The sequence below is a fragment of the Malaclemys terrapin genome, chromosome 8 (assembly GCF_027887155.1).
Source record: "Malaclemys terrapin pileata isolate rMalTer1 chromosome 8, rMalTer1.hap1, whole genome shotgun sequence".
NCBI classification, from domain to species: domain Eukaryota; kingdom Metazoa; phylum Chordata; order Testudines; family Emydidae; genus Malaclemys; species Malaclemys terrapin.
This window is the reverse complement of record NC_071512.1, coordinates 35,503,195-35,647,373: the sequence shown is the minus strand read 5'-3', so window position 1 is coordinate 35,647,373 and position 144,179 is coordinate 35,503,195. Positions and strand designations below refer to the sequence as shown.

The following is a 144,179-nucleotide window of genomic DNA, read 5'->3' as shown; positions in this document are numbered from 1 at the left end:
GATATTAGGAAAAACTTTCCAACTAGAAAGCGTAGTTAATCACTGGACCAGGCTGGACTAGACTTCAGTTGTAGAATCCCCGTCACTGGAGGTTTTTAAGAACAGGTTGAACAAACACTTGCCAGGGCTGGCCTAGGTTCACTTGTTCCTGCCTCAGTGCAGGGGATGGGCATTGAGGTCCCTTTCAGCCCTACACCTCTATGAAGCTATGATTTAATACAGTCACAATCAGAATTGCCAGTTTCATGATTTTTCTCCCTTCTCCACATTTTTATGTCCCCAGAATGCATTCTAAACTCTTCCTGTACCTTGCTGTTTATTTTCCCTAGGCTCTGTCCATTTAACCTAGTTACTGTTGCTATTACAGTAGCACCTAGAGACCCCAGTCAAGGATTCGGACTCCAGCATGTCAGGTGCTGTACAAATGCGTGGCAAGAGACAGTCTGTGCTCCAAAGAGCTCACAGTCAAGGCCTTGCTGACATCATTTTAGCCTACAGCACTTTTCAAACCGATGAAGTTAAACAGGTTCAATAATCTTTGTGGACATTCCCATTTGGGTTCATGAGAGGCTTATTGGAGTTTAACTTACACCAGTTCCTAACTAGCTTACATCCAATTGCAGTGAGCCTGGTTTAAACTGAAAGGCGAGCATCCACCCAGGGCGCTGCGCATTTAACTCAATGGGTTTGAAATCACACCTTTCAGTAAATGGTACAACTTTGCATGTAGGTCAGGCCTCAGTCCACTCCACTCTCTCTTCTCTTAGATGTGCTGCATTTTCTCCTGCCGTCCCTGCATGATCCCTTAAGTCCCTTGTTCCTTTTCCTCCCCCTCTCGCTGCCTTTTTCCATGTCAGTGGTTTTGCTCCTTCCATTTGCATTGCTTTTCCGGGTCGCCTGTTTTTATCCCTTTGCCCTCTCTTCCTTTGTCTTGTCCTCTCTCTTTGTCCCTGTCCTAGTCTCTCTCCCTTCTCCTATCCCACAGGAACTGCTCATATTCCCTCCCTCTCTTCCCTCCTTCCTCCTTCGCTTCCGCCTGCTCTTTCCTTCCTGAAAACTCCCCCCAATAGTCAATTTCCCCTCACCCATCATCTCATTTCCTCCGATAGCTCCTCCGTCTCTCCCGCCCCAGGCCATCCCCACATGCAGCTTTCCCTCGCCAATTGCTTTATCCCCAAGGCTTACCCCTGCAGCAGGGCTCGAAGTTTACAGAGCACTAAACAGGCATTCGCTAATCCTCACACCAGCCCTGGGAGGTCGGCCCCTCGGTTCCGCTCGCAGTCCCTTCTCTGCCCTAGGAAGCCTGGACGTAGCTCATCAATGGCCTGATCCTGCTACCTCTTTGCTCACCCAAATAAGGGCTTGGCAGGATCTCTCCCTAGCTCAGCTTGTCCCTCATTCTCTGCCCCTGAAGAAGGTCCCAGAGATAGAACAAATGGATCCCAGCAGCTCAGCCCAGGGCAGGTGCAGGAGAGACTCCTCTGAGGACACTGATTTGGCACCGCTCAGGTGTGGGCAGGGAGTGGCACCCAATGGCAGGGCATGCAGCCGGCCCCATGGCACGATTTTGCCTGAACACGGCGACAGTGGAGAGGTCTGGGGTCTGACTGATTGGCTGTGATGCTCTCTGAAGCTCTTCCAACCACCAAAGCTCCACCCACCCGTGAAGCTCCACCCACCCGTGAAGCTGAAACACCTGGACAGAAGAGAAACAAAATGTGACGCCACTCAGGTTCCTCTCTGGCTTCTGTGTGCCTCTCCCTGGGCTGCTTCTTCTCCTGGCTAGCCGCTAGTACTCTTGCTGGCCGTAGGAGGCGCTGTGGTGCACCGGAGAGACTGCAGATGAGCACCTGGCATTCCTCTGCAGCCATGGAGCTGCCCTCCCTAGCCACCTCCTTCACCAGTGCCTTCTCCCACTGCTGCTGGCCAAAGGCCTGCTCAAACAGAGTGGCTGTCACAGCTCAAATGGAAGGGCAACAGATTCAACTTTTTTGAACAAGGGGCATCATTTACTGAGGGCAAAGACCTTGTTTTGTCCCCTCCCAAACTTTTCATAGGTCTGTATGCCCCATTTCCCCCACCACACACACACTGCTACTTTGCAGGCTGTAATCCCATGTAATGTTCTATATGCTGACACCAGGGCCGGCTTCAGGCACTAGCCTGGCAAGGAGGTGCTTGGGGCGGCCGCTCCGGAGAGGGGCGGCACATCCAGGTATTTGGCGGCAATTCGGCGGATGGTCCCTCACTCCCGCTCGGAGCGAAGGACCTCCCGCCGAATTGCCACCGCAGATCGCGATCGCGGCTTTTTTTTTTTGGCTGCTTGGGGCGTCCAAAACCCTGGAGCCGGCCCTGGCTGACACAGCTCCTCCTCCTCCCCTCCCTGGCCAGTTTTCTGCCCTGATGCCCATTTTGAACCACGTGTGCTGCCGCAGGTCACTCGAACGCACCCCCGAAGCCCAGTGTGGCAGATGTTAAAAGGCCAGCTAGCTTAACGCATCCATGCGCAGGCCTGGCTGGCTCAATTTGTGACGCTCTTGAGTCTTTCACTTCCAGGTCACTCTTTGCCCCCATCTTTGTTACCATCTGTCTGATGTTCAGGCGTGTAAGTGAAATGAGATGGTGGGTGTCAGTAGGGCTAGTGCATGAAGCTGGGACTCAGCAGACTGGGGTGCTTATCTCATCTCTGCTACTGACTTTCCACGTGACCTTGGGCAAGTCTCCTCTCCCTCCCAGCTGTGGTCAGGCTTGTCTTTTGAGACTTCAAGCTCTTCGCGGCAGGGAGTGTCGCTCACTCTGTGTGGAGCCCTTACGTGTGACTGTAATACACTAATAATATTAAATCCAGGGCATGGTTACTCTCCTGCTACACTTCGGCGCCTTCTGAAGGAAAAGGGGACCAACTATAAAGGCCAAGGGATGTTTTCAGCAGGAAAAAGCTGTGGGGTTTAGTCAGAATGAACCTACCGACAACCCAGCCTTTGTGTCACAATCAAGCCATGCTATATGCTGTAATCTTCACATCAGTAAAGCAGCCCAGGGTCAGGCACCCGGTCTCTGCCTCGAAAGGAAGCAGACCGCACGTCCTTTGCTCATGCATTCCAGCAGCCTTTTGTGCCAGGCAATTCCGCCTGCTTTTCTTCTCTGTGGGTCCCTGGCGTGGCTTTACCAGGGCCGATCCCCCGGTCCCATGACTATGAGAGAGAGAGGCAGTGTCACAGCTCATTAATACACCTCTTGCAGTGCCCACCACTTCTGCTCAGCTCGTGCACGCCTCGGTCGCCTTGCTGTGTCGCTCTGGTAAACGGGCCCTGGTAACATCCACATATTGACCTGAATGCTTTTCTCGAGCGCTGCAAGGGGGAGGAGAGGCGGATAAAAGCAGCTATTAGAATATATGTGCACCAGTGCATGGGGGGTGGGGAGATGAAAAAGCATTCAGCCCCCATGGTCTCATGCCAGGGTGACTGCCTGGCCTGTGACCTGCTGACAAGGCACTGGGCTGTGTTGCAAGGGAGACAGTTACCTTGTCATTTTGTTTCCTTTGTATTAGCTCACCACGATTTTGCTCATCTCACTATGCGGCTGCCAGCTGCTGGGATAAAGTTAATATAATACTACTAATAGCCTCTTCTAGATGGAAAGGCTGGGCTAGTGGTTACAGCTCCAGGTTGGGACTCCAGAGAGTTGGCTTCAGTCTGCCTCTACCGCAGTCTCCGTGGGAACGTCTACACAGCAAGCGGTGGCCTGCAGCCGCAAGTCTCAGGGCCGGGGTCAACAGACTCGGGCTCACGCTACAGCGCTAAAAATAGCTGTGCAGACATTGTGGCTCAGACTGGAGCTCGGGCTTTGAGACGTAGGGAGGGGGGCTTCAGAGCCCGAGCTGCAGCCCAAGCCGCAACATCTACATGGCCATATTCAGCACAGTCGCATGAGCCCTGCAAGGCCACATCTGTCAGCTAGACACTCGCGGCAGCAGCCTGTGTAGATACAGCCCATGTGACCCTGGGCAAGTCATGTAGATTTTCCATGTCTCAGTTTCTCATCTGTAAAGTGGGCTGATGGTGCTCCCTTTGTCTGTTTAGACTGAAAGCTCTTTGGGGCATTGATTCTTACACGCGCATCATTGGGATTTGTTGTTTCTGAAGTGTCCCCATCACCTTAGGGGACATAGGGTCTAAAGATAATTTGATGGCACATGCTGAACCCCTCCTGTGAGATACTGAGCACCCGAGTGCCTTACACAGGCTGGTCCCCAATGAGGGGAGGGAAATGACTGTCTCCCATAAGCTGTTGGTCTAATCAGGAATTTGAACCAGGTGTTTTTCTCCTGTGGTCTGTGCATTTCCATAGAGGATGCAGGAGTGGGCCTGGCTCTGGACCGTTCTGTTTGAGGCCTTCTATGACTGTGGTGCCTGATAAGATAAAAGTGAATGGATAAGGGGATCTGACTTTGTGATTGTCCCAAAGCATGGGTGGGGAAAGGGAATCTCACATCTCCCGCTGTGGGGGCCCTCTCTTGCAGACCTAGGGAGAGGACCTCTTTCAGGAGATGATAGGGGAGTGGGGGAAACGTGGAGTGTAAGTATATTTGGAGGCAGCACAGTCCACGCTTGCTGGCTCCCCCAAGATCAGTACAGCCGGTCAGGAAATGGGATTTTTCCTCATGAGAAATGTGAATGAAAACAACAACAACTAGTTATTGCCATAGAAAATCACGTGAAACTTTTCAGGTTTTCACTGCAAAACTGAACCCCGGTTGCTGGGTGACAATTTTCAGTATTGCTGGCCAAAAATTGAAATGTTTTGGATGAAAACCTGGAAAAAAATAGTTGAAATGGCCATTTCCTGTGGAAATTGACATTTCGACAAAAAAGAGCCATTTTTCAATGGAAAATGTCACTGTTGGGCTTTTGGGGATTCTGGGCAAACACCTTTGTTTTTCAGGTCTCCTTAATTAGAAGCCTCTTGCGAAATTCTTTCTTCTTCTAGTAGAAAAATGTACAGCACCTAGCACAGCAGGGTCATGGTCCATGACTGGGATTCTTAGGTGCTAACAGAATACAGACAATAATAATAATACCTGAAGCCCATCCAGGAGAACCAGCTACCCTCCCCTCCAATGGAAAAAACTAGGGTTTTTGTACATTTCTAAAGCCAAAATAAAGTTGCTGGCTGCAGGCCCATAGCCGCAGAACTGGAAGAGCCGTGGCCATCATTGTCAAGGGCAAAAGAGACAAAGAGAAATGTTTGGTAGCCATCTTTGATGTGGACAACAGTCCCCCAGACATGTTATATTGGAAAGCCAACAGCTCATAGAATCTGTTTTGATAAAGATATGGGTTAAGATAGGCAACACAGTGCAGGGAATAGCTTCCATTCACTTTCATAGTGGATGAGTGGCCAAATCCCCTTCACTGCTTTGGAAACCGCCCCCAACAAAAAGAGAGATATGAAGGTTGGGGGTGTTAGGCACTAGCCTAGAACTTAGGAGACCTGGGTCAATTCCCTGCCCTGTGCCTCCATTCCCCAGCTGTAAAATGGGGGCAAATAGCAATGCCCTACCGCACAGAGGGACTGTGGGGATAAAGGCATTAAAGATTGTGAGGGGCTCAGATCCAATGGTGACGGAGCCATAGACGTACTGATGATAGATAGAGCTCCAGAGAGTGAAAAGGCGCCGTAAGCAGGAGAAAAGTCTGAAATAAAACAATATAAACGTCAAGCAGAATATAATAATAACAAAAGCCCACGTCCTTGGCTCATGGTAGCATTGACGCCAATGGAGCAATGCTTATGGGCACTGGCTGACAAAGGAAAAAACAAGCAGCCTGGCATTTGTGCTACCTACATTCCCAGCTTTTCATGTCCCCGAAGATGGAGCAGAGTAATGGTGATTGCAGAACCAAGTAATGGTGATGGCAGAAATGGACAAGCAGATTTAGAAATCTGGTGGGCCTGGAAGTCTAAAAGGACCCCTCACGCTTCTGCTCACTCCATGGGTGAGATGAATAATGCCCAGCAAAACACGGAGCCGCGGGCCTTTGGACAACCGTGGTCTGTGGCTGAGCGAGGTGAGAAGCAGGTGAGACAAGGCACTCTTTAACCCAGCTTGTGTCAACGAGTGCTCGCGGGTGAGTCTGCTGATTTGGACAATGAGACCAAGATGCAAATAGCGCTGCATTGCTCAGCAGCGCTGACCGTGTCCAGACTTTTAGAGCTCATGCCGGCTATGGGACACAGTTCCCAAGGGTGGAAAACAATACTGAACTGTGATGGAGGCTAATGGAGGCGAGCCTCTGGTCTCAGCTGACCAGGTCTCAAGGAGTAAGCTTGAGTTTTGAAGCTCTGGCATACTGCCTGGCCCAGCTGGCAGAATCTGAACCCAAGTCAGGGAAAGGGAAAGCCACCCAATGTGGGCCCAGCACAGTGTGAGAATACCGAGTTGCTTAGGCAGTGCCTAGCAAAGAAGATGATGCCAACAGCAGAAGAGGAAGCTCAACACATCTGTGTGACTAGAGCTAATGCCCTGAAAGCTGAACTGGAAGAAAAAGAGAGCGGTCTGAAGCATGGGTGATGGGTGACTCCTCCATTTGGGGAGGCTGGGCACGCCCAGACCGTGGCCCCCACCCCAAGGCCCACCCCCACTCGCCTCCTCCCCCCGAATCCCCACCCATGCTCCAACCCTGCTTAACCTCCTTCCCTGAGACCCCTCCACCCACCCCTTTCCCCGAAGTCCCCCCCCTCCAGGCTGCTTGTGCCTCTTTCACACACACCCCGGTCGCTCACTGCTTGCGTGCATCACTTTACCTCCTTCTCTGTCCCCCCCCATCCCACCTGCTGGACGGCCAGCTGCTCACTACTCACACTCGCCTCTTCAGCCACTCCCCCAGTCTCCCCAACTGCCACTCACCACTCACCTCTTGGGTCCCTCCCCCGAGGCCCCCATGTGGGCAGAGCGGGAATGGGAAGAGGTGGAACGAGGGTGGGGTCTTGGGGGGAAGAGGACTAATGGGAGCAGGGCCTCAGGGCAGAGTGCAGGTGGGGCCACATCCGGGGCATCCTTTCAGCGGCAGTGCACTCCAAAGGGGGTGGGACGGGGCTTAGCCTCCCCTGGCCTCTTACACCCACCGTCCATGCTCTGAAGGCCTACTGGGATAGGCGGGCGTGAAAGAAGCAGGCAGCACCAGGAATGATGCTGTGGAGAGGACACTGAGAGACAACGTGGTGAAGGCAGAGGACACTGGGAGAAAGCAGAATCCAGACTTCCAGCCATTATAGTCTGAACAGGACATGCTGGGGAAGGAACTCCAGGAGTTACAGGACAGAGCTGATGGCTTTTGAGACGAGAAGAATAAAGGGTGTTCCATGCAGACTTAGACCTTGTCTACACTGAGCCCTGGTGCGGATTACAGAGGTGTGAATTGCAGAGCACACCAAAGTGTTGGGCACTTTCTGATCTGTGTGGACACTGCTGCTGCAAACTATAAGGTGTTTTGTTAATGCGAATGAGGTACCATTTAGTTCACACCAACAGCGTCCACATGGGGCAGTCAGTGTGCAACAACTGGTGCGCTCTGCAATTCACGCCCCTGCAGTCCACACTGCAGCACAGTGTAGACATCGCCTGAGGGCTAGACTCTCTTCTGCAGCCGGTATCAACTTGGCTCAGCAGACAGCAGGGCTGGCTGGAGGATGGTTACCCACCCCCTAATTCTCTGCCGCAACCCCACTCCCAGAGCCGGTCAGAGCAGCTTCCAGGCTGCTCTATACCAAGCCCGCTGGCTATGGACTGCAACGCAAACCTGCTGTAGATTTTAGAGTGCTTTGCACGCCACCCGCATCCCTTTCCCCGAGCATGCTCCTCCCCCCTCAGTTTGCCCCCACCAGAGGGGTGTAGGAGCCAGCTTGACACCTGCTAGGAATTCCCCCTTGCTGGGGGAATTGCCAGGAGGGAACTCAGAGGAGGCTTCTGCAATGGTCTGGAAAATTCATCTATAGATTCCAAGGCCAAAAGGGCCCATGTGATCATCTAGGGTGACCGCCTGTGTAACAGGCCAGAGAACCCGATCACCGGAGAGCGAGTGCAGATCCAGTGACAGCATTAATAACACTGAAGGTTACAAAAATCATGAGACTGATTTAAAAAATCACGAGACTTTAAAAATAATAAACAAGGGGCTCTTTTCATTAGCCTCCTGGTTTCACACGTCCAGGCTTTTCTCTGTAACCAGAAGGGATAGAAGCATACTGCTTTTTTCATTAAAAGCTGAGAATGTCAGATAATCACCTTAAAAAAAAACCCAACTACCATGAGCATCATGAGAAACTTGCGAGAGCTGGCAACACTACAGTGGGAAACATAAGTAAAGGAAAAATAAAGCTGCTGTGGATTGAACTGTGGTTGTGCATTATATTTTACCTCTTTTATTGGCCAGTAGTTCCTGCCATTTATTCTTAGACTAGCAGCTCACCTGCGAGTATAATTTGATCTCCACAATTCAAACTTCAAGCCCTTTGGATGGGAGACATAAGTCACATGGTACCATTTATGGTTCCTGATTGGATGAGTGTAACTGTCAGAATCAGGTGTCTGGTGTGGATACTTGTGGCTGTGGATTTGAACGTTGCTTCCCCTGAATATTGTGCAGCAGTTGACAGTGTGAAGAACATGCCTGCCAGCAAATTCATTGGCTACAATATTCATGGAGACTGAATGTGAAGGAGGTGTGAACACCATTGAAACCAATTCTATTTTATTTTATTCTATTCCGTTCTCAGCATCCACGGACCTGAGCGCCTTCCAATAGTGCATTAAGTGATGTGACTAACATCTGTTACATGTGGCTTGTTCTCTCTCCTCAGGAGGAGAAAGACGTGTGCAGTGGATGATTTTGCTTCAGTAGGGTTCTGTTTGGGGGAGTTCTGATTTTTTTTTTAAATGCCCACACTGCTGTCTCTGGATGTTAGAGAAGGTCGGCTCAGAGAAGTGCTACCTGGAGCAGAAGGTAGGTCAGTTTGCAATGGACCTTAGTTCCTATGGAAACTCATTCAGCAGGCTGGGACCAGCCCTGAGAACGCTCTGTTTAGTGCCAGAGCCTTAAGGTCTTTTGGATGCCCTGGGCCCAGGCTATGCAGCGTGCAAGTAGGATAGGGTGACCAGATGTCCCGATTTTATAGGGACAGTCACGATTTTTGGGTCTTTTTCTTATATAGGTTCCTATTACCCCCCACCCCCTGTCCCGATTTTTCACATTTCCTGTCTGGTCACCCTGAGGGTTGCCAGCTGTCTGGTTTTTGACTGGAACGCCAGGTCGAAAAGGGACCCCGACAGCTCCGGTCAGCACCGCTGACCAGGCCGTTAAAAGTGCAGTCGGTGGCGCAGCGAGGCTAAGGCAGGTTCCCTACCTGCCTTGGCTCTGCGCAGTTCCCAGAAGCAGCCCGCATGTCCCTCCGGCCCCTTGGCGCAGGGGCAATCAGGGAAGGTCCGTGCGCTGTCCCCACCCACAGCGTCAGCTCCCATTGGCTGGGAATTGCAGCCAATGGGAGCTGTGGGGGCAACGCCTGCAAGCATGGGCAGCTTGCAGAGCCCTCTGGTCGCGCCTCCACCTAGTGACTGGACATGCCGGCCGCTTCCAGGAGCAGCACGAAGCCAGGGCATGCAGGGAGCCTGCCTTAGCCTCGCTGTGCCACCAACCTGGAGCCGCCTGAGGTAAGCACCACCCAGCGAGAGCCCGCACCCCATACCCCCTCCTACACCTCAATCCCCTTCCCCCGGTTGGAACCTCCTCCCACACCCTAACTCCCTCCCAGATCCCATACCCCAACCCTCTACCCCAGCCCTGAGCCGCCTCCTGCACCCAAATTCCCTGCCAGAGCCCACACCCCACACTCCCTCCTGCCCCCAACCCCCTGCCCCAGCCCTGAGTCCCTTTCCGCACTCCAAACCCCTTGTCCCCAGTCCAGAGCCCCCTTCTGTACCCCAAACCCCTCAGCTCCAGTCCCACCCTAGAGCCTGGACCCCCAGCCGGAGCCCTCATGCCCTCCTGCACCCCAACCCCTGAGCCAGCCTGGTGAAAATGAGAGAGTGAGGAGGGGGGCTGGAGTGAGTGGGGGGGCTTCAGAGAAGGGGTGGGGCAGGGGTGGGGCCTCAGGAAGGGGCATGGCAGGGGCAGGGCAAGGGTGTTCGGGTTTGTACAATTAGAAAGTTGGCAACCCTAGGCACAGGCCAAGAACTGAGGATTCATTTTCAAAAGGGAATGACTATTTGCAGGGTCTATCTTGCAGTATTCGCTCAACTGTAATGAGAACATCACTCACAAGAGCTCGCATGCAGGTGGCTCCTCACTCCTTTGGGGGCAGGTGATTCTGCAGTGGGTTGGTGCACTCACCTTTCATCTCTAGAGCTGTGTGCTCCCCTCCTGTCCCACAGGCGAATGACTGAGCTGGAGTCTCTCACCCTGGCCCTTAACTGGTCATTTCGGCACATCGCTAAATTGCCACATGCTTTGGCCCAATTGCCAGGCTCTGCTCAGGAGACTTGCAGGACTGGACTAGCAGGAGGAGGCTGCAGGGCAAGACTGGGGTGCATCAGCAAAGCTGCCTGCAGAAACTCGTGACTGGAATAACAGGGGTGGCTGCGGCTCAAGACTAAAGAGCAGAAGTATGAAGCCCAGGAGAGGGGAAGCTGCAGGCCACGGCAGGACCGTGGGGGCAGCTTGAGTGCCTCCTGCCTGCAGAATGCCTGGCTGAAGCCAGCACTGTTCTCTCTCTCTGCCATGAACACTAAATCCACTTGCAACATTTAAAGAAAAAACAAGTATGTGATTCATGCTGGCTAACGGCTCCAGTGCGTGGATGAACAGCAGTGGCAACAGGAGGCGGCCCTGGTTCCAGTATGAAGAGTAACCAGCCCCGACTGGTACCCGTTGGTGCTGCCGGCTCCCTTGTATAGCAGGCACTATATACAAGGATGGATCCAAACACAAAGTGAATGCTGAAGCTGCAGATTCCACCTCCCTCCTCTTAACACAGGACAGGGGCCTTGGCATTTTCCCCACAGCATCTAGGATTTAGTAGCTTCCTTATGCTGTCTCAGGCCGACCTATTTCTCACCAATCCTGACTGGTCTGGCCTGAAAGCATCTTGCCGCAGTGCTGAAACCAGCCTTGACGCAGCAGTGAAGCAGAAGCAATGATGCTTGCGATTCCCGCTCTAACCGGGAGCAGCCGTGGATTTGTGTAAACTTTCAGGAGAGCAAACGCTGAGCGGAAACAGCGCCCCAGCTAATAGCCTGGATACAGTTCGGGTCTGGAGAGAGAAAATGAACCCGTCCATTGCTTTGGTTAATGAACAGCGGCCAGAGCAGCAACCTTCCCAGCAGGTGGGAAGGTTCATTCAGAGCTGCATGGGAGGCGGAGTCAGGTGTGGGGCAAAGGGCTTGTCAATCTTTTGTGACCTCAGTCGCCTTGTCTTGCAAGATAGATCTCTTTGCTGTGCTTTGTCTGATGAGCCCCTCGCTTGCCGTGCAGACTGAGCAACAGCCTCGCAACACACACACGCACCCTCACACATGCACATACACACGCAGACACACACGCACATAGCTAGATCATGTTGCATCTTCCTATGCTCCGAAAGTAGCCCCTTCTCATTCTGTGAGTGACACTCAATACCCTTTGCCTTCCTGTCTAATCCACTGCACACAAGGAATGTGCGATTCCCTTCACACCCGTCAGCAATTGCTGATGTAACCTTCCTGCATCCTCTCACACCCTGGACGCTCCGCTCTGTAGCATTTCATGCCAAATCCCAGCAAAGAGCTGAGCATAGAAACTCTGGTGGAGGGGAGGCTGAGGGCATGACATGCTGGTATCTGAAGACTAGAGGGTGCAAATAGCTAGAAATACTTCCTTCCAAGCTGCCTGTGGTGTTTGTTACATATCCAAGGGTCGTCTAAAGGGCAATCTTCTCCGGCTTGGTAATTACAAGCCAGCGCTAGTGGGTAAGGCGACTCCTTGATGCTATTAAAATCATAGAGGCCGTGGGGTATTTGCACACCCAGCTGTTTGAAACACTATGGTTGACCATCTCCACAGCATCGTGTTTTGGGCTCCCCACCATAACGGAAAGTGTTGATGACTTACAGAGGGTCACCTGGAGCCATCTGGCCCGAGGAGAGGGATTACAGGGACATCAGTGATGTGCTGCCAATATTTCCACAAGGGTCTCCCACAAAAATGGTCCCCTTCACTGGTGATATGCCCCGCGGGTCCCAGGGCTTCTTGCGCTGCAGGAGGAAGGGGAAGGAACTTGTGTTCCCTTTTAAACACAGATGCTTTCTCGTAACCAGAGTGTGGCAGGATGCAGCATCACTGTGTAAACAAACCTGGACTAAGCTGCACCTTGATGGGGTCGGTTAGAGGAATTTACTGAGTCTAATGATGTAGGACTCTGCTCCACTTGTGTAGTTGGAAATGGGAGGTACGTAGGGTCAAGACTTTCTATTGGGAATCTGGGGAGATTGTCTCCTGAAAATTATTTTGCAAATACCTGCTGTGTGGTGCCATCTGGTCTGACAACAAAGGTGCTCTTCAGAGCTATTTTGAGGCACCCAGGAATAAGTCAGCATTGCATGGAACCAAACAAATGGTGGGTCCCTCCCAACCTACCTGTGATACCAAAAATGAGACGCCTCTCAGAGCAGAGCTTCACAATATGATCGTCCCTTTTCTTTCTTGAATACACAGATCAGCAGTGAAAGGGTGGCATCATTGGGGTTCACAGTTAACAATGCCTTGACATGAATAGGCACAGGGCAGACTTACCTTAGTGCTGTTGGTTCAGGCTGTCTGCAAACTCAGGCATCAGCTTACTTCTGTATTACATTGTGATGCTTTTCTTTGCAGTCATTGGATTTTTTTAAAATAAGAAAGCTCACATCTGGAGCACAAGATCTAGGCTGATCTCCTGTATAACCCTGGCCAGAGAGCCCACCCAGCTCAATATCTTCTTGTGGAACTGCACCATCATTTATAGAAAGGCGGCAAGGCCTCCATTTGGGGTTTAAAGACTTCAGGAGACAGAGTACGCTAGGTAAGCTGCCATCAGAGAAGAGCACTGACTTGCTGAACCAATCCACAATGACCTGGTTTTAGCCTTGCTCCAGACAGGTAGTGACGCCGTCAGAGGCAGAGAAATCGCCCCCATCACTCCTTTCTTTAACCTGGTTGAATTTTACCAATACATTTCTGGGAGCCCCTCCACCCCAAGAGCCTCCCTCCTTCATATCACTCCTTTACATCCACATTCTACCACCAAAGGAACAAAGACAACTACTTGCTAACTGTCTCTAGGTTCTTGCTAGATGATGTAAAAGACAGGGCTGGGATATTTAACATGGGACAAGGGGAGGTGAAAAAGCCAATAATGGGCTGGAACTAGCAAGCTAGGAATAGTTTCCTGATACTGCAGGTATGTCTACACTGCAATTCAAGGGTGGGCTCGCTGCTGGTGTAGACATACACTCCTTGGAGCAATGAAGCAGTAGCAGCATGGGCTGTACAAACCCGTCCAGGCTAGCCCACACTGAAGCCCATGTTGCCAAAGTATCACTGCTCCACTACCAGAGCTGGCTAAATTAACACTATCACTGGCATGGCTAGGTGAGCTGCAATGTCACCCCCAGATTGCAGTGTTGATGGATCCTGAGGTTGAGTAAGCAGGGGAAGATTGTCTACAATGGGGATTTTTGTATTGATGTAAACGTGCGCTGCACCAGCATGCCACATTTTATGTTGCCTCAGTGCACCTACACAAGAGATTTGCACTGGTGCAAAAGTCCCCACTGTAGACCAGCCCCAGGCACCAGCACTGGAGAAGCTCAGGAGAGCAGAGAAAGGGATCTGCTGGGTGCATTCATGCATTAGCATTAGTGCAGCTGCCCCATGAGCTCCTTTGCAGACCATAAATTCTAACACCACCTCTGGCTCTTGGTACCTCCCTGCCCAGCCAGCTGCAGAATTGAATTGGGCTGTGGCATGCACCTGTCCCACCAGAAATGTTGCTCGGTAGCATTTGAGCAGCGCACCCAATGTCAGAGATGCCATCTGTGGCAGCCCCCTCCAGCCTAAGTGCTGGTAAGTGCTGCAAACCCCCACGGGACACGGGTGATGGCAGCTACCTCATTCCTCAGCGGCGTCACTTCAGCAAGTTTGGCCAATGCACGCACAGGCTAGCGTTTGCAGCCGACATGCCATGCAGCAGATGTCAGCCATCCCACACACTCACACAGTGATTTGCCATCCGCACACTGCACTGGCTGAGCTCCCCGGGTTGTGTGTGCGCCACACACAATGCATGGGGGCCACCGCACTCATGTGTGTCACGCAAGGTGAAGCTGTTAGCCCTTACCCCCCCACACTGCTTGGTGTCCGTGCCACTGCTGCTGCACCTGCCCTGGCACTGTCCATCCATCAGCCTCACCTTTCGGGTGGCAGCAGTCTCAGTGTTCAAGCACGAGTCTCAGTACATCTTCATAGAACCATGCGACACCAAGCGTGGGAGGTTGGCCCATGGATTTGCTCCTCAGATGATGACCAGTTCTCTGTTTTTGCCCTGCCGGCTCTCAGCTTTCTTTCCTTTTCAGAGCTCTAACCTGACTGCTATTTCATCCGATCTCCTGTCCTGGGCCACAAATCTCCACAATAGGAGACTTTTAGTCTTTGCAGGTCCTTCCTCAGTCCAGGAGTACCTTTACAGGGTCCTGCAAGATGTGGGGACAGTGGTTCGATAGGTGGCATTCTTTCTTGTGAGCGCTGTGCTGAGAGATCCTACTGTATCCAGGTCATAAACCCGCTCCAGGGCTGGACCCTCACCACTGCCGTCACCGGCACGTCTCATTGAATCAGTCATGCAGGATTGGGTCCTATGGCAGGAATGTCCTTAGCTGACACTAAGCAGGAATTCAGCCCCATCACTGACTCACCCATATGTCACTTCTCTTAGCCCTGCTGCTCAGTAATACAAACCGGGTGATTAATCAGCAGAGCACCTCACTCCTAGCCGCTTGCTCATTTAATGACAACCCCCCCAGAGCTGGTGGGTCCAGAGTTCTCCCTTGGAGACCACGCAATGAGATGCTCTACCAGATGGGTAGGGAAGTCCCAGCACCAGACGGTTACTATGAACCGGAGTGAGGTGGCTGCACATGTGACTTAGCCAGCGGTTGTGGAAAAGGGGCAGGCCTTACTGCCACTCTTCAGCTTCCTCCTCCTGAAGCTGCCTAAGGGCAAGTCTACACTACACAACTAAGTCAACCTACGTTACATCAACATTCAGCCCCCACAGTAATTAAATCACTTTGACATGTCCACACTGCGCTTCTTGTGTCGGCAGTGCATGTTCTCACCAAGAGCACTGGTACCAATTGTACTGCCAGTGTGGAGCATTATGAAAGGCAGCAACAGTCGATATAAGCAATACAATGTCTACACAGACGCTGCATTGATCTAACAATATCGACCTAAGCGCTACACCTCTCGTGGAGGTGGAGTCATTAAGTTGGTGTAGTGGGCGACTTACATCGGTGGGAGATGTATTTTAGTGTAGATGCTAATAGAGTTGTGTAGATGTTCCCATTATCATCACGGTGGCCTCCTGTGGCTACAGTTACTGCCAGTCCGGAAATTTTCCACAAAATGTTTTTCCATTCGAAAACGCTGATCCGTCAAAACCGACATTGTTGGAGAAATGTATCAAGTGCGGCTATATGTTCTCCAGTCCAGGTTGGAATTTCTGGTAAAACCCACAGAGAAGAATAGCCAAGAGCCTGTGGGCTAGAGAGTAGGGTTACCATTCGTCCGGATTTACCCGGACATGTCCTCCTTTTTGTGTTAAAAATAGCGTCCGGGGGGGAATTTGTAAATCACTAAAAATGTCCGGGATTTCCCCCCATGCAGAGCAGAGCGAGCGGCTGGAAGGCTGCAGGAAAGCCAGCCGCTTTCCCCCTGCAGCTTGCCGGGCTGGAGTCCGGAGCAGCTGTAGAGCTCCTCCTCCCCGCCCCCCCCGCCTGCATTCTGAGCCGGCCGGCCTGCCGGGCCGTTTGCATCGGGCTTCGGCAGCTCCTCCGCCCCTGCAGCCCAGCGCCCCGCTCCGGCAGCACTGTGCAGGGGCAGGGACCGGGTTGTGTGTTGCGCTGGGGAGCGCAGCCACGTGTCCGGCTCCGCACAGAGCCCAACACCATGTTCTGAGCGGCAGGGTAAGGGGGCCAGGGGGCAGGAGAAGGGGCAGGGAGATTTTGGAGGGGGCAGTCAAGAGACGGGGGGGAGGCTTTTTTGGGGGGGTGGAGAAGGTTTTGGACAGTCAGGGTACAGGTAGGGGGTAGGGTCCTGGGGGGCAGTTTGGGGGGGTCTTAGGAGGGGGCAGTTAGGGGACAAGGAACAGGGAGGCTTAGGTAGGGGGTGGGGTTCTGGAGGGCAGTTAGGAGCAGGGGTCCCAGGAGGGGGCAGTCAGGGGACAAGGAGCGAGGGGGTGTTTGGGAGTTCGGGGGGGGGGGGGGCTGTCAGGGGGAAGGGGTGGGGAGAGGGATCGGAGCAGTCAGGGGACAGGGAGCAGAGGGGTTTAGATGGGTCGGGAGTTCTGGGGGGGGCTGTCAGGGGGTGGGGAGTGGTTGGATGGGGCGTGGGAGTCCCAGGGGTCTGTCTGGGGGTGGGGGGTGGATAAGGGTTGGGGCAATCAGGGTACAGGTAGGGGGTAGGGTCCTGGGGGCCAGTTAGGATGGGGGGAGGATCTCAGGAGGGGGCAGTCAGGGGACAAGAGGCAGGGAGGCTTAGGTAGGGGGTGGAGTCCTGGGGGGGCAATTAGGGGCAGGGGTCCCAGGAGGGGGCAGTCAGGGGACAAGGAACGGGGGGAGGGTTGAGGGTTCTGAGGGGGGCGGGAAGTGGGAGGGGCAGGGCCAGGGCTAGGGCTAGGGCAGGACGGAGGCGGGGCTCCTCCCGTCCTCTTTTTTGCTTGCTGAAATATGGTAACCCTACTAGAGAGTCACCTTGCATGTAGAAGGCCAGAGGCCTAGACCCAGGGCTTCCCTAACCACCAGACTCTAGGCTCAGCCTGGCCTTGTAGAGCTGCTCCACTTTGTAGATAAATAATTAAATAGTGATTGGGCCAAAGACTCTAGCTCAGTGATTTAGGCCCTCAGCTGGGATGTGGGAGACCCCAGTTCAGATCTCCGGGTCTCTGACATCCCACTGGAGTGCCCTAGTCATTGGCTATTGTGGGCCATACTCTCTCTCTCTCTCCATGCAAGATTTCGAAAGGGCTTATTTTTGTTCCAAATGTCAAAACCGCAACCCAGATTTCTCGTTTTCTGGCCAGTCCCAGCTGTAATCTCTGGTGGGTCCTTAACATCAGGTGGTGCCATCTCCGTCCCTCGTTCTGGAAGTCCTCTCCATCCTGGGCCACTGTGGGCTCGGAGGGCTGGCTCTGCGTCCCTTTAAAGCTGCTGCCCCTGAGCCAGCGTGCTGCCAACCAGTGCCGCTGGCAGAAGGAGCCTGCCATACATCAGCTGTTGCAGAACAGGCAGCCAGCTCCCTTAACTTCCCTGTTGAATATTAACAGAGCAACAGCAGCAAAACACCTGAACCATTGTTCGCCCAGCAAGGCTGGGCCTAGCCAGACAGCCTGCCCGCTGCCTGCCTTGCCATGCCCCCTAGAAAGGACACATTTGAATAAAAGACCTGAGCAAGAAGGACAAAGCACAGCCAGGCTGGAGCCTGTGAGCTGCTGGAACACCCCTGGGGCCCCATCCTGCAGCACTGAAGCCAGCAGGGGGTTCGCTATTGAGCGCAGTGGGAGCGGGAGCAGGCCCCGGCGCGCTCGGAGCGAGAGCGCCATCCGGCTCAGATGAAGCACATTTTGTTCAGAGCTTCCTGCATCCTGCCCGCGTTCCCCACGTCGCTTTGTTTCTCCCAGGGAGGGGGGCGTCGAGGTTAAAATGAGGTCAGGCTGCTAATTGCGTCAAAGCGTCAGGCTGGGAGTGGGGAGTCAGCAGCCAAGCTAATGCGGCAGCAATTTAGAGCCCAAAACAGCAGCAGGAGTGAGAGAGAAGGCGTCGGGTGAGGCCAAAGAGAGGAGAGAAGGGCAGTGAGAATGGGGAGAGCAGAGGGGACAGGAGGGAGAGAGGGAGAAAGCAGAGGAGGAGGGTAAGAAAGGAGAGAGGAGAAGAAAAAACCAGGAAGAGCCGTTAGTCACTACAGTGATGAGCACTATGGAAAACCATAGCTAGATACAGAGGTGTGTATGGGGAGGGATAGATGGATGGGTGCATATGGGGGTAAAGAAAGAAAGAAAGAAAGAAAGAGGGAAATGGATGGGGAGAGGCCTGGGGGAAGCAGAAGAGGAAGGAAGAGCTCAGCAGGGAATCAGAGCTGAGGAGAGTGAGAGGAGAGAGAAAAAGGCAGCGAGCTGCAAGACAGAGATTGTGACACTTGGCCCTGACGATCCAGAGGAACTGCATTGCCCTCTCCAGGGGGGCTCAGAAGAGATTGACCAGCCCCCCACCCCCGGTTAAGCACCCACCACCGTGGACCTCACACCAACCCTTGTAGCAACCCACTAGATAGCTAGTTAGTTTAGCTTGAGCCACTGGTGTTGTATCCTTACCTTTTCTTTCTCCATCATCCCCCTCACCTCCAGCCTTTGCTTCTTTTTTTAAACACATTTGTCTGGCAATATTTATTCTTTATATGTCCTTGCTGCTGAGGGCTCATGGGTTCTTTAGCCTCCCTCTGTGTATAGATTGCTTGCTGGTATGTTTCCCATTATTTTACTAAGGGCAAAGGATGGATGTACTGGATAGAAACTGCCAGGATCACTGGTCTTTGCCTTTTGAAGCTCAGTTGCACTTTTGCTTTCACCCTCTCCACAATTGCACTAGCTGCCCCGATTTTTCAAAAATAATCATCAAGAGTTCATTGAGTTAGGTAAATTCCCTTAATGCCCTAGAATGGAAATCAAGCCAGCTGCTTTTAGCAATCCCCAATGTCCCCTTACTTTTCCCTAATCCCAACTAGTCTCTTATTTTTTATCAATGACTCTTTTTCAGCATTCTTCATGACTTCCTCGTTGGCCAGTCCTCTTAGGAGAAATCCCATGAACTGCTAAATCTCAGGCAGGTTTGGGCCAACTCCTAATTTAATCTGAACTGAGTCCACACCCCTCTGGTTACACTGTGTGTGTGTGAATAAAATGCCGGTGAAAAGATGCCAGATTAACCACTGTTGGAGGCAGAAACCCTCTATTTATTCCCTGGACAGGCATATTGAGGGGCAGCAGTGCAAGCTCCCCTCCATCCCCCAAAGCATTGCATCTCTACCTTGCTCCAAAGGGAACCTCCAGGGCCTGAGAGGCTAGTTCAGGCTCCATGGCTCACTCAGTCCTCTCTGTTGAGCCTGCCAACAAGGAAGCCTGCTGAGTGTTTGTGTGCTGTGGATACTTGTCAACTCAGAGCCGGACGCAGGCCAGCTAATGCAGTACTGTCAGCCTGGAACAGCTTTTGCTAACTTGGCAAAGGTGAGTGCTCACCACTCCTTGTACCAGACTGAACTGCACTCTTGCCTACGTGTGTGAAGCTATGTCATCCTCTAGTGGCTGTGTCAGGGAGGAACCAGGCCCTAACCTTGCTGCAGCTCCAGGCGATTCTCCTACCCCCTCAATGCCCCAATCAACCAGCAGGAGACACAACATGGGGGGAAAAGTCCCAAATACACCTCTCAACCAATGGCTGTCACATGAGCTTGCACTCCCCAGACTCTGTGGAATGGGGTTTAAAGTGATTCATGGGACTAATACGCTGCATGTTAACAGTCTCAAGGCCAGAAGGAACCACTGTGCTCAGCTAGGCTGGCCTGCTGCATAGCTCAGGCCAGAGATTTCACCCAGCGAGTCTTGCAGCAGAGGGCTTTGCTGTCCCTTACGGTGTGAGTGGACCCTGGCCAGCCCATACATGGTAGCATGGCTGAGGTCAGGTATCTCTTAGCACTGACCGCAGCTCCTGTTCCAGTTGTGGTTCTTGCAGTGTCCTTTCTAGCTGCTGCAGCTCTACAGCTCCTGTGGCTGGGCCTGGACCCCACCCACCCAGCTCTTCTCTTGCCTGTTAGCTCCTTTCTCCAGCAGTTCTGTTCATTTCAGACGCCCTTTCTTCCCCGTTGCCTGTGACCCTTTTCTGCCCTTTGAGCCTTATCAAATTCATTGCCTTTATCAATTTATTTTCCTTCCTCCCACCCTCTCCTGGGCGCAGGCTCTCCCCCTGCCCTTCTACACCACCCCCATCCTCCCCCCCCCCACTTCTAAAGGAGAAGGGTCCAAAGACTTTCCATGGTTCACTCGCCAGTCCCTCTCACTCTTCCACTCACAGTCTCCCCAGGTCCCTCTCTGCCTTCTCCACCTGTCCCATCTCCCCAGCCTCAGATTTAGGCTTCTTTCATCCAACCACGAGCCTCAGCCCTGACTTCCTTCTCATGCCCAACCCCTGTTTAGCCCTAGCTAAACCCCATCTCTTCAGCCTGGCAGGGGATCCCCTCAGGCTGCCAGCCCATCTGCCATTGTCCCTTCATTTTCTTACACCCAAGGTTCTCCTTCCACCCTGCTTGTTTTCATGGAGACAGCAGGCAGGCCAGCCCAGAGAGCACCAGCTAGGGCAGAAGCGTTCCCCAGTTGTCCTCAGCAGAGCAAACTCTGAATGGAAAGCTCCCATTTGGGCACTGCCCCCATGATCATGCAACATAAGAATGGCCATACTGGGTCAGACCAAAGGTCTATCTAGCCCAGTATCCTGTCTTCCGACAGTGGCCAATGCCAGGTGCCCCAGAGGGAATGAACAGAACAGGGAATCATCAAGTGATCTATCCCCGGTCGCCCATTCCCAGGTTCTGGCAAACAGAGTCTAGGGACACCATCCCTGCCCATCCTGGCTAATAGCCATTGATGGACCTATCCTCCATGAATTTATCTAGTTCTTTTTTTAACCCTGTTATAATCTTGGCCTTCACAACATCTTCTATCAAAGAGTTCCACAGGTTGACTGTGCGTTGTGTGAAGAAATACTTCCTGTTATTTGTTTTAAGCTGGCTGCTTGTTAATTTCAATGGGTGACCCCCTAGTTCTTGTGTCCCCTTCCTCCCAAATCCTGGATTTCTCAAAGACAGCCAAGCTCTATGGCTAAGGGCTAAAGGGCATCCGGTCCGGCAGCTGTGTGTGACATACAGGAGGTTGAGGGTGACAAGACGGCACAGCAGGGCTGGATGTGAACTAGAGGTGAAAGACTGGGTCACCTATGGCCCATTCGTCCATCACATGCCGCAGAAGCAGTGCAGTCCAGGAGGTAGGGCACTAACCTAGCACCCAGCAGCTGTGGGTTCTGTACCTGACTCAGGTGCTGCCCTGCTGCATCTCTCTAGACTGCAAGTGTTCCAGGGCTTTTCTCCTTCCTGGCCCGCTCTTTCTTGCTCTTAACCGAGCCCGATCAGTGGGAACCTGATGTCTGCGCACACAGGAGCAGGCACGCCTCCAAACGCACGCTCCCGCATAGGAGAGGCATTTGCCTCTGTGGTACGCTCTGGAAATCGCCAGCTGGAGCCAAGCAGCTGGGATGCTATTCGAGCCACGCTGAGGGCCCCGCTGACCATCTCTCTTGCTGCGACAGGGACCGAGAGCGGTGGTGGAGCCAACAAGAACGAGAGAACATGCAGCTGGTGCTACCACCTGTGCCTGTCGAGCTGCAGCCAAGCCAATGGCTTCCCCTGAGTCTCCAATGCCGGGGGGGAGGGGGAAAGAAGCTCAAAAAGCCGGGCCAGAAAGCATGCGCCATGTCCCTGGCTCCAGCCCGGAATGCATCAGGGAAGAGAATGATCATTATAATTAATGCCAGTGGGCATGGACTACTCACTCGCTCAACTGTGGGTTGATTCCCTCCCCCTCCCCCCCCAAGCTGGCTAGCTAGCAGCTCCAAAAATCAAACACCTGTATGGTAGCCAGATCCGTACACTGCTGCTGCACCATCTGCAGGGCCCGGCCTGTGCCAGCTGCCTCGCACAGGGGCCGCGGGAGACCGGGAAAGGGAGAGAGGCCCATAATCCACTCGGCAGCACGTCCCTCCCCTGCCCCGTGGCTCTCAATCATCGTCTCCCTCTGAAGCTGCCCCGACATGGCTTCCAAGGCTGAATGTGCTGGGTGCAGCCCGAGCACACACCTGGGCTTCACTGCTGGGCACTCCTCTAGCCACGCGTGTGTTTTAGCAATGCGTGCCCCATGAATATTAGCTCTGCCAGGGTCTAAAGGGCGCACCGCAGAGTGCCCTGGGGCCTCCGCGTCCAACATCAGTCACATGCACGCAAATCCAGAGTAACACTCTTGACTGACTCTGCATTTACAGTGGTCTCATTGAGCTCAATGATTTGGCTCCATGGGCAGGCTGTGGCATGACTGACCATCCCTCTGCAGCATCTGATGTAGGCCGCTATTGTAGCTCAGCTCTCGGAGTGCCTGAGCCATTGGGCTGAGCCAGTTGGGCAGCTCCGATGTCTCTGCCGTAGTGGATTGGTGCCTTTGGCCTGATGTGGGGTTTGGGGGCAGCATGGAGGGGTCTAGGTTTGTAGTTATGACTTTTTTTGGGGTGCTCTAGTTTTCCTCCCCTGACTTTACCATTTTGTCTTGACTCTCCTTAGCCCGCAAAGTGGAGCCGTGCTCTCACCAAGTGGCTGCCTCCCCAGCTCTGGCCAAGGGCGGGCAGAGGAGTTTGATGGCCAGTCAGTAGGGAACAATCCTGCTATTGAACTAGATGGCCCCAGTGGGTTTTCTCCATCCCTGGGCATTACGCGGCATGGTGCACCCCTCAATGGCTCAGTTACAAACATCGCCACCTGCTCGGCTAGTGAGTCTGTAGCTTTGTACAGGTAGCCTAGGGCTTATTTCTGTGGCAGGACTCAGTCTACAGACATCAGCCGTGGAGTTGGGCTTGGGGTCATCCAGAAGCTACAAGGAGGGACGGTCGCCTGGAGATCACTTATACTCGGACAATCATTTAGGCCCAGCTCCCCAAATGGATTTAGGCACCCATTGAAAACCATGCAAATTAGGCACCTAAATACCTTTGAGGCTCTGGGCCATGCAGCTCAGAACTGCCCGCCATTTATAACAATTAGAATAAATGGCCCAGCGCCTGCACCGGGCTCTGCTCATGCCTTTCCCCACTTAGCTAGCGCTGGCTTGCTTTCCAGCCACTCCCAGAACCTCTCCACAAACCTCCATTGTACTTTCTGAAACAGCCTTTCTATTTCACCTCACTGCACCAAGCCAAGGCAGTGTGTGCTAGTGGTCAGATCATAGGGCTGGGTGCTTGCAGTCTTGGGGTGTAACCCTGGCTCTGTGGCTGCCTTGCTGTGTGACCCTCACCTGCAAAAAGGGGCTAGGTCCCTTAGCTACTCCCCAGGGTTGCAAGGTGCAGGCTAAACCAGTGAGTGTGTGGGGCTTTGTGCTCCTGGAAGGAAAGGGGTTACACAGGGAAGCAATGCAGTGTGGTGGTGCATACTGAGAGGGGGGGAGAAGGATTGCTGTGTGCTGAGTCTGGTTCACCCATTGACTTGCAGTTTGATCTTGGGCAAGTCACGTCCCTGCTCCTTGTCAGGGCCCACATCTGTCCAGGCTATTTAGACTGTACATTCTGCAGGGCAGGCCTGTCTCTTACCACATGTTTGTAGAGCACCTAGAACAATTGGCCTTCACTTAGTTGTCACCAGCAGGTACTACTGTATTAGCAATGTCAAACGCTTCTTAGTCCCTCCGTCTGCTGTCAGCTCAGCCCGATTTCTCTCCCACATTCTGCCTCAGCTCTCACCCCTGTAAAACAACAGCATACACAGTGCGTGGAGACACCAGTCAATCTGTGTTTATAATACCTGCCCCCCCCCTCCCCCACTGGTATTGCCAGTGGCTCTGTCTGAGCTGGAGCTTTCACCTGCACCCAATGCTGCAACTGCCCAAAGGCCGGTACGTCACTACAGCCTCACACAGCGCACGAGGGGGAAACCCGTCCATGATCATGCGGGGCGTTCATTAAGGAGGCTGTACACAGCCGAGCATGTTCATACTGACGCTGCTTTCCAGCACGCAGGCACCTCTCTAATACACCTTGGCCTTACACACCTGGTTTGCCTCTAAGGCTCAGGCAGAGAACACTCCAGTCTCTTCCACGTGCCGCTCACAGTATGGGTTATAACAGGCGGCCCTGTTCTGCCCTGTGCCTCAGCAGGCCTCAGGCACGTGCAGCCTTTGTGCTCTGGAAGGGACCTCGCCAGCCCCTTCCGTGCACCCGGTGACTGGCACAGTCCAGGGAGCAAAGGCCTAATTGGCCTGTGTGCAGCTCTGACACACGGGGGCGTGAGGAGAGGGGGGTTTATCCTGCTCTCGCTCAAACCCGTTTGGCACTGCTACGGCTCAGCTGGTGCCAGTGGCGTTACTCCTGTGGTAACTCCAGTTTCACTGAGCTCAGACTAAGGCTTAGCAGGTCTATATTTAAAGAGAAAGGCTGGCTAATTTGCTGAGCATGGCTAAGACTTGCAGCTGTACGAGCTCAGAAGATTGCTACATGAGGGCCCCGGTGCCAGGGTGTATGGAGAAGCTAAGAGATGGAAGGGATTGTGTGGGGGTAAAATGTTCCCCCCAATTCATCTGTGGTCAGGTTTATAGCATTGATTCATGGGTTTGGGGGGGAGGGGCGTGGGGAGGCGATTGCCTTCCATGTAAATATCAAATAGCAGCCGCTGCTGAGTACTGGGTACCAGCCTACATGGCCCAGGGTGCTGCTCTGCTATGGCATCTCCTGTTTGCCCTTCTGGTCAATTGCAACCTGACAAGCAATGCCCAGCTAACCCCAACCTGTTATGCCAAGTGCAGCCAGCTACTCCTGCTCCCTGTGTGGCACGCTGGTTAGCGGCGAGGTAATGACGCTCTGCTCATGGACTCCCAGCATATGCCGCTGTGTCCTCACAGGCCATGTCAAGGTGAACAGCAGCCACTGTACCTTTATCATGGCTCTGGCAAGCTCAGCTCTGGACTAATATGCTTTTGCAATGGCTTGTCTTACCCAAGTCCCTGTGATACACTTGCACAGAATACTGGAAGCCTGGTACCAGTGACTTGGTTCATGGCATGCTGAGGTCCATGTGCCTGTCTATCCCTTTTTTACAAGCTACCTTGTTAGACTGTTTTAATGGCTGCCACACATCAGGCACTGAGCTATCCAGGGTGGAAGAGACTCCCAGCTGTTTTCCCCAAAAGGATCTGGCTAGTTGAGAAGCGTAATTTCTCTCCCCATGCCGCCCACTGGGCTGGAGGCTCCTTGTGGTAGGACTGTGTCTAGCTCTGTGTTTGTACAGCACCTGGCACAATAGGGCTCGGATCTGATTGAGTTCCCAAGTGCTACTGGCATACAATTAATAAGTCATAACCCAACCAGCGACGATGCTGATATACTCTGCACAAGGGCTTGCCCTAACCCTGCTAACGTGTTGCACTTCTGTAGCAGCTCCCACCTGAGGACCTCAAGGTGGTTCACAAATCATCATGACCATAGCCTCCCAATGCCATGAGTGGCAGGGTAGTACTTATGACCACTCTGTCCCAAGAGTCTGAGGCCTTGCCCAAGGAGTCCTTGGGAAGAGACAGGAATAGAGCCCAAAGCCCCTGACTCCCAATCCCTTGGCCAGCTGCAGCACAATCCGATATATTGGTACGCCTAGGTCTTCTAATGATCAATGGTTGGCCCACAGTTCCTCTCTCTGTAACCTGTCTGAAATGGCTAGAGAAGAATGCAAGCAAATCACCTGTCACTGTTTTCAGTGGTGGAGCCGTGTTGGTCCCAGGCTACGAGAGAGACAAAGTGGGTGAGGTAGTAGCTTTGATTGGACCAACTTCTGTTACTGGAAGAGACAAGCTTTCGCGCTACACAAAGCTCTTCTCCAGGTCTGGGAAAGGCCCTTCCCCAGACCTGGAGAAGAGCTCTGTGTATCTTGAAAGCTTGTACTTTCCACCAAGAGAAGCTGGGCCAGTAAAAGGTGTTATATCACCCACCTTGTCTCCTTCACTGAGTGGACATTTAGCAATTTGTGAATGTTGGAGCCCTGGCCAAATCCACCAGGAGTCTGTAAACACTCTCAACTGCATACATGCTTAGGGCTCAGTTGTGGCTTAGACCACACACTCATGCAAGGGAGCAAGGGGGAGTAAGAGACCCCTCACACATCTGCACTTGCTAGCCAGAACTCGGGCTGGGGCATTGGAAGGTGAGCAGGCATTGCATGACCTCATAAGGGATCAGAGCATTTTGAGCTCCATTCCCCAATGCACAGAGAGGATGTTGCATGATGGCTTAGCCCCTGCTCTCTGGAGCAGGTGTCTGAGGAGGGGGTGGGGAATGCAGAGAGCCTTGGCCCCACCCCTGACAACCATACTGGCCAGCTGAGCTGGCACATGGGAAGAAGAGGGATATAATTTGCTGCTGGTATCAGCCAGTGACAAATTACAACACTGTCCCGCCCCCATCCAGCCTGGAGCACGGAGACACAGGGAGCGAATCCGGGCTCAGAGAGGTATGTTGGGCATAGTGACTCGCAGCGCTACTCATGGGGTGCAGTAGCGCAGGCCACACCCCAAGGTTGGCTGTCCTTAGCTCCTACTGCGTCCACCCTCCACGTGATCTAGCGAGTGACCCAGGCTGCAAGCTGCACACACTTGTTAATTATCCCCAAAACAGACTCACCCCTTCACAAGCGCAGAGTAAATTTGTTTTATTGAACATTCAACTATCTAAACTTACTCACTAAAAAAGAGTTCCTGTTTCTAAGCATCCATTTTATCCTTGTCTTGACAGAACCAGTCTAAATACAGTTATCTGTAGCATGATTGCATTGTTTTACAAAAACAAATGGCATGTACTATATGGTAAAACTCTAGGCAGGTCTAGCTGCTCAAATATTCCCAGTAAGGGAGATCGTTTTTAACCAAACGACTCATACGATTGAACAAGTGGTGGCATTCAGACTTGTAGCCTATTATGTTTCCTGCCATGGCTTCAGGGGCTCGGGACCCTCATCTGTTGGGCACCATTGGAAATGCCTGAGTACTTATGGGTGGGCTGGGTTGGGAACTGCTCCTGCAGCAAATAGCTGTGAATGTCTGGAGCTCGCAAACTGCAATGGCAAGGAGGAGAGACCTTGGTGCAGCTGTTTGTTAGGAAGGAAGAAAGAAAAAAAATATCGGCACAATACTGCTATGGCCAGATCTCACTCCCAGTGGAGTCAAGGACCGCCTTCCCATTGACTTCACTGGGAGCTGGATCAGGTCCCCAGCATACATTGCCAAGTCTGCAGATCTGTGATAAGGGATCCAAGAAACAGCGTTATAGTCCTGCTCCTCGTGTTGCTTTGGACCCAAGCAGGGTGGGAAAGGGCCAAAGGCAAAAACAAGAAAGCTCATGGGTTGGACACCATTTCCTCTTTCAGAAATGCACCATTCACATGTTACAATATGTCCATGAAGATGGGGCTGTCAACACACTCAGTGTTGACACATCTCTACTCCCATCGTGGCCAATGGTTACCTAGTGGGAGGCGAATTCTAGGCAAACACTGAATGCTTCTGAAAATAACACCCATCACTTCCAATCAGATTTGGCCTCAATTTACACAAGGGACTGTAGTGCCGATTCCATCGCCTGATACAAGTTGGCAATTCCCCAACAAACTCACCACTACCAACAACCCTACGTCAGTTTCCAAGGAGTCTGTAGTTTGGTTGTCCACATGCTACCTGTAATGAAAATTCTAGTGATCAAGCCTAGCACAGTTTAGTTTAGACTCCTAAGTATATTGTAACAAACCCAGATTTAACACAGTATGTATTTTGCAGAACATGTGCTATTCAGCTAACCAGTTAAAAATGTAACATATGCAACCTTAGGGAAAAAATGATTGATTGCTCCATTTGCACTGGCAAACATTTACAATTCACTCATTTATTTTTTAATCTGCTGATAAAAAACAAAAGCAAAACAAAAAAAACTAAAAAATACACCCCAAACCCTGAATGCCAAGAAAGGCAAACTTAGGAAAATGCCATGACACAAGAAGTGACATATTCAAAAGGGACATTTTTTTATGCTTTTTTTTTTTTCCACAACTGCGTGCAACAGAAATGGACAGAAAAAAACGAGATGTAAATCATGACACAAAACATGCATTCATTTTATTCACAAAACAGCCTGGATCGCTAAAACATTACAAACAGCATTTCAATTTACTGATGTAGAGAGAGCTGGAGAAACGGGGATTTGAACATAAGAGAAATATTAGCTTTCAGAACTGCTTCAGCACAGGTCCTGCAATTTTTTTTATTTTTCTTTTAACTTCAGTAAGTTTATAAAAATGATTTCTATAAGTAAACCATTGCAATTAGGATCTTGTTTTCCCTGTATGCAGTATTTCTTGTTCTATATTAATAAACTAACAATGATTTTTTTTCCAAGACTGCCCATTTTGCAGCAATTTTTCTTTCATCTTTAATACCAAGCTTCTTGCTGGTTAAACTTACATATGTGAATGGTTAGGAAAAGGGATACTACATCGTTTTAAACATATTCTCATTTATAAACATGAAGTTGAGGCATTCTAGAAACTATCCACTCTATTTTATGATGGGAAATAATCAAATAAAAAGTATAAATGAGGGTGTAATTAAACAACTGTGCTAAATTACAGTAGTGCTTATTAGTAACTAGATTTTAAAAGGTTACTGTAAATTTACATTCTCTACACAAGAACTGCATCTTCCACACATAAACAACATCAACACCAAAACACAGAAAGAAACTGATTGTCCATACTCTGTCTATTAAGTCTTGGTACTTTACAGATCCATTTTTTTATTATTATTATTTGAAAAGCAGTTAAATGTTTTACTAGGACTTGAAGATGTTAAAACAAACACAAAAAAAATATATATATAAAAACAGGAATGAAATCTGCGAGAAAATATTTTTGGTTCTAAAGAGACACAGGTGCATCCATTCATTTCAGCCAAAAAATTCCTTGCCTGAGACAACACAAGCAAGCAGTGACATTGCACTTGGATGACAGAGCTTTGGAATTCTCATTCCTACTGAAACCATCTGAATGCAGCTCCTGTAGGAAGCATCACCTTCTGGAAAGAAAGAGAAAAGAAAACAGGGACACGTTAAGAGTCAGGTGCATGTGGGAAACACAACTGCTACTAAATACGTCTGCTCTGCACATAACCCTGGGGCCGGTCACAGAAATCTTTCCTCGTGAAATCAGTCCCATTACTCCTCAAGGATGAAATCCCAGCCCAAGGTCCCGCTTAAGCCCAAATGAGGATGGGTTTGCAAAATCTGGCCCTGCGGACAGGTTGTTAGGTGGGGGGGGAGGGGGGCAGGGGTATCCCCAAGAAGCACCATGTTTATACTAGGGACCTTGTCAAAGAGGTATTAGCCGGCAGTAATGCTAATACAATCAACTGGTAAGTTGATTAAAGGCAGCAGCTAAGTAAAAGCAACATATGACAACATGCAAATTTTGTCTGGAGTGCACTGCCCTCCCTGCTGGGGCACGCTTTGCACTCACATTTCAGTGTCTTTGGGGTTCTGTTACTATACAGCTGGACTTGTCCTGCGGGGGAGACTTACGCCTTTTAGCAGTTGCAGCCTTTGGTGGGGGGAAAAAAGAGAAAGAAAAGTCCACACAAAAGAGGAAAATCTGTATTGGATGGGAGACAAAATATCTGCTTTGTAATGCGAGGAGGGAGGGAGTAGCTTAATGTAGGGGATCAACCCACTCCCCCCTTTGGAACACAAGCTTTTGGAAACACAATGCACAATTCCTCCTGTTTCAGGCTAGCCACTTCTCCCTCAACCATCCCATTGTCTGACTGCTGATTAGGGCACAAAGGGAGCCAGCAACTGCTAAGGGGCCCTGAGTGCTACACTGTACCAGGGTGCAGGGAGCTCTGCCGTCACTAACTAAGTCACTCCCACTGTCCTGGAAGGCTGGCGGCTGCCTGACGTACCCTGCAGCTCCCAGGCACGATCTGGAATGGAGCTCACCACCCCTGACAACCAGTAGGCCAAATCCTGAGCCAAAACTTTCAAACCCAGCTGCCTAATGTCAAGCTCCTAAATCCAAATGACAAGATTCCCAAAGGTGCTGAGCACCCATCAAATCCTATTGAAATCAATGGGCGCTGCAGGTGCTCAGCACCTCTGAAAAACAGGTTGTTCCTAGATAGTCTTGAATATGGCTCTAAGGAACCTAACTTTAGGCCCCCCAGCTTTGAAAATTTGGCCCCCAAGGAACAGGATCCAGCCTTGCTCGGCAAACTCCCATTCACTTCAGGGAGAAGTCTGCTTGAGTGTGCAAGAAGTGAGGGCTTCAGGATTGGGCCCACTGAGAAAGGCTCAGCACACCGCAGAATTTGGGCTTGTGTTTGCACATTAGTAACTGGTGAGCATGCTGGCCCAGAGGCCTTTGTGGAAAGTTCTCCTTAGCCTCCTCTAGCCTGGGAAACTCAGCGGGCACTGCCAGTCCTGCTCAGAGCCAGGTTCAGCCCCCGCTTCTGGAGCACAGGTCCTGTCTGTGCTCTCAGCGAAGCTGTGGTCAGCTGCTGCCGTCCTCCACCACAGGGAAATCCCCTAGTGCGGACTCAGCCTGTAGGCGCTTTAATAAAAAAATGATGCATTTCAAAGGCAGGAAAAGAAAGAGTTGGCCTAAGTCTGCTCCATCACATCCGCACACAGATTTCATAACAATCAGCTGGGCTAGTAACTGAAGCTAATACCTTGGATCATGTTCTCCAAACCCCGCATCTCTGCTGCATCTTTTAAACAGTTCCTTACAAAGTGAGATTCAGGTGACATCTACTAATTAGCGTTCTCGTTTCAAATGAACAGCATTTCACCGGGCAGTCACTCTCAACAGCTCTGCCTGGCTACCACACACATCTTCAGTGACAGAAAGGGAGGTTTGTTTTCAACCAGAGGCAGAACGGTTATTATTTGGCTTTCAGTGCAGGTCGCACCTCAACCCTCATTTCCCGCTGGGTGAAGCCACAAGGTTACGGTTGTGATATGGACAAAAGGACCGCTCGGCACCAAGCTGAGACCCAACAAACTCACCGTGCCTGAGAACTGCCTGACCTGGCGCTGCGACATCGGTTTTTAATATGAAGAAAGGAAGCGTGCCTGCCTGGGAAAAGGATATCTCCTCCACCCACGAGGGCTCATCTTAGAAGGGTTTCACTCAACAGACCGGGGGGAGGGAAGGAGCTACAGAGAATGCTTGCTCTGAAAGGGCATCTGGAAAAACAGCTCTGTGATTGTTCCAGCCGTCCACTTACAGTTCCAGACACAATGGAACAAGCTCCTACTTCCCCTGTGTCTGATGTAGATTACAATGTCCGGCTTCCACTGAGTCGGATACAGAAAAGCCAGGCCAGCCTTCCCAGTGCAGCTGGCACGGCAAGGTAACTTTCCTTTACAAAGCTACCCTAGCCTCATGCTGATTGCTGTGCCTGCCCCAAACCTCCCCTTCATTTCAGGCCATTCAAAACCAGGCTAGGCTGGAGCACTTTGGGAAATCAGCAAATTAGAAAACGAGGGACAGAGCCCAAGATGGCAGAAATGAGCAATGCAAACGGGCCTTTCTGGGCACCTGTCAAACAACACGCACATTGAATCATGGCGCATGCATCCACATTTAAATGATAATACCTAGTGTTTTCTGTTCAATGGTAACACGCTTTACCAAAGAGCTCACAAGCATTATCACCCATGTTACAGATGGAGAGATGGCGGCACAGAGAAAGCTGGGACTTGCCCAAGATAAGCAACAGAGTCAAGACTAGAACTATGTCTTCTGCCAATCGGAGACCTTACCCTCTGAACCACATGACCTTTATTAAACCCAATCACTTAAAAGGACAAACTTATCGAGAGCTCAGCTTTACACCGCAGTCCCTTGCATTTATGTAGTGTCCGGGGAATGCAGCTAGTGTATAGTACCGTTCCAGTACTTAGTACGGGGTTTGATGGGAAAGAGAGGAGGAATGTCTTCACACAGCACACAGTGAACTTGTGGAACTCCTAGCCAGGGGATGTTATGAAGACCAAAATTATAACTGGGATTAAAAAATAATTAGATAAATTCAGGAGACAGTTCCATCAATGGCTACTAGCCAAGATGGTCGGGGAGGCAACCCCACGCTCTGAGCATCCCTAGCCTCTGAGTGCCAGAAATAGGGAGTGGACGACAGGGGATGGATCATTTGATGATTGCCTGTTCCGTTCATTTCCTCTGAAGCACCTGGCTCTGGCCGCTGTCGGAAGACAGGATACTGGGCTAGAGGGACCACTGGTCTGACCCAATATGGTTGTTCTTATGTTCTTATTAATTTCAAACTGCAAAAGGCATGTCAGCTGGCAGAAATTAATTATCCGACCTAGGACACTGGAGCCAATACCCCGGTTCTTGCAGAACACACCATGGAATCTTTAAGCAGCCACAAACGGTCAAGTCCTCTGGTTTACATCACCTCTGAATGGCAGCACTAGCAATGTTCAGGGAAGAGCGCTGCACACGGGGTATCCTGAACTATCACCTGCTGATCCTTGGGTTTTGCTTCCAAGTTCAGACCTGGCTTGACCCTTCTGAGATCCCACCGTATCACAGCACATGGGGAGAACTAACAGACATCAGAAGAGACCAGTTTTGAGTTGCACCCTTTAAAGAAGAGACTGTCAGAGAGTCAGCATTAGCTAAGGGAACTGAACTATGAAAGATTTTCAAAGCTCACATTGTGCTGAGGACCCACTGGTGAATGATACACAGCAAGACAGAGGAGTGTTCACCGGGGATTACAGGTCTTCCAGCCTGGATACTGAGGGAGATCTCCTACTCAAGAGTGGCAGGAGGCTTATCCTAGGCACTGCCTGCTATAAAGGCAGCAAGACAGGAAACTTACCAATGCCAGATGAAACTTGCTAGCATGTAGGACTCCCCAGGGGCAGCGCAGGGATTCTGAGCTGGTGGAGATGTAATGCAGGAGCCAAATGTACCAGTTAAATCCCTCTCCTTCCGTTCCTGCATAGCCAAGCTGGCTGAGGCTACTGATGGGGAACGGCTGGTTCCCCCAGGACAACTATGAAGTGCTGCAGCAGCACCCAAGTGGATGAGGACAGGATGGGCTAGTGAGGAACAACCATCTTCACCCCAAACTGGTTCCACTGGCGCAAACACATCCAGCCTCTGGCAAGGCTTGACAAAGGGGAGGGGGGGAGAACGACCTGCCCTGCAGAAAGCCCCCCTCCCTCCACTCCTGCACTCTCTTTTTTTGCCCAGGAGGAAGCCGTGGTATTTTTCCAGAAAAGTGTTTATCGGAAACCCGGCGGGGCCTGACATGTACCACAAAATACTCTACGGCCACCCTGACATGGCACGAGTGCTGCTTCCGTCCCTGCAGGTAAGGAAGAATCAGGACAGGTGTCAGGAAACATTGGCTCCTGATCAGATCTAAGTGGGATGTCCCCAGGGGCAGCAGCTGGGGTTTCCCCCCTTCCTCTGAAGCATCAGATAGGAACTATTGCCAGGGGCTGGATATTGGATTAGATGGACCAATAGGCTTATCGAGCAGGGCAATTCCTATGTTGCCATAAACCCTCAATGAGGTAGCTGCCTGTCCATGCACGCTTCCCTGACTCCACTAATCTCCTGTTGGAGAAGATGGATGCTAAGAAAAGCACTTCAACAGTCCAGCACAAAAAGGCAAACTGATGGAGGAGGCTCAGGGAAGAGGCTGGTGCAGTCTCTTGAGAACCAGTGTCCTTTGCCCAGGTCTTTCCAGGCACTGGTGTTGGTGGGAGACCACTTACAGCAGCAGCAAGTCAGCACGATGGGGAATGCCAAAGCATCAGCTGATGATGAAGCTGCAGGCACTCAGGGCTGCATGTTCATAGGGGCCTCAGCACAGTGTCCATTTTTGTGCAACTAACTTCTGGTGTGTGCAAAACTTGCACACCTTTTAGCCCAAACACTTGTGTGTGCAAATGTTTGTATGGGCAAAGTCACTTTGGGTTGTTTTATCTCCTCTGTAGATGTGGACCTCGGGGTTTGGCTCCCCTCTTGCCAGCTTCGGAAGGAAATCTGCACCCTGCCAGAGGCCAGCTCAGCAGCACCGTCTTCCCTGCCATACAAGGACAGACAAACCAGAACTGAAGGATTTGCCCATGCACAGGAGCCCTTCAGGGACTGGATTTATGTTCTAGAGCCTGGACAAATGCCAACTTGAGGCTCAGGTGCCACCAGGGATTTTCAAAGTTGCCTCGAGAGGAAGGACCGAGCATTTTCCTCTATCCACAACTCACCCCGCTTTGGGGATGGGGGTTTTCTTCTTCTCAAGCTCCATCCAAATGTAAACACTCAAATGGCTGCACAATACAGGACAGAAATACCACCTGCCAGAGTGGAAGGCAATGGTATTGCCAAGGCAGAGCAGGGGCCTGCCGGCAGCTGAACCCAGGAAGTATGGAAGCTCTGAGGGGCCTATCAGAATCACAGATGTTCTGTGAGTTTGCACCCAGGCCATAAGATTACTCGTGGTGAGAGCATGACGCCTAGCCATGTGGGTGTGCTGCATTCTGACCATGCTCACAAGAAGGGCAGTAGCACAACTGCCAGGCACTACCTGGGACCTAGAGTGGTTCCTCTGCTGTGCCCACAAATGGTAGTGAGTTCCACTTCCCTGTGTCCAAGGGGATCCCACGTGAAACCCCCCACAATGTCCTGCTCTGGCCCTAGCAGCTGAGGACCTATAAGATTGTTGCCCAGATTGTCCCACAATCCACTGGTGCAACTGTGGCTGGATAACATGGTATGCAGTGGTCAGGCCAACCCAGTTAACATGTTCCTGATGCTGCTGTGTAGATGTGCTGTGCCCATCTGCATGTTGGATTGGTGGGATCTATCTATGGCATAGACAGTGATGACGACTACAGTGTTTTCAGGAGCAGGCCCATCCACATGGGGACTGCGTAAAACACAGACAGGTCTCGGGCAATGGGAGGGGAAGGTGCGCAGCACCATGCAGGGTCGGGCCCACAGCAAGCTGCTTTGGCTTGCTCACAAGACGATAAGCCGGTCCCGCCTGCTCATAGCACACATCTGATTTCCTGGGCAAATTTATCTTGGGGGCTGAGTGAGCACGACGGCACAATCATTGTTTCTCAACAATTTCTGCAATTTGCAATCAAATCACTGGAGGAGGCAAAAGAGCAATCGGGAAAAGATGCTTTTGTGCTAGCGACATATCTGGTCAGCAGTGCCAGGAGCAAGCGCTGCCTTGGGAGCAGGGCTAGCCCTGGGCCCCAGCCGGGAGTTCAAGAAGAGACATCTTTTGCAAAAGACCTTTCATTCATTCCCTTTGAAGCACTTGGCACTGGCCACTGTCAGAAGACACAACACTGGGCTAGATGGTCCATTGGTCTGACCCAGTGTGGCTGATCTTATGTTACAATCTTATGTTCAGATGGCATCAGAGGAGCCCGGCACCTGCTGTCTATGGTCCTGCCCATGCTATGGCTCGAACTGCAAGAGCAGCAACCCTCTTTGGAAGCGTTGGCCAAGACCATTCCAACGTGGCTGTTGATAACAGAGTCACTGAACAGACAGGGAGGGGTTATTTTAGGTGACAGACAGCCATGCTGGGCGCACACTCTGCTCCTCACCCCCCCGTGATTGACAGCTCACTCTACACCGCACATGGGGTGGCCACAAAACCACGGTACAACCATGTCAAGCCAAGAGAGGTGCCCTCACCTGGGAAGAGCCCAAAGTACTGGCCATGCGCAGAGGCTGGTACTTCCTCGTTCCTCATTCACGATGTATGGGAGGCCAGGGTGCAGCTGCAAGGAGCTTTCCCGCCCTTTCATTCTTCCTCCAACATGGCCTAGCGGCTCCCCGTCCCTCAGGCAGTCTGACGTGCAGAGGGAGGGTAATGGCGATGCTGAGATGGAGTTTATTTTATGCCACCGTAAAGGCTGAATGTAATATTTTTATTCACAGCTTTGCTCCTTTCGCTGGCTATCAGGAGGGAGTTCTCCTGGAAAAGCTTCTCTCTCCTCTCCCCACCTCAACCACCAGGGCCTTACCCCACCGTAACCTTCCTTGACCAGGGCAGGCTAGCGGGGACTGGAGCCCATTAATGCCTTCCCTGCCTCAGCCACAGGGGTTGTGCCAAGTGGCTTGAAGTTGTTCCACCCACTAGGAGCTGAGCAATCCTATCGCTCCCAGTCCCTATCAGCCTAGAGGGCAAGAGACAGGGCTGTGGGATCAAACCCAGGCCTCGTGCTCTGCAGCCCAGAATCACTGCATGGCTGGGTTTACGAAAAGCAGCAGACAGCCAAGCCTGGCACTAGGATCTGGGGGCTCTCCAGGACATTAGTCTCCGTCTTTCTCCCCTCCTTCCCCAAACGCTTTCCTTTACCTACTCTCTCTTCCTATGGCTAGGGATGGCTACTGCCCTCCATCCCACCACTTGGTGGCCAGGCAAAATGGGCATGGCAGGTCTTTCCCTGGGTTTGGACCTGCTGCTCTCTGTTCAGCAGAGCTAGCACAGCCCCCACCAGCACATTCAGACAGCTGGTGACCCCTCTGAATTAAAGTCATCTCACAAAACAGGGGACCAATGTGGTTCTGAAGCCTGGGCCATGAGCTTACCAGGGTCCCAAAAGCCAGCTCTACAGATAGCTCAGGAGGTGCATGCCTCCCCCCACCCTCCCGAGGGACTGACTTTCACTGACACCCCACACGGGCCTTATGCTGCTGGAGACACCAGTGCAAACAAGAGGAGTCACGGGGGCCAAAGATGGCATGGAGTGAAGATACGCCTTTAAACATTCTGCCCATGCCCTGCATTGCCTCGTTCCTAAGGGCTCTGGACTGAGGGGCTGCCTGCCCAAATTGAAGCCTGGCAGTGCACAGCCATGCTGACCCGTGGTACATGGACACACTCCCAGTGCACAGCAGGCCCAGGTTTCTACGTGGGCAGGAGAGGCACCTAAAAGTGCCAAGATCCCAGGGGTCTCTCTCACCTCCAGCATTCAGCCTGCTCTGCGGAACATAATGTTTGGAGCAGCTCAGCTGATAATACTGAACCGGGGGCCAGGTGTGCCGATCTGAAAGGCCAATTCAGGGCTTTGTTTGGAGGAATACAGGTGCTAGAAAGATCAGGAAAATTAAGAAGTTCCAGGTCAAAGATGAGTCTGGAAAGGTTATAAGAGACCCAATCTGGAGAGGTGCCAAGCACCCCTGACTCCCCACAGTAGTTGTGTGTGCTAAGTACGTACTCAACCCCTCTCAGGATGGGGCTCTGAATAGAGAAGGAAGATGATGAATGAGTCATGTAAGTGCTTAGACTCATCTATTGAGCAAGCCAGTGCCTGGCCAGAGCCCAACTCACTTCAGGTCGCAGTGAATCAGACCTGTGTGCACCAGGCATTGAGCTGGAGGCTTTTTACAATTGGTTGTTATTCAGAGCTGTTTGAACACTACCATGAACGAACATATCCCAGGCAATGGGTTGATCTCTAACCCTTCACTCCCTCTCTCTATTTGCCCTTTGGCATGTGTGAATGGTCATCTAGGTCACATGGTCTTGTTTCTGTTCCCTGATTGGATAACAGAACCTTTTGTACACCAGGAGAGGCGACTCAAAGAGATTTCAAGATGGCCACATATTTGCACTCGTATTCACAAGAGACCTGAAACTTCCACACACATTCTTGTACAAGGCGGAGGTGCCCAAAGGTCACCAAAAATTAAAAGAGAATGTTATGGATGCCGTTGAACTGGATTCACAAGAGTTTGTTCAAATGAGCATATGTGAGTATGTTCTCCAGTGTTTCCCCAGCCAGATCAGAAAGGGAGGAAGTGTGGCTCTTGAGAGATTTTTGAAGAATAACATTGGGACACACAAGAATAACATCGGGACAACACATCCTTGTCTAGCCATCACCAGCAATGGAGAAACAGCTGTTGGGGCACAGAGACCATCAGCAATGCCTCTGCTCTCAAAACAGGAGTCATGACCACCTCCAGGCGGTGTTATCGAGCCAAGAAACTGAGCAGGACACAGTGATGTTGCGTGAATTTGTTGCAGTGCTTTGGCCAACGGTGACAGCTGAAGTTGGGGAAGATTTAATCACCAATAAATTGTGGCGAAACACAGGTGACTTCCCAAATTTGTCTGACTTTATGGAGATGACAAAGTCTAAGAGGAGGATATTTTCATCAGGAAAGAGATAAATAATGAAAGTTTCAGAAGAGGCTGAGATCTGTAGTGTCCACAGCCCTCAGCTCCACCAGGCTCCAGTGCGTGGAAGAATACACTGGATCGCCTTAAAGAGCATGAGAACTGCATCTCCCACTGGCACAGCTCACAGTCAGCCACCCTGTCTTCACCTACCTACGCGCATGGACTGCAAACTAGGTGAGCAGTGTGAATGAGAATGCAGTTTCTGGGGCGACGTCATGGAAAGAGTGGCCATAAATGTACAGCATTTGAGGTTTTGCCCTATTTTGGTGACTCTAAGTTCCTTAGTTCTCCAAAGGATGGAATCTTACCTGAAACTTTAGAGCTAATGACAGCTATCAATCCATTTCTGCCTATGCGCCTAACCACATCTGGAATTCCTGTTGAGTCACCGATCCTACATCTATGCGTTATTCCAAATTCACTCGGAAAAGAAAGTGACTCGTCCACTCAGAGGCCCCAAATCATAAATTAAAAGTCCGATTTCCCAGTCAGCCGTAGAACAGAAACAAATCAAATGGGTGAGCTTTCAAAGGGCTTCCCATGCAATTTAACTTCCATATAATTCATATTGCAGGAAGAAAACCCTCTTCAACCTAATGTGAGCTGTGGAATCAATTGACCTGCTTTAGGACTCTTCAGAAGAAATGAACTTTTTTTTCCCCTCTCCCTTTTTCCAGATCACTGACTCAGCAAATTAGAACAAGAATATAATTTAGCAATACAGCGGTTTTTGAAAGACACCAGTCCCCCCCTAACCCCACCACCCAAATAGATTTTTTTCCCCTTCACTATTCATTCAGATCTGATGCTAATTGAAAACTTAGAACGTGGCTAAGAAAACAGTAAGTTCTCTCCTTCAGAAGATGTCAGAGGTTGCATAATACCCTTGCAACCTGGTACAACATCTTGCTGCCTCCGCTGAGGTTGAGGTGTTTTTAACCTTTGTTGGCTTCACAGGAGCAATCTTCAGAAGCAGGAGGAAGGCACACAGCCTGAGCGGTGGTCAAGCTACCAAAAATCGACCGTGAATTAAATGGAATATACAGAGGACTTTGTTCAGAGGACTCAGCCCAGCCAAAAGTGGTCACTACTCCCAGCACAGAACACTCACTCACGCTTTAGCCATTTCTGCTCAAGAAGCAGCAGGGAGATTCATTTCCCTCATATCCACACAGCTCTTCCAGGTCAAGGTTGTATCTTTGACATGCAAGGGATTGCTTTTGTTGCTACCTACATTGCTTTTGTGCTAGGGCTTTATAAAGTGTTACACACATCCCCACCAAAACAAAACTAACACATGGGAATCAGAAAACATCTCTGGTCAACAGAACGTTTCCAAACAACAGGTCTTCTGGGATTTTAAATTCAAGCGAGAAACTGGACCGCGGGTGAACTGTCCTTCCACAGCTGAACATCAGAAGCCCTGGTCACCCATGGCTAGGAGATTTTATTTTAAAAAGCCAAAATACAGAGATAGATTTATGGGAAGAGCATCTGATGATACAAAACGCCCACGCCAGGGATTCCCCCAAGCCCCAATTTTATTGACCTTTCCTCATTTAAGGGATGGATAAAGTAGTGAATAGATGCATACATGTTGGCGTTAATAAAGCACAGTAGTTCATTGTCATCTCATGTCTGAAACATACCCAGAGGCACTGTATGCTCCTAACTCACGCCTAACTTTTCACATAATTTATGCTGAAGTTTACTGGGAACAACTGAGTTCTGACCTTGCTCCACAAGGCTCTGGTTGAATTTCAGGCATGTCTGATAACTCAATCCATGCTGCCTTGCATATGGGCTCCAGATTAATAACCCATCTGCCCTGCACTAGCACTCCATCAGGAATCAGCTTCACAAGCCAGCAGGATATGTTTGGGCAGCTCTTTTCTAGCACTGAATCCTGCAGTCCTTACTCAGACTAAACTCCCAGTGATCTTAAAGAGCATTTGCCCAAGTAAAGATTAAGGACCCAATCCTGAAAGGAGCAGAGCACCCTGGATTCTCACTGGATTCTGCTGGCTGACAGCAGCTTCCAGGAGACACCCAGCATGCTCCAGTACTGGACACTGAGGAAGCCTATCAGACCTGGCCCACAGTCCAGACATAAAAAAAGGAAGGATCAGGGGCCAGATTCCATTCCCAGTTACACCAGTGTATATCTGGAGTAACTCCTCTTCCTTCAATGGATTCATATTGGTGTCATCAAGCTCAGAATCTAGCCCTAGGTAAGCTTAGGTTGTCTCAGCACTGGACATGTTTCCCAAATGAAGTGGCCATTCCCCAGTTGATCACACCAACTTTCAAGAGCTCATCCCCTAACAATTTGCACACAGCACAATCATTTTCATAGGAATTAACCACAGCCTGTTTCTTCCCTTTCAGAACAAGGGGCAAACTAATGACTTACAGTGGAACACTCGTTTGGAAAAACAGGTTTAACGGATTGATAATGGCAGGGTAACTGCCTTGAGACCTGCCATGAAAAGCCAAGAATTTAGGTCCTGCTCCAAAACCCACTGCTGTCTACGAAAAGACTACTACTGACTTCAGAAGGCTTTGGATCAGGCCCTCATCCCATGATTCACTTACTGGCTCAAGGAATTGTACTAAGCAATGGCTAGCTAGCTGGAAGGTACAATAGTGAGACACTCCGCCTGTTATAAAACTCAAAAGCCCCTACAGGAGTCAATAGAAAGGATACAAATCTACAGAGGATTGTAATCATAATGGCAAGACCTATTTCAGGTGATATTACTGCTAATTACTAATCAGAATATAGTCGATCAGCATGAGGGGATCGCTGACAATTTGTGTGTGATGCTAAAGGCAGGAATTGTTAAGAAGAAGAAAAAAGCCCCAGGATTTTATCATCTCTATCAACATCCAAAGGACAGCAGACCAAGAGAAAGGTTAGGATGTCGGACAACAGCCAGTTACCTCCAGCGCTGCAGACGGCTTCTTTTTGAGTTCCTCACATTTTCGGAATTTGCAAATCTGGTGGCCAGTTTTGCGATTCCTACAACTGCTGCACTGCTCGCAGTTTATCCGTCTTCGGCACGGAGGGCACATGCCACATCTTTTCCGTTTCTTTTTCCCAGAATTGATGGCAGATGCCAATTCATTCTGCATCGGGTACTCTGCCAAGCCAGCCATATGGAGCGCGCTCTCTGCCAGAAACACGCCAGCAGGGGTCATAATGAAAAGGCCTGGGTTTATGGGAAAAGCCCCCAGGTAAGGAAAATCAGATGGGCTGTTCATTGTCTCTGCAGCTGAGACCGCTTCCATATCAGAGATACCAGTCCCGTGGTCATTTGGTAAAGGAATGTGCTCCTGTACCACTCTTTTGAGCATATCTGTAGACTGAGCAAACTGTTGTAGGCTGATCTGTCCTTCTGATGAGATTTCTGACGCCCTGTCTGATTTGCTCAGCATACTAGAGATGTTTTTGTGCTTTGAGGTAGAGTGACTTTTATCCACAGTTGTTGCTTCATTGCCATTAGCTATGGAGGTTCCTTTCTCTGAATGTTCGCTTACCAAGCTGCTGCTGCTGAAGGTGGAGTAGTGGGAGAGCGGACGTGATTTCTTAAGACTTTTGTTCAAAGGTTCACTTATGATCCCACTTTTGTTCCTCCTCTCGGAGTTGACAGGGGGTTGCGAGTCCTCTTGGTTATTTCTGTCCAACATGTTGGGCTTGTTACCAGCGTCTTGAGGGGCGCCAGAATTAGACATGGTGTTAAAAAAACCAGAACCAAACCAAAAAGCCAAACCCCACTCGCCGCAGCAACTAACCAACCAACCACCAAAAACTGAAATAATTATAATCAACAGGGGAATCCTTCCAATGCTGCTGCAGGAGTCTTCAGGGCAACGTCAGTGCAGGGACATCGTCTGCGGTGCTGGTACAAAACATACAGCTCTGGAAGTAGAAAACAATAGACAGTTAGCAGTGGCACAAGTGACCGTGCTTTCCAAAGCCACTCTCCAGCTCCCTGCAATGAAAGCCTCATCTCCACTAACAATGAACCGACGGGGCACGGACCTAGACTGGGATCAGTTACTCTACGCTGTTACGTTTAAAGGGTCACCATCATGGATTTCAAAGGAATGGCCTGGCCTGGCTGACTAGCAGCACCCTGCACTGCTAATGCGCCAAGGATCTGATTCCCCTTTCCCACTGGGGGAAATGAGGAGGAACCCTGCCGAAGCCAGCAGCCCAGATCCTCTCCTCCAGCTGAGCAGTGTTCGGCACAGGTCCGTGAAGTGAGGAAAGATGACTTTAAGTCACCTTTGTGCTGCCCTGATTCTGAGGCTGCTAGCCTAGTCCCTAGAGCACCACTGAATCTATTTCCTTCCCACATCCCCAGCAGCCGTCCTTGCAGCTGAGGATCAGTCAGACACAGTGGCATCTTGTCCATGCCCTCTTTTTCCTAGCCACATACCCAAACAGACAGATTTCTCTTAATGCCGGACTTGAGGTTGCCAGGTCAGAGCCAGAGACTGGCCCAATGGCATTGCACTAGGGTACAGCTGGTGTGAGAAGAGAACCAGGCCCCAGCAATCTAATCTGTTTTCACCATTTATGCGGATTCATTTTCCCTTGTCTCATCCAGCTCAGGCAGCGACTAAATGGGTCAGTCTGTGTTTCTGGCCTGACTCCCTCTCCTGTACTCAATCACTGCCCGAGCGCTGCTGCTGCTCGAGGAGTTCCTGTAGCTGCAGGGGGGATTGCTTCTTCTTCTTCTTTTTTTTTTTAAGAATGAACGCTTGCCTTGGGAGGCAGAGAGGAAAGTGACGAGACCCTCCGGTGATGAGAACGTCCCTCTCCTGATGAGAACGTCCCTCTCCGTTCTATATAGCAGACCCCAGAGGTTTAGCCTACACTGAGCTGGTGTAATCCCTCTAGTGAAGTGGTCCTCAAACTGTGGGTCAGGACCCCAAAGTAGGTCGCAACCCCATTTTAATGGGGTCACCAGGGCTGGTGTTAGACTTGCTGGGGCCCAGGGCTAAAGCTGAAGTCTGAGGGCTTCAGCCCTGGGTGTTGGGGCTCAGATTACAGGCCCCCTGCCCAGGGCAGCAGGGCTTTGGACCCCCCACACCCAGGGTGGTGGGGCTCAGGCAGGCTCAGACTTCTGTCCCCCATCCTGGGGTCGTGTAGTAATTTTTGTTGTCAGAAGTGTGTCACGATGCAATGCAGTTTGAAAACCCTGCTATAGTGAATCAGTCTGCAGACAGCAAAGCCAATCGGAGAAGCTTCCTATGGCCACATGGGCCTGATTCTGATCTCACCTACACCAGTGTAGCCCCACTGCCTCCAGCTGCGTTCCTTCTTGCTGTGTAAGGCGGTCCTGGTACTGCTACCCTCAGCATTGAGTGCCTGGGTACGTTTCCTGAAGGGTGGCCTTCCCTGGGTAGTTCCCGTGTCTGGGTCACTGCAATACCGCAGCGGGCACAAGTCAGAGCACTCCCCTGCCGGGCGCCCAGCTGGAGGAGAGTGGGAGGAGGAGCCGCTCAGAACTGTGCCCACAACCCATTCTACGGGGGGCAAATGTGCTGGTGCAAATTCCGCAGGCCCAACCTGCTCCCGCAAACAGGGAGGTCAGGGCCCAGCTTGGCTGCAGGGAGACTCATTAGTGCAAAGTTTGCCCCCCGCACCCAACAGGCACAAAGCCAGAGTAATCAGGCTTTAGATGAAAAAAGCTTAGGGGCATCAAGTCCACATGCCACCCACCAAGCCGGCTGCAGGGCCACGGGGCCGTCGCTTCTTGAGCTGGAGGTTGGCCATGGCCCTCCTCAGGGGTCTCAGCTACTGGACAGGCCCAGCAGCTCCCACCAACAGCACTTTATCCACACTGGCCTATCAGAACCGACCTGTGGTGCTCAAGGGCCATGATGACCTCCTGCCCAGTTGTTCAGAAAAGGTGGCATAGCAGGACGGGACACTTGGGTGAGCCCTGATTTCGGGTGGGTGGGCAATGACAGGGGGCAGGGGAGGGGGAGCAGGAGGGATCAGGGCTGCTTCCCGCCCACTGTCCCCAGCTGGCCTTGCGTGGGGCAATGGACACGCTGGCCAGGGGCCCCCTGGGGCCAAGGCACGCACCCGGGGAGTGGGTTCGGGACATAGCGACTTGCCCCGCTCAGCCCACCCGCTTGGTGCTCCAGTGGCCAAGCCTTCGTGCCCCAACCCTGCTCCCCAGATGGAGCGCTGGGCGGGCGAGCGGAGCAGGACAAGCCCCTGACCCCTTTCCCCGGATTGAGCGCCAGGCAGGCTGAGAGGGGTAAGCCCCTGCGCTCCGACTCCACTTCCCAGATGGAGTTCCGGGCGGAGCAGGGTAAGCACTGGGGCCGGAGCAGAGCCAGGGCTATGGGGGTGGGCATGGATGCTAAGTGGATGGGCCATGGCCCATCCAGGCACACTGGTGGCTAACACCCCTGCACTGACAATGCCCCCCCACCACTGCCTCAGGGTCTGAGCCACACAAACCCGCCCAGCCTGGCCCATTTGGCGTCACAATGTGGCGTCTCATCTGCCTTAAACCAACAAGCCCTGATTATTCCCAGCGCCAAGAGTGACAGCTGCGTTATCTCTTTGGCACGCTTCTCCCTGCTCGTGTCTATCCGTCATTCCTCCCTTTCTTCTAGGTGTTCTGCAGCGAACATCTTATTCAATACGACTGCATGGCCTGACCCAGCTACAGAGTGTTTAAATCTCTCTGCGGGCCTGCAGTAATTAAAGGGAAGAGGCTTGCAAATACAGGATCATACAGTCTTCCCACATTACATGACCTCTCTGCCAAAGGACAGTCACCCAGACACAGCGGAACCAGCTCTAAAGTGAAATCTGTATCTCCTCCTGGCAAGATCAGTGCGCCGGGAGATCATACTGGAGGAAAGGGAAGAGGTCCCATCTCACCCTAATAAGGGAAATGCCTTGACTCATAAGAGAAATGTTCCTACCACTGTACTATTATCCCTTTCTTCAGCACTTGCATGTTGTAATGTAACGAGCAGCTATGTAGCCTTTCAGCCTGGAGGTCACAACCAGGGGTCAGGGCATTGTGGCTGCCCTGTCCCCTCCCCCCATGTTAGTAAACGGGAGGGGGATCCTGGCTAGCTAGAAGGGGTGGGCCTGAGATATGGAGAAGGCTAAAATGTAGGATATTAGCACTGCTGCAGCAATGACAGGACCAGCTCAGGTAAACTGGTGCAGCTCCCATGGAAATCTATGGGCCAAAGTCAGCAGTGACATAAAAGGTGATGAGAGGATGCACGTAAGGGATGAAGTAGGGTATCTTGCACCAATCTGGCACTGAGTCAGCGTGCAAAGCCATAACCGCCGCTGCTGCAGTCAGTGGGTCCCAGGCAAGTCTCTCTCCAGCAGCACTCTGGGGTGTTGCACCTTTATTGCAAAAACGCCTGTAACTGGCATGCCAGGGGCCCGGAGGGGAGTGAAGCAGGAAAAGCATCTAACAAGAGGATGTGAGATAAAGTCACCCAGCCTCCTTATCTTACGCCCTCCTGTTACTGCTTTTCCTGCTGCCCCTCCCTCCACCACCCCCTTGGTGTGGAAGTCACACTTGTTTTGCACACCTACGTGCTGAGCGGCTTGCACCCAGCCTGTAACTCTCACCCAAGCTCAACATTCTCGGGGCCCCCATCAGCTGAGTCTGGGAAGGGCCGTGGGAGGCCTTGGATACGCCCAAACAGGGACAGTTCTCCTGCACAGGCAGAGAGAGGGTGCAGAGAGACCAGCATGAGCTGGGTGCTGTGGCAGCCTCTGCAGATACCCCCCGGCCACACAGGGTATCTCCTCATGGCAGGATCAGTGTGCTGGGAGACCACATTGGAGGAAAGGGAAGATCTCCCAGCTCAGCCAGGTAAGGGAAATGGATCGACTGATGAGAGAAATGTTCCTACCCTTCTTCAGCTCTCGTGTGTTACAATTTCAAGTGCATCCATGCATCTTTGCAGACTGGGGGCCATAAACAGGGCTTCCTGGGAGCAAGCAGTGGCAACCCCCACACAAATCAACACACCAGGAGCAGCCTGGCCATCACACTGGAAACAGAAGCCAACGTGGCGAGCGCAGCCAAACAGGGACAGACAAATCCAGCACGGGCACAAGGGGGTGCAGAGCCAGTTATGGCCTCGGTGAATCAGTGCTAAGGGCTACATGCAAAGATCAAGCACCATGACGCTAGCCCCACGGAATAGTTATACAAGGCCCTTCATCCTAAAGGTGCCCAAAGAACTGGCAGATTGGCAGCTCAGATCTTCTTCCCCCAATTGCAAACCCCACGTGAACAAGCCTTGCACAAGGGACTCTGCAAAGTGAGGGTGGCACCCCTGCCAAACACAGGAGGTGGATTGCATCCACATCACTGTAGATCGGCACTAGCCCCAGATCCTTCCCCTGCCCCCTGGGGTAATTTGAGGAGGCTGCCACAGCACCCACGCCAGTCTCTTGGCACCCTTTCCCTGCCTATGCAGCACAACCGTCCCTGCTTGGGAGCATCCAGGGCCTGCTACAGCCCTTACTTGGCTGAGCTGATTTGGCCCATAGAAGCTGTATGCAATATGCAGATGTGTCTACATGCAGCACATGCCAGTTCTGACGGGCAGTCAGGACTTCTACAGCCAATGGAGCTGATTTCCTCCCAGTGAGCAGTGCTGGCTGATAGCGCCACTGTTTATCTGGGAGGCAGATGCTCCCACTGAATACAAAATGGATTGCTCCCGCAGCACCCCCAGTCCCTGCTGGGCTTCTGAGCTCCCCAGGAACAGGCGTGGAGCTTAGGCGCTTCAGAGCTCGTACAATCCGGTGGCTACAACCCCTGCTGAGCTTAGAAGCGGGATGTCTTCGGATAATTAGGACGGCTCCATAATTGGGATAACAGGCTGTCCAGCAGGCTGCTCCAATTAAGCAGCTTCTTCTCTATAGGCAGCCACCTCTGGGGTGGAAAGTGGCAGGTGTTGCAACACTGTGCAACAGTTCAGCCCCAGAAGCGAGCACGAGCCCCACCTGCACTTGGAGCTGGAGAGGTAATGTAGGGAGGTAGAATGTAATTACCCAGCTTGCAGTTTGGCTAGGACTCGAGGGCTAACATCGGGACGGGATTATTAACAACCCTGCACAATCAGAAACGTGGGTTTTAGGAACTTGTCATTAAACTCAGTTTGGGGATTCTGATCTCAACAGGCCTAATGTAGTAAAGGAAAAGGAAAACCCAAGATGTTCTTTCTTGTGTTCACATTCGGGAAGCCTACAGGGCCACAGACATGCTACCTAGACGGAAATCTGCAGGACTTGTGCAGAGTACTGAATCAGGCCTGGTTTTACTGGCATGCTCAGCTCACATTTGCAATTGCCAGAAGTTTCAGTTGTAAACGACTTTGCTAGGGCACCTTTCGCCGCTCCTGACATTTCCTCTGAATCGTTCCTCAGTGTTTCGTTTGCTAGGAAGTGTCAGGGTTAGAACATTCATCACGGAAAGGGAAGACACCCATGTGAAAATAGAGATCTCAAGTTCTCTGTAGTTCAGACCAATCAGGGTAAATATTATACATTCAAAGAATGAAATGGATGCCCTGTGGAGAAGGATTGATTATAGGATATGGAACCTTGCATCTCTAGGTCACTGAATACAGCTTATTGACTGACACTCATTACCATGTCATGTCAGCATAATCAAAAAACACTATCCCAAGCAGCACCTTAACAGTTCCCATTCTTGTCAGTCTTGTATGTCTCTGTATAGCTACCCGCTGGTCAATATGTGTCTCCATCAGTTATTTACAAAGGCAGATCCTCTCTCATGGGCAGCGGTAATGGCCCAAATGTTACAGCAGTGGTTTTCAACCTTTTTTTCATTTGCGGACCCCTAAAAACTTTCAAATGGAGATGCCGACCTCTTTGGACATCTTAGACATAGGCAGCGGGCCCCAGGGGTACCTGGACCACAGGTTGAAAATCTCTGCACTATGGCTAACAGCAGTGATCTGATCTTAATAATACCGGTGTGAATGAGAAATAACTCCACACAAGTAAATGGAGTTACACTAGCGTAACCCTGACGTCAGTGAGCCCATCAGTCCCAGGACAATACCACAGTATCTTTTGATAAGGGATGGTCATTACAAAGCATGAAATTAGGGGAATGATTTTAGGTGCTCATCATAAATGGTTTTACAAAGGACTGCTAGATTGGAGGAGGTTTACTGGCATCCTAGCTGTTGTGAGATCACATAGGGGAGTGAGAATCCGGCCTCTCCCACGCATGGGATCTGCTTCTGGTCAAAGACAATGGCCACATCTCATGTGTACGTGCATGTATGGGTATGCGCGTGTGCATGCCCAGCTTCAGCGGGCCCATTTGTATTTCCTAAGCGGGTTTCATCTGACCCCATTCGGCTCTCGCATTAAGTGTAATCCAGGGGTCAGCAACCTTTCAGAAGTGGTGTGTTGAGTCTTCATTTATTCACGCTAATTTAAGGTTTCGCATGCCAGTAATACATGTTAACATTTTTAGAAGGTCTCTTTCTCTAAGTCTATAATATATAACTAAACTACTGTTGTATGTAAAGTAAATAAGGTTTTTAAAATGTTTAAGAAGCATCATTTAAAATTAAATTAAAAAGGAAAACCCCCTGAACCGGTGACCAGGACCCGGGCAGTGTGAGGGCCACTGAAAATCAGCTTGCGTGCTGCCTTTGGCACGTGTGCCATAGGTTGCCTACCCCTGGTGTAATCCATGCATGGCTCAGTGAGGCAACCCCCTTTGCTACCCGCTTTCTTGATGGGTACTTCTTGGAGGGATCTCTGTGTCAGAAGACAGAAGACACAGCCATGATCAATACAGATGAAACCTGTGGGGAAGGAGAGGTGGTTACCTATAGGCACCAACCTCATTGGAACAGGAACAATAAGTCCCTCTTGCCCAGTAAAAACAATGGGGAGGGAAAGGAGACACATGAGGGCTGGAGGAGAAAACGGCAAGGTGGGAGAGACTTCTGGTAGGTCATTTAGCTTCTCTGAGTGGATTGTGATGGGCCAGATTTCATTATCCCTGATAGCTGAGCATCCAGTCTAACCCTGGCCAGCTCCCTGGTGGTGCAGCCTGCCTGAGATGGATAGGACTGGACCCATCTGTCTCAGGGTCTTTGCATCAGTTGACTCCTCCTGAGGTTGTCAGTGATGGTGACCCCATTGTTTACAGCCTTGACTATTGCAGCTCCTTCCCCTACAGCCTCTCCACCTACCAGCTCGCCTGCTGCTGCCCATCTTCTCACACGTGACCACACCTCACACATGACCAGTGCCCCATTCCCTCTGCTCCCCCAGCACCAAAACCAACCGTCTTCCAGAATAGCTTTCCTGGGGAGGTAAGCCCTTAGAGCTAAAAAAAAAATAAAAAAATACACCCAGCAGTGGCTATTCCACAAAGGTAGAGGCAAGATATTGGAAGGGAAGATATAAGAACCAGGATGACAAAGAAAGAAAGAAAGAAGACTAGAAGGAGAGGTAGAGAGGGAGGAAAACAAAGACAGCAACAAACTCAATGGCGGCTCTTGTCGCAGTCAGGAAGCCGGTCCAGGCGCCATAAGCGGCAGGAGTGTCTGAGGCAGCTGGCTTGCCGACCACAAGAGACTGGCCTTTAGGTTGGCAGCAGCACTGAGGAGTGTGTCTGGGAAACAAAGGGGTCTCCGCAGCAACTCCTCTGGCCATCTGAGTTACAGCACCAACAGGGGAGCCCTGTCCATCCTCCCGGCCAGGGAGAGGAGAGCTGTGATGGGGCGAGGGGCGTTTTGGGGGCAGGGCTCTCACAGGCACTGGGCAGGAGAGGGGCAGCTGGGTAAAGGAAGGGAGGGGGCTCAGGACTTTCCAGGCTACGTCTAGTTTTCAAGCTGATGGCCCCGATCCAGCACAGAACCAAGTGGGCGGAGCTCTATGGAATTCCCTGCAGGCGCTGGGAACTGCCCAGGCACAGGCCACGCTCTGTGTGTCAACTTTGTGGGTCCCCATCCCCACTTCCTGAGGGGATGTCATACCCCAAGGAGCATCAGTGGCTCTCCTACGGTCGCTGCCCTGTGCTGGCTAGTTCACCCCCTTTCTTACTCCACGTGGCTTTTTTAACGACCCTACTCCTCTCTTTGCAACCATGGACCTTAATTAACAAATAACTCTATACCGAAAAGACATGCACCCCCCCTGACGCCCATCCCCCCCTCTGCCCCCCTCCCCCGACAGTTCCCCTGGCACAGTGTGTCATCTGGGCTCCGTCAGAAGGTGCTTAGTTTCAGCCAGAGCATTAAGTGTCATGTGACGCACCCATTCATTCAGGTCTTTATACAGGGCAGCTTAGCAGGCTGGAAAGATGCCAGGGTTAAAGGGAACACTGTCAAGGTCAGGAGGCCCCAGATTGACCCTATCAGATTTAGAGCAGTTTGCAAAGGTCAGGCAGCTCCTGGGGTTCCTGTTTTAGCCCAAATGCTTTGGTGCTGTTATTCTATTGCCCACTCCCCATCCTCCCTGCTTCCCCCCAGATTATCCTGCAATGGCAAACAAGCCAGCCATGCAGCCAGCCACTGCACACAACCCATCCAGCCACGGGCAACCCTGCAACACCGAGCAACAGTGCACTGATCCCAGGGACACATGGGCACAGCTGCTCCCAGCCACCTCTGCAAGCCAGCATGGGGAACTTAAAAACATGCCAGTTTGTGATCCAGCAACCCTACAACAACAAACCAGCTCACACAGCCCTAGCACTCAGGCCGGCAACCCTACAATAACAAACCAGCACACACAGCCCTAGCACTCAGGCTGGCAACCCTACAACAACAAATCAGTGCACACAGCCCCAGGCAACCCTACAACAACAAACCAGCGCACATAGCCCTAGCACTCAGGCTGGCAACCCTACAATAACAAATCAGTGCACACAGCCCCAGGCAACCCTACAACAACAAACCAGTGCACACAGCCCTAGCACTCAGGCAGGCAACCCTACAATAACAAACCAACATGTATGTTGAAGGTAAAGGGTGGTTGATAAGGAAACATGTTTCAATGTCAAACTTCCAAAGATTTCTGTGGTGAGGGGGTAAGAGCTTTATAAATTATTGAGACCCCTGGAGATTATCCTGCCAAGCCCAGAGCCTCGTCCTAGGCCACAGGGCCAGGAGCACGCAGCTGGCAGAAGGAAGGAAGCACAGAGAAGGCAGAGGGGATTGATTTTGAGGCCAGTCGGTGCTAGCTCAGCATCCCATCCTGGACCCTGCACCCTGCGCTGAATCAATGAGAGGCGGCTACTCGCAGCTGAGAGGGGGCAGGAGGGAAGCGCGGGCTCTGCACAATAAGCACTTCCTGCGGGAGGTTTTGCTGCCTAACCAAGGAGGCAACCCACCCTTCGCCAAGACACAGCATGACCCAGAGGGGACTGAGCGGGAGCTGTGAGCCCACAGCACCGTCACAGAAACAGCCCGAAAATGCAACCACATGAACCGCAGGCGGGGCAGCACTCAGATGGGGCTCCCCGCCGTTAACGGTGATGTGCCAGCCCTTGGCAGTCCGCCCCCAGGGAGAGAGGGGGCAGTTCCACTAGGTGCCCTGCACATTGGTTCCTTTTTCCTTCACCATCAGATCAAACAAAAAACCTCAAAGCATGTTTTCTCCATCCCATCCCCCCAAAACTGCTCCAGAATCCCCCATCCCCACCCCGAATCTGCTCAAATACCCCTATCTCCCAAAACTGCTGCAATATCCCTCACCCCCCACCGCAAATCTGTTCCAATACCCCCCACCCCTGAAAACAGCTCCAATACCTCCTACCCCCCCAAAATTGCTGCAATACCCCCCACCCACCACCCCCAAATCTGCTGCAATACGCTCCACCCCTCATCCCCTAAAACTGCTCCAATACCTCCTACCCCCAAATCTGCTCCAATACCTCCCATCACCACCCGCAAGACTGCTCCAATACCCCCCCACCCATCACTCCATGAAACCTCCCTCACTGCCATGCCAATATCCTCACAATGCCCAGATCTTGCCCCCACGTGACTTTCATTACTATCCCTCAGCACCATCCCTCTGCCCATTGTCCTCTGCACCCCCTACTGCTCCTGCCCTGTCCTTCTCCAGTGCCCACACCCTGTGGAAGCTGCCCTGAGTAACAAGGGCATGGACGTGTTCCTACACAAATCAATGGGCCAGGGGTTGACCAGGGACTTTGCTGGGTGGCAGAGTGGCTGCAGTGGTTACGGGGTGACGCTGCTTCATGAGTTTTCTGTTGCGGTGTCCCTTGGAAATGGGTGGGATACACGGTGCCCGGAGCCAAGGGGCATCTCCAAGCCCTACTCCAGTCCTGGGGACAGGTTCTCCCGATGCACTCACCACCACCGCATACAGCTGTGCAGGAGAGATGTGTCTCAGGGATGCTCTGCCCTAGGGGATTCCTACACCTTTGTCTTGTCAATGTTGGATTCAAAGCACTTGGACCAGCCCCCACCCCTACTCCCGGTGTGATTCCAGCTAGTGCTTTCTTCTCGGATGTCCCATCACACACCTTCCACCCCACGGTGCTGCAAGCTCAGGGCTCCCACAAGCAGGCAAGCCACTGTGTGCAGCTTCTAGCCTCACAGCTGCTACTTATTGCTGGGAGTCAGGGAATCTCCCCCATCCTCTGCTGCGAGGCAGAGAAACTGCAGAAGCCAGAGGAACTGCCAAAGCCTGTGCTCGTGAGAAATGAAGAACGGCCACAGGCACCTGCTGCTTGCCGGGGGTGACTGTACGCTTCCAGCCGTGATGGGGATAGCTGCAAAGCACACGGGAGGGCACTGCTCAGTCCAGAGCTGCTCTGTGCTCACGTCTATGGCTTGCAGTACATGGATAACCCCTTCTCAGCCAGAGAGAGGAGACCTGGGGTGGGGTGGCATTGGAGACTCCCCACAGACCTCCCTGGTCTGGAGAATTTGAGGGGCTGTAGGTCTCTGCAGCTCTCCACGTCTGGCTCAGCTCTGTTAGAGAAGTGGAGTCACGGAGTTTACTCTACGGATGAACTTGGCCCCGGAGGTGGCATTCCTTGCTGCAATGCTGGCTAAGCAGTGATGATAGATCAGTGCGATTGGGGGCTCCAGATAAGAATTTCCTTGGAGGAAGCGGGAAGGCGCTCAGGAGCGAGAGGGAGGAGCAGAGGGCAAGGCACAGCTGCTCAGAGTCAGCTCACATCCAGCCAGCAGGCGACCTGGCTTTCAGAGAGGATATCCCGGAGCAGAGCGGCAATGCAGTCAATGGGAATCTTGCAGTGGATCACTATAATCTTATTCACAATCAGTGGAACCAGCCCTGTTGGCAATCTCCTTTTGCTTATTAGAGGTCAGCCTTTTTGGGCCAAAACCAAAGCCCTGGCTCCAAACACCTCCAGTCTCAGAGCGGCGTTTTCTCGTTACCATAGGCCAGATCAAAACTCTGAACCATAGGCCAGGAATTCCTCGTTACCATAGGCCAGATCAAAACTCTGAACCCAGCACCCACGAGCTTTGGGGTGCTGGAAACCTGCAGTGGAACTGTCTCAACTGCGTGGCTTGATCCAACCCCTAGATGAAACTGCTCAGCGGGGATTATCTGGGAAGTGGCGTGACACAGGGGACAAGGCATTCGGCTGACTATGTGACTGGGGTGAGACACTTATCTGTACCAGAGAGCTAACGCTACCTACCTCACTTAGAGATCTGGGGATGGAAAGAGCTAGATATTATTATTTCTACTCTGTGACTTAACCTTCAAGGGCCATTTATCCAGAGAGCTGCCGATGGCACGAGATACACACGTGGCTGTAAAGACCAAGGCAGGCACTGCTAGAATGGCCCAAATGACAGTGCTTTCCACTCATCCCCAAACTTCCATCCAACATCACTTTCCTTATCCAAAGTGTCATGACCGGGGCTTGGGAAGTCAGGCCTAGTGGTAGGGTTGCCAACTTTCTAATCGCACAAAACTAAAACCCTTGCTCCATCCCTTCTCCAAGGCCCCACCCCTGCGCTGAGGCCCCGCCCCCACTCATTCCATCCACCCTCCCTCTGTCGCTCACTCTCTCCCACCCTCACCCACTTGCTCATTTTCACTGGGCTGTCTCAGGGGGCTGGAGTATGGTAGGGGCTGAGGGCTCTAATTGGGGGCGCAGGCTCTCGGGTTGGGCCAGAAATGAGGAGTTCATAGTGCGGGAGGGGGCTCCAGGCTGAGGCAGTGAGTTGGGATGTGAGAGGGGGCTCCAGCTCAGGGTACGGGCTCTGGGGTGGGGCCAGAGATAAAGGGTTTGGGGTGCAGGAGGGGGCTCCGGGCTGGGCGTGGAGCTGAGGGGTTCAGAGTACGGGAGGGGGCTCCAGGCTGAGGCAGGGGGTTAGGCTGTCTGAGGGGGTAAAGGATTTGGGCTGCAGGTGCATGTTCCAGGATGGGGCCAGAAATGAGGGGTTCAGGGTGTGGGAGGGGGCTCCGGGATGGGGCAGGGAGTTGGGGTGCAGGCTCCGGGAGGGAGTTTGGGTGTGGGAGGGGTGTTCCGAGCTGAGGGAGAGGGTGCGGGGGGGTTGCAGGCTCCAGGAGGGAGTTTGGGTGTTGGAGGGGGCTCAGGAGGGAGTGCAGGGTACAGGCTCCAGGAGGAAGTTTGGGTGTGGGAGGGGGTTCCAAGCTGGGGCAGGGGGTTGAGGTGCAGGAGGGGGTGCGGGATGCAAGCTCCAGGAGGTGCGGAAAAGAGCTCAGGGCTTGGGAGGAGGGGTGAGGTGTGGGCAGCAGACTCCGGGTGGCGCTTACCTCAGGGGGCTCCCCAGAAACTGACATGTCCCTTGGCTCCTAGGCGGAGGTGCAGCCAGAAGGCTCTGCGCGCTGCCTCGGCCCACAGGCGCTGCCCCTGCAGCTCCCATTGGCTGCGGTTCTTGGCCAATGGGAGCTGTGGAGTCAGCGCTCAGGGCAGGGCAGGGGCAGCGCATGGAGCCCCCATGGCTGTCCCTCCACCTAGGAGCCAAAGGGACATGTTGCCACTTCCAGGGAGCCGTGCAGGGAGCCTGCCACCTTGGCGCCAACTGGACTTTTTACGGCCTGGTCAGCAGTGCTTAGCAAACAAAATCTTCCTGGAGATACCAGTCAACAACCTCCCATCCTGGCACCAAAGCACAGCTACGGCATTCTTTGAGGACAACTCTTTATGGAATATCCATCGGACACTTAATCTAATAAGAATCCTTCCTGCAGTGATTATGATCTGTAGATCTCAAAGCACTTTACAAAGAGGAGCAAGTACCATTCTATCCATGGTATAGATGTGGCACGGAGCCAGGAAATGACTTACTTCCACAGTGCCAGGGCTGGGAGGAGAGCCCAGGAATCCTGACTCCTAGGCCAATGCCCCGCTTCCTCGGGTCACAAAACACCCCAGAACTTAAATATCAGGAAGTCATAAAGGCACATTCGAAATCCAGAACAGCCCCTTTCTTCCCTCCCGCATCCAGGAACGGAGTTGCCACCTTGGATTTCTTTGTCCGAACAGAACCAGTGTTTGCATGGTCCCAGTCTAGTGGCTGAGCCACATAAAAGGTTGATGAGTCTGTTCCCGCCTCTTAGCTTAAGCCATAGCTATACATGCTTTTAGATCCAAGCTTTCCGAGCCATCCGGGGACATCATTACCAGAAAATCCTAACAAGCCACAAAATGGCCCTAACCCACCCTGGCTCAGCTCATCTCTCTCCCTCCAAAAAGCCTCAGAACTTTAAGATGCAGCAATTGTCAAATGACAGACTAAGATCTTGCTGATTGTAGAAATCATTTATTCGTAAGAGGGTGAGAGGGGGACAAGAGAGAGAATGCTGAGCTCCTTGTAAAGCATGTAAAGACGACAGATTGCGATTTCCATCACTCCTGTGTTATTTCACTGTCCGGGGACCAGCATAACTGGGAAGTAATCAGCCTCTTCAGGTGTAAAAACTCTTGTCTTGAAAAATAATTTCCACTTTCCTTTCATTTTAAATAAATCAGTTTCCTCCCGCAGCCTCTGTTCTCTCAGCCCTGCGCCAAAGCTGCAGTAAAGCCTCCCAAAAGAAGCTGAGGCCGAGATGCTCCCAAAGATCAAGAGGGAAAAAAAAAAGAAAATAAAAGTTCTGCTTTTTAGACGATTTCAGAGAAACTGTTTCCCGTTGTGCATTGATTAGTGGCTGCTCTGTGCCTTTGCATTGTCTGATACTTAACAGGAATGATCAGAACGCCAAAGGAAAACAGACATCTTTTCAATCTCCAAGACAAGGAACTAAAAGTCCATAATTGTGTACACTGCGGGATTTCTGTCTGTCCGTCACTTCTGAAAGCGCAGCAATCTGTCGCACAGTTTATTAACCTAGATTTCTATCTATCAAGGTGTCTGTAATGTGCTCGGTCCTATGGCATAAAATACAGCAATTCTCAGAATCACTGCTGTCCTAGAACGGACTGGTTTCTCATCCTTCCATTGACTAGGAGCATTCCCTGTGGGACATGCAGGGGGTCCTTATTAGGGGAAGGGAAAATTGTGCAGGCCATGCGTGTGATTTTAGCTTCTTCTATTGGGTGAGAACAAGCCTTTGCAAAGGTTGTAGGTAGTTCCACTAGCAAGGACCCTTTGGCAAAAATGTCCATCTCCCACTCCTGAGACTATCACCCTGTCCTCCATCCGCTGTAATGTCCCCACGCACCCGGAGGGTATCTAATGTCCCCATGCATCTACAGATATGGTCTCTGCATTAGTGAATCCCTAGTCCACTGAGATTTGTATTGGAGGACTGAGATTTTAAGGTGAATCCAAAACTCTACAGAGAGCCTGTAATGTGAGCATGATGTGCCTTCGTCAGGAGACAAGCTACAGCACATGGGACCAGCGCAGGATAACAGGAGAGCACATTCCAGCCTGAATGAGTTTTATCCAGTTCAGGGATGGAAAGACTGCTACTTTATTGAAAGGACATATCCAAAAGGCCCAATAACACATGCCCACCATGCTGCAAACCTAACAGAGATGATGGGATGTTCACTTTGTAGCCTAAAATGGGCATTCATTTCCCCTATAAAAAGACTAATCAGAACTAAGGCAAAGCTGTTAAATCAAGGCCTCAAAAGAAGGAACTGAACCCATGATAAAGGTTGCAACTTAAATCTCTTCATCTCTGTACCCCAATACCTGAGCATGCAACCTACATTGGTTTCAAAGGAAGCTGCACTTTCATGCCCCAGGGAAAATTCTGGCTCTTGGTGATGAAGTTTCAAAGCAGCTGTTAACAGCTCCGCAGCTCACAGCTCAGCTTCCAAACGTCCAACTTGTATGGCAAAAATAAAAGCTGGAATTACAATGCTTCTCTCCCACATTCTTTCCCCGGTGAGGAAGGCAAAATAAAACTTAGCTATGACTTCTAATTACAAATACCAGTCAGTCTAAACAAAGAGAGGTTCTGAGGAACAGAGCAAAGCAACCTGCATGAACCCGACGCTGCTGGGTCCGTTACAACGTTGACCTGAAGACCAAGAGGGATCTGAATTTTGTAGAACTTGTGAAACTGTTTCTTATTGTTTGACAGCAGTTGATTTAACTGGATTACGGCTCAACACACAGACTCCCAGCAGGGAAAAGACACCGATTGCTCCCTGTCAGTTTTTCGTTTTGCCCTGGCTGGTTCCATTCTCCTCCAACCCCATCTTAGAAGCAAGCCAGATCCAGAGAAGGATGCAACTGACAATTCTAAAGGTATCATGGCTAAACGTCTCTTCGTATTCACTGTTCCGTGAAAACCTGAGTGGTGCGTGCATCTAGCCAATATCCTCCAAATGAACAACCCCCACTGCCGATTCTACAGGAGCCTTCCAGAGCTGCAAAGGTAGCAATGATAAGGTACCTCTAGCCATTCTGAGCCAGGGGCAATCAACTCTGGTGCCCTCTCTTCATAGGCACATTTTCTGTGAAGACCCCGGCTCTGTCTCAGCCCTCCCATAAATGGGTGGATAAACATTTGGAATTTCAAGACAGACCTTGTGTCCATTTAACACACAGTGGGGTAATATTAACGATTCCCCTAGGCCGAGTCAAGGAGACCATTTGTCTTGAGGGTTTTCAATCTTCAGGCTCGCAGTCAGAATACTGACTTAATAAGTCTTCAGACTGTAAGCTGTCTCCTAAATCATAAAGGCTTTAGGGTGGGCTCTGTGGATATTTGTGCAATGTACAGCACTGAGCACATTGTTGATTCCTGGCAAATCATCATTGCCATTAGCCAGGAACGCCACCAGATTTTCTGCCACCCTAGGTGGCGGAAGGTCCCGCCCCAAAATGCCACCCCCCACAGAGGCGGTGGAAGGTCCTGCCGCCGAAATACCACCGCGGTCGCCACCCCCCAAATTGTAGCGCCCTAGGCAACCACCTAGGTCGCCTAATGGGTTGCGCTGGCTCTGCCATTAGCTGGACTAGAATTTCGTCACAATTCAAGAGGGTCTCCTGCCCTTGGGTCATTGCCTGGAGCGCCTATTACTCATTCCCAGATTCCACGGGTTGGTCTTCTTAAACAGCCGTTATGTGACACAAATCATCTTCCAGATGCAGAGGGAAACATCACAAGAGACTGTGACAATTCCCCAAGTGATTTCATTATATTGGCTGTGGTTTATTTCTACTTATTCAATAACACAGTGTGTCTATTGCCTTGAAACTTGTGCAGATCACAGATTAAGATAAAACAAAACATCAATTACAACTCAGGCATGGAAGGAGACCACAGAGCCTTGATTTCACTGGGCTAGATTGTGGCTGAAAAGATGAGCCATGTACCATGCGTCTGAAGACTAAACAGGTTAAGGTCTGACAGACCACCCGACGAGGGAATTTTATAGACAGATCTCCTCCACAATGCTCTCCTGAGGGCTGTCAGCACAGCCTCTCCGCTGATCTCAGCCGTTGCAGTAGTGTACAGGGACATGTATGGTCTCTAAGGAAGCCAGCTCCTAAATTACAAAAGGTTTGGGAGATCAAATGCAGCACATTGAATTGCATGTGGGAGCAGACAGGACGCCATCATAGTGCATGGCCAGCAGCAGTAACATGCTTGCACAGCCCTTCTCCACCAAGCAGCTCCCCATTCTTCTCCACCTAAAGTCTCCAAGCAGTCGCCAAGAGTCGCCCTGAGTAAACAGCACTGCAATAGTCTAGCCAGGAAGTGACACAGATATGGATGACAGTAGCATCGGCAAGGGAAATCAATAGCCACTCAGCTAAAAACACTGGGGGGGGAGTGGAGAGGGAGGAATGTGAGAGTGAGCGAGTCAAAGGCCTAGGTCTCTAGTCCCAGCTCCCCCAGGATGAATGGATAGGAGCAGGGGGATTATCTACTAACCATGTCTATTGTCTGCAACGCGTGGATTTATTGTATCACCTCTGCTGCTGTATCTGTGCATCCAAGAGTTGCTCAGGGGCCAATAAATACCCTGTTGTGCTTTCCAACCCAGAGGTTTATCGTACTAGTAACAACCCCCCAGAAGAGACATTTTCCATCAAAACATGCAGGCCCCACTCAAGTCAATGGCAAAACTCCCACAAGCTTCAAGGGGTGGTCAGGATTTCACCTGAAAAGCAAAGGAAGCTGCAATCAGCAATGCCACCATCTTGGGGTGAAACCATACCCTAACACGAACAGCCACAAACATGCTATGTGCCCAGACTGCCAACCTCCTCAGTAGAGGGGAAACACCCTCCGGTCGGAGCAGTCACAACCCTCCTCCATTCCTCCAGTGCCAGCACCACTAGGGTCTTATCTGGCTGGCACCTCATCCAGCACCAGGACTGCCCAGCTGGGAGCTGATGAGATGGAAACACAGACCTGAGCACCAACCACATCATGAGGGCAGCGGGGCCCCAAGCACCAGGCATGACGCAGTTCCATGGGATATGCCTCCAGATCTGCTGCCAGTTGCCACAGCAACTCGAGTGCCCCTCTGTGTCCCACCGCAAGGCATGGAAAGTTGCTCCCTATTTATTTTACTGGTGGTCGCTATGGAAATAAGTAGACGTGCAAATGTCAGACTACCCAGGCGCTTGTTGGAAATCCACTTATCTCCACGGCCACTTGGAATATCCAGATCCGGGGTGGTTATGGAGATAAGGCAACTTAAAATGTCCATCAGAATATGCAAAGACTCCACTTGCCCTGTGGACAACTAACGGCTTCTCTTCTTTCCCTCCGCACTCCATAGAGACGTGCTCCAGGGGCCACGAAGTGGAGGGAAGGGCTGGTCAAGCCCCCCTCCACCAAGCATATCAAGAGGCTGCCCACCACCTGCGTGCCCCCTGCGATCCCACAGATGCCGGTGGCTTGGCAGGCTCACCACTCCTGATGTCGTCAATGTGCAGCTCATTCCTCGCCCCCCCGCCCCTCGGCTGCCAAAGCTGCTGCGCTCGCTGCCCAAATCCTAAAGCAACTGTAACTAAAACCTACCAGATTGAGACTCAGGAAGGCAATCGCCTGTTTTTTTCACCCCTCTCCCTCAAAATGGGATTGAATAGATCTGTGTGAACGGGCTGGTCTCACAGCCAACGGGCAGCAGCATCTGCCATTCAAGTACCACGGCATGGCTCTCTGCAGGGAGCATTTCATTTCTCTCCCACCTTTGCTGGCTGGTACTGCCTTCCTAATGCTGTCCTTCTCCTTTGTTTGGGGGACTCTTAAAGGCTGTTGTAAAAGGAACCCCTGTAACCCAGAGATGGACAGATAAACCCAACACACTGGAGGCAGACGGGGACAGCCATTTTTTCCCCTTATTCAAATATTTTGCATGTCAATTTGGAGGTGGTTGGAAGGGCCGGACTGGCAATGAAAGATCAATCAAAGCATGGGCAGCAGTAGTGCCATCTTCTCCCACACAAGTGCCTCTTCAACATGTCTCACCCCTGCCCTCCATAGAGCAGCTGAGTCTCTATGGCCCATTCGGTCCTCAGTCTCTCTGCAAAGAAGGTTGCCAAATAGAATTTGTGACCTGTGATCCACAGATCAGACTAGATGATCTAATGGTGTCTTTTGGCCTTGAAGTCTATGGTTCTATGGTGATTTATGCAACATGGACACCTGCCCAGAGGAAAGTGCACTGAGACCTAGCACAGTTAGCTACAGATGTCAGCAGATACCAACTCCTGCCATGCAACTGGGCTATAACCTTTTGTAACCCTGATCCACGCCATATGATTGGGACCAGGTTAATACTGACCAGCCACTTCCCAGCACTCTTTTCCTCTGACACCTGGCATCAGAGGAGAACCGTATGTATCTCTAGCAAAAATGGAGCAAAGGAAGTCACCTGAATCCCTCAGACCGGAGGGGAATCTGGCAGAGAGCTGAAAGAGCTGCTAGCAGAACTTCCAAACTTTCCTATAAGCCAGAAGTACAGCAGAGCAAACTGAGAGGGCCCTCCATACTGTTACCTGTGGCAGGCCCAAAGGCTATTGACAAATCATTCCATTCCAAAGACCGCAAACTGGTGCACAAAGCTATCCAAAGCATTTCAACTACATTGTGATCTACGTGACAGTTCCCTTGGGGAAGGCACATTTTTGTTACAAGAAAGCAGCTGCCAGGTGAGACCAACGATCATGACGTTACATACTTGGGTGTTAGAGCTAAGCCATGGGAATCTGAACAGTTAACCAATGGACTTATTAAAGCCTGAATTGTCTGGGGGTATAACTGATAACCAGTTCACAGCGAGATCGACTGGCAAGAGAGACACTTTTGGAAGTTAAAAAAAAAAAGTTGTCGCAGATGCATCACTATGGAAATATTTTGCGATAAACAACGTGTAAGGTCTCAGTCAATCCAGGCTCACAGAAATGGGGGCTGTCTTTCTGTAACAGGAAAGATTACCTCTTATTAGAGGACTAGTACTCAATTTTCTTAGCAACGTAATACCCCATTGTAAATCAGTTTGCTCACCACAGGCTTCCAGATGAGTTAGTACCAGAGATTGGCCAACAATTCACAAAAGGCTCATTTTTGCAATTCTCTGAAATATTAGTTCAAGCACCTTATGCCAAGCCCGTGCGATGTATCATCAAACAGGCTGGCCAAACAGCCAGCGCAAATAGCAAAGAGCATGCTAGAAAGAAAAAGGCCTGGCTGATTCAAGGGATTCATGTTTAGCATCCGAAGTATATCACAACCCACCACACAGTGCTTGGTTAGGATCAGAGGCATGTGGGCAGGGCAGAATCCTTAGTGCCCATATCTAATAGGCTCTGAAGGAGTTATAAAATAACTTGATTGTGGGAACCAGAACAGAAGAAATACTACGACAAAGAATGCCAAATGGCTGCCCCCACTACATGCTGGAGAGTGTTAGAAAGGGGTTGGCAAGCTGCCACGGTAACAGCTAGACCAGTCACATCACGGTGATGTGCCATAGCTACCCCTTAGCACCGGACCCACAAGAGCTACAGAAGACATCTTGACAAAACTAAGGCGGGCAGCAGTGGACACCCAGGATGCTCTCTGACAGTGCTGACAGGTGTAACACATGCCAACCCCTGTCCCTGACCATGACAAGCACCAAGAGCAGCCAACTGGGGCTCCAGATGACAGAACCCTCCCCAATGCTGACCAGGCCCCTGCAGAAGGGATTGCTCTGACAAGAAGTGGCCATGCGACGGGTTCCGAGATGGTGGCTACTGACAGATGTCTAATGAGAGACAGCAAAATCCTACCTCCTCTCAGGAGGGTGCGGGTCGTCTCCATCACACCCGTGTCTACCTGGGTGGTTTGTGACTGGGCTGTTTTAGTGTGTGGTTGCCAGTTTTGGTTGATATTGTGTTTTATTTGGGCTTGATTTTTAAGGAGAGAAAGGTGAAGATTTAACAGTAGCCCCTGGAATCAGTGGATACTGACCTCTGCCATGTGACCTTTGTAATCCTGACCCGGACCACGTGACTAGGGCCGGGAAATAACGATCGGTCTCTGTCACACCTTCGTTCCACTAACTGCGCATAGCCCAAACAGCCCGGCCAGTGAGCCCCATGGTGCAGGGATTCTGCGACGGAAACAACACCAGCCAACAAACAGAAGTGGCTAGTGAGCTGGCTCGGCGGAGGCCACCTTTGGAATGACGAGCGTGTTTCACCAACACGAGACAACGGGCAGCCTGAGCGTGGTGAAGGCACGGCCAGCGTTCCACATCTGGCTCCTCTCCAAAGGGCTCCGAGTCTGATTGGGTTAGGTTCTTTGTCTCCAGGCTAAGACGGGCTAGAAGCAGGCTGCCTGGCCTTGCGCTGCAGTTACCTTCTCTGGCCAGTTCAGGAGTAACATTCTAAGGCTCTGGAGAGAGCTTTACCCTGCCCTCTACAGCCAGGTATAATATGGGGACCTTGCCATGTGAGGGGGGGGCAGAGGAGAGGGATCCTGGGACTCCCAGATCGTCTCTGGAAGACTCACAAGGAAAATTGACAATCACCCACCCTGGGATCAACCTTGAAGCATTTTGCTCTCTATACAAGCCCTGGAAGCTGGGTCTTGGAGACCCCCAACGCTCCCCATTAACATGTCAATCTGCTCTTTTGTGCAGCAATAGCCAGAAAGCCCAATGCACATTCTGCTGCAAAACACTCAATGAAACCCTCCCTCCACTCTCAGCGGACTTTCAGCCCGACCACCCCGCTTCCTGAGAGGGAGAGAGAGCACGCTACACAAAACCGTTCTCCTGAGCTTTCCCTGCACTCTGTGCCACTTGTCATCTGAGCAACCCTGTGGCCTTTAGTTGCCAAGGTTCCAGAGCTGTTCCAGAATCGGAGTTAGCTCAGCTTCTGCCCTGGAGCAAGGAATCTGAAACGCTGCCACTGGAAACGAAAGAGAGCATCCATCATTTCTCTTGCCAGGAATATATCCAGCCCAAAACGAAATACTGCCTGCGAAACAGTGCACAACAAAAGCCCTCAATTTCATCAGCAATGCAGAGCCAGCTCCTCGCCTATCGGTCATTTCCACGAAGGTCTCGATTGTCTGCATTTAGAGAAAGAATTAAAATCACCAATGCAACCTAAACAAAAACGAGCAGCTAAGTTTGGCCGGGCTGCGGGAAACAAAGCTCTCCAGGGGACGGGCCCAGCTCTAAGTCGTGATCGCTGCAGGGCCCCTGGCCAGACTGTACGCCACACCCATGATGCATCAAAAGTCAAAGGCTGCCGAAGGTGGCGGAGCTAGGGCTTGCGGGAATGACAGCTCGCTCTCCCCATCCCCTGTGCAAAAATAAAATCCAGCTGTACCCATCCACAAGCCCCACCTGGGGAGCAGCCTCCAGGAAACTATGAGTGTCCTGCTACCAGCCAGTGGAGCATCATTTAATAACCTCCCCAGGGAAACAGACTTTTAGGGCCTGTCTCAACCCCATCCATAGGCCAAAGGCAAATGGTGAGGATACCCCAGACACAGCCCCAGACCCAATACAGACAAGCCAACCAAAATGTCAACAGAAGGCTCTCTTTCCATGGGGCACACAACCATATGCAGTGGCCACGTGCCCCCACAATGCCTGATTGAAACGCCCAGGCTCCAAGGGAATACCGCGCAGTCTGCCTGCTGATAAGCTAGCAGCTAGCCTGCCTTAAGAAAACTCCTGGCCCAAATGCTGCAAGTCTGACTCACTTGCCTCTCAGTCCCTTATCTATCTGCTTGGGTGTTTACATGGCTCCATCGCCATGGTATAAGGCAAGAGCAGCGGTGGGCAAACTACGGCACGGGGGCTGCATCCAGCCCTTCAGACATTTTAATCTGGCCCTCAAGCTCCTGCCGGGGAGCGGGGTCCGGGGCTTGCCCCGCTCCGCCCAGCTCCCAGAAGCAGCGGCATGACCCCCCTCCAGCTCCTATGCGTAGGGGCTCCAGATGCTGCAACCGCGGCCAATGGGAGCTGCAGAGGCGGCACCTGTGGACGGGGCAGTGTGCAGAGTCGCCTGGCTGTGCCTCTGCATAGAAGCCAGAGGGGGGGACATGCCGCTATGTCCGGGAGCTGCTTGAGGTAAGCGCCCCCCGGAGCCTGCACCCCGACCCTCTCCAGCACCCCAACTGCCTGCCCCAACCCTGATCCCCCTCCCGTCCTTCAAACCCCTCGATCCCACCCTTCAGCACCCCAGATTACACACCATAAGCCGGAGGCCTCACCCCCCCACCTGCACCCCAACCTCCTGCTCCAGCCCGGAACCCCCCTCCCACATGCTTTCTGGCCCCCCTCCAGAGCCCGCACCCCCAGCTGGAGCCCTCACCCCCTCCCGCACTCCAACCCCCAATTTCATGAGCATTCATGGCCCGTCATACAATTTCCATACCCAGATGTGGCCCTTCGGCCAAAAAGTTTGCACACCCCTGGACAAGAGCCTACTGAAGTCAATGGCAGCTCTGGGCATTAAAAACTAAGACTCTGATTCAGGATTGTACTTAAGCACATGCTTCCTTTTAATCACATGATTAGTCCCATTGCAATCAATGTGATTACTCTGTTGCTTAAAGTCAGGCACATACCTGAGCACCTGCCTTAGAAACAAGCACCTGGAAACATGAATCGCCCTGGAGCTCCAAAAAGCAACTGGAAATCACCGCAGTGACAAACAACATGAAAAATGCCACCTGGGACAAAACAGAAGACTATTTGCTCCGTGCACCATCCTCTCCCTTCTCTCCTTGCTTTGGGACATCTGTATGACCAAAGAATCTTTGCCACTTACAGCATGCCCCTGAAGTTCAAATCCCCTATTAGTTTATTTTGAAATGTACACAGTGAGCCCATTTCTGAGTTCCTGAGCACAGCTACAATGAGACGATATTGCAACAATACAACAGACTAACCGTGCTCAGTTAAAGAACCTCTTCAAGTGATCTCTCCTCCCTTGTTCTCCACGTCCATAGTGCCCATACACTTGTCGTCCTGACCCATCGCCCTGCCTCTTGTCTGGTGTTTGTTAGTCTTGTCTTACTACTTACATCTTTGGGACAGGGTCTTATCAAGGACTGTAAGGTGTCATGTAAATTTACAGCCCTGTGTAAAGTATAATATACTACTACTATCAACAGAAGACCTAGCTGACTCTAGAAAGGAGTGTGGTGCTGCAGAATGGGCATTAGCCTAGCATTCAGGTGACCTGGATTCTATTCCCAATTCTACCACTGACCTCCTGCATGACCTAGGGAGAGTAACTACAAGGTATTTGAGGGGCAGGGATTGTCTCTCAGCAGGTCTTTCTACAGCGACCAGCACTATGGAGCCCCAATCTCAGCTGGAGTTTCTCAGTGCTACTGGAATACAAATGGCAATAACTGATGTAAGTACTCATAAGGCCCTCTTCACCATCTGAAGATAACAGGTCAACCAGCTACTCATACTCAGGAAGAAGGCTGAGCAAGAAGTGAGGCTTTACACCATGTCCTCAAGGTCAACAAATTCTGGCTCTGAGAGAATGACAGGGCATATGAGGACCCTTCACCGAGAACATCCTGTCCCCAGGCGTTCAAATCTAGGGACCACCAACCAGTATGTCCCAGCAGGTAAAAACTGCAGAGATGATGCAGAGGGAGAGAGGAGACATCACAACTGTGACATCGGTTTCAACAGCAACCTATTGTGATGCCATGAATGGGAAATTCTGCTTTCAGCTAGGGTATGCGCAGAGGAGCTGACCTTCTCTTCCTTACCATGTGTAACTATAGATATTATTGACAGACAGAAAATTATCCCGTTTACCCCCACACAACCTGGCGTCGGAGTAGGACACTTTCAGGCAGTAGCACCATGATCACTGTGGATGTTCAAAACCTGGAAAGACATCCACATTGCATCTAAACACTATCCACATGGGGCCAAGCTCTGGGGTCAGATATGAATGTACAACCCTCCCTGAAATGACAACGAGTTGTGCGCTCACATCGGAAGGCAGAGTGAAACTCAGGGTGTTCTCAAACCCACATACCAGGCTTCTATCACCTCTTCTAGATCTTGATACATGTCCATATAAAGAGAATTTATTTCCTAGTTTTTTACCCCCTTCTCCATCCTCCCCTACAATTCCACCATGCAGTATCTCTCCGCTTACCAACAGGGGGATATCAATCCCAGGCAAAATAATGGAAAAGCTGCTTCAGGATTGAAGTAATAAAGAACTGACAGATAGGTATATAATTAATGCCAGTGAGCAAGGGTTATGGAAAATAGGTCTTGTCAAACAAACCTGATTTCATTCTTTGAGAGATTACAAATTTGTTTGACAAAGGTAACTGTGTCGCTGTTTTTGTAAGGCGTTTGACTTCGTGCTGCAGGACATTCTGATTTAAAAATTAAAGCATTATATAATATCAATAAAGCATACGTTAAATGAGTTAAGCAATGACTAATTGACAGATCTCAAAAAGTAGTCATCAATGGGGAATCATCATGGAATGGGAGTGTTTCTAGTGGGGTTCCGCAGGGATCGGCTCTAGGCCCAATGCTATTGAACAATTTCGTCAATGACCTGGAAATATAAAATCATGGCCGGCAAAATTGGCACATGACACGAAGATTGGTGAATAGTGATGAGGACAGGATCAGCCATACAGAGCGATTTGGGAAGCGAAGCCCACGCAAACAAAATTAATTTTAATAAAGCCAAATGCAGTTATGCATCTAGGTCATAGCTACAGAATTGGGGACCATATCCTGAAACGCAATAATTCTGAAAAAAGATTTAGGGGTCATAGTGGACAAGCAACTCAATATGAGCTCTCCATGTCACGCTGTGGCAAAAAGAGCTAATGCAATCCTTGGCAGTATCAACATAGGAGTAATCAGTAGGAGTCGGGAGGTGATTTTACTTGTTTACAGCACCGGTACGACTGCTACGAGAACACTGCACACAGTTCTGGTGTCCACATTTTTAAAAGGATGTTGAAAATTGGAGAGGGTGCAGGAAAGAGCCATACAAACGATTCAAGGGCTGCAGAAAATGCCTTATAGTGATAGACTGAAAGAGCCCAATCTGTTTAGCTTATCACAAAAGATAGAGAGGTGACTAGATTACAGCGTATAAGTACCTTTATGGGGAGAAAATACCGAGTACTAAAGGGCTCTTTAACCTAGCAGAGGAAGGCAGAACAAGAACTAATGGCTGGAAGCTGAAGCCAGACAAATTCAAACTAAAAATAAAGCACAAATTTTTAACGGTGACTGTGATTAACCACCGGAACAAACGACAAGGAAAGGGGTGGATTCTCTATCTCTTGATGTCTTCATATCCAGACTGGCTGCCTTTCTGGAAGGGATGTTTTAGCCAAACGCAAGTTATTCGGCTCAATACAGGGGTAACTGGACGAAATGTCATGACCTGTGACATGCAGGAGGTCAGACTAGAAGATCTAATGGTCCCTTCTGGCCATAAACTATATGAATCTATTAATCACAGAACTGTTACTCAAGATAGGTGCAGATACTTCTGCCCTTCTTGTCTGTTACTCAGTAGAGAAACAAAAGAAAGATTACCCACAAGAGTGAGTAAATCCTCCACCATTGCAAGCCTCGTCCCCATTCTGTGCTAGACTCCCAAGCAAACAGGTGGTGTAGAGAGCACCCATCCACTTACCTTGAACTGCAGGATGTAGACCTCATGATGCCAGGTCTTGAGAAAACATTCTCTCCATCTCTTAAGAAGAGTTTAGTCTTGGAAGCTGGCTTCCTATTTCCTGAACTTCCTGCCAGGCCCAATCAAACCTATGAATAGCTCACCTCACACACCACCTAGACAGAAACGTTATTTGACTAATTTACATGAGACGTTATGAAGCTATTTTAAAGCTCCCCGGCCAAAGTGCTGTGGAATATACTGTAGGGAATGATCCCACGCTGGTCCAAAGGGAATGGACTAGTAGAGCACACAGTGAGACATGGCAGCAACAAAACCATAGGAGAGATAACTCAGTGTTGGGCTGCACACACATCATCGCATGCAGCAAGCAGGAGACCGGGAATAATCCAGCTCATTATGACTCATCCGGGAGACTGCGTTCAGTTCTGGGTGATGCAGTACCAGGAAGATGCAGATAAGTTGGAGGGAATTCAGAGAAAAGCAACCCAGAGGACTGGGGGCGTGAGGGACTGATTTACGAGGGCAGATTAAAAGAACGAAATGTGTATAGCCAGCGCAGCTAAGTGATGACTAAGGGAGGGCATGATAAACTGCCTCTGCAACCCTTTAAAGACCATCTCCCAGCCCTGGCAGCTGGCATCCACATCTATGCTTAACCTGGCCGCTAAGGGCAGGAAACCCCACACCATGCAAGAGGCAAGATCTTCCCAGCTGAAAGAGGAGGAAATGCAAGGACATGAGAGAGCTCAGCCTGAACAACTTGCTCAGACCTCTGTTGTGAGTAACCGGGTACCTACCAACAAAATCACTGGCCTGCTGCTTGGGGATAGCCAATGGGACCAGGTGGAAAGACATGATCTATAAAAAAAAAATCCCATAAAGCCCCCCTGGTTAGAACCTCCCTGCACATCTCAAAGCTACCCTGGTACTAGGGGACAAACAAACTATTCCTCCACGTTAGACTGGAGCTATTTCACGTCCCAGTACTATGGGGGGAAAGACACAGGGAAAAAGAGGTAATTCCAAGCAAGGCCTTACCAAAATGCTGGCGATAATGGCTCTAGTTTGCTCAGGGTGGTATCCCCCTTCCTCAAGATCTGTCTCAGAGCTGCACACAGTTCCCAAGGAGAGAGGCCCTGCGCAGCCCTTGTCAGAGATCCAGGGGCCTACCAAAGAGGCTATAGGGACAGGGCTGCAAGATCCATGGGTGAAGGAAAGATACTCCCAGAGGGATGGAGCCATGGCCCAGGAAGAGCATCCTGCTGAGGAGGCTGGCCTGGAAACCTATTCCATGTCCCCCCTAGGCGCTGCCCTTCCTGGCAAGAGAGATTCCTGATGCCCCTTCTACTGCAAACAGGACCAGAGCACGGCTTGGAAGGGAATGGACACACCGCATTCAAGCCTGGCCTTTGAGAGAGCTGGGAAGGATAGGAACAGACTCCATGAAGTGGAAACCACTACTGGGGAAGTAGCTCCTCTGACCCAAGATATTCCTGTCCTGAAGTGTCTACTCAGAATGCAGCTGGCATCCACACAGGGCCTTCTAACGTGCCCAATTCTTTCATCATCCTTCAATTCTTCCCTTTCTTTTTATCTTCTTTACCTAGATGTAGGGGAGAGGGAGGCCAGGAAGAGCTGAGTCATGGACTCCACATGCTTTAAGAGCGAAAGAAACAAAGACTAAAGAGGAGGAAACGGGAGGGTAGGAGTTTTCACACCTAGCCTTGACTGACAATTTCTTTGTTCTCCAGCTTCCCGGAGGTAGGCGCATCCCTGTGTATGGATGAGCTGTAGCGCAGGATGTGGAAGGGCAGGGGGCGTCATAGGAGATAAACAAATTAGCAATGAGCAAATCATCAAGGAAGATGGCATCTTCTACATGTCCATTTCCTCCAGAGCGCTGGTCCATCCCGCACCTGGGAACTGGTTTGAAAGGACAGCGGTGAGTCTCAATCCTGTTAGAAGCTGAGCAGACTGAATCCCATAGGGATTGAGGGTCCCCAATAACAGAGCCAGTTAACATTTAGAGAATGAATTTTTTTTTTTTTTTTTTTTTTTTTTGTCAACAAAATGGCCTTTTGAAAACAAAAAATGCCACGAAGAACCGTTGACTTTTTGGAAAATTTTCAGGACATTTTTCGTGACTCTCTATCGGTGGGTTTTCGGTGAGTTAAGAATGACCATAATTGTTTTGATAAAGATTTCATTGAGAACATTTTGCCAAACGAATGGGGTAAAAGGAGTCATTTTTGAAACCTGCGAAATGGAAACAACCTTGAAATATTTTGCTAATGTTTTATTGTTTTGTGCAGCATAACTCAGCACTTCACAGGCCTCGTCCATAGTGATGGAATAACATACTGGGCTTCTCTATTCTTATGAGTCCCTCTTCTATCACGCCAGCCCTATTAAAAAGTCATACGATCATTCTTCTTATTGACTGACTCCACCTGGGATCTGCAAATCTGTTTGGGTTCTTCCTGTTCCATACATTGCCACTGATAACAGAGATTCTCCTATCAGAAATTAGCTGCTGATTCTCTTGAGGCTGCACAAGGCAGAAGAGTATCCAGCTTGCGCTCCCGTACCTGTATCAGCTCTACCAGGACCCGACTCTGAAGTTAACAGGAGATTTAGTTTCAGGCGCGCAAGGAATGCAGGATTGGACCATTTGTCAGTCAAATAAGCAGATATGATGATAAGAGACACAGGGGCAAATTTTCCCCCTGATTACTTAAGAAAGCTCCACTCACATCAAGTACATAGCTGATCAGAGGATTTGGCCCAAGCAGATCTGCTAGAATTTCAAAAGAAGCAGATAATACCTCTGGCATGAGAAAGACACTCCTATTGCGTGACTGAGCTAAGGACCCAAACAAAAGCATTTTAGGCTTAGGATGCTTACGTTGCCAAGGCTCTAACTTGGGTGACTTTGCCAGCCCATGGTACAGCACAAATTCCTCTGGGCAACTGTGACTCCTGATTGACTTGCCCAACATGGCAAGTTCAGCCACCCATCCCTTCATCACGAATCCCCCTGAATGCGGTGCAACACAAAGCCTCCTTTAATGGCCCAGCAGCAGTGGCAAAGACTAAAGACAGCACTTAAAATAAACCAGCATGCCTCTGAATCCAGCTGACCTCCCCAGGGCACTGCACCCACTGAATGTAAACTCTAGAGCTTTCCGTTCTACCGATGGGGCAAGGACAGGGAGTCGAAGCACCAAGAGCTGTGCTACCCCTACCGCCTCCCTCCTAGAGAGAGAACTGACCCAGCTACCTCCCCAAGCCCTGATTATATGCAGCCCCCAAAGACTCAGGGCTAGAACACCTCACCATCTGAATGTAGCTACACATTGAGCTGTATTCCTTTTCAGTCCCTGATTTGTATGACCTTAAAGGTGAACTGAAATGCTTTTTTTTAAAAAGGGATCTTAAATTACAGAAGAAATTTGAAAAACAAAAGTATAGTTTTCTCCTTTTTATTTCTGCATTTAAATTGTTGAATCATCATTTAATCAATGGTTTTCATAGCCAAGAGGCCAAACCATGAAAGTCACTGGCTCACAAACCTCACCAGCTCATTGGGTAGAATGGACTTGCGGTTAAAGCCCTGACCAACCACTCAAGACAGCTGGGTTGAACTCCTGGCTCTGCTAAAGACTTCCTGTGTAACTCTGGGCTTGACACTGGCTACACTATAAAATTATATCGACTTAACTTACATTGGCACATGGCCACCACAGTTACTAAATCACTTGTGTGCATGCAAACTTGGCTCCTTGTGTTGGCAGTGTGCATCCTCACCAGGAGCATTTGTATCGATTGTGTTATCAGTGTGGGGCATTGTGGGACAGTGCCTGAAAACCAGGGACAGTCGATATAAGTAAGGCAGTGTAAACACTGCGTTGACCTAATTACATCCACCGTGACTCTACACCACTCGGGGAGGCGGTGTTACTTAACTGGCGTAGAGGCACTTACGTTGACGGGAACCAAATTTAAGTGCAGACACTTCCACAACTAGGTTGACACAAGGCAGCTTACGGCACCCTCATTCATAGTGTGTAGATGAAGCCTCAGGTGAAATCCTGAAATGGCAAGACTCCCTCGACATCAACGAAGCTAAGATTTACCCTGATGGTATGTCCACACTGGAGCTGGAAGATGTAGCCATACTCGTGCTAGCTCTGATCGAGCTAACATGCTAAAAACAGCTGGATAGCCATGGCAGCATGAGCAATGGGAGGAGCTAGGGTTTACATGGGATCGTACTCAGCATGGCTACCACTGTGGCTGTGCTGCTATTTTTAGTGTGCTACCCAAGCTGGAAATTACACCTCCAGCCCCCGGGTAGACATACCCTTAGGGTCTCTGTGCCTCAGCTTCCCATCTGTAAAATGGGGATAACCATCCTGCCTTTCTCCCACTGTTTGCCTGTCTTGTCCATTTAGATTGTAAGCTCTGCAGGGTAGGGTCTGTTTCATTCTCTGTGAACATATGACAACTAGCACACCGGGCCTCCAGGAATCACTGTAACAGAAATCACCATCCTCATAAGAGGAGAAGTAGTAAAACAAACTAACTTAGTGGAACAACCCAAGAGGGGTTCTCAGGGCTCGTGTGCATGGAGAATTGCAGCAGTTTAACTTAAGCTGTGAATTTAAACTGGGTTAGTCAAACCAGTTTCATTAAACCAGCGCAAATCCCCATGTAGATGCTCTTACTTTGGTTTAAGAGTGGCTTACTGCAGTTTAGCTTAAGTCAATTAAGAACAGGTTTAAGCTAAATTGAAATAAGCCATTCTTATATATAATTTAGAGTCTCCATACAGGGGTCTGCCCTGGTTTAACTAAACCAGTTTAATTAAACCAGTACCATTTTGTGTGTGGACAAGGCCTACAGGTATATATCTCCACAAGATAGTTGCACCACTTTACCTTAAGATGTGAATTTAAACCAAGTTAGTTAAACTGGTGCAAACCTCTAGGTGGGTGCTCATATTTCAGAATACACCAGGCTTGTTTCAGTTAATTAGGAATCGGTTTAAGATGAACCAAAATAAGCCGCTCTTAAACCCAAATCAGAGTGTCTACATGGGGGTCTGCACTGGTTCAACTGAACAAGCTTAAAAACCCACTTGAGTTAAACCTGTGCAACTTTCTCATGCAGGGAACAAGGCTCTTGAGCTGCTAACCAGCTGCAAGTGCCTAAAAGAGGGCTCTGAAGAGCTAGTTGGGTGGGGGCTTTACAGCGACAATCCCCAAACACAGCCACAGCTTCATGCAAGGGCTGTTTCAGAGTGCAGGGACAATGGTGTGCGTAACTGGACGTGCACTCACCATTATCTGTGCGTGCAAGTGGCCAGATAAAAGCTGGCCCGCAATGTTTCACTGGTATTATGGTTTACCAGGCAGGGCTCCAGCCACTTTGGCGGAGGACTGTGGAGCGCTCGGAGCTGGGCCTGGGCGTGTGCCAAACATGCAGGCCTTCAGAGCATGGTGCCTGGGGGGGAGAGGTCCTGTTCTGTCAGCACCCTCTGTGACCTTCCCCTCCGGCCGGAGATCCCCCCCTTCCCTTCTCACACACACACACACACACACCCCCTGAAAGAGACTTGGCCTCCATAGCCCTCAGTCACAAATGACCCACCCCACATTGTCCCTGCCAGCTGCAGCCCTCCCCATAATGGCAAGCACCCCGATCCTGCGCACCCCAACCCCAGCACAGGGTTGTGAAGCCTGCCTAGTGAGCCACGCGGCATTCTCCACACAAAGCCCCTGCAATCCTAGGCCTGGCGCCGGGCTCCCTTTCTAGATGAAATGTTGATGATTTTCCCTTTCCTCCACGTCTCTCTCCCTCCCTGACCTTGGGAGCAGTCGTCACGCAGGCAAAGGGGCGGTGCAACGATTAACCAGCAGGCCGGAGTGGGGTGAGCTCATCGGCTGGATGAATGGGCAGCCTGGCCCAGCTGGAATTCAGAGCACTGCAGACAACACTGAGCCGGACGCATTCATCTGCAGCAGGGGAGAGATGAAAGCGTTTCCTGCGCTGGCTGCCTGGCTGACCACAGCACCAAAGCCCCCCCCCCCCCTCGCCCCCGAACCCTCCTGTTGCTGCTTCAGTGGAAGCCAGTGATCGAGATGCGGGTGGTGGGCACATGCTGAGGACGCGCAGGGCTTTGCTGACTGCAACTCTTTAATCTCCTAGGCCTGCCGTAGTCACAGGCAAGGGCTTAGCCATTGCAACAGAGACTGCGAAAGGAGAGAGAATAGGTGCCTGGCAGATGCACAGAAATGAAACACAGCAGTGCCCTGTGTCTCTGGACTCCTGCTCAGGTTGGTCTGGTGCTGGGGGAGCTGCAGGGCAGATGGCCCTACAGGAAAAAGTCTTCTGTCTTATCACAGGATAAGCACAAACACCAGCACCGCGCTGTTAATACACCTCAGTGCTGTCCTGGGGGTGAGATGGGGAGTTACGGTCATCATGGGGTGGGTTTTAAATGACACAGACGCCCACTCACTAAGGGATGGAAGGAGCCACCAGCTCCTTTCACACAGGAGCCTGATTCAGACCCCTCCTGACCTGAGTTGGAACTGAACCAGTGCCCTCAAGGTAGCCAGCTCTCTAGCCCTGTTCCTGAGACCCATGGCCGGCCAGCCAGTCCCCCACAGCCAGGTCCAACTGCTCACTCGCAATCTGCAGGAGACTCATCAACGAACGTTACAAACAGGCCAGCATGGGGTGGGTGCAGCTGCCCAGCCAAGCGCTGGGCAAACACAGGAAAGGGAGAGAAAAGCCGCAGGCGGAGAAAAGGAACAGAAAGGGCAACAGATATCAGGAGAGGAAAGAGCGGAAGGGCCGAGATAACAAGCAGAGAGGAAGGACACACACGTACTCTCCTTTGTCAAAGGGTTACAGGGCTACGGCCAGAGCACGACATAGCTGGCCCAGCTCCGCTGCCCTCCGACAGCGGCAGGGAGGGCAGAGCGGGCAGGGAAGCGGCTTGCAGCACAGATGTCCTCCTGCACACCCTATACTCGGGTTAAACTCCCCCCTAGCCTGAGACAATTCACCGTGGAAGGACGCTCAGAAGAACGACAACTGATACTAGCGCCCCAGGATCCCGGCAGAGGGCGCAGGGCGGGCAGAGCTTCTGGAAAATGGCCAGGCTCTTCCCCTCCTGCCCACGCCCACCCCAGGGTCCTCTCTTCCTCACCTCTTAGTCCCTCTCAAATCACACCTCTGCCGAGCTGCCTACAATGCCCCTTGTTGATATGTATGGACAGTCCCTTCCGACATTTCTGATCCCTGGCCTGTGTCTGTCCATCTGCCCTCAGACTGAACTCAGTAGGGCAAGGTCTGCCCAGTCTCATTGGTCTGGAAAGTACCCGGCGTATCACAGGCACTACAGCAAACCACCATGTGATGCGGGGTCAGTGTTGCTGCCAGAATAAGCATGGATCCCTAGGACGGCATTCCTAGAGGCACAGTGCACAGCCCAGCTGCACCTTCAAACCAGCCCCTCTTCCCTGACCAGGCGGTCTGTCTGCCCAGCGGCTTTGCTGAGAGGTCGAGTGCCTGCATCAATAACCTCCTTGAGCCTGGGTGTGAACACGCCCTTCAATTACCATAACTCTCAGGAGGAGATCAGCACAAGCCCCCACCTCAGACAAAAGGGGTGTGGAGACACGCAGGAGTTTTGATCTGAGTGGGTGAAGGGGTTTTGTGGAGTACTGTTTGGGTAAGTAAGAGAGGGGGTGTCAGTGTGTGCACAGGAGACATGGCACAGGAGAGTCAGGGCCAGAACTGGAAAGCCAAGCAGCAGCCTGCAAGCACAGGGCACCCCTGGAGAAGCCTAGAGACATCTGGATCGGGGGTGCTGGCTGAACCAAGGTTGGGCCTGCGAGCTAAGAAACAGCTCCTGGTTTTGATTTGGAGAAGCAGGACATGCCTTGTAATAACAAGGCTGCATCAAAGAAACCACTTGGCTCCATCATCAATTTCTATTCCCAACTGGGACATCCCCAGGGGTCCGAACTTGGACTACCCGCTTGGGTCACACAGGGGTAACACCAGCTACAACTGCGCACCTTCTTTGTGCGCTGGGGCCTGGCGATGCCTCTGCTGCAGTATGGGGATCAGCCAGGGAAACCTGAGGATCTGAACTCAGGTCTCAGCAGGTAAAAGGCCTTTTAAATGTCTTTTAACTAACATGTATGTCTACAAGCATTCTTCCAGGGCCTCTGGAACGACTCCCCTTCACTTCACTGGGATTTGGAATGGGTTGGCTTTTCTCTATAAAGCTGTACCTGCTTTAGGCCCTGTCTAGGTGGAGGCAGCCTCTCTCCTTAGCTGATACCATGAAGCTGCCAGAAGCAGAGGCACTTGCACCAGCAGCCCCCGGGTGTCAGCAGGATGGAGGACTGGGGGAAGCACATTCAGAGGGGGTGTGCTCAGCTCGGGGGCATTCTCCCTCACCCCTTTGGCCTGACACAACTGGAATTTGGAGACTTTCAGGTCAGGCCGCAAAGCTTACTTGTTCTTCTAGGAGGGGAGGGCGTGAGGGCAGGGTGCGGGGGAGGGTCTGTGTTTGGGACATGGGATTTTCAGTGCATCAAAAGCAATCGATTAACTGTAATCAACTTTAGCCCCTCTTACTGAAGAAATTGGGTCAGTTCCCCTTTAAGGATGAGTTTGCTCTTAACTTCTAAAACCATCCGTCTGATGGGAACTGGGTGGGAGGGGGAAGGGTGTGTTGAAATTGTCACACACAGTGTCACTCGATATGGCACTCGGGCGACAGCGGAGAATAACACAGCAGAGGGATCACTTGTGTGGCCGTCGTGGGGAGTTGTATCAGCACTTTCTTTAGAAATCCTGTTTTTCAGGGGTTTATAACTCAACCATAACAATTTGCTCTGGCAGAAAACTTTGCATACAATTGTAACAGCCTGGGCCAAATTCTCCTCTCTACATATTTTTGCCTTGCACGAAAGCAGCATCTGTTGTATTTGAAAATGACCCCCTAAAAACATATATTTTTAAATGAACACATTTTTAATTTTTAAGAAAGGTTTGCTTTCCCATGACTCAAAAACTGGCCGTTCTTCTACACTGAAACATTTTCAGGCTCTTACTCCCTAACGTAGGCTTGTGCCTTTGGGTATTTTCAGAGGGGGGAAAAAAACCAGAAAGCAGCTGAGCTACTGAGATTTCCATATCAGCTGCTGTACACATACACACTGCATGGAAAAAATCCTTAGGAAATTTCTGTGAAAATAAAATAAAATAAAGACCTACGCAATACAGAGCTAGCTGGACACACCATGCCAGGAGGGTCTGACAGCGCGGTTACAGTCTAGCGGGCCAGTAATCCACAAACTAAAACAGATTTATTGTACATGGCAGATCGTAACAGCTCCAAAGAAACCATCACTGTCTACTGTGCTTAAAATGCACTTTCTTTTTTTTAAAAGGGCCAAAATATGGGTTTACAAGATAAGCTGCACCGATTGTTCAGATCTGTTGCATACGTAACCTCTTGCAAAATATATATATATATATTCCTCCAACCCAAGTAGCATTGCACTGCCAGTGTCATAGTCAAAACATTTGTCGTTAACAGTGGATTACCAGGATGGTTTTCACCTCAGCTAGCAAGATGGATTAGCAGTACCATTGTTTCCACTGTGATATTACCACTGAACACATGGGAAAATAAAAGGAGTGCATTAAATCCGACCCAGGCCCTGCACAAATCCAGCCCAGGCTTAGTTATTTTCCAGCTGGAAAGAAAGTAGCGAGGGACAAACCTCAAAAAAACAAGTTGGGAGGTTTGTCTCGGCCCAGCACCCACAAATTGGGATTTTCACGCGTCTGCGCTACAGCCAGGATTATCATCAGGTTAGAGGATGCTAAAATAAAAACAACCCACAGCTTTATTCCTTTCATTTTATTTGGGGCAATTTCAATGCAGACAACGTACCCAGATAAGAGTCCAAACAGCTGAGCACATGAGCAGAGCAAGGTTGAAACCATAACAATTCCAGAGCCCGTTCAAATCATTCAAACATTGGAAATCATTCGGGACCCAGGCAAAAGCTTATGTTGGAGATGATAATATCAGAGTGGCATAAAAGAGGATAAGCTAACAGGTTTAGTGGGCAGCTTGTCTGAGTCAGTGTCGCTGAGGGAGGGGGACCGTGCTCCTGATTTACGCCAGAGAAGAGAATCAGGCCTGGGCATGGCTGATTCTTCTCATGTACACATTGGTGTAAATCAGGAATGACTCTACTGCAGTCAATGAAACATTTGCACAAACATAAATGAGAGGAGTACCAGCCCCCACATTTTCAATGTATGTTAAGGCTTGTAAATTTCTCTGTCCCCATTAGACCAGGTGCACAAGGTGGGGTTACACCATCCAGCTGTGACCTGAGAGATGAGCAGCTGTTACACAAATGGCAGATCACAATGGGACGCACAAGCAAAGTGGAGATTGGTGCCTATTCTGTGACAGTCATTTCCTCACAGGCGAAGCTTGATCTCCTCCAGAGAGGGAAGCCTTGTATTCGCCTATTTCACGGAGTCAATCTTCAGGCAGAATTTTATCGGCCCGGTCTTTTGCATTATATAGAACACATTAGTGCCACAGTTCATGAAGAATGCTGCACCACCACACAAGGAAGAAAGGGTTGTCTAGTGGTTAGAGAAGGGGGCTGGAAGTCAGGATTCCTGAGCTATCATCCTGTTCCTATGGGGCAGTGGAGAGTTTGGCCTAGCAGTATAGTCAGAGCAGGGGACTGGGCATCAGAAACCCCTGGGTTCACTTCCCGGCTCTGGGCAGGGAGGTTAGCCTAGCAAACAGAGATGAGGGGCTGTGGGTCAGCAAACCAGGCAAAACCTCCGCGATTTTGACAATAAGGTAAAACGTGGCAGTTTCAGCTGAGAGCCTCCGATGAAAGGGGATATTTATCCAGGCAAAGAATTAGACACTCATAACAATTGCACTATCAGGGACCAGCTTTTCAAAACAGGCTGCTTTACAATCCGCTGCCAAACATTCGCATACACGAGCTGCAAGACTTTAAAAATAATTGGAAAGAGAGATGTGTTTGCAGACTAAACTTGGAGTAACAAGGAACCAGGAGGCGGGACCATGCCAGTCATGTGAGTCCTTGAAAAGAATGACAAGCAACAGAGAAACACAAGCCTGTCCCTTATCCTGTATTTGAGACTCACATGGAAAGAGGTTAAGTCCAGACTCCATATCTGACCTGCCAAATGCTGTGCTTCTGATGCCCTAGAGAGAAAAACAGACCATTGCAGATTCTCCCTGCATGACTGCAGCATGCTCTAAGATATATAATTCAGGGTGAGTGTTGGCCTGGAAGCAAATCCAGTATACAGTTGCAGATTTCCTAACAGGAACATCGTGGTCACTTTGGCCTTACTGACCCGGCTACAGTCAGAGAGGTGACAAAGGGGGAGGAAGGCAGAGAGAAGAAAGCACAGAGTCAGGGCTAGAAATCATGACGCCCACATACGATGGGTGAGCATTTCCCAGAATGTCAAAGAAATAATAAAGAGGAGAGTTTAATTAACCCTGAAATTATATCCTTAAAAACAATAATTAAATGTCAAATAAGGGAAATCAACGCGGCAGGTCAGTGCCAGTGGGTGTTATCGCACCACAGAGATGCTGTCTCCTTCAGGACGCAGGGCTAGTCCTACACAATCACAGCTGTCCCTTGCCAGATAAGTCCCGAGCGGTGGAAGCGGAAATGAACAACCAGCTCACAAAACCAAGCCAAACAAGTGCACGTGGGTCCATATTAGGGGAAGGATCAGGGTCCTACACCTTATGTAGGAAAAATTCTGCTGCGCTTTGTGTAAGGGCTGAGCAGGCACTGGTCCACTGTAGGCAGGACTCAACCTACTTATTTCTAGCCCACTTTTTTGAACCCCAACCCAGCTCTTCTCCTCCCCCATTTGCTGGCCCCTCACACTTTGTTTTCCCAGCTGTGTGGAAGGGCAGAATGTTCACAACTAGATCCCAATCTAGCTGATGCCAGTTTTACACCAGACTCACCCAATGGAGTTACTCCTGATTAAGCCTGTGTAAGGAAGAGCCGAAAGAGGACCGCACAGAAGGCTGGGGAAATCTCCAATGCAGCCCCAATCCCATTCCTTCAAAGCCAGCTTAAGCAGTAAAGAGGGAAGGTGGGGAGGGAAAGTGATTAGTGAGGCCTGCCCTTCTGTATGTGTGACTTTAGTCACAGCTGAAGTGGGTTTGGTGTGGACTCAGACCAAGTTCCAGTGGGCATTTTAGCACACGAATAAACCCACTCTCTGACCTATCCCTACTGGAGGTCTCCCTGCAGTGGACAGCACGTAAATACCAGATGGGCAAGAGCATTACATGTATTTATTAAAGAATCATTATGAAAAGGAGCATGTAGGACCTGATCCTGAAACCTAAAAACTGTCGCTCAGCTTCTGACTTGAAACCAAAAGGGAATGCATTACGGGGAAGAGAAGGTGCCACGAGAATCTCATTTTAAAATCATTAAGCAGTGTTTGAGTTCCAGGCGTGAACTAACTGCTGCAGCGTTGACTTTCCAGGGGCAAAACTTCAGCAGAAGAATTTTAATGCATTGAAAAATCTCTTCCAAGCAGGGCTACCAAGACCTGAATTCACCTCGCAGTTAAACAAGCACAAGGCAGCTGAAGCCAAGGAGGTTCACTGGGGTAACAGAGAGGAGAATCTGGACCCGTCTTCAATTCAGAGGATTCCCACAATTTTTCCTTCCTGGTCTGTTTTCATATGCCGAGCAGTCTCTTGGGTATGCAGCGGGAGAAACTGGGGCTGGACTCTCTGAGTCTGATTCTCCTCTCACTCACACCCATCTATACCAGGAGCAGCTTCATTGCAGCCAATGGACCTCTACTGGTCCAGGAGAAGAACTGGGCCCTGCTTTCTAAAGTCAGGCCGCTTCCTCTCAAACACTACTGAGCAAATCCTGTTCTGAAAGCCTAGTCCCAGTAGTTGGGCCAGGCACTGGGGAACTGCATTGATGGTTCTTGAGAGGGAGGAATTTTCCTCCCCAACCTAGGAGCACAGCTGTTCTGCAGACACTACACTGGCCCTTAGGGTGGAGATGCCCTTGCGTGGAGGCCACTGCTAGCAGATCCATGCACTAGAAGACACACACCCTTCTAGAGTGCTGGCTGTAAGTGCCCAGGTAACCTGCCCAGGGCCAAGCTCTCTCTCTCTCACACACACACACACACACACACACACACACACGGTTCCCAGACACCTTCCCCACTCAACACACAGGGATCTGTAGTCCCCCAATCCAGTAGAGCAGAAGACCGCAAGAGTGTCCCAGGACACAGGATCATGCATAGCTCCTGAAACAGCAATGTTGGATCATGACTAGTTTGAAGTAGGCCAGCTGGGGGAGCACATATCTTGCTGTTTGGGGTGTCCAGCCAAAACAATGATTATATCATGACATTACATTTGTAATGTCTGAACTGCTTGGTAACACAGCGACCCTAATGTTATTACATTTAACATCCTTGGGGGGCAGGGGGAACAATACCAAAGAAGCCCACCACAGTAGCTTCAAAAAGGGGAACCACACAAAAAGGAGGAAGCTAGTTAAATGGAAATTAAAAGGTACAAGTCACAAAAGTGAAATGCCAGCAAGCTGCATGGAAACTTTTTTAAAACACCATAGCAGAGGCTCAAATGAAATGTATACTCCAAATTAAAAAACCTTGTAAGAGGACAAAAAAAGTGCCACTGTGGCTAAACAACAAAGTAGAAGAAGTGGTTAGAGGCAAAAAGGCATCCTTTAAAAACTGGACGTCAAATCCTACTGAGAACAACAGAAAGAAGCATAAACTCTAGCAAGTCAAGTGTAAAAGTATAATTAGGAAGGCCAAAAAAGAATTTGAAGAGCAACTAGCAAAAGACTCAAAAAGTAATAGCAAAAAAAATGTAAGTACATCAGAAGCAGAAAGCCTGCCAAACTATCAGTGGGGCCACTGGACAATCAAGATGTTAACAGAGCACTTAAGAAGATAAGGCCATCGCGGAGAAGCTATATGAATGTTTTGCATAGGTCTTCTCTACAGAAGGTGTGAGAGAGATTCCCAAACCTGAGCCATTCTTTTTAGGTGACAAGTCTGTGGAATTGTCCCAGATTGAGATGTCTATATAGGAGATCTTGGAACAAATTGATAAATTAAACAGTAATAAGTCACCAGAACCAGATGGTATTCAACCCATGAGTTCTGAAGGAAGTCAAATGTGAAATTGCGGAACTAACAACTGTGGTATGTAACCTATCATTTAAATCAGTTTCTGTACCAAATGAATAGCTAACGTGATGCGGAACTTTTACAAAAGGCTCCAAAGGCGATCCTGGCAATTACAGGCCAGTAAGCCTAACTTCAGTACCAGGCAAATGGCCTAAAACTATAGTAAAGAACAGAATTATCAGACACATAGATGCACATGATTTGTTGGGGAAGAGGCAATTCAGTTTTTGTAAAGGGAAATCATGCCTTGCCAATCTATTAGAATTCTTTGAGGGACTCAACAAACATGTGGACAAGGGGGATCCAGTGGATCTAGTGTACTTGGACTTTCAGAAAGCCTTTGACAAGGTCCCTCACCAAAGGCTCTTAAGCAAAGTAAGCAGCCATGGGATAAGAGGGAAGGTCCTTTCGTGGATCAATAACTGGTTAAAAGACAGAAAACAAAGGATAGGAATAAATGGTCAGTTTTCAGAATGGTGAGAGGTAAATAATGATTTCCCCCGGAGGTCTGTACTGGGACCAGTGCTGTTCAATATATTCATAAATGATCTGGAAAAAGGGGTAAACAGTTAGGTGGCAAAATTTGCAGACAATACAAAATTACTGAAGATGGTTAAGTCCAAAGCAGACTGCAAAGAGTTACAAAGGGATCTCCCAAAACTGGGTGATTGGGCAAAAAAGTGGCAGATGAAATTCAATGTTGACAAATGAAAATAATGCACATTGGAAAACATAATCCCAACTATACACACAAAATGATGGGGTCTACATTAACTGTTACCACTCAAGAAAGATCTTGGAGTCATTGTGGACAGTTCTCTGAACAGATGTTTTCAATGTGCAGCAGCAATCAAAAAGGCAAACAGAATGTTAGGAAGCATGAGGAAAGGGATAGATAAGACAGTAAATATCATAACGCCTCTATATGAATCCATGAATTCTGGGTCTCCCCATCTCAAAAATATATACTATAATTGGAAAAGGTACAGAGAAGGGCAACAAAAATGATTAGGGGTATGGAACAGCTTCCATGTGAAGAGAGATTAAAAAAGACAGGGACTATTCAGCTTGGAAAAAAGACAACTAAGGGGGGGATATAATAGAGGTCTATAAAATCTTGATTAGTGTGGAGAAAGTGAATAAGGCCGTGTTATTTACCCCTTCACGTAACACACGAACCAGAGATCACCAAATGAAATTAATAGGCAGCAGGTTTAAAATAAACATAAGGAAGTACTTCTTCACACAATGCAGAGTCAACCTGTGGAACATTGCCAGGGGAAAGCCAAAACAAATTGGGTTCAAAAAAGATAAGTTCACAGAGGATAAGTCCATCAATGGCTATTAGCCAAGATGGTCAGGGATGCTCTGGGTGTCCCTAGCCTCTGACTGCTAGAAGCTGGGAGTGTATGACAGGGAATGGATCACTCGATGGCTGCCATGTTCTATTCATTCCCTCTGAAGCACCTGGCATTTGCCACTGTTGGAAGACTGGATATTGGGCTAGATGGTCTGATCCAGTATGGCACTCCTTATGCTCTTATGTAGTGCCTGCAGCCTGGTGCCATCCAAAGCACTTTAGCCAACTAGATATGCTTCACCTAGCACTGAAAAGCAGCTAATTCTGGTATGGAACACTGCGGTTGTTTAACAGCTCACAACAACAATGCTCAACAATTTAGAACTGTATATAAAGAAGAATATTGTGTACAATTGAAGTTACAGGTGGATTTAGGAAGGCATGATGGAATTACAAATACTGGAATTTGACTAGAATGGGGCTAAATGGGATCTTTATTGACCGTTAGCAGTCAGACCCTCAGTTTTCCGTCTCCTCCAAAACCTAGGTATATAATGGAGTTTTTCTCTTGGCAATGGAGCAGCTGATTACTTTTAAAAAAAAATTAGAATCCAGGGCACATTTCTGATCAGATAGATAGATAGATATTTATAGTAGGTCAAAATCTAGACCAAAACGACTTGTCAGGATCTCTTTAATTCCAATGCTGCCACCGGGCCCTTCAAGAAGATGCTTCAAAGTTTGTCCTTAATTGGTTTCATTTTTGCCTCATCAATGATTCATGACGCTAGCGGGGCTTGAGAAAAGGGTTGTGGCAGAGCATGGTTTGGAAGCAGCTTTCCGTCCCCTGCACCACGTCTCTGATCAGGCGAGAAAACAGGACAGTGCACAGGGGCAATGCAGCAGGGGCAGGGGTTGGGAAGGTTTCAGGGCTGCCGGGGGGGAACATCTGATCAGCTCACTGGAGTTTCTCGTTAAGGCCCAGATCCTGTATAAAGACCCATGTGGGCACATGGGTCTCGATGCAGGATCGGGACCATGCTGAGAACAAGTAGGGCCTGATCCTAGGAACATGCTGATTATCCTGGAGGTTTCCTGGAGCCAACACATGGAAAGGTTGGGCCCTGAGTTCAGTGGGGAAAGGACCTGTTGTATTCAAAGATCATCTAATGGGGCCAGGAGGCTCCTGCAGCTAGAGGGACTGGGTCAGGTAATGTAGGCCCTGAATCAAACACAACTGGCAAGAGGACATGCCCACGCCCTGCACACAGAGCGCCCTGGGGCTGTATGGCCTGGTCCACTCAGCCCGTTTAAAGGATGGGATCCCGCAGGCTGCTATGGCCAGGAAATGGGAGGGGAGGATGCCAAGAGCACAGAGCTGGCGTGTAGGCACAGCGCCACTGACTGCATGGGTGGCCCAGGTCTCCACAAACCACATACATCCCTGGGGATTCTCCAGGTTTGGGGAGGCCCCTGTGGCCATCGCCAATGCTGCAGAAAGAGCAAATCCCCCTCCCACCCCAACCTCGCTGTAGTTCCCTCTCTCAGTCCCTTCTATGGGTGCTACAGCAGGAGAGGGCGATCCAGCGCCAAGATTTCTCAAAAGAAAACCACCCTACGGGCCTTATCTCACATAACACTGAGTCACACTTGTGTGTCTTCATTAACTTCAGTGGAGTCACCCCGGATTACACAGGTGGGACTCAGGTCAGAACGTGGCATTGTATCGCCAGCTCTTGCTGCTTTACTGCGAGTCTCATGATGCTTGGTGCTTTTCTTAAAGCCCCAGCTCCTGGAGTCACGGGACATGTGAATGTCAGCTTTTCTTTTGAAAACAAAGTTTCTAGCTTTCACTGTTGCAAGGAAAAGCTCAAAAAGGTGAATTCTGAGGGTCCAATAAAAAGAACCCAACACTTATTTTTTAAATCTTGTGACTTTCAGGGCCTGGCTCATAATTTCTGAATAATACTATGGATATTTTCCAACCGCTATTCTAATACCAATACCAAAGGGTTTGTCCTTTTTAATATTAAGACAGCTTTGCTTGTAATCCAGATAGTAGGATGGTGCACTAATCTGTTTGCATGGTTCAGTGAAATGCAACAATAGATACAAGTAGTGTAAATGGGTGAAAAGCACACCAGGTTTCTCAGTGTTGTTACATAACACAGGGAAGGGACTGTTTTTAATATCCAAGGCCTGATCCCCTGCTTGGAGGAGTGCAAATCAGGAGTGACTCTACTGAACCCAATGGAGTGACACCAAGCTAATGCCAGGATAAGTGGAAAATCAGGCTCTTAATTTGGTCCCGGCAGTGCCACCTGTCACCCAACCACAGGCAGCAACCTCTTGGCTCTGCACACAAGAGGAGCAGATCAGACAGGGCCATGGCAGCCCCCGGGCACCAAGCGGTGCCAAGGGCTTGATGATAGCCCTTATGTAGCTAATCAAGTACTAACGACAGATGCATGGTAGACTGGACAGCTCATGGGCGTGGATAAAGGGCATAGGCCTGCCCCACTGAGCTGCCAGTTCAAAACCAGGTCGGGCCAGTAGCCCTGTGGCCTGTGTGAAAGGCGTTGGTGGTCTCAGCCCACTCCCTAGTGCACTAGGCGTGCCCTCTCCGGAGCAGGCGTAGGGTAGATGGGAGGAGTTTGCAGAGCAACGGCCTGTGCAACAACGTTTCTGTGGACGGAGCCAACCAGCAGAGCTGGGATCCTCGCTACACCCAGCCAGTTCAGGGACACTGTGGTTTATACTCCTCAACAGACATCTGTCCTTGAAGAGCCGGCACCTGCGTGAATCAGCCCTCTTTCAGCACGGACCAACAATGTATTGACAGCATTGACTCCAGTGGGTGTGTCAGGGTCTGAGCAGCTGTGCCTGCCCAGAGAGCACAGGGAAAGCAACCTTGGGCTGAGTCTGAAGCTATCCCAGTCCTGGCTTGTAGCTGACTCTGCATCGCCAAGGCAGGAGACAATCTCTCCCCCTCTCTGTAACTAGGCTCCTCTTCCAGGCCAGCCAAAGCCGAGATGGGGACACAGAGAGCACTGCAGATGGGCTAGCAGCAGGGTGGATACAGCCCTGCATATGAACACGCAGCTGTTGAGGTCTGCATCTGTCAGCTGGCCAGGTTCTAGGGGAACAGGGAAGTTCCTGGTAGACGAAGAGGGGCCCGAATTCCTCCACCCTCCCTTACTGACACCACCTTCAGCCTCAGCTGCTGACCTATACGACAGAACGGCAAACAGGTCAGGTGGCCTGCTGCGTTTCCAAGGCTCATGAGTCTGGGAGTGGAGGCATGGACGGGGCCCGTACGGATCCAGGGCCTAGACAAAGAGGAGCTCTGGCTGTGTATATTAACGGGGCTTCCTGAACAGTCGGTGGAAACAGTCTCCTCTCATTGGTATGGGCTGGCACTGGGACACACAAGGCTAAAGGGCTCCCTGTGCTCTTTCCCCACACCAGGAGCTAGAGGAACAAAGGCAGAGCAGCAGGGAAGCCTCTAATGCAGGAGATCAGTTGCTGGAAAATTACCACGGCTTCCTAAGCAGCTGCTCATACAAGGCGAAGGCCCCCACCTGGGGCCTGGCCCTGCACCCCTGAACTCTGGGAGAGTTGCACAACTGCCTTCGATAGGAGCAAGAGATCTGCTACAAGCCACTCTGGCCAGGACAGAGGGAAGAGCCATCTCTTTACCGACATATATTTGGCGAGTTAGAACTGAGATCCAGATGGGGTGGGCCATTTCCACCATTGGCCAAAGAGTTCAAGCTGTCGCAGATTTAAAAACAATAAACAGAGCCAAATTCCCAGCTGGTGTCATCAGCGTAGCTTCACTCACCTCAATGGAGCGGCCTTGATTTACACCAGCTGAGGATCCAGCCCATAGTGTACTACTTTCACACAACTCCTCCCATTGGGAGCAATTTCAGATTCTCTCGCGCCCAGCACTGACATGCAGCCACCTCTACAGTGAAATTTAGCAGCAGTCTAATAGCACACAGCACCACTCCATGGCAGGCTTAGCACAGGAAGTCTGGGCCTGGGGGGTAGAACTGAATCTGATGTGCCCAGAATGGCTAGATTCTTCCCTGTGTATGGATGGTGAACTCCCATTAAAGCTTGAGAATAGGAACATGCATCAAGGGAAGATGGGGTGGAATAGACGTGCTATTCTCAAACACTCTCAAGAAGTGAGGTTCTTACCCACGAAAGCTTATGCTCCCAGTACTTCTGTTAGTCTCAAAGGTGCCACAGGACCCTCTGTTGCTTTTTACAGATTCAGACTAACACGGCTACCCCTCTGATACTTCTCAATAACCCGTACTTTTTATTTCCGATCTGTGCTACAGTAGCACCCAGAGCCCCAAAACAGGATCTGCGCTCCGTTGCACGAAGTGCTGTCCACGCTCACAGTGAGAGCCAGGCCCTACCCCGAAGACCAGGCAAGCTACAGAAAGACAAGGTACCTCAAATTTGTGGTACGAACCAACAAGCAAAGGGAGGGTGAGGGTAACAGTGATGGGAACAAGGGCCATGAACAATGTCACTAATCCCTGCTGGCCACCATCAGGGAATCTACAGTGGAAGCAAATGGCAAAGCATGGTACGTGCCGAGCCTCTAATGCCAGCATTTCCAACTCTGGGTGCCTAAAGCTAGGTACCCACATTTCGATTCAGGCACTTAAGTAAGTTATCTGATTTTCAGTGATGCTGTGCACCCCGAATTTCTACTAGAGCCAAAGGCAGCTGCAGGAGCTGAGCCCCTGAAGCAGGAGGCTGACCCATACACGATCTGCTCCAAAGCCACTGAGGCTGGCGTTTCCAAGGTGACCTTAGTGACTTTAAGAAGGAGTTAGACACCTGACTCCCTTTGGAAGTGCCAGACCCTATATGTCATGCCCCACATTCCCCGGAGACGCTGGATGACAGGTTAAGCCAGGCGGGTGGAACAGACGTGCTGGGCACTTGACAGAGGAGCTTCACTGGCTACAGAACTAACTGTGAGAACTAGTGATCTAGAGATCTGTGAATCTACAGATCCGGTGAGAGCATGTAACCAGAAGCACTAAAACCACGGTCCCTTCCCAAGCGGCCTGGGGCAGAGCTAGAGAATAGCAGGAGTTCACTATACGCTCTAATTTGAACAGGAATTCATGGGCCTATGACCTGTACTATACAGCTTAGATGATCACGATGGTTCCTTCTGGCCTTAGAATCTCAGAACACACAATGAGTTGGATCAGCTGTAGCCGTGAATTTGACGCAATGGGAGAGTAAAAACAAAAAATCCCCTTTCTAACATGTGGGGTTTTAACAGTACCTTTCATCCAAGTGTCTCAGTGTTTTATGGCATTAAACTCAGAGGCTTTCTATGAGGCAGCTATTATCATTCCTATTTTACAAATGGGGAAGCTGAGGCAAAGAACTACGAGGTGACTGGTCCAATTAATCAGAAGTAGAGCTGGGAACTGAACCAATGAGTCCTGACTCCCAGTTCCCTGCTCTACCCATTTGACAGCACTGCCTAGGTTGGGCCATCCCAGGTTGGGTACTCCAAAAATGAAGCATCCAACATCACCAGTTGCTTTTGAAAACTCTGCAGCACTCTTCATCTGACCATGGGCAGATGAGAAGTCTGGGGGCTGTGCTCGTGTTTGTGACCACTGACCTTAGCAACGATTATTACATTCAACCATACGCATCCATTTGTCAATATCCAGCAAGGTCCTCTGCATAAAGGGAACAAAAGAGCCAAGACCCCAACTGAGTCAAGACCCCACCACATTAGACAGCGTAGGAGTTGGTGTTACTCTTGGGGGAATTCTGCACCACTGCATGTGCACAGAATTCATGTTCCCCGCAGATTTCTTTGCTTCCCTGTCACGCACCACTCCCTAGCAGTGCAGGTACATCATTTCAGGCACCCTGAGCATCCGGCAGAGAGATAAATCACCACAGGTCTGGGGACATCCCAGCCAGTGGCTCCTACCCTGAGCCAGGATCAACTGCTAGTCCCGGCTGGGCTGGAGACAGGAGAGGACGGGAGATCCTCTTCCCCTGCAAGGAGTGGCTGGAGCTCTATCAGACCCACCCCTAGAAACCTCCCCCAGCTGCAGGAAGCTCAGCATCCTCCCCTGCTTCCTGCCGCCATTGCTCCTCAGCTGCGGGGGGGAAGGGGTCACTGTTCCTCTGCTGCTCCGCCATCCACCCAACCCCCATGCATCCGGACCTCACATACCCAAACACCCTCGCCAAGTCTCACCCTGTACACTCAGAACCCCCGTAGCCCTCCATACCCAAACCCCAACCCACTGAACCTCAACCCCTGCATCTGGCGTTCCCTGCACCCAGACCCCCTGCCTCCAGACTCCCCCCTGCACCCAGACCACCCCCACTGAGTTCCCTGCACTCAAATCCCCACTTTGATGAGCCCCACCCCCTGCACCACCCTGAGCCTCCACATCCAGACCTCCATGCCACTGACTTCCAACTAGCTGCATCCAGACCCTCATCCTACCAAACTCCACTCTCCCAGCACCCAGACTCCCCCACTGAGACCCCCACACCCAGACCCTTCCGCTGAGCCCCAATCACCTTCACCTGGAAGCCCCTGCCGAGTCCCATTCCCTCTGCACCTGGAACCCGCCTCTGAGCTGCCTGCACCCAGGTTGTCTCACACAGAACCCTCTCACTCCACACCTGGAACCTCCCACACTGAGTCCCTTCACACTTGGACCCTGCCTGGTTGAGCCTGCCTGCCCCACACCTGGTGCACCTGGCGCAGAGGAGGAGGGCCTTATGGTATTTCTGGGGCAGGTCCAGGCCTTGTGCTGTGTCAGGGTCGGGTGCAGCCTCACCGCTGAGTCCGTGTCCCAGGGGTGGGGGGATTGCAGGGTGATCTCCCACCTTCGTGCAGCCAGTGGGCTGTGCTCCCCACTGCCATGCTGGAGCCACTGCATTTATTTATTGACAAACAAAACTTGCAGAATTTTAAAATATGTGCACAATTTTTAGGTGCAGGATTTTTAATTTTTTGGTGCAGAATGCCCTCAGGAGTATTGGTGTGCATTGCAAACAGTAGAGTTTAATTTGAAGCTGTCCAGAGCTGAGTGGATGGCTATGGGGCATGGAGCTTTTCCTCGGTAGTGACCAGTCAGATCTGTCCTGGGTTGGTGCTGACTGACTGGCATCGTGGCCGGTGACTGGGTCAATGTTTGGTTCCTATTGGACAGGGACAACACTTCCAAAAACTGCCGTCACCAACTGCCCTCCTCGATGGCTATCTTGGGGCAATGACTAAGCGGGCCATGGAGACAGAATTATCCCAGTGCTGCTCCCTCCAGGTCAGGGAGACAGCCAGGGACGGGCAGGCAAGTAGGAGTGAAGCATGACCTACTGAACCTGCTCTGGGGAGGAGCCGAGGGCTTTGCTCTCCAGGGGTCAGGCAGAAACCTTGCACCTGCCCAGAATTCACTTAACTGAATTAAAATAAGACAGGGCGACGGCCCTGTGATGTTATCGGAGCAGGAGCTGTGGTGAGACACCAGCAAAACTCACATCCTTCCCCTGGGCCATGCACTCAAGATAAACAACAAAGGCACAAGCAGCACAGCACCCAAAATTAACACGGGAATGGAAAAGTTCAGGCTTGCCCGGAAGGAAGAGGAAGATGTAATACAATGGACATGGAGGGCGAGAACAGCCCAGTCGCCAGAAAAAATCCTGCCTCTGTCCTCTTGCTTGTATCCCCTAGGACAGGAGGCAGTTTCAGCTGCTCTGATCCCAGAGCCCGTCATGAGAAACGGAGTGACAGATGGTCCCTAGTGCAGATTTGGCCTGTGGGATTTAGGGGGGTAAAGGTGACCAGCAAAGCAAAGCAAACAGACTCGTGCTTTTTATCCCCACAAAGGCTGAAAGAATGTTGTTCTTCTTAAAAGATGTTGATTGCATTAGGAACCCAGCTCTTTTGTACCCTCTTTCCCCTGGAAATCTCTATGGACGACTGGAGAACTAGTAGATTTAGGGTAATGCAAGTGCCAAGGAAGTGAAAACGGACTCATTGAGAAGAAAAGTGATTTTTATTCACACTAGTTAGAACTTTCCATTTCTTTTCAGTGACATCTATTCTACTCAGATGCTGGGCATACAGCTGGGAGGAAAGCTCTTGGCGTGGAAAACTCAACAGCTCAGCCCCTTCAAGTAAGGTGGAGCGGGAGCTTTCTCAGCCTTCTCTGGGAGAAGGACGTCACTAGCCAAAGTCACGAAGGCAATTGCCTGATATTTCCCAGTTCAAATGCCAACAGGAACACTTTACAAACCAGCAAATCCGAGCTTTCCAGGCCCTCTCAAGCTATCGCAAAGCAGTAACATAAGGGCCCCACTTCTATTTTTTTTTTTCCCCCCTCTGCAGGTCACTTGAAAATATCTGGAAGTATTGAGACCCTGAAGCACAGGGAAGGCCTGAACCAAAGGCCACTGAATCAGTGGAATCTTCCATTGACCCCAAAGGGCCCACAGTGTACGGAGCCTGACCCACTCCCCCACCCCCCTCCCCCAGCATAGAACATCCCTGAGGGACAAATTCTCCACTACCTGCAGGGGGTAACATTAAAAAGAGACCCTCGGCTAAAAGGTGCTGCTTGCTATCGCGTCTGGCCCTCCCCAATACCAGCCCTGACAACCGCCCAGGCTCTTCTGTTTCAAGGGGCTCTGTGAAGCTGAGTTAGCCCCCAGATTGTAAAAGCAATCCCCGCACCAGCAGGAACGTGTCCATACCTTTGTCCCCTCCGACAGGCAGCTATCGAGAAAGCAACACTAAGCCATCCCCACCTCTCCTCTGCAGGGTTTGCAGCCCACACACCGGAGCACCATGGCCATGCAGGAGAGCCGAGAAGCACAGCAACACTGAGTTGTTTCATCACCAACACGTGGGAAAGCTGCAGCATCGGTCTGGTGCTGATCCACCCCAAAGGAACGCCCTGTCCCGCCTTCCCAGGGAGAGAAACTCTGCCTGGCAGACATTCCCTTGCCTGTGAAGCCAATAACCACACACTGCTGTAGCACCTTCTCTCCAGGATTGGCTGCACTATTTGGTACTGTCCCTGTCTTACAGAGAGGGATAGTGAGTGACGATGAAAACGCATGACGTGCCTCATACCCCCGGCCAGCAGTAGATCGGGGAGCAGAATCGAGCACACCAACCCCGCTGCACTAATCACTAGACCACACTGCCTCCCTGTGAGTCCATCGTCCTAAGTACGTGGATTCGGGGGGCGATTTTTCCAAACCTCTACAGCATTTTCAGGTTTGCCCAGCACTAATTAGCACACTGGCTGCCCTTCCCTGCAACCGGGTGGGAGACTGGCTCTTCACCAGCAGTGACTGCAGGGTCACACCTAACCAGGCCTTTCATACCCAGTGTTCTTAGCAGAGCCAAGAGAGCCCCCTGCATCCTCTGGTGCGAAGGCAGCACTGACACCAGGCTGGCGATGCACAGGTGCTCTCTTGCTGGGCAGCACTCTACCTGCATCAGTTGCCGAGCTGGGCTAACCAGGGAGCAGGTGGCTTGGCTCCTGCACTTGGGTGCACAAGCAATTGGTTGTTAAAGAAATCTTGCGTTAGCGCTTGGATTCATTTTCCAAGTGAGGCTCACAGTCATGTTTGTTACATGTCCAGCCAGGGTGCCACATGCAAAACACAGGGCCTGGGTCTTCACCATGCTGCACCTTAGGTCGTTTGTTACTCCAGTGCAGAGCGCTAGTATCTGGAGCATGGCAGTGTCTCCCAGTGGGTAGGGCACTGGCCTAGATGTCAGGAGACCTGGGCTCTGAGCTGCTGTGTGATCACAGCAAGTCACTTTCCCTGTCTAAGCCGGTTTCCTCTCCACCCTTTGTCTGTCTGGTCTATTTGGACTGAAAGCTTGCTGGAACAGGGACTATCTCTCGTGAGATGTTTGTAAAGCAACCAGCACAGTGAGCCCCAGATCTTGACTGGGGCCTCTAGGTGCAACCATAATGATTTGCAGTGGTGTAAATGACAGCCTAAGGTGCAAGGCAATGGAGGTTCACACCCACGTATTACACAAACCATCCGCAGCATTTAGCACCAGTTCTGTTCCATATCAAAGTGTTGTACAACCAGAAACTCCTTTGTCCTCACAACCCCCCGAGAGGATAGGCAGGCTGGCATTTTTATCCCCATGTCAGCAATGGGGAAACTGAGGCAGAGAGGCACAGTGACGTGCCCAAAGTCACACAGTTAGTGTCCGAGATGGGACCAGAGCTCAGGCATTCTTAGCTTGCATTGCTGTCCTCCCACCATAAAGCTATGCCTCTCTCATATGTTAGCTGATCCACTTCCATGCCCCAGAAAGGGGGTAGGGGTTGGAAGGGGAAGAGAAAGAGCAAGTTAATAATATGTAAAATAACCCTACGAAGGAGAAATTCAGCTGGCCTTGCCCTATAGACCATGCTCCAGTGTGTTCCACTGAAATTGCATGCTACAAACTGAAAAATGCATAGGCAAGTGTGTAACTTATTTGCACATACAGCTACCAGGACAGTGCGCACAGAGCAGGTGTTTGCTCATGCAGGTGACCATGTGGTTGCATTATCACCCTTTAGCTCCTGGAGCAATGTGTCCCTCTAGCCGCCATATGCGATATTTTCAGCCTTCAGGACATATATTCCCTGTCAGGCTGTTGAGGTTGCAAGGGGAATCCGACAGAAGCCGAACGCCTCCGGTGTGCTCACCGGCGTGTTGGCAGATTGGCATGCTGGCATTTAGCTGCCAGTCAACATTATGTCTCTTTGGGTGGAACGTAGGTGTGAAATGCACGTCAGCCCATTACACAAGTGGACAAAGAAGTGGCTCTCTGCTGTGGAGAACACACTTTACAGGGTCTTGTAACTTACCCTCTCGGCTCTGTCACCCACTCACACAGCCCCTCACAAGCACTGTCCTGCTGGGCACCACAACGCTGCAAAAAGTGCACTATACTGAAGCAGCAGTGGCTGGTTTTGTTCAGAGATGATCTCCATGGGCCCAACATGAAAGCTAATGTCTTCTGATTATCAGATCAGCTGTAACATGAACATTATGACAAAGCCCAACCTTCACAATGAAAGGACTTGTCAGAGCAGCATCCAGCCGCCAGCTGAGACATCCGGGGTGTCACTGTCAACTCACCTTGGCAATGCTGCTTCAGCGTGACCTTCACTGGATCCTCCTCCTCCTTCCCCCCTCCTCCTTCCTCTTGACGCTCTCCTTCCCCAGGGGCCTGGCCTGGTCTCCTTCTCTGTGCCTGGCCGCTGGATGACCTCCCATGCTCCCACGGTTTCATAGATTCCAAAGCCAAAGGGGAGCATTGTGATCATCCAGTTTGACCTCCCAGATAGCACAGACCAGAGACCTGCCCCACAATAATCCCTAGAGCAGATCTGTTAGACATCCATCCAATATGGATTGAAAAATTGTCAGTGATGAAGAATCCACCACGGCCCTTGGTAAATTGTACCAATGGTTAATTACCTCCCTATTAACAATGTACGCCTTATTTCCAGTCTGAATGTCTCTAGCTTCAACTCCCAGCCATTGGATTGTGTTAGACCTTCCTCTGCTAGTCTGATGAGCCCATTATTAAATATTTGTTCCCCTTGTAGGTACTTACAGACTGTGAGCAAGTCACCCTTCATCTTCTCTTTGTAAAACTAAATAGATTGAGTTCCTCAAGTCTGTCACTATAAGGCATGTTGTCTAATCCATTAATCATTCTCATGGCTCTTCTCTGAACCCTCTGCAATTTATCAACATCCTACTTGAATTGTGGGCACCAGAACTGGACACGGGATTCCAGCAATTGTTGCACCTGTCCCAACTACAGAGGTAAAATAACCTCGCTACTCCCACTGGAGATCCCCGTTTGTGCATCCCAGGATCTCATTAGCTCTTTTGGCCACAGCGTCACACTGCAAGCTCATGTTCACCTGATTATTCTGGGAAGCAGGGACTCTGAAAAAGATTTGGGGGTGGATAGAGTCCCCCATGGTGTAAGTACACCCTACGTCAGGGATACTCAGACTGAGGTACGGGAGCTGCAAGTGGCTCTTTAATGTATCTCCTGCAGCTCTTTGCAGCGCAATATTAAAACACTGTGATTTAATTATTAACCAATTTAAGTTATTAACCAATCAGGATGCCTTTACTGTGTTATTAACCAATTGTGGAATACACGGTCAGTCATTTTTCCGTGAGAATAATAGATATAAAAACAGTAAAACGAATCAATGAAGTCACATGACTGTGGCTTGTTTGGGTGATGTTGATCACTAATTTGGCTTTTGACCCACTGAGGTCTAAGAATCACTGCCCCACATTCTTTGTTCCTAGAGGCGTATACTGACATTGAGCCATATTGAAAGGCATATTGTTTGCTTGCACCCAGCTTACCAAGCACTCCTGATTCCTTTGTAACAGTGATCTACCAGGCCTTGATCCTTGTCCCACTGCTATCCTGATGACTCTTAGACCTACCTCTCCACCCCTGCCTTCTCTTCGTCCACCCAAGCCCCCAGCTCTCCCTCCTGAGTTCTATACACAGTACACAGCACAGCCTGGACCCCCCACCTTTTCCCCATACCCTCTCTACACCCTCCTTCTCCCTCGCCACTGACACCTCTGCCAGCTCTCATCAGTCCTTGGGGTTCTGTGCCTCCCCTTCCCTATCCAGCCTCTTCTCCGTCTCCATCCTTGCTCAGATCTGCCCCTTCCTCTCCATTCCTGCTGTCAAAATCCTGGCTCACACCATGGTTCTCTCCCCTGCACTCAGGCTGCTCTGCATGCCTGTGCTTTTCTGGCACTATAATCAGACTCATTTTATTATTTACTTCCACCCTTCCCACTCCCTTGGGGGCAGCGCTAGGATGCTCTGGGTCTGGCTGTAGGAGCCTGGCAGCTCCTTGGAGCAGGGGCGGTGTCTTTTTAAAACTGCCTCCCAAACACCATGCAGAATTACGGCACCCTGGCAACGCACTGCAGAGTTATTCATACGCCGGCCAAAGGTAACAGACTGCCAACCGCTATCCCCTCACAGGGCAAGTGCGACAGCACCGTGAGCCTCTGCACATCTTGCCCTGACCAGCTCAGTCTCCTTGGTCTGTTCAATTATTGGCTTCTCCGCTGAGAGAGCCAAAAGAGGAGCCCGCCAGTGCCACCTGCAATGGTGCCTTTGGTGAGGTGCCCACACTCAGCTCAGAGAAGATACCACTCCCCAGATGGCAACATCTCTTGCTCATCACTGATGGGGGCTGGACTAGAACTAGCAGCCTGGCAAGGCAAGGCGCTAGCCCACTGAATCCTTTGAACCAGCCAGTCCTGCTCCTCAGACCTCTCCACCCATTTTCCGGAAAACCCCACACCTCCCCAACCCAACCCTTGGGCACCTCCTCCAGCCTTCCTCCCTCCAGCCCCACTTCTAGCCTCACCTCCTCCCCAGATCTGGTGTGGCACGTAGGAGGAGATGAACTGCAGCCAGCTTTCCGCGTAACGTTACATCCCCTCTTAGCAGAGGAGTATATTTTCTCATAGGAGTGCTGCACTAGCCCTTCAGAGACAGAAGACAGGTCTCCGTCCCAACAAGGGGACCAATACTGCCGACCCTTAATGCTGGGTGCAGTGCTTACTGCTCAGCAGGGTCCCGCTAGCGCCAGCGGGCAGCGAGTGTTGCGAGCTCCGGCCCCACGGTGGACACACCACAAGGGAATACAAGCACATGAGGGAAGGAAGAGGAGGAGGGTTACCCCAGTGAGCCATCCTGAGATCCCCTCTATTGTCACAGCCACATCTTCGCCGTGGCACAGACTTACATTGGCCATTATTTTTCTCAATGAATATTTCAGTTTTCTTTTCAAAAAGACTGAGCAACGTCATATTCCTGACATAGAAAACACTTCTCCTCCCCTGCTTGAGTACAGACACTACTACTAACACAGGGGTTAGTAATTTTCCCCAGAGAGTAGACTGACCCCCACACACACTTCCATGTCCTTCCTCTCTCAGATCCCACACACACACACACACACACACACACACACCCCTTTGATTTAGCCAGAACGACTAAACCACTCCACAGTTATTTTCCAGATGGCCCCCATTCTGGGAGAATCCAGGAACACCCTCCTCACTCTTCCCAGCAGCTCCCTAATGGGACCGGCACAGACACCACTGTGCTTTGCTCCCATTCCATGTATGCCAGTGCGAGATGATTAGTCCCAATCGGATCCAGTCTCAAATCCCCTATTGATTTCCACATACATGCTGCCTAGGACAGCGCTCAGGCTTGGGCTGCACAGCTTCCAGATCATATTTCATGCACTAGCTGGGGGGGGGAGGGGAGGGCTGGTGCAGCCGGAGGGCTGCCCTGTGTTCATTACCCATGTGTTGATGGGGGGTTGGGGAGAGTTATGGAGTGCAAACATTCAGGACCTGCTGAGCACCCACTCCTCCCTGCATCTCTTCTCACTCACACTGGTGTGAACCAGGAGCAGTTCCACTGACTCCACTGGGGTTACCATATGTGGGATGAGAACCGTGGCCCGGCTAGACATGGCCTTGACTCTTCCTGGCCTCTCCAGGCCTTCTAAAACAGTGGTTTTCAAACTTTTTTTCTGGCGACCCAGTTGAAGAAAATTGTTGATGCCCGTGACCCAACGGAGCTGGGGATGAGGGCTTTGGGGTGTTTGTCAGGCTCAAGGCAAAGTCCCTCCAGAGGTCAGAAGCAGGATTGAAGACCATATGGAGGAGTTTCCAGGGCCTTTTATATCCTCTGCCCTGTGGAAGGACACCCCTTTGTTCTTACTGTGGAAAATCACAGCAGCAAGATGGAGTTTAGAGTCACATGGGCAAGTCAATTGTCCATGCATGACTCAGTTCTTTACCGGCCGACGCCACTGTTTACATGTTAGTTTGAACGTTCCCAGGAAAGCTCAGATATGGACTGGCGTCTACCAAAGTTCATTGTCAGTTAAATGTTTCTTGATTGGGCACTTACTGAGAATAGTCCTTTCTCAAGAAGCTGACCAAAAGCTTCACTGAGGCTACTTAGAATTAAAACACACTGAGATACAAGTACATAGCCAATATTCATAACTTTAACTACAAAAATGATACACACATACAGACAGCACAATCATAACCAGCTCTGGACAAAGGACTGAATGACCCATCCCAGCTGTGGATGTACTCCAGAGACTTGATTTGGACCTGCAGTTTATTCCGTCACTGCTACAAGCCTAAGCCAAGAACTTTGCCATTACTGTATGTAATTGATTCCATGTAACCAATTTTAGCTCTCATCTATATTTCTTTCTTTTGATGAATAAACCTTTAGATTCTAAAGGATTGGCAACAGTGTGCTTTGTGGGTAAGATCTAACTTGTATACTGACCTGGGTCTGGAGCTTGGTCCTTTGGGATCGGGAGAACCTTTTTTCTTTTACTGCGGTATTGGTTTTCATAACCAGCCATTCCCCTAACGAGTGGCACTGCTGGTGATATTGGGAAACTGGAGTGTCTAAGGGAATTGCTTGTGTGACTTATGGTTAGCCAGTGAGGTGAGACCGAAGTCCTCTCTGTTTGGCTGCTTTGGTTTGCCTTAATAGTGAAGAAACTCCAGCTTTGGGTTGTGACTGCCCTGCTCTAAACAATTTCTCCTGAATTAATACTCTCAGTTGTGCCCCGCCAGAGGCAGCATCGTTACACGGGGCTCAGGGCTGGGGCGGGGGGTTGGGGTATGGGAGTGGGTCAGGACTCTGGGCTGGGGATGAAGGCTCTGGGGTGGGGCCAGGGATGAGGAGTTTGGGGGACAGGAAGGGGCTCTGGGTTTAGGGGGGGGGGAGAAATCAGGTCTGGGGCAGGGACACGGGCTTACCTCAGGCGGCTCCTGGTCAGTGGCACAGCGGGGGGGCTAAGGCAGGCTTCCTGCCTGTCCTGGCACCACGGACCATGCTGCGCCACAGAAGCGGCCAGCAGCAGGTTCGGCTCCTAGGCGGAGGCGTGCAAGCGGCTCCGCATGGCTCTTGCCCACAGACACCGCCCCCCTCAGCTCCCATTGGCCAGTGCAGAGCCAGTGCTTGGGGCGGGGGCAGCACATGGAGCCACGTGGCCCCCCTGTCTAGGAGCCGGACCTGCTGCTGGCCACTTCCAGGGCACAGTACAGTGTTAGAACAGGTAGGGACTAGCCTGCCTTAGCCGGGCAGCACCGCCGACGGGACTTTTAACAGCCCAGTCAGCGGTGCTGACCAGAGCTGCCGCGACCCAGTGCCTTCCATTCTGCAACCCTGTACTGGGTTGCAACCTGCAGTTTGAAAATCACTACTCTAAACTGCAGCCTAAACCCCATTTCTTCCATGCTGCCGACATCCCCGGGAGCTTCTGACCAACTGCACACACCAGTATTTAATATCACCCCCTTCTCATCTTCTCTTCCCCACTGATTTCTGCACCTCAGCAGCCCAGATCCCCAGCTGATGTAAATGGGCTGTACTGATTTCCACCAACAGAGGGTCTGGCAGCAACCCTTCCATGAGTTCTAAGACAGCAGCATGAACCCGTGACACTCTTACACTGCGTTGCACTGTAAAAACAGAGAAGCCTGATCTGGATTCCCCTTACACCGATATGACTCCATGGAGGGAGTTACTCTTGATCCACACCGGAACAGGAGAGGAGTCAGGCCTAAAGAATTGTAGGATCAGGAAAAGAGCATCCGGACTAGTGCAGCAACCCTTTTAACAGCTATTGTTACTGCTTCCCCAGGTTAAAACATCCTGTGTTTGTCAACTGTGATAGTTCCGAACACCGTGGAAAGCCAAGGGAGTGAATCCAGTGTGCGTGAGAGGAAGATCAGGTCCCTCTGCCTCACAATGCTGCACCGGTGATGCTGGGGCGATGCCAAATTTTCCATAAAGGCACCTCCTGGACTCAGTCAGTCTCTCACTTTTCCCAGCAGCTCACGCTGTCTGGTTACAACCTCTCAATAATAAACGGGAGCTAAGATGTTTTCATCCCGGTGATGCACTGAGGGGAACTTACTCATTTCGTTTCAGCATACACCGCCGTACCGGCATCGCAGACACCGGTGGGCACCAGTGTAAGCCCAGGAGCAGGGATCCAGCCGGAGAGGAGAAGAGGTTTTATCTGATGAATATTCAATACGCAGCTGAAATTTCAGGTCCCCAGCTAATCCTTAAAGATCTCTGCCCCATGGGGAATCGTGAGCTAGGTTTGTGGGATAGAGGATCAGAGGAGCTCAAAATGAAAAAGACTGTATATTACAGATGATAGAGTCCGTCCCCCTGCAAGGGCAGCAGAGGGGCTCAAAGAGAGGCTGGATTTGCTTCTGTGTTCCCAAACATTCACATTTACTCCAAGTGTTTTCCAGCATTATCTGTTGAGTTAAATGTCCTTTCAGATTAGCCGCCGAGGCCCTGGACTTTCGGCGGAGTGTCAGTTATTTGGAGGATTAGGCTAGTCGCAATTACCAAGACTTCGACGCTAGTGCAGGTGAAGAGACGACAGCTGAACAGCTTCCATTTTAAAAATCCACAGCCTGTTTGCTTTGTGCACTTGACAGCACTTTGCCCCCCCACCCCACCCCCCAGCCGCACTCTTCCCCCAGTACAGTCATGCAATCAGCCAGCTTTCTTTGTTGCTTGTGTGGGTCTTTTTCACAGCAAGAGGGGAGAGAAAAAACCTCTTTTGAAATAGGAAAATGGGATCACACGGCTTGGCAGGGGGAGTCCGGGCAGGCCTAGCATATGCTGACACTGACTAGATTTCATGTGGAGGATGTCCCTTGAAGGTGAAAAATTTCACAGTTCAACTCTGCTCCTGCTGAAGACAATGGTAGACTTTCCATTAGCTTCAATCAGAGCAGGACTGGACCAGTGCCACAGAGCCGAAGAAGTTCTGTGTTTATACAGCACCTAGCTCTTGGGGTCCTGGTCCGTAACTGGGGCTCCCAGCCATTAACAAATGATAAATAAGAAGAATTTGCCTCTCCATAGAGTCTTGCAGGGTCTAGATCCTTTGAGGTGCTCGGGAGACATTTTAAACTTGAATTAATTAGTCACACTCTGGTGTGGTAACGAAGGGATGTCGAGGAATTACTTAGCTTAACACACAATAGAAATGCTGCCATCTCTGGGGTGGAACACGGCAGCTGTTCAACTCCTAACAGCAAAACTATGCCACAGTTTAGGAAAAAAGGTGTAGGATCCCAAATCCAACTGAAACCGCAAGGGGAATTTAGACAAGCACCATGGGGTGCTCGGACTTGGAATTTGGCCAGGACAACAGAGTTAATGCCTCTCCGCTTAGAACAGGGGTCTCAAACACGTGGCCCGGGGGCCGCATGCGGCCTGCAGGGTTGTTTTCTGCAGCCTGCGAGCTCCTCGCTGTCCCCCCCACAGCGTTTACCTAGAGCAGCTCCAGCACAACACGAACCGGGGGAAGGGAAGTCTCCCTGCCTGCCCTGCCCCCTACCACTCCAGGAAGAGGCCAGAACGTAGAGAAGGGGGGGGCACAGGGCTGTGTGTGTTGCTCTTGCTTCAGGCAGCGCCCCCAGCAGCTCCCATTGGCTGCAGTTCCCAGTTCCCGGCCAATGGGAGCTGCTGGGGGGGCCGCCTGAAGCAACAGCAACACACAGATCCCTGTGCCCCTCCTCCCCCAGGTTCCGGCCATTTCCCGGAGCGGTGCGGGGACAGGCAGGCAGGTGGCCTGCCCTGCCCCCGGGGCGTGTCAGGCTGGAGCCCGCCCCCTGAGCCCCTCCTGCAGCCCAACCCCCTGCTGTACCCCACACCCCTCCTGTACCCCACACCCCAACTCCCTGCCCTGAGCCCCCACCACACCCCAAACCCCTCCTGTCCTCCCTGGGGGCAGGAAGGGGGCAGAGTTGGGGTGGGGATTTCAGGGAAGGGGTTGGAATGGGGGCAGGGCCTAATGGAAGGGGTGGAGTGGGGGTGGGGCCAAGGGTGGCAGGGGGAGGTGTCAGTAATGCGGCCCTCGGCCAATGTACTAGTCCTCATGTGGCCCTAGTGGTCATTTGAGTTTGAGACCCCTGGCTTAGAACAAGGGCCAGGTGGTCTTTTAGGAGCACAAGCAGTCAGGGTTTCAGCTGCAGGTCCCGTCAGAAACACGGCACGCCCAGCAATGCAGCATCCATGTCCGAGTGACTAGCTGGGGGGGATGGTTTGGTGTTGACTCAGCAGGGGGCTCGGCGCTGACTTGGCAAGAATCGCTCCACCCATTGAATCAGCACCACCAGCGCCTGTAGTACCTGGGTCTCCCATCTGAGCACTGACCCTGCCCTCCCTCGCAAGGCGGGGGCCTGGAACCCCTCCCAGACAGCTACCCCTTGCCATGCATCGGAACTACCGGAAACCAGCAGCCTGGCCTCGAATGGACCACTGTGATTCAGGCCTGATCTGGTTACTTCCTCCTGCTCTCTCTCTGGATTCGGGAGAAGCCTCAGAGCACCGAGGCAGGCGCTGATGTGCTCCACGCCTCCCCAGGGGCATCACAGCAGCCCTGGCATGGCCCCCAGGGAGGCCAGGAACAGACCTAGCCATTGCCCGGTGCATAGGGGCCAGCTGGCACAGAATCCATCTCATGCATTGCTTTACCTCTGTCCCTGCCCCTTAGCCTACTTACCTCTGTCTTTCCGTCCCTCTCCTCCCGCCAAGCCCCCACAATACAGCGAATTCATCCCGATTTAATCTTCACAGTGCATCAGCGTGAAAAACTTTGCTGTTTTGTCTTAATCTTTACCTGAGGTCATATTTACTAATCCTTTCCCTAATCCCCCAACGCCTTCACAAATAAAAGGCCCCATCCTGCCCAGGGCTCGGAGAGAGACTGAGCCCTGAACTCCCACAGATGGTAGTGGGAGGTGAAGGGGCTCCGCACCCTGCAGGATCGGCCCTGAAAAGTTCAACCAGGGAATAAAAATAAGTCCCAGAACACATCAAACCAATGTGAAGACACAGAGGTGCTGGCGCCACTGGCTTAGTTTTCAAGGTGAAATCGTTTCTCCCCATCAAGATGGTTAATAAGTATTTATTAAAGGATCTGATTTAAAGGAACAAAAGTCTAAACACTACAAGAGAGGACCTGGAGAAACACTTGGGGAGATGTGGAACTGAGGGAGGAAGAATGAACAGCACATATTTCCCTACTCAAATCCCAGCAATTCATTTTAGCTTATGAGCTTCCAACGTTTAACGGAAGGGGACAATAAATAATCTGCTTCTTAAAAGGTACTTGGGAAAATAAGCGTGAGGCTGCATTATTGCTGCTTCTCTTAGATCATGGAAAAATACAAAGGCCTATTAGATCCTGTAGCCCCTCTGTCCCAACACATGCCATGCACCACAGCAAGGCAGGGCAGCTCCCTAGGCTGCATTCTCCAATGCAACAGCCATGGACTGCACCTGCTGTAGCTCTCTTTGGGAGATCATTCCTCAGTCCAAGAGGCCTGCGTGTTCAGAAAAGTTCCCTGATATTCTGCCAAAGTGTTTCCTTGCTCCATTTCAGCCCGTCACTCCTCGTTCTAACCCTTTGGCAATCAATCCCCCCGCTCCAATGATGCTTTAAATATTTATCCAGCGCACAACCGCTTCAGCAGGACGGGTCGGGGGAGCCGCACCTCAGAACACCCCACAGCCCTCACCACAGAGGGCGCAGAGCCCTGTTCAAATCCCTTCTCTCCCTTCGTTGGAATCTGCTGAGAGACTCAAACCAGAGGTCTCCCATATCCTGGGGAGCACCCTACCACTGGGCTGGATGACAGGAGGGCGCGCCTGCCCCTCCCTCCCCCCACCCCAGCTATTTGGTGTGAATTCACCTCAAGGGCCCGATCCACTACATCTGCAGGATCGGGCCCCGCAATGCCTTAGGCAGCCAGCACTAAAAGACAAAAGCAGGACACAGGCAGGAGCTCCACCCCCTCTGTGGCACTGCTCCCTGCCCGCACCCTTACCCCAAGGCCCTGCCCCTGGACGAGCCAGAAGCCAGAGCCAGGCTGCTGTGGGGAGCCCCAAACGCTCCACCTACCCTGGGCGGGGGCGGGGGTGCTCAAGAGCAGCCCCCGACCCATATACCCATCCCCAGGGCAAGCTGCCCAGGCAGGTGGAGGGTCTGGGACATTTGTATACACCTCTCCCACCTGCATCCTAGGGTCTGTGTGCTCCCCTCCTTTACCCCTCCCCCCCACCCTAGGGTCCACGCACTCCCCTCTCCATGCCCTCCCCCAGTCCTAGGATCTATGCATACACCTCCCCCTGCCCATCATCCTATGATCTTTGTATGTTCTGGTCTCCTTCCTATAGCGATATCCTTGGAAGAGGACAAGCCTCCAGTCCTCTCGCTGGCATGCAGTTAATGCACACCACTAACTCCCAACTAGCATTAACAGGAATGTCACAGAGAAGGGAATGTCTAGAACTGGGACTCTCGAGCTCTATTCCCAGTGCAGCCACTGATTCACTGTGATGCCCCTCGGCAAACAACTTTCTGTGCCTCGGTTTCCCCATCTGAAAATAGCACTACTTCGCTATCACAAAAGGCAAGGCACTGTCAGGGGGCTAGAGAAGTGTTAATCCCATTGGACAAGGCACTGGTGAGACCTCATCTGGAATCCTGTGTGCAGTGCTGGGCACCCATAATCAGGCAAGGTGAATTCACACAGGAGCAGGTGCAGAGAAGAGCTATTGGGATAATCAGGGGAATGGAGGACCTCTCTTATGGGACAAGACTGGAAGAGCTTGGTTGGTTTAGTCTCTCAAAAAGAAGGCTGAGAGGATCGGATTGCTCTATAAAATGCACAAGGGAGTAAAAACCAGTGAGGGAGAAGAGCTATGGAAGCTGAAGGACCTTGGTGGCACAAGAACAAATGGGTATAAACTGACCCTGACCAAATTCAGGCTGGAAATGAGAAGGTTTCTAACCATCAGAGGGGTGAGGTTCTGGATTTATGGAGACAAACAAACAACTTAATTGTCTTTAAGAGAGAGCTGGTGAGGGTGGAGGGCAGTGTTTGGCAGCCCTGGGGCTCGCGTCTGGTTTATGTCTGATGTTCCTAACGCTCATGTTTCAGGGCATCAGCCAGCCACCTCGGGGCTCAGGAAGGGATGTTTTCCCCCTCACATGGTGGGGGGGGTTTGGTCTCCTTCCTCTGAAGCAACAGAGCTGAAAAAGAGACATTAGGCAGGGTTGGCCAGGACTCTGAGCAGTCTCTCTCTCAGCTGCTTGGCTCTTGCTCCCAGGCTCTGGATCTAACTGATCGCTGTATATGGGGTAAGGTAGGAATTTTTCCCCAGCTCAGGCTGGCAGTGACCTTGGAGGTTTTCACCTTCCTCTGTGGCGTGGGGGTTTGCGCTAGTTTGGGGTCCATCAGTCCAGCTCACAGCTCCCTGATGCCATAGGGGGCCAAGCTGGGGGAATTAGCCCATCCCCTCCATGCCAGCCAGCCCAGCTGGGAGATCAAACTGCCCCTTGAGACATCTGTACAGACAGCCACACCCCCGCAAGCCATGGCCTAGCCCTTGGCATTCTGCTCTCCCCAGTGCACCTCCCAGCCCTCCGGCCTGTTGCACAGAGCCGCAATGACTTTCTTTTTTAACTGTGCAAACTAAATCATTCTGTCAGCATCCCTGCAAGGATCCGAGCAGACTCACCGGGCGAGACAGCGCGCGCTTGGACAGACCCGCTGGCCGGCACGGCAGGCTGGAATTTGCAAGCTGTCCTGATTCATTAAGGCGCTAACACCGCACGCCTCACTGCTGCAGCGCTCCCCTGGCCAAACAAAATGGTGGCAACGGGCGACAATCCTAGCAGCTAGCGTGCCCTGCTCCCTCTCCGAAAGCAATCCGATACCACTCCCCCCACCCCCAGCCCCTTCTCAGCCTCCCCCCACCCGCCACGCAGGACAGGAACAAGGAAACCAGCCACCACATTTGGGGGTGACTGTAGAGAAATGAGCATGGATTTCCCCTACGCTGCGGCCACTGGTGAGCGGAGGGAGCAGGCCAGCTGAGCGGAGGGAGCCATGCGGCTAGGAGAGAACTCTATTTTATCGACTGCTGGAGCGGAGGCCGGGGTAAATGGGGGGGTGCGGACGTGCAGCCAGTGCCCCAGGTGCCCGGAGCTGGCACACCAGCCTTTTAAAACCTGTACCAGATGGGAGTCATTTTCCCCCCCTGCTTTAAATAGCCTCTGAAGCTGAGCCAGGAACAGTTTGTTCGACAAACTCCAGGTCCCCTGCTGCCCACCTCCAGCTCAGTGCTTGGGGCGCGGCGCAGAGCTGGCCATTAGCACCGGGGTGGGCGGAGGAGATTTTGGAGAAGGACTCTGGTTCCAAGTGGATCCTGCAAATGCTAGTTCAGGGGAGCAGACAGATAAACCTAGCCGGTTAGCAACTAGCCCTCTCACACACACCCCCCCCAATATCTGAGCATCAAGGGATGGGGCAGCGGGAGCCCCACAATGATTAGCAATATGAGGCATCAAGTGCTGAGACAGAGATTTAAAGGGGCACATATAAGAAGGGACACTCTTCCCCTGGGCATGCCCCGGAATTTACCTGCCTTCAATGGGCATCAAATCCCCCCGGGGAGCCAGGCCTGCCAAATACACAGGCCTCGCCCACTTGAGCCGAGGGAGAACTCCCTTAGTGAACACTTCTAGCAGGTCCAGATCCTCTCTGTGGGCCAACCACTAAGAGGCAACATTGCTCACCTCCACACACAGGCAGCCTCCAGCCGAGGCCCTCTGGTACGGGGAGCGGACCCAGGGTGATCCTTACCTGGTGCCAGGCGCTGCCGTGCCAGTGGCTCTGATGGAGCCCCAGCGACTGGCCCGACGCCTCTGTAATTCAGCTGTCCCCCTGCCTCGCAGACCCTTATCCCTGTGGTGACACTGTTCTGCCCAAGTTGTAGAGATTAGAGCCTTGATCCGGATCTTAGCTCTGGCGGTGTAAATCCGGAGGCGCAGCACTCAAGCCAGCGGCGTTCTGCCGATGGACACCACAGTAACTGACAGCAGCAGTCCCCTGGTTCTGGAGCCAGGATCAGTGTGACAAGCACACAACTGTACTGATCCATTCCTGAGTTGAACACCTCTCTCAGGGCCTGATCCTGCCTCCAGCTAAGTCAACAAGAGCAGTGCCAATCACTCCCCCTGGAGCAAGACTGGAGGCCAAATGCCCCCTTTTCTACCAAGAACTAATCTCACTTCCCTTAACCCTTTCCTTACCCCTCTGTTCCACCATACCTGGTGTCAGCCCTGGTACCCTCCCCAGGGCAGCACCCTCCCCATGGCAGCAATCCCCTGCCTGTGGCATGCTATCCAACCAGCACGGTGTTCTTGCTAGGTATCTAACAAGGGTCTGATGAGACAGCAGTGTCTCATGCTACACTTTTTCCTCTAACAAATCAGTCTCCTGCCTAGTTTTCCTGCTGCTGTCTCCATAATATTCCGCATGCACGCACGCAATAACCTCCAAATCTTTCCCCTGATCAGCGCCAGGAAGAACCCCGTAGACGAGTGATAATTTAATTAGCAGGTTCATAAAAGGGTGAGTGCGTCTAACAAATCGGAATGAAGTTTTCAAAGCCGCGATAAAGAACATTGATGAGGGAAGCCGTGGACATCAGAAAAGCTTTTTGATAGCGTGCCGCACAAAAGACTAATCTACAAGGTCAGTAAGTACGGTATAGAGGGTGAGCTACTTGAGTGGATAAAGGGCTAGCTTTGAATTCAAAGACCCAGTTTCCTTGTGAGTGCTAATAGTTTGGGAAGGAGGGAGGTGAGTATTGGAGCATCGCAACGATCAGCATTAGGACCATTTTTTTTGCGCTCGCTTTGTCAAGGACCCGGAGGAAGTACAGCGCAGCGAGGGGGTGGTGTTAGCAGAGGACATGGAGTCAGGGCAGGCAGTCATGTTCAAGGAGGCCAGAGAGGAGCCCAGGCAAGCAGACAAGTTGATTCTGCAAGTGACCACAGAGCAAAGAAAGGCAGCGCGGCTGGGACAGATGGGAAGGGAGAAGGATAGGCTTGGGAGTGGGAGGGAGGTCAGACCCAGAGCAGCAGAAGGAAAAAGGAAAGCCAGAGCCCTTAGCATAGGACATATCTCCTGCCTAGAGAGTCTGGGACAGTGGGCATGTGAAGGGTGGCTCTTCCTAGGCTGTTAGGGGCTGAACACCCCCCTCCCACATGTGCCATTTCACCTGATCCAGAGAGCCAGGAGGCTCCTGTGCTTAAGGGACTAGCCAGGAGATCTAGTTCAATTCTCAGCTCTGCCCCAGCCTCCCTGTGTGACACGGGCAAGTCATTTATCTCTGTGCCTCAGTTCCCCCTCTCTGAATTTGGGAACGACCCTCCTTGGTCTGTCTTGATCATACGCTCTTTGAGTCCAGGATTGTTTCTTACTGGACACTTAGTGCCCAAAACCCAGGGACCCCATCTGCAGTGAAGTCTCTGACTTGTCTTCTGATCCCCACATCACAAGAGATTTACACTCTCATACAGGGGATGCACAGAAAGCCCACGGATTGGCTGCAATATACTAACTGCCTAGGATAAAGGCAGCACTTCTAAAGAGTGCAAAGCCACAGCACCTCTCAGGGGCGGCTCCCTGGTGCCCTAGATAAAGACTCCTACAGTAGGTTGGATGAAAGGGTGGGCCACAGACCCCCGCTGGGGAAGGTGGAGCAGTCGGGAGTGTGCTGAAGCAGCACAGTGCCTCTGGAGACCACAAGGGGGTGCCATCACTGTGCCAGCTTGGAAGGGAAAGTGGTGTTCCAGCTCCTTCATGCCCCCACCTGCAGAGTCTAGCCCAGTGGTGGGCAACCTGCGGCCCATCAGAGCAAGCCACTGGCGGGCCCCAGACCATTTGTTTACATTTGCATGGCCGCCCGCAGCTCCCAGTGGCTGCAGTTCGCTATTCCCAGCTAATGGGAGCTGCGGGAAGCGGTGCGGGCCTGGCCACCGTTTCCCACAGCTCCCATTGGCCGAGAACAGCGGACCGCGGCCACTGGGAGCTACAGGCAGCCATGCAAATGTAAACAAACGGTCTGGTTGCCTGCCAGTGGCTTGCTCTGCTGGGCCGCAGGTTGCCCACCACTGGGCTAGCCCCAGCAATGGCATGGCAGGAGGGTCGCAAGGTGCTGGGGGAGAAGCTCTCTACATCAGAACTCTCCCTGGTGCATGTGCCGAAACCCCTGTGCAGAACATGGCCTTTGAGCGACAAAGTACCACACTCAAGAGCTGCATCTAAAACACACGCACGTCACATAGAAAACGGGCCTGATTGTTAAAGACAAAGCACACACTGCGTGCGATTTGCATGTGCATTTACTGCAATCAGGCACACAAATAACCAGAGCCAATGATTTGTGCATGCAATTCCTGATTTATATGCACAATCACTTAAACTGCACAGGCAATTTCAAATATAAACCCAGGATGTGATATGATTCTATATTGTGGCACACACACACAGCAGGGAATATAAATAGCCTTATTGAATAATGGTCCCAGGAAATCCTTCTTGTGCTTTGCAAAGAGCCAGACAATGAGCCCATATTTGGAATGCTTTGAATACTTTCTGGTCATCAGTTAGAGAGATGAAGAAGGTAAAGCAGAGGGCAACCACAACAATGCCACCCAGAGGCAGCAATCTTCACGCATTTATAGAGGTTACAGCAACTAGGTCAAAAGTGTCCAGAAACAAAGAACAAAAGGCTCGTCTACGGGAAGAGCCATGCAGAGATGGACCCAAATTCAGGTGCCAGCCAGGCAACAGCCTAGGGCACAGTGGCGACAGCATGCAGGTGGGCACACACCCTGGTGCTCTCTACTGACCCCATCCAGATCAGGAGCACTGCTGGCAGGCTCTGAAAGGAGCTGCTCCTGCCCCACGCTGTGCAGAGCCCGGAGAGATGAGGAAGGAAAATGTAGTCCCCAAGGGCTGGCCTGTTCTCCCGTGGGAGTGACCATAGAGCGAGGAGAAGACAACACAGACAGTACAGATTTGCTTCCTGCCGCCCCGACCTGTCCAACGTTTCCTACGCACGACGTACGTGACCGTGTCACCCATGCTGAGTGTGTATTACGCATCCCCCCGCTCACCAGTGGTTACAAGTGCACGGACTGTATGTGCTGGGCCAGATCTTCATCTAGGGTTGCCAAGTTGGTAATATTTAAAAACCGGACACTCCTGCAGGAGAGCCAGAACCTCCCCTGCCCTGCCTCTTCCTGCCCAAGGCCCTACCCTCTGTCCACTCCTCTTCCCCGCTCCCTCCTGTCGCATGCTGCTTTTCCCCTCTCCCCCACCTCTGCCCCACCTGGGTCAGGAGGGACTCGCCTGCAGAGCCGGGGCTGGGAGCTGCCCAACACAGGTAGGAAGCGGCCCCAGCTGAGTGAGGCCTGGAGCGGGTGATGACTCACCACCTCCCCGCCTCCTCTGACCACAGGAACTGGACATTGGGTGTCCGGTCAGTAGATCTGACCGGGCACTGTCGGGTCCCCTTTTCGACCAGACTTTCTGGTCAAAAACCGAGCACCTGGTCACCCTATCCTCATCTAGTGTAAACCAACAAAACGCCGCTGAGGTCAATGGAACTACACTGCCCCTGGCTCTCTAGGTACAATAAAAGTGGCATGGCCCAATGGATAGGGCTGGGCTTACCTCCTTGTTCTGGGCCACCATAATGGCAGTTTTTAAGCCAAAGCCCTCATCGAAATCAAACAGGGGGATGGCCTAAAAAAAAAAAAAAAATCAATGGGGCTATGGCCCAGCTGCTGCCAACTCACCGTGTGACCCAGGACAAGTCAGTTGCCTTCTGTGTGCTTTGGTTTCCGCAGCTGTGAAACAGGGCTCACAATAATGTAAAGAGCTTTGAGATGTAAGGTGCAACTAAGGACTCAGTGGGGTTTCTATTTCTACTCAAAGCTCTCCAGGGCTCCCACAGCTGGGATGCTGATGAGTGGCAACAGATGCCAAACTTCCAAGTAGCAGTCATTCCCCCATTCCCAAATATAATTTTTATATACATATAAACTTTTTAAAAGCACATTTTCCCATTGTGTTTCTAGGCCGGCTCTGTCAACAGCCTAGCAGGCTACCACACCATCCATCAAATCCTAATACAATTCTGGTGAGTTGGAGCACAGATTCTGTAATTTATAGGAAGACTGTCATTCTCAAAACAAAAAATCCCTAGAAACCCAGCACATTCAGAGTTAAGGTGAAATTTAAATGAAACCCAAAGATGGGAAAGAATGAAAATCCACTTAAGATACTCAAACTGCCTTAACTCTGCCCCATTAGTGGCGCCTGCCTCCGAACTTCCCTGCTTTGATCCTTTCATACTTAGCTCCTGCAGGCTTTCACTCACACCATGAAGATGTGTTTGTTATCATGAGGATCAAGGACATTTTCTAAGGGCTTTGAGAGGTTTGCACAGATCTACATTACAAAGTTAGCTGGCATAGCTATGTCAGCTAGGCATGTGAAAAAATCACCCCCAGCCTGACATAGCTACGTGGCAAAAGCCCTAGTGTAGACACAGTTATACCAGCAAAACAATCCTTTAGCCGGAAACAGCTTATGTCAGCAGGGGAGGTCGTTTAACTAAGCCAATTCCTTTCACCGGTATAACCGGCGTCTTCACTAGGGGGCTCTTCCGGCATAGCTACACCGGTACGGCTGTGCCAGCAAAGCCTTTGTAGTGTAGACAAGCCCTTACTCAAACTGCTGGAACAAACTATCAAGGCAAGTGGTGGATTCTCCATCTCTTCAGCTCCAGACTGGCTGCCTGTCTGGAAGATGCTTCAGCCAAACACAAGTTACATGGCTCAATAAAGGGGTAACTGGGTGAAATGTGATGGACGGTGATATACAGGAGGCCAGATGAGATGATCTAATGGTCCCTTCTGTGAATCTAGAAGCACCACCAACCCTTTAATGACCACAGGAATCAGGTCCTCAGGTTTCCATTTTATCCAGGAGACAGCACCTTGGGCGTTCATTCTTCTCTAGTGATTCTGAGGGGGATCACCCCATCTACTGAACCACAAACACTACTTCCAGCGGCAGCAGCAGCATGGGCTTTCCTTGGAGATCTCTCCTCCATGAGCTGACCTAGCCTGATCCTGCTTAGCTAGAGAGATGAGCAGGGCCCACAGGGGTACAGCAGCTGCACACGAACCAAGGGGGCAGAAATGCAGTAGTTGGGTGACATTCTAGGGCACTGAAATGTCAAATACAGGCCTAACTTTGAATACATAGGGCCAGAGCCATAGCTGATGTAAATCAGCAGCACGCCACCGAAGCTAAAGGAGCTGTACTGATTTACACCAGTAAATATGATCCCTTATGTGCACTGGGACTGACAATACCAAACTGTCCCTTACAACTCAGAAATCCTTGAAAAACTAATGCACCCTGAGAGTTCTAGTCTACATGTAAACCATATTCTAAAATCAGAACCACTGAGCAGCAAGAACCAGGCACTGACATGTCTGCTCAGTGCAATTACAGATGCAAGACTGCAACTAACAAATTAAAGAAGCCCACACAGAAAGAGTCTTGAGAAAACCCTAACGGAAGCATTTCAGCTCACACCCACACCTAATGGTAGGGCTGGGAAGTCAGCACTGGGAACATCCTGAGAGCAGCAGAACCAGCAGCATTCAGGAAAAGGCTCAGAGCAGCCGTAGTGAAGGAGCATTAGAGATGCATGGTCTCACGGGGAAGACAAAAGGATGATCAGGGTGAAGGATAGAGGCATCTACTGCATATGTGACGGAGGTGAATGACAGGTTAAATAACAGAGGAATGAAAAGAATGGAGGAACGGTGTTCAAAAGAGAAACTCCCAGTGGAGAACATCAACAGCTGGAGTGGAGACAAGAGGTGGATGATTAGGGTTGAAGGAGACCTATAAAAGCCAGGTATGTGCAAAAGCAAAGCAACACCCATCACATGGGAGGGTGAGGTGGAGAATGACTGAGAACCGGGGGAAAAGGTCTGGGAATGAGAACACAAAATTAAAGAAAAAGAAGCCTGAAAAGTAACTGAAAATCATGATGAACTGGAATGGGAACTGCTTTAGCCCAGACAAGGTTTAAAGGCCCAAATTCAAACACCATACAGCCACCACCCAAGTGCCGAGGGAATCACTTCCTTGGATTGCTAGATGGCCATCTGACGTCATGCTAATCAAGGACTTTAAAAGCTGCGCTTAAGGAAACTGAAGTCAAGGGAGGTCAGAGTCCAGGATGGGAGTGCATCAAGACCTCAGCGCACTGGGGCAAAATCAGCCCTGGGGCATGTGGATGCAATTCTTGTTTGTTGCAATGACATTGTGCAGGCTTATGCCAGGCCAAATGGGTCTAAAAATTACTGGGCCTAATTCTGCTCTCAGTTACGCTGGCATAAATCTGAAGCAAATCCATAGCACTCAGTGGAGTTACTCTGGATTTACACCTGTGAGCAGAACTGGATCCATGGCCCGCGGGATAAGATCACATGCATCTCTAGGGCCCCTGTAGAAATATCTTGGCAATTCAAATATAGTTTGCCAGTTGTAACCTCAACCACCAACCAGTGGGGCCCAGAAATTATTTTCAGGGGCGGATTCTGTTCCTACAGCTCAATAAATCAGGAATCACTCCAATGGCATCAGTGGAGTTACACCACTGGAAAATTGGCATAAGTGAGAGCAGAATCAAGCCCCTAGGATGGATCTGAAGCGTGACATAGAAATGGAAGGCTCCATGTCTCACAATGACGTGCCAGGGATGTTTATTACCCACTACATTCTCTAGCTAGAGAACTAGCGCTTGCTCTTGACAAGAGACAGATTCAGTGGTCTAGGTTCTTTTCCGTCTCTAACTTTTATGACTTCTAAGAGCTTAAATGGGAAGATGCAACATCCCAGCATAAGCATCATCCAGAGAGGAAGAGGAGGGATGGCGGACATTATAAACTCCCAGAGTCCTGTGCTCACAATCTGGCTACATCAGTGGTAACCCGAAGTTCCAACTGTTTGCAATTTAGTGACGATATTTGCTATAAAGTGGGGCTCTCTTTGACAAGTGACTATAAAAATGGCATTGGGGTAGCCATGTTTGTTGGCTCATAGATCCCATATGAAATCTTCTCACCTGACACATAAAAAGGTGGCATTTCCCTTCTGATGCACCATCCCCAGTAACAATGATTTTTCTGGCCAAATTATATCCTGATTGGCAGCTGTGCCTTTAGTAGCACTGCATAAGCGTGAAGGAATCCAGAATGTGGCTGTTAAAGAAGCAGTTTATGATTCCGAGTGATGATACACAGGAAGGGGAGAACCCAGCTTGACTCTCAGATCCCAGGGGAAGTTGCAGGGCTGGAGACTAGGGAAAAAAAAAAACTTTTTATTTGTAAAATGGGTACATCTAAGATGGAATCAAAGGGACAGATGCCGGAGCCTCTTACAGAGTCACTTTTCAAACATTTTAAATCCTTTGTATTAATTATCCAGAAAGGATTACACTTTCCAATCAAGGCAAAGCACAAAAGGAGCACCCTTTGATGAGACCAAGATGAGTCCAGGGAGCTGGGTGAGAAAGATCACTGACCATGTGACAGACAAAAGGAGAAGAAAAAATATGGAATGAGAGGAGAGATTACAGGCCACGAGACCCAGAAGAAAATAGATTAAAGCAATTCTGCAGCACGCGTTTGCTAGGGGAATCACTTTTTCACACACCAATCCTCATTCTGATCTTATTTGTGCCAGTATAGATCAGGAGTAACCCTAATTAAGGCAATGGGGTAAACCTGGTGTATGTCTCAGAATCAAGCCTTTGGTTTATCTCTGAAAACTAATTTTGGAGTGTTCCAAACCTCAGTGGTTAACCCAATATGGTATGTAGGCTGATCCAACCACTTCCATAGAATACACGGGTTCCCCTTTGCTTCATTCTGCTGCTTTAAAAAGTTGTGACCTTAAAATCCTTTTCTACTTCTAATAACAGGCTGCCCCGTGCATTGATATGGATTGTCACAGAAGACTCTGCGTTGCCATCCGCCTGCTTCCCCAACATAGGGAAGGGCAGTGTGAGAAAAGAATGCTCGGCGTGTGACAACTGACAATGCTCTCAGGGCCAATACCCACTGCCCCCAAAGACCAGAGGCACCCCAAGAAGAGAGGACTTTTAAGAATGTGCCTGATACACCATGCAGCACTCCCCTGCACTGCACCAACTGGGATGTGTGTGGAGCTCAGAGCAGGGTGAACTGAGAGGTGATGTGTAAGTCATAGCAGGTAAATGGGTTCAAAAGCTTCTGTAACATATACATGTCTGAAGATTAAACCTAATAGCCTGGCTGAGAAAGACATGTGCTCACACAAAACCCAACCCCACACCTGTTTGATTTACAGGCTCACATCTCCTCTCTCCCACCAATAGATCAATCCTGACACCTCCCAGCATAGACACAGAGTAAATACATTCTGGGCTCTCCCACCACCCCCTAATAACTGAACCTACTGCTTTGCTCCACACCTCTATGAATGAATTCTGGGCTCACCCTCTGCAAACCCCCCCCCACAAAATAAATGAAATCTGTCCCCCAATCCAAGACTGAGGCTCCCCCATCACAGAACAACGCCGCTCTGGGGCTGCAGAGCTCCGGGGCACACAGGATACCCTGGGCTTAAGAGAAACACTTTCTGAGGATCATAGATGCTAAGGCCAGAAGGGACCATGATGATCATCCCATCTGACCTCCTGCATCAAGCCTCCATCCCTTCCAGTCGAGCAAGAGCAGCTCTCCCCCGCACGGGCCACTCTGTTCCTTGCTCCCCGTTTACCTGCAGAGAAATCACTGGCTCCCCGGGCCCTGCCCAGCCAGCTCGCTCAGGCAACACCCAGCGCAGGTAGGCAGGAGGGGAAGCCGGTCCTGCCCCAACATGGGCAGAGAAGCAACGAGCACAAGAGTCACAAAGAACCTTCCCCTCCTTTAACCGCAGCTCCGAACGGGGTGCAAGCCATACCGGCTCAGAGCCCCTTCGGGCTGGACTCGGCTTCACGTACACCATTGTTACGCTGATGTAGGGTGACCAGAGAGCAAGTGTGAAAAATCGGGACGGGGTGGGGGGTAATAGGATCCTATATAAAAAAAAGACCCCAAAATCGGGACTGTCCCTATAAAATCGGGACATCTGGTCACCCTACGCTGATGCCACTTGGCCTGGCGTCGGCACAGTCGCCGCTGATTGCTGCCATGGGGAGTGAGATCTGCCACAGCCTCTGCTGACCCCTTCACACGCACTGGCTGCCCTGGGACCTGCCCCTTGTCCACATCACCTTGGAGTCGGACCCCAAAGCTCTGAGCAGATTCCATTGTTTCCTCCCTCTCTGGCTGCATAAGGACTTTGCTGGTTAGGGAAAGGGGCTGCTTCCCCCCCCCCCCACACACACACACACCACTATTTGCTGATTGGTTGTCTGCTCCAACCACCTCTTATCTTCTGCCCTCCCAGCCCCTCCGCTGCAGCCTCATTCCCACCTCCCCTACCCCAGTCAATATTGCCAGTCCTTCCCCCTCCCCCCCAGGCCTGTTAACTCAACTCCTCCCCACTCACTCCATCTCCCACCAAACTTAAAGCTGATCTAAGAGGCCATTTGCCTCCCTTTTTTATGTTACACCTTGTCTGTCCTCCCTCCCCCTTTGTCTGTCTGGTCTATGCAGACTGTAAGCAATTCAAGGCAGGGACTGTCTCTTACTCTGTGCAGTGTGGAGCACAATGGGGTCCTGATCCTGGGGCATCACTGGCTTAACAAACAATCATCCTCCTCCACTCCACAGGAGGTAAATTTCAATGGAGCTGGGTGTCACTAGGCAAACAGGCTCATCAAAGAGGGGTAAAGATCAGTCCCATTGGACCTGCCCAGCTCCAACAGGAGACAACTTGGGTTTCCATTAAGGAAAAAAAGGATTCAAAGCACTAGCAAGAGGGGGAAATGTTAAATGCTCCTTCGGCCAAGGGAGGAATTCAGTCTCCACCTCTGTTACCAAAGCTCGCAGAGCTGGAGAGGGATCCAACAGGAAAAGCTGGGATTGCCCCCAGATCCGGGGTCCTCTGGGGGAAAAAAGTGCCAGAAAGGCCCCTCTCTCTCCTGGAAGTTGAAGTTGAGGCTTGGGGGGGTGGGGGGTGGAGGAAAGCTTCAGCACTATATTCTTGTTGAGCACCAGAGCATGAGTAAACATGATGGAGGCTTTTCGTGGTCTGGTGAGTTTAAGCTATGAGCTGAAAGTTTAACTATTAATACACTTAATCAAGGGGTCCTTCCTGTGCCCAGGTTTGGGAAAACAAATTTGCCATCAGTGAAGAGGGTGGGGGAGAGACCAGGGCAGGTCAGCACTGCCCCAGCGGAACCAGCCTCCTGAGGAGGGGAGTGGTGGATCTATGTGGAGGGTGGAGGGGGAGGGCAGGACTGGAGGGGGCTGGCTCCAGCCTCCTCATTGTGAGCCTGAATGTGGCCATCAAAGCGCATGATGGAGTGGCAGCCAGACAAAGTGTGGAAAGCCACACCACCACGTCGGCAGGAAATCCAGAGTCTCCCAAGCAGGGAAGGCATTTGAATAGCAAAGGTAGAAGAGTGCCAGAGGAGATGCCTGCTGCTAGGTCCCAGACAGAGTGGGATCCGGGCCAGTGCCCAGCCAGGCTGCTGACGGGTGAGCAGGGAGCTGGCCTCAAAACAGCCATCTTGGCGGCTTGGCATGATTTGTTTCAAGACTCCTCACCCTGAAAGTGGCAGTCACTCCCAAAGGCTCCCCCAGCCCATCCTAAGGATCCCAGCACCAGAACCTGTCCTGCATTGGGAGGGAAACTTCCCACCAAGGGGGCCAGGGCAGTTCCTCATTGGGTGTGAGCTGGTGTAGTGCCATGGACTCCCTGATTTACAGGTCCTTGGAGGATCTGGCCCCAAAGCCAGGGGGTGGGCAGCCACTGGGAAAGCCGTGGGGCCAAATCCAGGATTGGTGTAAATGGTGAAGCGATGGCACTCGCACGATCCAGCGGGCCTGCAAATCTAGGAGATGGGAGTGGAAGGGACCAGGGGCTGGTAGCAGCCAGAGATACAGTAACACAGCACCCTTCCCTCCAAGTTTTCACTCACACCTGCACCATCTGCTACCCCCCAGCCCAAGCCCACGTGAAGCCTGGTCTCCAGCCTTTTTACACCCCCAAGAACAGATTCAAGCGGCCAGACCACTGCCCAGAATGAGGCCAGCGTGCACACCCATCAAATGCCTCGTCTGCACAAGCTATGCACCTGTGCCGCCCCACAGATGCCACCTGGCCAAGGTAGACGTAGGGCCTGAGCCTGGAGGATCCAGTGGCATGAGAGCAGATGCAGGCCCAGGGAGAGTAACCGACACAACCGCTCACAGGAGCTTGGCTCACACTGGCTTTCAATCTCCAGATTGGCCCTTCCAGGCACAATGGGCCTGATTCTGCTCTCCTGCACACCAGTGTAAATCAGGAGGACCTGCACTGAGATTAGTGGAGTCAGACTGGAGTAAACGGAAATCAGGTAAGGTGAGTGGAAGTCAGGCCTTCTCCCTCTCTCCTTCTCCTCCGCCCCACCACCTACACTTTCTACAGACCCCTGAGTCTGGCTCAGTCACAGGGTGGGCACTGCAGCAAATTCACCCACTCCCCAGTATGGTCTTCCATGGCACCTAAGGTGCTGGGGACCAAATCCTCTGCAAAGTCACAGAACTCTGCTGGTTTACACCAGCAGTGAGTCTGGCTCAGAGCTTTTAATGTCACACAGTAAACCCCCAATTCCTTCATTGCCCCTTTGCCAAACCCAGCCCTCCTCTGGAGGCTTTGGCCTTGGAGAAAGCACATGGGAAAGAAGCAAAATATCAGCAGAACTTGCTCCACTGTGGTGTAAATCTGGTGTGACCCACGCTGCTAAAGGCAACGGCATGACATTGGTGTAACCGAGAAGATGATCCGGCCAGTGATATGTCTGGTATTTTGCAATAAAATTATAAGCCCCCCCTTGCAATAGTGTCTCTCTGCGGGGCAGGCTCCTGCTTTGCTAGGATTCAGCTGAGAACATGATCAACTCATGTCACCAAATGGCTCCCAGTCACTGCTGCACTGGAGCCAGATTGGAACCAGCACCCTAGAGGTGAAAAGCCCCATATGACCCTGTCCCCCACCCAGAGCCAATCAGTTCCCCTCCCCCCCCCCCAAAAAAAACCTCCAACCCTCTCATTTATAATTCACCTTGCTCTGTGTTACCAAGCTTTGAAAACTGAATGGGCCAAAGGGCCACATCCTCCGCGGGTGTAGATCATCTCCATTGACATTGGTACGGTTATGCTGATTTACACCAGCTGAGGGTCTGGCCCTAAGTGCTACTGGCGGAGCTCAGAAGTGAAACCACCAGAAAACCACATTGTGCTTAGGAACAAACAATGATACCAACAGGCAGCTGCGTAGGGTGACCAGATGTCCCAATTTTATAGGGACAATCCTGATTTTGGGGTCTTTTTCTTATATAGGCTCCTATTACCCCCATCCCCTGTCCCGATTTTTCACACTTGCTGTCTGGTCACCCTACCGAGCCCTGTGTCACCACGGGCTCCAAACGCATGGCCTGAGAGTGCCCCGGTGAGAACAAGTCAGGAAATGCCATGTGCTCCCCTCTGCCTTCTCTCTGGATCATTGCTTAGGAGGAGAGTTTATTCCCTAACCTATGGGGTGGGCAGGGGGGGTTGATTCCCCAAAACCAATGGAGGAGATGCCACCGGGTCTGCAGGGAGGGGACACACTTAACCAAAGGGGACATTTTCCCTGCTTAGGGAGAGGACAATTTGGCCTCTCTGTGATAGAAGCCGCTTGTGAGATGCACTGGACAAATCCCTACCCATTTCAGCATCCCCCTCTAGCACGACTCATGTCAACTGCATCTTTTATCAAGGAAGAACAAGCTGGTTTTTGGAAAGAGGCACCTGCAAATACATCCTCAGCCAGTTAATGTCACACATGCACTTTTGGCTTGATCAGTCCTCAGCCTTCAGTGCATCCCACGCTGCTGGAGTGTAACACGGCCCAATGTTATTTCACAGGCACCGCGGTCCAAACTCCGTGCTAGCATAAGCCAGCACGATTGCACCAAAGTCAACCTTGTGGCATCTGGCAGAGACAAAGCTGGGTCCCTTTGCTCCTCAGATCTCTGCCCTTAAGTCCATGTCAGTAACAACTTGGTTCAAAGCCTCAAGCAATTCATCTATTTCCCCACCAAAGTGGTGATAACCTGTGAATGATGTGTGCATGCATCCATTCAAAAAGTTTTACATTGTACAAAGCCCTTGCACACACGACACACACACACACTGCCTGCACCACCACCGCCTTCTCCCCTTCCCACCCCCCATTTAATAACCTCTGCATGCTTCAAATGCCCTTGTTTAGCCCAATGCAGACACATCTAATATCTTCTTTTATTATCTCTCTAATCCAGAGAGCAATCACGTTTTGCAATGTGCACTTTGCATTTGCCACCAGTAAACAAAACTCCCACGCAAGTTCATTCAATGAGTTTCATTCATGGAATCAGCCGAACTTTCAAATGATTCCGAACATTTACTATGTCGATTTCATTTGTCCAGCGCTTTAAACTGTCATTTCCTCATAAGCCACTTTGTTAGCTTTAATGTGCAGAGGAAGAACAGCAACTAGAACTTCAAACCCACAGAGCCAAGTCAACCCTCACCAGCAGAAAGCAACAGGCGCTTCTTTTGTTAGTTTACTTTTATTATCACGCTCTGATGGGTTAACCCCCAAAAAACCTCTGGAGTTCAGATCATTGAGTCTATAAGGCTGATAAAATGCACATCTATGCATACAGGCACACAATGGTGCCTACTTGGATTTAAGTGACATTCCCATTGCAGGGGAACACAGTAAATGTTACCAACAGCTCCCAATTCCATAGGGGGACACTACTAAAATCAGGCAATAAATTTACACTTGGCAGCAAAGGGAGCTAAACCCGCCCCTCTCTGCCTCACCAATGTGGGCAGAAGCCTTAGAGAATGACACTTAAGGGTTTGTACTCAATAAGGCACCTTGCTATTTGGCCTTCAATTTCAATGGCTCATGCTTCTTTCAAAGCGCACATTAAAGCAAAGCTATTTAACTGTTGGAACATTTTTAAAAACCTCACACAAATAAACAAAAGGAAAAAACCCAGTTACAGTAGCACTAAGTGAAAGCAAGTATATTCAGGCTAGGACCTTTGTCAGCCCAAGTTCTCCCTATGCCTAGGTGCAGCATAGAAGACCACCCAGTGTTTGGGGAATCCTCCAGCACACAGAGGGGATAAATGGGGTTGGAGTTAACAATGAAGTTGCAGTCTGAGCTCTGAATTTCCTGGCTTTGGTGGGTTTAAGCTGGACCCCACACAATTACTTAAAGCAGTTGCTTGTAGGGAAGTAGCCTGCAGGCCAAATTTTCACTCCCAGGTGCTATGGGTGCATTTGTAATAAATCCCACACTTGGACAGACAAATCAGGGAGAGAAACACCTAACCACGCTCCTGTATAGGCAGCTACCTGATCTGAAGTCACGGGGTCCTATCTGCATGCATAAGCATGGAAGTTCATGGGTAGCTTTGCGGGAGCAGCTCCTGGAAATTTAGCCTTTCTTGTTTCTTCCAGCAATTTAAGAACTTTTTTTTTTAAAAGGTGCAACAGCAAGTGAAGGTGGGGAAGTGTCCCCATGACAGAATAAGGGGTCCAAGGAGCCTGGAAAAGCCAGGCAGGGGAACCATTAAAGGACCACTGACATTGTCATATCAGTCAGGGCCTATTCCCAAAGGCATCAAAAACACAACTTCCATTGAGTTCAGTGGTGCAAGATCCAGCCCCTGCCCTTTGCATGCAATATATCTTTCAAGCTGCATGGTGATAAGAAATGTGCCCTACATCCTAATTCAGTGGGTTACACATGGGGCAATCCCAACCATTAAGTTGTTCTTTTAAAACACGGTATTTCCCAGGTTTCCTACAACTAAGAGGACATGGATCCTTTACTCCCTCAAGTAGTCCTCAAATCACGCCAGTCATCCCATCCTCTCCAAGGAGTCTACTCATGGGAGCAAAGATTGCTGGATCAGGGTCACATGGAGCTCTGCACACATGTGATCTGTTATCACTGGATGTGTGTACAGCTTTGTTTATGTTTAGGACCCAGAATAAGTAGCACTTCCTTTTTAATTGCTCATTTGAGCAAAGAATTAAAGGACCCAAACCAAACAACCGGGTGGAATGGGAAGGGCATTGGTTATTGGAGGATATAACATTGGGCCTCAATGAGCTGAGCTAAGATTGAGCAGAGTTTTGTATAATAATCAACAGTACAGTAAATCATTTGCAAAATACACTACAGCTTTACAGCTAGCAGCGTGCGCTGTGGATGCATATTAGATAAATTACACATTGTACATTGCAATCATCCGCTTCCATTTAATCTTTTATTCTTAGTGTACATTCAGTGCCCACACATCAAATGCAGGGGGAGTGGAGCTCCAGTGTGAATCGCATATTACCAACTCAAAGGCAAAGTGGGGGAAAAATATTACTTGATTAAAAAAAACAAAAACCTTAAGTTACTTGTCACACATGGCTCAGTTCCAGTGAGCCGCGCATCCTGCACACCGGCCATCCCTCACTGGCTGCAGTTTGAGAAACAAAACTAAAATGGGCAACAACAAAATAGACAGATTTCAGCTACTCTGTGGATGCAAAATTTGCTTTAAAAATAAATGAAAGAAACTCAGTCCTCCTGTTGCTTTTATATTTAAAAAAAAAAAAAAAACTGTAGAAAACTCTGAACAAGTGACCCAAACACTTTGAATACCCTCTGACCTACAGAAAAGAAAAAGATCAGCCCAGGGAATGCTGTTCTGCCCCAAATCCTCTTCCTCCAGCTATGTTTTTAAAAAAAAAAAAAAAAAAAAGGGGGGGGGGGGGCAAATTAAAGCCGGGAAAACCCAAAGTCTGGCCACCAGCCGCCCTTGTGCTGCTCACCGTCCCCTCCCTCTCCCCAGCAGCGCCAGGCTCTGCATGGCAAGTTGGAGGCAGGCGAGGGAGGGAGGGTGGGCGGCCTGGGTTTGTTTGCTGAATCGCCAGCCCCTGGAAAGCAGGGCTAGGAATTGCTGACAGCCCCTGAGCTGCAGCGGCGCTAGCGGGCGCCGCTCTAATCCGCGGCTCACACAAGCAGAAGGGTCAGCTAGAGCCAGCCTGCTGCTTTCAGACACCATTGTAACCCGGGAAACAAACCAGTGATTAGATCAGGAGGGGGTGGGCTCCTGATCAATAATGCAGCGTCCTGGGATAGGGGGGCTGGCTGCAGCCACCGTGCCACCGCCCCGTGTTGGAAACTGACATTTGCCATCCCATTTCCCCCTCCTGTTAATTTCACTCAAGGGGGGGGAGAGAAGGGGGGGCAGGAAGGACAATTTCAATATTGCAAACAAAACTTTGCTCATTAAACAAACGCCCCGTACTCGCGGCCGCCACAACAACCCCCCTCCCCCCCCCCATGCTCCCGGCAGCAACCCCAATAAAGCAGCAGAGATCTGGGACTTACATGACTCCGAACGCTACAGGACACGGACACACACACACACACACAGGGGACTGGTCACTTTCTCCGGTGTCTTTCCAATCGCGGTGCGTGGGGTTTGCCCCACCCCGCAAAAAATACCCAAACCTGGAAGAATCGGGCCGGGGGAGTCGATTAGTTTCCCTTTGGGGGGGGGGACTTTAAAAGGAAAGTGCGAGAGGGTGGCTAACCCCCTCCCTTCCCGGGATGTCTCTGCTCCAGGGACCCCTGGTGCCAGCCGGGCTGGGGCGAACTCACGGGTCATCTCCCGTGGAGGATCCCATCCCCCCCAAAATCCCCTTTTTTGTCTAGACCCAGTGATCTGAGACCAACCTTCTGCAGCACTTCTCCATCCCGGCGGAGGTAGGGACGAGGGGGGTTAGGGATAAGGGGGTGGGTGGGAGCAAAGGGTTTGATCTGCCCCCTCTCCCCTGGGCCACTGATCAGCACCTGAACGGAAGGGAAATTACAGGGCAAACTTTTTCCCGAGACTTTTCCCCCAACTCTTCCGCCGCCCGTGAATGCATCTGCATATTTAGCGAGCACAGAGGCCTTTTCACTCTCATGCACCTACCGGAGGAAGAGCGATCCGGAGCAAGAGCAGGAGAAGCAGCAGCGGCAGGGGGAGGAAGGAGGAGAAGGGAGGGATGGGAGCTGCAGCCACCACCACTCCGGGCAGTGCGTGTGTGTGTGTGTGTGTGTGTGTGTGTGTGCGCGCGCGCGAGCTGTCGCCGGCCGGATTAAAGAGCCAAATCCAGAGCATGCAAAAAAAAAATTAACACCTGCCAAAAAATTATCTCTTTACAAGGCGAGGGGTGTTTGTCTCCCTCCCCTCCTGTGGGGCGCGGGGGAGGGGGGGTAAATCAGCCGGGCGGGGGGGGCTGCGGCGCCCAGATCAAAGGGTCGCGTGCATGGGAGGGGGGGCTCACAATGGGAAATTGAAAAAAAAAAAAAAGAAGTGAAGGGGTGGAGGGGGGGTCTCTCCTCCAAGGCAGCGTCTCCTTCCCCGCAAACCCACCTCTACATCCCTCCTCGCTCTGGAAGTACATAGACAGCCGAACCACATTGCATAGGGCTGCTGCTGCTGCTGCCCGGGGGCTGCCGGCAAAACCCGGACCGGACCGACTCGCCGGCTGCCCACTGCCGCCTCCTCTGCCATCTCCTCCTCGTTCCCTTGGCCCTACTCTTTTGCATGCTGAGCGCAGGCTTCTCCCCCCGCCCTTCCCAGCAGCCAGCCCCAAAGTGAGCCGCAGCCCGGGGCAACTCCTCGAGCCCAGCAGGCAGCGCCAGGCCGCCTCCAAAGGAGGTTTTTATGCAATCGCTTTGATTATTATCTGATTAACTTGCACCGTGGCTGCTGCCGCTGCATTCCCACTGGCCACATCCCAGTCCCCAAGCCCTCTGCCATCCCTCGCTGTCTCTTGTACTCCCGCTTTTTGCTCTCTCCTTGTGTTCCGCCGCCACCGCCACCACCTTGAAAAGCAACTTTTAGTTTATCACCGTCCTTCCCCTTTAAACAAAATAAAAACAAACCCCAAAGTGAGATGCGAAACTTCGCCCAGCCGGCGTTCAGCAAGCCGGCCTGGGGAGGTGCTAGCCCAGCCGGGCTTGCTTCTCAGGGGGGATGTGATTTTTATTTGGGGCTTTGTTAAACTGGCCCGTTCGGAACTTTCCCCGGCGGGGGTTTGGTATAATACTGAGGTTCACGCTGCTTCCTGGTGAAAACACGCTCCCTGTGCCTCGCCACAAAATATTTCCAGCACATGGGCTGATTCATTGTGGAGCCTTTTTTTTATGAATAAAGGTTTTCCCAGTGGTTCCTTTAGAGGTGTAAATACTTCAACAGACCACTTGTGGTACTCGTGCTAAACTTTGAAGATCCTTTTTATTATATTATTATTATTATTATAACATGTAGATACAGATGTGTGAGAGAGAGCTTGATGGTTTAGCTTTCCTCAATCGATTCAGATTGCTTGGACTCAGAGCGCAGCTTTCTGTGGCATTTCAAGCTATTCTGAGCTGAAATTGTTCATACTAGTCTCTGTACATTATCAATACATGACATAGGCCCTCAGTATAATGCAATGTGTTCATGTATTGTATTTTTATTACATACCTTGGGCACATAGATATATATATATGTTTATATATATATAAATGTTTATATATAGGTGGCATATATATATATGCCTATATAGCTTCTGCTAACTGCTATAAGGCCCCCTTAAAAGGGATATATTACTTGGGGGATTGATTGAGAGTGAAGATTACAGCAAAAATTCAGAAATTGACTATCAAGATATAATTAAGCTGCAGGTCCCTTTTGTTTTCTTTCAACACATGATGCAGACCTTCATCCTTATACACATTACCCCGCTGGCCAGGGGATGTGTTATTACATTCTTTAATAATGTATTTTTGTATCACTTGTCTCAGGCTGTTTACCGTCTGACAAAGTTTGGGTTTAGCTCACTGCATGACGTGACCTTCTTAGTAACAGAACTCCAGGACAAATAGTGGGAGCTGTCTCAGATAATAATTAATTAATAATAGGATCATGTAATAATACTAAGCACATCTATAGCACTCTCAAAGCACTGTGCAAACCTGGGCAGGTGCTATGAACCCACACACTGACCATGATGTTTTTCCCTCAGTTCTTACAGTCCTTCATGTTCACTTTAAAAAATCATATCCGCTGAGCATCTCCTGCAATCCCGGAGCATGTGAGGGACCCACGCAGCACCCTGTTGATTTCCATGGGGCTCTGCTAGGGAGCAAGGGTCATCTTCCCCCACCCCCACAATGCAACTCTACTTGCAGGACCAAAGTCTTACATGATACAACCTCCATCAATTTCAAGCGGACCAGGACCTGGCCCAGTGCTACTACTGTGCTCAGAGTGCTGGACAAGATAGACAGATGGCAGTCAGCTAATCATAAAACTAGGTCTTAGCTTATAAACCACTTGGACTAGGGCAGGGGTCGGCAATCTTTCAGAAGTGGTGTGCCAAGTCTTCATTTATTCACTCAAATTTAAGGTTTCATGTGCCAGTAATACATTTTAACATTTTTAGAAGGCCTCTTTCTATAAGTCTATAATATATAACTAAACTATTGTTGTATGTAAAGTAAATAAGGTTTTTAAAATGTTTAAGAAGCTTCATTTAAAATTAAATTAAAACGCAGAGCCCGCCGGACCGGTGGCCAGGACCCAGGCAATATGAGTGCCACTGAAAATCAGCTCGCGTGCTGCCTTTGGCACACGTGCCATAGGTTGCCTACCCCTGGACTAGGCTGTGTCTCTCTCCATGATACCATACTGAGCTGCTGTCTCAACTCAATAAATGTTATTACTGCTTTTCTTTCTGTGTCGCTTATGCATCACATGTTTTGTTTCGTGTTTGTGTGGCTGATGCCTTAAAAGCCTGGGACTGGCCCCCTGAAAGCTCTGGGTAGAATAAGCTAAAATGTCTCCACTCCCATATCCTCTACAGCATCCAAGTTATCCTCCTTTATATTTCAGGTCGAAAGGCCATGTGACCTCCACTCAGCAAATGTGTAGCTGGTCAATATTTGCTGGTGCCAGAAGCTATTGACTAGCTAGGAGAGCAATAATGCAAAACTCTTTTCAGTCACATGATGCTGTGTCAGCCAATTGTATGACAGTTGGTAAGCAAAGGGTGTCATAAGTAAGTATGTCACATATAATTTGGGGATCATGTAAGTATGACTGGTCTGTGAACTTCTTACTGAAACCTTCCAGCAGATACGTGAAGAAAACAGGAAGGTGATATTTCTGGGTCTTGCAATACAATCTCCGATTTGGTCTGTGATCTCACATAGACTCAGGACTCAATTCTGCAAATGTACTCACATTGGCTAGCAGTTGCTCATCCATTTACTTTACATGTCCATTTAAGGAGTGGGTACCTCCTCTAGCATTGCAGGAGGGACAGCTAATGTCTGCTATAGGTAAGGCTCCCCACCCTCCATTTCTTATAACTTCTTTGGGGGCTGAAGCATTATGTGGATTCCAATTTCTTATTAATTTAAACTGATTATTTATACAAACCATGTGTGTGACCCACACCTACCATAACAGGACCCTGATCCCTGATTGCTATGACACTACAAATTTCCCCATTGCACACCTGGCCAGATGTATTGCAGGGGACAGGGAGCTGGAGGTTGTCTTCCCCTGAAGCATCAGGGATTAGCCACAGCTGGAGACAGGCCACTGGATAGGATGGACTAATGCTCTGAAGTGGTACAGAGAATCCTTTCCAGATGCCTGACTGGTGGATCTTGCTCACATACTCAGGATCCAACTAATTGCCAGATGTGCAGGCTGGCAGGAATTTTCCCCCCAGTCTGATTGGAGGAACCTTGGAGATTTGCTGCCTGCCTGTGCAGCTTGGGGTGTGGATCACCTGCTGGGATCATCCGGGCATCTCTCACCTAATCAATTCCCTGCCATGGCAGCAGCCTCGGACATCAGTGGCCCCTCTTTTCCCCTCTTCTCTGCCTAGGTACCTATAGTCTCCTGAGGATGACATGCTTTAGTCTCACTCAAGTTATTGGGCTCAATATAAGTGTAACTGGGTAAATATTTCAGGCCTGGGTTTTACAGGAAGTCAGACTAGATCTAAAAGTCTCTTTCCCCTTAAACTCTATGAAGCTATGGAATACGGGGGATATTTTCAAAGGTACAACCCGGAGCTAAGGCACCCGACTCCCACTGACTTTCAAGGAGAGTTGGGTGTCTACCTGGCCCACTGTGCATTTGAAAATCTCCACCTCAATCAAGACAAAATAATACATCATTTCTATGCAAGGCCCATTACAAACACCTCAGGGGATTAGATCCCTACCTCGGACACTGGAAAATTATACCCAGTTGAAATATTTCTTTCAACCCAATTTTAATGGCTTTCTCATCAAAATGGAAGACTTACACAGGACAGCTACAGTTTTGAGTACCTGTTTCAGGTTTTCCACTGAAAATAAATCTGAAACTGATTATTTTTTTAGTTTCATCAACTGAAAACAAAACAATCTCCACTAAAACAAAAGAAAAAGTGGTTTCTGGCAGAAATTTTTTAGCTTTATGTTGCTGAAATTTGAAAAAAAAAATAACCTGTTTTTAGGCTTTTGTTTTCTGATGAAAACCCAAAATGTTCTGAAGAAAAATGTTGAAGAAAAATGAAAAACTGTTTTCATTGGCTTTTTTGGGGGGGGTGGGGCTGGGACACCAAAATAATGTCCCGACCAGCTCTACTTATAGTCACAAGTGCGACAAAAGTGCAGACAGTATGTATATATTGTGGGGGAGGAGGGAGGATTGAAAATTGAAGTAATATGGGTAAGCTGTTTGTGTTTGGCACACATCTAGTTAATTCCAAGAGTTTTACATATATATCTGGTGGGAACGCAGTACTGGCTTCACTCTGCTCCTAGCGAAGTCAATGAGAGTTTTACGCCTGACTTCAATGGGAGCAGAGTTAGGCCAGTGCTAGGTGCTTTGAAAATGCCATCTTTATGAGGTAAGTTAAAAGGCTAAGGAACTGGAGTCTCAGAAGGAGCAATTTGCAGGCGGCTAGGCCAACAGGAACAGCTGTGTCTGCGAGGAAAGGCAGGTTGAAGCACCACTGCTGCCCTCCACTGGGAGGCATTTTCAAACATTTAAGATAACATTTTCAAAAACACCTAAGTGATCTAGGAACCCAAGTCCCATTCTCAGAAGGGGCTTAGAAATCAATGGGAAGTTAGGAGCCTGCTTTTAAAATCCCACAGAGCACCTATCTGCATCTTCAGGCACTTGCATCCCTATACAACCCTGGTCTTAACTCACTCGCACGTTTTTGAAAATGTTACAAACAAAACCAAAGGCTGCTTTGGAAGTTAGGCTTATGCAGCCTGCACAAAAAATCACACAAAACCAGTGGGCAAGCCAACTCCTAAGCCTCATTATCCATCCATTAGACCACAGACATCCCATAATGTTACTTCCAATTCTAACCACCCCCAAGGCTACACACAAAGATTGGAGTTACGCAGACAGCATATTGGGTACTGCCTGCTAGCACAGCCTAGCGCTGTATGATACAGCTCCTAAGCCAGGGAGGCTTGGCATTGTCACAGGTATCTCTGCTTGAGGTACCTGTATGGCCCCCATGGCCCCTAAGTGCCCCTCAACACAGCCTGTGAGGCAGGGAAGTGCTATTATCCCTGTTTTACAGAGGAGAAACTGATGGCCAGGGAGACTAAAGATGGGAGCCACAAAAGGACATAGGCGGGTAACCCCCAGACTTAGGCACCTACAGCCCAGTTTTGGCTCCAATGCAATGTCTGAAGTCACTTGGTGCCTCCGTTTTCCTGCGCTCCTGCTTCTGGGCATGTGCACTGCCTGCTTCCATCTGGGCGTCCCAGCATCCAGTTTCTGATCTCTTCCCTAAAACACACCGCTGAGTGATATAAATTACACTGACAGAGGTGCCGGTGTGGACAGCGCTACCTTGGCAGGAGAGCTTCTCCTGCCGACATAGCTACTGCCACTCGTGAAGGTGGTTTTATTATGTCGACGGGAGATCTCTCTCCTGCAAGTGTAGAGCGGCTACACGAGCAATCTTGCAGCAGCATAGCTGCATCGATACAGCTGTGCCACTGTAAGCTTGCTAGTGTAGATATGGCTTAAATTAACTCTTTACATTGGTCTTTACTGCAGAGGTTGTGAGGGAGATTCCCACAACTGAGCCATTCTTTTTAGGTGACAAATCTGAAGAACTGTCCCAGAGTGAGGTGTCAATAGAGGAGGTTTTGGAACAAATTGGATTAATTAAACAGTAATAAGTCACCAGGACCAGATGGTATTCACTCAAGAGTTCTGAAGGAACTCAAACATGAAATTGCAGAACTACTAACTGTGGTATGCAACCTATCATTTAAATCAGCTTCTGTACCAGATGACTGGAGGATAGCTAATGTGAGATCAATTTTTTAAAAAGGCTCCAGAGGCAATCCTGGCAATTATAGGCCAGTGAGCCTAACTTCAGTACCAAACAAATTGGTTGAAACTATATTAAAGAACAGAATTATCAGACACATAGATGAACACGCTTTGTTGGGGAAGAGTCAACATGGCTGTTTAAAGGGAACTTATGCCTCAGCGAGCTTTTAGAATTCTTTGAGCGGGTCAAATAAACATGTGGACAAGGGTGATCCAGTGGATATAGTGTACTTAGATCTTCCGAAAGCCTTTGACAAGCTCCCTCACCAAAGGCTCTTAAAAAAAGTAAGCCATCATGGGTAAGAGGGAAGGTCTTCTCATGGATCAATAACTGATTAAAATACAGAAAATAAAGGGTAGGAATAAATTGCCAGTTTTCAAAATGGTGAGAGGTTAATATTGGTGTCCCCCAGGGATCTGTACTCGGACCAGTGCAATTCAACATATTCATAAATCTGGAACATATTTAATGATCTGGAAAAGAGGGTAAACAGTGACTGGGCAACAAAATGGCAGATGAAATTCAATGTTGATAAATGCAAAGTCATGCACATTGGAAAACATAATCCCAACTATATACACAAAATGATGGGGTCTAAATTAGCTGTTACCACTCAAAAAAGATCTTGGAGCCATTGTGGATAGTTCTCTGAAACCATCCGCTCAACGTGCAGCAGCGGTCAAAAATAGCGAACAGTGTTAGGAACCATTAGGAAAGGGATAGATAATAAGACAGTAAATATCATAATGGCTCTATATAAATCCATGGTACACCGACACCTTGAATACTGTGGGCAGTTCTAGTCACCCCCCTCCCCCACAACAAAGATATATTAGAATTGGAAAAGGTACAGAAAGGGCAACAAAAATTATTATGGATATGGAACAGCTTCCCTATGGGGAGAGATTAAAAAGGCTGGGACTGTTGAGCTTGGAAAAGAGACGACTAAGGGGGGATATGACAGAGGTCTAGAAAATTTTGACTGGTGTGGAGAAAGTGAATAAGGATGTCTTATTTACTCCTTCATATAACAGAAGAACCGGGGTTCACCCAATGAAATTAATAGGCAGCAGGTTTAAAACAAACAAAAGGAAGTACTTTGCACCGTCATCCTGTAGAACTCATTGCCAAAAGATGTTGTGAAGGCCAAAGTTATAGTAGGGTTCAAAAAAGAACTAGATAAGTTCATGGAGGACAGGTCCATCAATGGCTATTAGCCAAGATAGTCAGGGAGGCAACCCCATGCTCTGGGTGTCCCTAAACTCATGTTTGCCACAAGCTGGGAGGGGACAATAGGGGATGGATCACTCAATGATTGCTTGTTTTGTTCATTCCCTCTGAAGCACCTGGCATTGGCCACTGTCAGAAGACAGGATACTGGGCTGGATGGACTACTCGTCTGATCCAGTATGGTCATTCTTATGTTCTTAGGTTGGAGCAGGGGGACAAGATCAGGGTCATAGCTCTCCCACATGGGAGCCTTAACCACTGGATTACAGAGCCATCTCCTCTCTCCGGCCCAATGGCTGTGTTTATCCTCAGTGAAACAGCTTCAACAGGAGAGAGTGAGGAAGCCCTACAACAGAATACCCCATAGCCCAGTGGCTGGAGCATTCCCTTGAGAGGTTTGAGAACCTCTGGCAGAGGAGGAATTGAACCTGGGCCTCCCACATCCCAGGCCAATCTCACTGTGCTAAATTGTGGGAAAATCAGCATGCTCAGCTCTTGCAAAAAAAACCCCAACCAGTTACCTACCTTTCATAGCTGCTGTTCTTCAAGATGTGTTGCTCATGTCCATTCCATTCTAGGTGTGCATGAGCCCACGTACAGTCGTCAGAGATTTTTGCCTTAGCGGTATCTGTAGGGCCAGCTATGGCACCCTCGGGAGTGCCACGCTCATGCGTCAGTATATTAGGCACCTCCAGCCCTACTCCCTCTCAGTTCCTTCTTGCCAGAACTCTGATAGAGGGCAGGAGGGCGGGTAATGGAATGGACATGAGCAACACATCTCAAAGAACAACAGTTATGAAAGGTACGTAACCCTTTTTTCTTCTTCGAGTGCTTGCTCATGTCAATTCCATTCTAGGTGACTCACAAGCAGTATTCCTGGCAGCAGGCTCAGAGTTCATGGTCATGCGGCTTGCAACACTGCTCTACCAAAGCCAGCATTGTCTCGGGCCTGCTCGGTAAGCGCATAATGAGACATGAATGTGTGCATGGACAACCCGGTAGTGGCCCTGCAGATGTCTTGAATAGGCTCTTGAGCCAGGAAGGCCGCCGCAGAGGCTTGCGCCCTAGTTGAGTGGGCGGTCACAATCACCGGTGGAGGCACTTTGCCAGATCATAACAGAAACTGGAGTCACGTTGTGATAAATAAGCAATGAGGTTTTCAGAAACAAACTGTGGTCTCTGTTGCACCGACGGAGTCAATCCAGATTTACACCAGGGAGGCTGAGATCAGAATGTGGTAGCCTAGGGCCTGTTTCACCACTGCATCTCCAGTTTCACATGCAAATGATTCCACTGAATCCAGACATAAAGCTGGAGTAACACAGCGATGAATCAGGCCCCCACACTTAACATGTAGTGACTACACATAAATACTCTGCCCCCAATTCTGATCTCTGTTACACCAGTGTGCATGGAGTTACCCCAGCATCACACAGGTGTCGCTCAGACCAGAACGTGGCTCAGACTAACTGAATTTTAAGTGGCCTATACCTGTTCATGCTCATAGAAGAACTTGTTAATTTTTAACCCCAGCTGTCTGCGGTGTGGTGAGCTCTAAGCACAGCAGCGGGTTCCGGCTGGAGTTATCAGGTACATGCAGAGGTCAAACAGCAACTTCCCCAGGAATCCGCTCTCCCTTACCGTATATCACAGAGCGGGCAGAGGGATACAGCTGTCTCAGCTCTCCAGCAAATTTGTCCTCCTGGTAGGAGCGCATGGTATTTTGACACCTAAGACATTGTGGACTGAGGTTTCGACTCCGCTCCTGGGTGGCACAAGCAAAACGTGCCGTTGTATTCAGGAAATGGATAACTGGGCCCGTGGTTTGAGATATCTCAGTGGTTACTCTGCAACTGGGCCTGCAACTGCATGGAGAACATTCTCGCTGGCACTGCCCATAGAGGCAGGCCCCAAACCACATAGCCAGCTGCAGGAGTGTAGGGTGGACGTTGGTCACCCCAATGCAGCTAGTTCGGGGGGCGGGATCCAGCTGCCTTTGTGCATAAGCCACACCACACAGGGGCAAAGGGGGGTTAGTCAGCAAAGAATAAGGTCTTCAGCTGCAGCAATGGGTGGGGGGAGGCTGGGTTGGAAACACCCCATTTTTACCCTGGCAGGAAACTGTTACCCCCACCACCAGCACCACCATATGAAGGATGGTGCAAATCTGTCCCTTCCTGCTCTAACTGTACTGGGTGAGGTATCCTATGGGGGGTCTGCAGCTGTCTGGGGGAGGTACGAGTTGGTGATTGCTAGGGTGTTATTTGTCTGTTGGGGGAGGGGATGGATGGTTTGGGTAGCCATCCTGGAGGTCCTTATCCAGATGATGAGCGGTGGCAATTATCTCCACTGGAGGCTGGCCAAAAGGGTAAAACAATGCTGCCATGCACTGGGGAGACCCAAGAGGCTGGGGGCTGGGACTCCTCAGTCCCTGCAGTTGTGAACAGGGCGAGACCAGGCAAGAAAGGTGTATGCAGAAGACCGGGATGAAAATGACAAGTTCTATTGGCTTGGGTCACAGGTCTCTCCAGAAGAACAGGGTATCAGGGGACACTGGCCCGGGGACCACGGGGGTTAATTCATGAAGGACGAGCCGCTGGATTTTGCATGTGTGGTTGCAGGACACGACTGGTGCTGCTGTCTCCCACTGGGTATTCAGTGCAGTACGAGCCGAAGGGGGGCTCAGTGAAGGGGTGGGGGGGCTGTGTTATTTCCACTCAGCCTGAAATGCACCCCAAAGTGGTCATGAACACAGCACATCCCCAGGGCAGCATCCAGACAGGACTGGCTGTCAGCAGGCAGAGCACCTCACTGTGTGAGCTGAGGACATTCCTCACTAGGGCAATGCTGGAAACGTCAGCGTCCTGTGGACGGTGGATCTCCCGAGACAGTTCCAGATTTCATGGCTACCATACCAGTTACAAGGGGACTGTCTGAGGCTCATTGCGGGCACTTGGCCATGCTGTTGATCCAGTGAGTGGGGATGGGATTAGAGGCAAGGCAGTTGGAGATTCAGCCTGCATCATGGTCCTCCTGCAACTTGGGGTCCCCTTTCCTGGTGGGGCGAGGGACCTAGTTTGATCGTCCCACATTGTAGGTTGTTTCCTGGATGTTTCCCAATGGCTGGGAGGGAGGAATATTGTCTCTCTGACCCAACACTACCTTGAGGGGCTGGCAAGACTTTATAACATCAGTGAAGGGCTCCTGGATATCCTCTTCCCCAGCGTTGGCCTCACAGGTCGCCTCAGCTGATGGATGAGCTGACACAGCAGAAGCAGCAGGGAAGCCAGCTGGAGGGTCAACGGCAGAGGTGCAATTGTGTCAGAAAGACCCTTTCTTTTACCCTCAGTTCCCATGGCTGTGTGGGAGGCCAATAAGCAGCTCTTGGCCTTTCCCACTGCCTCTGCAGGCCTGTTCCAGGGAGTGGAATGAGGTGCCCAGGCACAACGAGCTGCTTTCACTCTGCAGCTGACTTAGGTCTTCCAGTTGTGAGGCAATTTCATGTCGCTTTGCTGAGCAAGCCTCACAGATTCAGACCCAATGGTCTGTGTCCATGGAGGCAGGGCCAGACACTGTCTTCCCTGCTCAAGTTCCAGCCAGCCATGCTCCTGGAACTGTGCGCCACAGCTGTGCTGGGGACCCATGTCCCCTCTGCCAGGTGAAGGCCAGTGGAGAAGAGGCTGGTGGTCACCCATGCCTTGCTTAAGGAGGACTGCTCTGAAGAAGCCATCCCCTTCATGCTGACTATCCAGGCGGGATCACCCACTCTCAAATCATCTGTTTCAGGGTGAGACTGGAGAATGCCATGGGGAGAACATTCTCAGGGCCTCTCCATGCCTCTCATTTCCTGGAGCTAGTGCTAATCTGTAGGCCTGGAAATGGCTTGGAGACTGTATTGGTGGGGTGGTATGAACGGATGGTCTCCTCCTAGAGACAGATGAAGATCAGGTGTCTTTGCTGTTACTGTTAGGTTTACCAATTGCCACAGAGGCTGTTGATCGTGACCTGGTGCTGACCCATCTGTGGCCACTAGTAGGAGAACGTAAGTGGCTCTGCTCTTTCGTATCTGAGAGATCTGCACTGGCTGCCTGAAGGCTCCTGGGTGGAGCTGATGGTGTGGTATGTGATCTAGAAACCCCTCAATGGCCAGAGAGATCCCCCTTAGCCCGTGCTCTGCTGTAGCACTGGTGATCAACAGGGCTCTCAAGCTGGAGTCTTTAGGCACTAAGGGGCGGCTGACAGGGCATTTTCTGTGAAGTGGGTTGCCTTTGGAATGCCCTCCCCCTTCTGGGTCCAAAAGAGCCCAAATCTGACCTGTCGGGCACAGTGCAAAAGCCACCTGATTGCTCAGGTGCTCCAATGTGTCGGTAGGATGGGGCAGTACAAGATCCTTTCATGCTCTTTTTGCCACTAGTGATGAAATTCTGCTATGGGCTCATATCACGCTGTGAAATCTGCTACTGGCTGACTGCATTTTAAACACTCATCAAAGGCACCAGTGGCCCGGGAGATGCACCTCGCTAGGCTTTCGAGAGAGAGAGAGACATTGCACTAAGCAAATATATGGATTTGGGCAGGAAAATGGCCCGATCGCCCCCATCCCTGTGTCATGGCACCACAGGATCTTTCATAGCCATGGAGAGGCAGAGCCTCGACTTTATGGCTCACCCCAAGCGCTTTGCCAGCCTCCTCCCAGCAGTGCCTATGAATACACTGGAAAGATAAAACACTGGCCTCTCTGAGCTAGGCCCAGATTCTCCAGACGAGAGCACTCAGCACAAGTGCAGCTGGGAAGGTAGCCGGTGCGATACAGCACACTTCTGCTTCCCTGACAATGAACCTGCTGAGTGCCCAGCTGCTCCCTGACTTAAGTTAGAGCAGCCTGAAAGCTGTTGTCTACCCCAGCTACCAATGGCCTCCAGCAGTTGTTCCAGCAGCCAAAGAACGGCTAGATCTTTCCTCTGGCCACGTTCCTTGTGTTGGTGCCTGAAAGGAATGTGGTGACATAAGAGCCGCTAGCTGTTGGAGGATTCCCCGGCACAGGTGGATCCTCCAGAGGCCAGATCCGCTGGCTTTAGGGCAGCCTTGCCCCACGAGAGCAGCCCAAGACAGCCTCAGTGCACTGGGGAAGTCAGGCTCCGAATGGCCAAGCTGCTGTGCATTCTGAGCCACCGACAGCATAAAGAGCGGGGATTGATGTGGCCTGCTGAAGCATTTCATTCGTGGCGGATCTCCAGAGGAGGAGCAAAAAACCATTGACTTTTAATTGAGATTGCAGAGTTAGGAAAGATTCATAAGTTAAATTATTCCCCGGGGATATGTAAAAAGTTACTTATGGCAAGAACTAAATTGGGCATGCTTCAATCAGGAGCTGTCGGGAAACCATTACGATATACAAGACGGCTCTTTCCTCTGGTGAGCATGGTAACAAGGGCCTGCACGGTTCCTGCCGGAGCGGTACAAGCAAGGCGTGTTATTATAGTGACCAGCCCAGATCAGGGCCCCGTTCTGCTAGATGCTGTGCGTACACATGGGGAGACAGTCCCTGCCGCCAACAGCTGAACCATTTCACAGACAGGGCACAGAGAAATGGAGTGATCTGCCCTGAAGACGCCCTGAGGCATGGCCAAGAATTGAACCCAGAGCTCATGAAGCCCAACCCAAGGCTTGGCCCATGAGACCATCCTGCCGCTCCCTGTAATGCCCCTTGTGGCAAGCAACTGTTGTGAGCTACCCCACTCCTTCCTCCCATGTCCACATAGCCTTCAGGGACGGCGATTCTTCCACTGGTGGCAAGGGTGGACCTGCCAGTGCTGTGAGCAGTCAGACAGAGCTCACCTGGACGAGGCGAGCACCATCTCTGCGGGCTTGCAGTACCTGTTTGAGGAACCCCTCCACAGCAGCAATCCCCATTGAATAGGTGTCGATCCAGGGAAACCGCTGGCCAGCCCGCAGTGGCACAGCTCCTTTGGAACCATGCCAACACGTAGTTGAGATGGGGGCTGTAGGAGCACAGAGCCAGAATGGAGGCAGATCCCTGGGGATACCTCCAGGTTTGGGGACTGGCTCCATGGCTCACTGGGAGAGGGCACTAACCCCATGATCGAACGGCACAATCAGAGAGAACTGTCAGAGATCTCCTTCCCCTTACCGCACTCCAGCAACTTTCGCTGCTCAGTCCGGCCCCTGCTGATCCAGCGTATATGGCTCACTTGGGCAACAGAGGGGGATAGCCATGTGGGAGGCTGGCTCCATATTATTAAAGGCTTTGAACAGCGAGAGTCAAACCTGGGGTGCACTCTGAGTAGGGTGACCAGATGTCCCGATTTTATAGCGACAGTCCTGATTTTTGGGTCTTTTTCTAATATAGGCTCCTATTATCCCCCACCCCCATCCTGATTTTTCACACTTGCTGTCTGGTCATCCTAACTCCAAGCCAGGCTGAGCCACTAGTGCAGAGCGCAAGGCTCGGGCATTGCTAGCTCTTGCAGGGAAATCAGGTCATCAGATCGCAGAACGTGGCGGCACTAAGGTCTATGTTCAGAGGAGTGTAATATGTCACTGCACCCTCCTCCCTACCTCTGCCCACGGTACAGTACACCAGCTGAGAATCCGAGGACCGGACCCTTGCTGGAGTAATGCGCATCGTGCCAGTGATGTCTTGGGATCCAGCCATAGCAATGGGTGTAAATCCAGATAACTGCACTGGAATCAATGGATTTACACAGGTGTAAATCTGAGCAGGCCTTACTCCTTCTGAATTTGGCCCTATGAACAGATATCCATTGCAGCCACCTAAACACCCCAGTGCAGGAGTCTCGCCTAGAAGGTGCCCAGGCACAGATCCCCATGCTGAGATCTCTCGAGGCCCCCCACATGCCTGCGTCTAGAAACGAGCAGCGCAGCTGGTGATGTTCTCCAAATTACAAGACAGCACCAGAGCACAGTCTGCTGTGTCCAGCTCATGCTTCCTTCCAAAACTGTGCAGCCTTGCAACCCGCCAACCCCACCAATAGGCTGGCCCGTCCCCAAACACTGAGGGCCTCAGGAGGTTTCCCCATTTCCATCTCAGCTGGGATGAGTCTCAATCCACACCCATTCTGTGGTTTTTCCCGGAACCCAAGCCACAGCCATGGTGGGATTGCTGTGACCGTAAGACAGTGGTACAGATCTGGGGTTCATTGGGCTGCCGCAGATGACGGACATCTTATTAGATCAAAGTGGATTCAAACCTCACAACAATGGTGACAAGAAAGCCCCCATTGGGTCGGACTCGACATGCATGGCTCCCTCACCTACGTGCTCAAAGCAGGTGACCCTTAGCCAATTACACTGACTATCCACTACACAATAAGGAGAGTGGAACCATTCCAGAGCATTCCATATACCCCAGCCAGTACGTGGCGTGGAGTCAGCAGCCGCTTGTGATCAGTGTTATCGAAAGCAGCTGACAGAGAGCCGACAGCTTTCCACAGATTTATCCCTCTAAGACCATCCATCACCTAGGCCAATGGGCTTTCTGCTCAGCAGCCCAAAATGGATTGGAATATGTTGGAAAAGCCCGTTAGATGCAGATATTTCTGCCATTCCCCTAGACAGAGAGGTTTGAGGCTGGGCACTAGCTGTTCAGGGCCCCAATTGCTCTGAAGCACTTAACGGGAAACCTCAGAATCTCTCAGCTGCCCCAACACCCTCCCTGCTGCAAAAGACACGGATACTAGAACCCAGCCAATAGAATAATGCCAAATTGTTGGCTCCCCATGTCAAGATAGAGCCAGGCCTCATCAGTGGGATCCTTCCCTAAGCTCCTCTGGATATCACACAGGCAATATTGTCCAACCCAACCAGAAGAGGAGGTGCATTTACACCCTCTTGCTCTGTCGCTCCCTGCTCACCCCAGGAGACCAGCTCTAACAGAGGCCATTTTCTCTGTGAAGAAGTCATAAAGTCGCTCGCAGAGCTTATTGATTAGCCTGGTTGCAGGAAGAGCCTGTCTGGATGAACCTGCCTGAATGCTCCACGGGAGCTCTGCCGGGCAATGCTTTGCCATGCCGAGAGCGAGGCACGTAACGCCTCTCGGCCTCCACCACCACAGCACTGTGATATGCCTGAGGCCTGGCTCCAGAGAGCATTCTGCTGTCTGCAGCCTAAGCCCTTCTACACACTCTAGCATTCTCCCTTGCTGAGTCATTTCCCCGAGCTCAGCTAAGAGCCAGGTGCTCCGCAGGAACGGCAGGCACAGACTGCCCTTGCCCTTACGAGACTTACCATAGCCGAGAGGAACTTCGGCACCGTACAGCAAGTTGTTTCATTAACAAAGATAGACCAAGGAGCACCTAGCATTCAGGAGAGACAAATTCCCCTCTCCATATCCATCCAGACCAACTGGATTTGTCAAGGGGAATGAATTTTATCAACATCACTCCCATATTGTTCCAGCCGAACGGTTATGTGAGCATGAGGAGGCAGCATAGTCCAGTGGTTAGGTAGTCGAGATTTCTGGGTATTATTCCCAATTTGGCCACTGCCATGCTGTCTGACCTTGGGCAAGTCCCTTCCCCTAGCCATAAACCTGGGTAAGTCTCGGCTGGTTTTCTTCCCCATACCCCAAGAGCACATTATGGATTTCTCAATCTAGATGACTTCTGTTTCAAGTTAAGGAAAGCAACCAAGAATGAGTAACTATAAAGTCTCCAGGAAGGAGAAAGAGCAAAGTGGCTCCTTCCGTAACACGCTACATCTATCTCAAACAACATGGCAGCTGCCTCACAACTGGGCAGTTTCTTCTACGTCTAAAGGTGCAGTATATAAAACCCAGAATGACATCGCCTCTGAATACACCCGCTGACCACCAAATGCCTCTGATGAGCACTATGAGGCTTAAATAAGATTTGCCAAGAGCCCCGAGATGCTCAGAAATTAACTGCATGATTATTCGTACGATTATATTCACCTAGCAACATTTTTGTGACATCAAGATCATAAGTACTGAAGATGCAGGGCAATATACTTTGCAAATGATCACATGGAAGGACCTGTCTAGGCGGTAATAAAGTCCAGCTCTTCAAAGTTAGTATTCTAGTTCCAGAGATCATTGCCCAAATTCAAGTCCTTTATGCAAATCTAGAGGGGGGAAGTGTCCTTTCCAGTGGTATATGACATACCCATTCATTCCTAGTTACCAGCTCAAGTCTGGCCTTTCTTACCACTATATCCAGATAATTTAGTCTGTGTTTGATTCAGCCAAAGCAGATTCCTTGGTGTGTCCTCGCTAAGGAGATCTATAACCAGCCTTGGACCCTCTGGACTGGATGGAACAATAGGTTTTGAGATAACATATTGGGCTGTTTGCACCCTGTGAGATATCCCAAGGGGCCTGGCCGAATAAACCCAAGGCCAGAAATTTGCAGTTAAAAATGGTCGTTCATTAACTACCAAGCACACACAGTCAAACTCAAACAAGAAGAGTCCAGCAATATCATTTCACAACCTCTGTCCAGGCTTAACCTCCATAACTAGTGCAAGAGGTACACTAAAAGAAGCATTACGATAGCACCCAGAAGCCAGCTCCGTTGTGCTAGACACTGTGCAGAGATGGTCGCTGCTCCATACAGCTTACAGCATAAGATGACAGACAACAGGTGGACTCAACAGATGGGGGAGCGCAAGGGAACACTGGAAAGCACAAGGAAAGCACAGTGCCAGGGGCTTCAAACATCAGTTGAGGAAACCTCTGCTCCATGGGACATCCTCTGTCCTCCCCACTTTTTATTGTTCCTGGGAATCTCTCGGGAATCATTCCAGCTGGTCACAACCCCTCTCTCCAGACAGCTCTCCTCTGAGCTGTCACAGTCACTTGGAAAGTTGCTCCCCTTATCCCTAAGAGCTCACATCCCCAGGCCAACCTATCTCCTTCGAACCACACTTGCGGCCTCTAGGAGCTGCTATAATTGTTATTATTGTTGTTTTCAATTATAAACCTTTTTTGCTTCCTATCTCATACAGTGCTTTTGCAGAAAAGCACTGTCTTGATTTCCTTGCAGTGGTCACAGGCCATAAATCAAATAGCATTCTCTACTGATGCCCAAGGAGGGAGGAGGCATAGGCCCCTGATTTACTATTAAAGTAGGGAGTTTCTATACCAAGTCTGATGAAGTCCTGTACTCTTGCAGATTCCACACCTCTCTGGGCATGTTCAGGCATTAGTGAATGATACTCTAAGTTCCTTCTACCTCAGTGATGGTTTGCCTTCATAGCCCACCTTCCATTCATTCCTTGTGCACGCTATCGCCTGCACTGCGGCTCGGACTGCTTGAAACCCACCTGGTCTAATTAAATATATAAAAACAATGCTAAATACTCGCAGTAATTAACAATCAGCTGCTATGTCCCACCTAAGAGGTGGCAGCATTTCAATCACAGGTAGTGAGATTTCTTTGTATGTACAGTACCTAGTTTGTAAACGTCTGTAAAGTTATTTGGGATTC

General features: G+C 50.6%; 1 protein-coding gene across 9 annotated transcripts; it reads right to left on the bottom strand.

Moving 5' to 3' along the window:
- Positions 1 to 26,825: 26,825 nt before the first annotated feature.
- Positions 26,826 to 134,275, bottom strand: CXXC5 (CXXC finger protein 5). Of its 9 annotated transcripts, XM_054038410.1 has the most exons (5): positions 126,024 to 126,384; positions 124,446 to 124,537; positions 41,371 to 42,349; positions 29,691 to 29,822; positions 26,826 to 29,250 (listed from the first exon to the last, which is right to left on the bottom strand). In XM_054038410.1, exons 3-4 carry the CDS (start codon positions 42,160 to 42,162, stop codon positions 29,694 to 29,696), a joined length of 921 nt encoding a protein of 306 aa, XP_053894385.1. In that variant the 5' UTR covers positions 42,163 to 42,349; positions 124,446 to 124,537; positions 126,024 to 126,384; the 3' UTR covers positions 26,826 to 29,250; positions 29,691 to 29,693. The 9 variants fall into 9 exon arrangements, with proteins under 9 accessions (XP_053894385.1, XP_053894389.1, XP_053894386.1 ...); XM_054038414.1 differs by lacking the exons at positions 124,446 to 124,537; positions 126,024 to 126,384 and adding an exon at positions 134,218 to 134,275; XM_054038411.1 differs by lacking the exons at positions 124,446 to 124,537; positions 126,024 to 126,384 and adding an exon at positions 126,468 to 126,644.
- Between the last annotated feature and the right edge of the window lie 9,904 nt (positions 134,276 to 144,179).

Excerpts from the sequence above, each read along its gene's own strand:
- CXXC5 (XM_054038414.1), bottom strand. The coding sequence starts at position 42,162 with ATGTCTAATTCTGGCGCCCCTCAAGACGCTGGTAACAAGCCCAACATG. Across the intron at positions 29,823-41,370 it reads AGCCGTCTGCAGCGCTGGAG|ATTTTCCTCTTTTGTGTGGA; the intron begins GTAACTGGCTGT and ends CATCCAATACAG.